This window comes from Pituophis catenifer, unplaced genomic scaffold (assembly GCF_029215685.1).
Source record: "Pituophis catenifer annectens isolate HBS135680 unplaced genomic scaffold, rPitCat1.0.hap2 SCAF_1, whole genome shotgun sequence".
Classification (NCBI taxonomy): domain Eukaryota; kingdom Metazoa; phylum Chordata; class Lepidosauria; order Squamata; family Colubridae; genus Pituophis; species Pituophis catenifer.
In genome coordinates this window covers 31,053,511-31,178,345 of record NW_027256881.1, presented here as the reverse complement: position 1 = coordinate 31,178,345, position 124,835 = coordinate 31,053,511, and the positions used below count along the sequence as shown (strand labels likewise).

Genomic DNA, 124,835 nt, shown 5'->3' with positions numbered 1-124,835 from the left:
ATCATTACTGAGAACATCTAACATCCTATTTTATTTTCCAAAATGAAGAAAACTTTTGTTATAAATTATATTCAATTCAGAAGACATTAAATTTCCAGAAACCTACATTCTCAGCCAGCTTATTAGGAACTTTAAGCCTCTATTACATTGCATTATATTAATTATATTAATAACAATATAATTGTTACACATATTGGAAAATTGGATGGCCCTCGAATCACTTAATATAGTTATCCCACCCGAGGAAATATTTACATATTTATATGTGCAAAGTAAGCCTGGGTACCCATTTGCAAGGTAAGGCAAAAGCTGCTGGGCATACACATTAATTCTGTGGACAAACCTTTTCCAGGTTTAGGGCATAAACATGTCCTCTTATACATGGCCACAACTGTCTTTACTGAAAAGATGGCCAACATCCAGATTCCATTACTTTTCTGCTTAACTTGCTTCCAAGTATAAATTATATACATGATAATACAATAATGCCATGTTTTAAAAAAGAAAAGACAGCTGGGTACCCACCATTATAGCCCGCAAGTAATGTCCTCAAAATGCGGTTCCAATGGTTTTCCAAAAGCTAAGTGCTAGCCCTCCATCAAAAAAATAATGCTTGTGGATGGTGCAGAGCATTTTCCCTATGCAATAAAATGAGACTTACTGTAGAGATTTGTTCAGAAGGTTGAATGATTCCACACAGGGTACAGCTGTTTGTTTTACTGCATGATGCACTATATACACATTGAACTACTGAATGGAGAACATATTGCTGGCATTTAAGATATTATTATAGACACAGTGGTGTAATTATATGAGTGGAAGAGCCAAAAGAAGGGGGAACAGGAGGAGGTATTGCAATAACTACTTTCCAATATTCTGAATTAGAGATGTGTGAATACCAAAAGCCTTATTTGCAGCAGACATTCAGAAGTAGTGAAATTCCAGGGTAGGGTGTTCTTCATTCTCTAGATGTTAGCTTTTGTAGTCAAGAGGGGGGGGAAATTACAGGATAAAGATAAAACAACATGATAAACTTGAGGTATTGCTTAGACAACAAATGTCTCACATATAAAGGGGCATTTGAGCATTTACAGAATTCACAACCTGAAGCTCCCTGAAATTGGAGAGACTTTTAGAGTTAAGGATCTGGGTAAAACCAATCTACTTACTGCTTTCTCTTCCTTTGCATTCTTTATCCTCCACCCCAAATGAAAGGGCATTTTCTACAACTGGACAATCAAAGCTGACACAAAGATCTTGCACTGATTGCTCCTTGATGGCAAGGAGGGTCCTTTCTAGCTGAGAAACATGGGGTTTGCAGTCCTCTTCAAGGAACATGAAATGAGTCATCTCATTACCAGCCCTCCTTTCTTCTTCAGATGGCCTGGAATTAGATGGCACCACATTATTTGATTTTGGAAAAGCCATTACCATGTGGCTACTCCAGAAAACCTTAGAAATAAATTTCTTCATAAATGACTTCTCCACTGATGGATTTCTGTATGTTTCTGCTACTTGAGTGCTGCAATTATGGCTATTTCTGATGTGTTGACTAATTTTTAATCTCCTTATTGACATATGTAAGTGATTCAGAATCACCTGCTGGAGTGACATATGAATTCTAAACAAACAACAAACATTTCCAGGAGGGAAAAGAGCACAGACCAAATATTCTTTGTAGGGTTTGCATGAGGTGATGGTGATATTTGAAGTGCCCACTTTGCTGCTTTAATGTGATTTTAACTGATTGCTTTTTATGATATTTATGATATAGTTTTTCGTGAGCTGCCCAGAGTCTGTGGAATTGGGATATAAATGTTGAATAAAAGAAACAGTATTGTTTCTAAGAAAGAGAATACTTTTTCTGAATTATTTTCAATATGGATAACAGCAATAGCAGACTTATATATCACTTCATAGTGCTTTACATCACTCTCTGGGTTTCAGCATATTTTCCCCAACAATCTGGGCCCTCATTTTGCCAACCTCAGAAGAATGGAAGGCTGAGACAACCTTGAGCCGGTCAGGATTGAACTCCTGGCAATGGGCAGATTTAAGCCTGCAATACTGCATTCTAACCAATGTGCCACCATGGAGGATTACACATTTTTAAAACTTAATAAGGCCTTTTTTAAACAATGCCTTTGAATAAGAACTGTATTTTTCAGAATACAGTGAGCCAAATTAAAACTTTTTTTAAAAAAAGTGAGACTCTTCTCTCCCTCTGCTTTCTTCCTTCTATGAAAGAGGCTCAACTACATAGAAGACGTCTATTCCCTGTTACCCCTCTGGGTTCCTCAGTGTGAAGGCTTTATGGCTTAAGAAAAGATGAGGATGGAACATGTGAAATGGAGAGAGGGAAGCAGCCAAGGTGATGGTTATTGTTAACTGCTATAGAGATTGGGGAATATCCACTAGTTCTAGAGCGATTCTAACATAACAGGAGTGTTTACCTTTTCCAGCCCTTCTCCTTCAGAGAAGTAGTCCACTTTTAAGTAAGACATTTTACAGAAAGGATGCCTATTGTTGAGAAGCACCTCAGGTCTGTGTTCTCCAAAATAGATGAGGCTAGGACAAAAGCTAAATTGATGACTTACTTAATAACATATTAAATAAACTTACTGTGATTATTCCCCACATATTTAAGAATTTCCTTTTCTGTCACATTAAAACTAAAAGTTGGTTTGGAATGATTCTGAAATTTGGACCTCAGACTTGGGGAGAGACACACACTGTTTAGAGCAGTGGTGAAATCCAAATTTTTTTACTATTGGTTCTGTGGGTGTGGCTTGGTGGGCATGGTGTGGCTTGGTGGGCATGGCTTGGTGGAGGTGGTAGGGGAAGGATACTGCAAAATCCCCATTCCTTCCCCACTCCTGGGAGAAGGATATTGCAAAATCTCCATTCCCACCCCACTCTGGGGCCATCCAGAGGTGGTATTTGACAGTTCTCTGAACTACTCAAAATTTCCGCTACCGGTTCTCTGAACTGTTCAAAATTTCTGCTACCGGTTCTCCAGAACCTGTCAGAACCTGCTGGATTTCACCCCTGGTTTAAAGCCTTCCCTTCCATTAGCAGGAATAATATGTTAGAGTTAAAATCCCAATTTTCTATGACATTTTGAGTGATATTGGAAACACTGAGAAACCTGAGCTTTATATGAGCCTGATATGAACTGACTCGACTTCACTTTTTGGACTAACATGGAGATCAGTAGTGGGTTTCAATTTAGTTTGCTACCAGTTCGCTTGTGCACGTGTGTGCGCTTGCACACGTGACGCTTCTGCGCATGCGCAGAAGCATCCGGGTGGGTGGATGGGCGGAGCCTCCTGCCACTGCCGCTACCGGTTCACCCGATCCAGGGCAAACCGGTAGCAACCCACCACTGGTGCAGAGGACTAGGAAAGCTGTTTCTTTTCATAAGTACCAAATATTCTGACACAGTTCATGGCTCCAAATATTTATATATTTTTTTAACAAATGCAACGTTTGAGAAAAATGTTTAGAAATACATATTTTGAGAAGAAAAAATCTTCATGCTTACTATAAAAATATTGAAATATATATCTGTAATTGACATTTTCATAGTTTTTCTTTTTTAAAAAAAAATACTAGAGTACTATTTTAGGCACCTGTCTTCCTAGTTGAGATCTGCTTAATGTGGCATGATCAAAAGAGCAACCTTTGATGATTGCAACAGTTCGGTTTATTCCTATGCAATGCACTTCTTTCAGAAATGGTGCGATATGGCAATGACTAGGTCACTTCATTCTACATTAATATTCCACGTTGAGTTTGCATGCAGGCCTAGGATTGTAATTTCAAATACAAGAGAGAATCAGGAGGCAAATCACTCTCTGGACTATGTAGAACTCCTTAAATATGGTTCCTTTGAGCCTCCACATTTTTAACGACTTGGTATGTATTTTTAAATATCTGTCTGAAGAGGAATTCTATTAATTGGATTTAATTTAGCCACATGTAAATTACAATGAAATGAAATCAAATTTTGCTTTGGTCCTGGCATAGGCAGCTACTGGTAGTATTTAGAACGGAGCCCCTTTTACACCAATTATGATCAACCCACTCAGGGGAGTCACTGCCAGTTAAAGGAGAACCTTGAGCTAACTGGATCAAATCGTCTGATCTGGAATATAAGACAGTTACCTGTTTTCTTCCTAAATAGGAAAGTAGATATACTTTTTCTGAAATGCTACAATGTTATGTACACATTATTTAGAAACACAAAAGGCATGGCTAAACATTTTCACAATTATCTTTTGGGTTATCTACATATTTATTCATAGTTAATTGATCAACCAAGGGACGCAGTGGCTCAGTGGCTAAGACGCTGAGCTTATCGATCAAAAGGTCGACAGTTCAGCAGTCCCTAGTGCCACATAACAAGGTGAGCTCCTGTTACTTGTCCCAGCTTCTGCCAACCTAGCAGTTCGAAATCTCGTAAAAAATGCAAGTAAAAAAATAGGGACCACCTTTGGTGGGAAGGTAACAGCGTTCCGTGCACCTTTGGTGTTTAGTCATGCTGGCCACATGATCACGGAGACGTCTTCAGACAGCACTGGTTCTTCGGCTTTGAAACGGAGATGAGCACTGAGCCCTAGAGTCGGGAATGACTAGCACATATGTGCGAGGGGAACCTTTACCTTTTTAATTGATCAGCCAGCTAAGATTTTTTGAAAGAATCCATTGATCAAATCCTTTCTAGTCTCAATCCCTTTCTTCTGTTTTACATAAACAATCAGAGTCACACACAATTGTGTTTAGAATTCTGAATGCATAACACATCAGAGAATCTAAACGATTGTCCATTTGGGATAGGGAAAAGAATGGCGCAAGAAGGAAAAAGAAACTCTTTATAAGATATAACATCGGCAAATTACTCCAGTGTGCCATCCATATTTAGTACACATTCTCCAAGACATAGTACATTAACTGACTCATTAGCTATTTCCAACCATATGGACTTCAGTTTAGATGGGTCACTTTCATAATATTCTGAGGTGAAGGTCCTTAATTATTGTAATTGCACAATCTCAATCATGAGGCCAGACATGTGAAATTGTGCCAGAGCTTTTCAAATGGGTGTCAGTGCATCCCAGACATTGACAGAAAAGCAGGGCATACTCCTTGGACATTAAAGCCCCCTTGGTACTAGAGGAGTAATTACCTGAAAAGTTTTAGAGAACTTGGTGGAAGCAAGTAAAAAAACACACCAATCAATGAAACCAAACTGCCAACCAACCAGCATCGTATATGGACAAGGGGGGAAAAAAATCTCTTGTGATTGCCATTTTGAAGGAAAGCACTCCATGCTTCCCTTGTTGCATTGCTGATGTTCTTTGTGCCAGGCAGTGATGTCCCTTGGTGTAATTTTAGCAATGGTATTTTAAGCGCTCTGGGGCTAAAGGGAAAAAGGATGAATAGAGAAAGTGCTGAAATGTCAGTGTTAAATACCACAAGGGTGTCACGCTAGGCAACAGTGTGAGAAGTTACACGTCGCTTGCAACTGCTGTTCCAAGTGTAGGTGTGAAACGGTAAGGTTTCAAGATAATTGCACCATTCGTTGTTATCCACAGTTCCAGTCTGAAGTGAGTAGCTAAAAAGCAAAACAATATATATATATATATATATATATATATATATATATATATATATATGTAATGAAAAATATGAAATGAGAAAGAACTTAGCTTCAATATACTATGTTTTTAATACTGAATAATAAAACGTGTTAAATCAAAAGCAACATCTGTGATATTCTGTATTGCTATCACCTTTTGAAGCATTTTAAAAATAAGTTACATTCTGTCTAAACATCAGTGTTAGCCAAAGTTCATACACCTGCCAATTACAGAAACATCTGGTGAAAAGAAACCTCCCAGCAGCTGTAGTGGTCACCAATCCCTAAGGCAATTACAGGCAGCTCTACCTTGAAGCTCCCTTCTAATCTTCTCTTCAGTCTCTGCTTTAGGGAAGGACAGAGCTGCTGTTGCTTACTGACCCTCATGACAGTTCAGAGTCGACTGGAAATGAACAGAAATTTCTTTATTCCCCATAGCAAGATGATATTAGAAGGTTGCTGTGCGACCAATATGCAATGGTAGCTTTCTCTTCATGCCATATACCATTTTTCTTTCTATAGATTCTGGATTGCCTTGGGACAAAATACCCATGTATTAAGTCTCTCATGGTTTTTTATTTTGTTTAATGTTAGCCACTTTGAAAAATATCCTTTTGTAAAGATGAAATCTAAATGTACGAAGTACAACTATTTAAATAAATTTACTTCTAAACTGAGAGCATTTACCCCCAATTTGTAATCCTGAATGCTATGGAACCAACTCATCATGTTAAAAATTATATGGTTTATCATGTAAACAAAATGTGGTTTGTTAATCCAGGTATATGATGGAATGTATTGAGCAAACACAAAGAATAAATAGTTTATGGAGATTCTCAGTCATCCAGGTCATGGTTGTCTCAAAGGTGCTGTTCAAAGGGCACCTTTTGCTTCTCATCCAAGAAGAACTGAAGAAACTTCTTAGATGAGAAGCGAAATGTTTTCAAGGAAAAAAAAAAACCCAAGAAAGTCCAGTTGCCTTCTGAACAGCATCTTTGGACAAAGAATACATTATTAGCTTTTAATCCCCTTCTTTCTTCATAGATGGTGACTGGTTCAATCCTAGCCTGGCATTCTAAGCCTGCCTTTCAACCTGGCATAACTCAGCTGTGTTGGGTCTCCAATTTCAAAATTTACCTGCTGGAATTTTGGAAGTTATAGTTTACAAAATAGGCCCCCCTTTTTTTTTTTGAAAAAAAAAGAAACTTCTAGCTTTGCAGCAGTTTTTGTTTTCTGTTTTTATCTTTTTACACATATGAATGAATCCCAGGTACCTTTATAAAATAGCAGATAGGCTACTCAGAACTGATTTTGACTGTTTTTGTTCTTGAAGCTTCAGACCGCATATATAGCGGTCCTATTTCCAATTTTATCTTTACAGGAACAGCATTATGAGATACGTTGAACTAAGAGTCAGTGACTGAAGCTACCCATTCATTTCCATCATTGAGAAGAGGAACTTGGACCTCCAGCATCTTAACCATGGGCTAGAGGGAAGAAAACAGACACATTCAGAGACAACAGGGCTTTTTACCCATAGTCTATATATAACCTTGTCAACTAAAAACCCCATTATATATTATGTTGGACTTTTAAAAGAAACACAGGGGGAAAAGAAAGAAAAATATTTTAGCTTGAGTGGGTAATATCTTTTTAGAAAATCAAAATATCTGGATTTATGAAAAACACTGAGGTCTTTTTTTTTTTCTTTTTTCTCTCCTCTGCAGGGAGATAATGTAACTCAGTGTAAGCAGTTGCAGCTCTGCCATCCATTCTGTACAGCCTGTGAGATCTGCAGCTGACATTAGTGATGACCCAAAAGCCATCATACTTCATTGATGACTACGGATTGTCATAAAGGCATAAGCTGTGCTGGAGGTCAGAGCAATTCTTCAACAACAAAAAGGCTCTTTAGAGAAGTGAAAGTCTACAATACAAAAATGGCCATGCTGCATGTTGGAAACACACTGGGTACTGCGAGTAGCAAAAATAGGGATTTCCCACTTTTTCAAGTAAGTGATTGTGAAAGCGATTTTGTACAAATAAATTATAAAAATGAATTATCTCATGCATCATTTAGAAGGAATCCACTATGGCATGATGGCCTCAAGCTAAAATAGCTTTAGGATTAGACAAGTTCAAGGGAGATGAACCTAAACTATTAGATACATTGGCTGCACCGAGTTCAGAAGCTTTATACTTCTGTGTACTTGCTGTTAGGGGAAACAGGGCAGATGACATCAGACTTCCTTATGTTCTTAAAATGAGTGACACTAAGCTACAGAGTTCTATCCATGCCTGCTCCAAAGCCAACTGCATTGAATTTGGTGGATTGCAGCAATATTTTCAAGCAATCAACAAACCCCCATCTGACCATCATATTGGCTTTCACCGATTTCCTCTATTTTCCTCCAAATAACTGTATGTAATACATGGAATTAAAGTATTGAAAAGTATCATTTAGTCTCTCAAATTCAGCTCCCAATTGGTGAAAAATCCAAATGAAAGCAACCCTGGTAGTTGGTTTCCTGCTTCTGTTTGAACAAATCCAGTAAAATTCACTCTCTCTCAATAATTAGTCCCACTGTTGACTTGTTCTATTAGTTCTTACTTAATTTTTAACCTGTATCTTATTTTAACCTGTAACTGTAGTCTTAGAATAAAAGTAACAGATGCTCCTTAGTAATATTCCTCTAGGTTTTTGATTTCCCTTTTCTTGACTAAACGTATCCTCAGTTCCTTTAGTCTCTCTTTGTAGCACTTAGTTGCTACCCTCAATTGTAATTTCTTGCAACTTTTTCACATTTTACATTACTTTGAAATGCAATGCCCAGAAATGGGCACAGAACTTGAAAAGGGCATAAAAATAATGGAACTCATAGTTATACATCCCATGATACATAAATAGTACTTCCATTGATGCAGCTTGTAATAGATTCTTTTTAAAACTGTATCCAATTAGATTGACTCAAGAGAGATAGTCTTGTCTAGTGGTTAAGGCCTCAGGCTAGAAACCAAGAGACTGTGAGTTCTGGTCTTGCCATAGGCATGAATGTCAGCTGGGTGATTTCAGGCCAATCTCTCTCTCAGCCCATGAACTCAGGCTCAGGCAACAAGCTAGTTCATTAATTCCTGTTGCAACAATGGATTAACACTCACCTTGATTAAAGAGAGAGAGAGAGAGAGAGAGAGAGAGAGAGAGAGAGAGAGAGAGAGAGAGAGAGAGAGAGAGAGAGAGAGAGAGAGAGAGGCTGAATTTGCAAGAAAATACTAAGAAGAAAAAAATATTAGACTGATCAAAAATCAAGAGACACACAAAAGCACTGGTGGCTTCTTTATTTTATTTTGGAGACTTTTATTTTGTAAAAATAAACTTATAAAAGTGTTATGTGAGTGCTTTTATTGCTACCTCTATACTAGTACTATACTATAGTACTATACTATACTATGATTCTTACTCTTACAGTATACCAGTCCTCTTCAGTTACTGATATTATGACAGTGTTGATACTACTCCATACTATTAATGTTCAGTTAATATTATATATTACTCTATTGCCTATTACAATCCCCTATATACTATGCTCTATACTATTACTGGTATGCATCAACATTTATTTTTCTTAAATCTGCCTGCCTTAAGTCCCCTGTCTTTAAGATTTATTTTCTTTTTCTATTACTGACTAGTATGTAGAGCTCTTCCACCTTTTTTAACATTGTGCTTTGTCTTGCTGTGCTGCTATACTTTTCCTCTCTTTTGGACTGCCCACTCTTTTCTTTCCTTTGGCTTTTCTTTCTTTTTTGTTGGTAGCTGTGGAGCTATGAAACACGTCTCCTTCCACAGCTGTGTCAAAGTTGCAGCTTTATTAGCAACTCTGCTGTGCTGATGCTGGTAAGGCTAAAATGGGAGGGAAAGAAAGCAGTAGAAGTACCAGAAATTTAGTTAAACAGCCTGCTCTTCCACATTAAAACTGCATTTGGCTTTATTGTCAAATTTACATGCCACTCTTCAACAGCTTGTTTCACTTAAGTTTAGACAAAATAATTTCAACTTATTTCCAATGAAATATGTAATTTCCTGTTTCTTTTGCTTTACTGTGGGAAAATATACAGGATATCAATCCTACTTGGGTCAGGCTTCTACAAAGCTGTGAGGGTTATAACTCCTCTTTCTGTTCACTTCTTGAAAATTGGGCTCCAAACTGGCTTTATTCTTTTTTTAACTTGCATGGGGTGATTGTAAATGCCTGTAATGTGTAATGCATGTGTATGAGGGTAGATGGGGGTAATGTTTTTTGCTGGTACTACGCCGAAGGTCATATATAGAATCCTGAACTGGAACAGGATTCTACATCTATATGGATGTAGAAAATGGACTTTGGAAAAAAGAAAAAGTAAGTAGATCATTGCATATTTATCTTTCATAAATTGACTAAAATAGTTTCATTCAACATTTAAAAATACTTAGCAATTTACAGTATAGCCTTATGTAAACAAGATTATTTTCACTGCCAGCTTGTTCTATAGAGATTGGGCTCAGTGATGGGTTTCAATTTTTTTACTACTGTGGGTATGGCTTGGTGCGCATGGCATGGCATGGCTTGGAGGGTGTGGCTTGGTGGGCGTGGTAGGGGAAGGATACTGTAAAATCTCCATTCCCACTCCACTCCAGGGGAAGGATACTGTAAAATCTCTATTCTGTCCCCAATCCAGGGGAAGGTTACTGCAAAATCCCCATTTCCTCCCGATGAGCTGCGACTTGGGAGGCAGAGAATAGATGGGGGCGGAGCCAGTCAGAATTTTTACTACCGGTTCTCCAAACTACTCAAAATTTCCACTACCAGTTCTCCAGAACTGGTCAGAACCTGCTAAAACCCACCTCTGATTGGGCCACAACAGAGAAAGCTTGTTTTCTGGGAAGGCCCCATGACTTTATAAAGGGGTGGATTCCTGTCAATCAGACTCATTTAGGATCCTCTTTTTGCTGCCATATATAGCCTTTCTGGGTTGCAAAAGTCCAAGATGGCCTCAAAATGTCACCAAGATCACCAATGAACGGTATTTTACATCCCATGCACATAATTCTGCCTTTTTAATCCTTACAACTCTGTGATGTAGCCAGAGGGTAGCCACCTCTCTTATGCTACAAAATCTCTGTGAAGCAGGATATACACAGGCTGGTAGCAACTGATTCAATTTCACATGCTGCAGGGATTAAAAAAAACTAGAAAGAATTTATATGTAGTAATCACATATTAAAATAGTTCCATGATAGGCAAAAGGAACAGTTAAAACGTTTAAGAAGCATGAAGCTTGATTACTGCAATGCATTCTATCTGGGGCTGCTCTTGAAGACCACCTGGAAACTTCAACTGGTCCAGAATGCAGTGGAACCAGCAGTGATGAGCATACCTTGGTATACTTATGAAACACCTCTAATTTCTGACCTGGACTGTTGCCATTTTGCTCCCATGTGCTGGTTGTTACCTTTAAAGCTCTAACTGAGTAGGTCCTGGTTATCTGAGGGAACATCTGCCCCACCAATTCTATTCTTCAGGGTTGGCTTGGTCAAGTCCCGACAATTAAACAATGTCATCTATCGAGATCCTGGAAAAGTGCCTTCTCTATAGCAGTAGAGGTACTCTCTGAAGTGAAGTTTCCCTCCACCCCAGATTTAGATGGCTGCCACTGTGCTGTTGATTAGAAGAGCTGGGAAGACCTGGTTCTTCAACCTAGGCTTTTGGCCAGTGATTGTGCAGCCCCTCGACTCGATCTCCATCCCGCAATTGCCATCTTTGATTTATTAATTTGACTATAATTTGATTGTCATGAGCTGCCCAAAGTCACTGAGGCAGCATACAAGTTTAATAAATAATTATGATTTAAAGCAATACCCATCAGTTTGGTTGGCAACCCTTCTTTTCTCTCTTCTGCACATCTCAGCCCTCCTCATCTCTTTCCTTCCTTATTTGTTCCCTATGGCTATCATTAAGTGTTGTACCTTATGATTCTTGAGGAATGTGTCTTTTCTTTTATGTACACGGTTATGCACCAAGACAAATGCCTTGGGTGTCCAATCACACTTGGCCAATAAAGAATTCTATTCTATTCAATGAAAGAAGATGGGTTCTGTTCCGCTTTTTCCGATTGGCTTGGTCTTGGGTTAGAGCAGGGGTCTCCAACCTTGGTAACTTCAACTACCAGAATTCCCCAGCCAGCAAAGATGGCAAGGGAATTCTGGGAGTTGAAGTCCGCCAGGCTTAAAGTTGCCAACTTTGGAGAACCCTGGGCTAGAGGAGAAGCGCAACTAATCGCCTCGCTGACTAGCCTCTCCCCTTCACACCGCCGTTACTTTAATCCCGAACTGGTAATTTTCGGTGCCGCGTCACGTGCCTGGGAGCCGAACGGCGCTCGGCCGTAATACGCTTTCTTCTGATAGGCCGCTAGCCGCGAAGGCTTGCCTTGGGATTGCCCAGCGTCAGAGGAACTCTTGGGAGAAGAGGAAAAAAAGGGAAGGAGCGCCGAGCGCTTGCGAGAGAGGCGGGGGCGTGGCCTTACTTCTCAGGGGGGTAAGTGGAGATACGGCTCTTCCCACACAAGGGAATGGTGGATGGGGGGGGGGGGAGGCGGCGAAGGTGGTAAACGGCTGTCTTTGTGCCGTTGTGGGGCCCGGGGAGGACTCTTCCTCGCCTTAGAAGAGTTAATGTGTGGGCTGCTCTTCCTCAACTTCTCCAGTCTCCCAAGCGAAGAGCTTTCCGCGCATTCTCCTCTTGTCTTGACTTTTTGCAATTTTTTGGCGCCAGAGTAATGGTGTCAGTAAACAGCATGAGAGTCAAGGGAAAAAGGCAACTGGCCGCTGTCCTGTGGGCAGCTCCACGGTCGGCTCTGCTCCATTTGTGGCTTACGCTTAGTCATCTCCTCAATTAATTCTGTCTTGCATACTACTCGCTGTTTGCAGGCTTAATGGAAGTGAAGTGAGCCGCCCCGACTCGCTGAGAGAGAGAGTTGGGAGGCTATATAAAGTTTTTTAAATAAGTAAATGTTTTTAACGTGTCCCGTCTCCAAATAGTCCTCCGAGAAGTTATTCCAAAGTTCTTGGTGCTTTCTTCATATGTGTAGCATGGTGGGTTTCCAAATTTTTTACTATCGGTTCTGTGGGCGTGGCTTGGTGCGTGGCTTGGTGGGCGAGGCAGGGGAAGGATACTGTAAAATCTCCATTCCCACCCCACTCCAGGAGAAGGATACTGAAAAATCCCCATTTCCTCCAGATCAGCTGGGATTTGGGAGGCAGAGAATAGATGGGGGCGGGGCCAGTCAGAATTTTTACTACCGGTTCTCCGAACTACTCAAAATTTCTGCTCCAGAACTGTTCAGAACCTGATGAAACCTACCTCTGATGTGTAGGTACTATTATAGATGCTGGAAAGCTGAGGAATGAATTCTCTCTTTAAAGAAGAGAATTACTCCCTGCTGCTGGGAGTATCCTATCATAAATGTAGCCTCCACAAAGATAGGAGTTTGTTGGAGTTGATAGGATGGGCACAATGCCTCCCACCTGTTTTTTGGATGCTCTGTAGGAAAACAGGTAGTATTCCCTCATATGGAGGACAGAGTTGTAAGGAAAGCTTGACTTAATATGTTAATTCCAGGGAATCCTTCAAACTCCAAAGCACAGTTAGCATGTTTCATCCTGGGCTGTTCCTTTCTTGGTCGATGGGAATGTAGTTGAATATTGAGATATTATTGAATATTGAGAATTATATGAATACGTACAAACATTAATATATCTTTTATTTATATTTTATCTCTGGAGGCAAAGCACATTTCTTTTTAAATAAGAAAAAGTAATAAAATACAAGTAATCTATAACAATGTATTGTTTATTTTTAATTTCAAACTTATCTACAGTATAAATCATTCTTCAAGTACCCTGTGGATATAAAGTACTCACAATTCTCACTTATATAATTGCTGGTCCAGCTGGAGTCACAGTTGCCTTTAGTTTTATATGGAAGTCAGAGTTTGCAAAAAATAATAATAATAAAAAGTTAACAATTCCTGAAACAATAACCATGTTGCCTTGGGACCATAGAGGCTGGAGTTTATCATTCCTGGGAAACACTATGTTGCAGCACATACTTTTAATCAATCTTGTTCTTGCTTTTAAATATTGTCTTGCCCTGGTTTGAATGAAAGAAGAAGCACAGAATTGTTTCGCTTTCTAGAATTTGAATTTTTGAATTGCCATTACCTTTTTGTGAACTTGGTCTTATCACTTTATTTTCAATTGCTGTCACACAGACATTAAGCAAGTGAATTTTCTTTACTTATTTCTATGGCAGGAAAAATGCCTCCTCTCCACTTAAAAAAAAAAAACCCCAGATGTTATGATATAACTAATGAAAAGAGTAAAATGTTCACCTTTTTTTTCCAGGATAAGAAAAAAGATTGAAAAATTGGGTTTGGGATTTTGATACGAGTCTTGGAATCAGAACCTCCCCTATTCCTGTAGTGTGGGATTAATAAAAGTAGAAGGAAAATGTTTCTCCTCACATTTGTTAACTGATCCCTTTTCTTCTTGCATCTTAAGAAGGGAGAGAACCCAAGCATGCAAAGGTTTTAAAGATACTTTTTGCTGTGAGCTTATTTTAAGTCTTCACAATGTACTACTTTTGGCTGCCTAGTCAACATGGGTTTAGAGCACTGAAACCAACCATGCATTGTATCAAAATCACTCAAGGTTTTTATCTGAAATGCTGTAGTTACAGCTAAAGTATAAGCAAGCAGTTGTGTACATAAAGACAGCTGAAAAGTATAATAAATTGATAATACTGCTCAAAACATCACAGGCAATATTGCATGATGCTCAGTTTCAATTATCTTAAGGGGTTTTCAGACTTTGTCTCAAGAAGAAAAGACTGCCTATTATTCATGAGAAACAAAGTTAGATAAATGTATACTGAAGAGGGGGCAGATACATTCTTACCAAATGTATCTAACAAGTGAAGATCCATTCAAACATCACTGCTAGAATAAAGCCAAATGCTTGTAGTTTACAAGGGAAGAGATGTTATTTACTAAAGACATCTGGGCATATTCACTTTGAACAGCTGAAACTGACAAGGCAAATTATCACTGTTATATATTTATTATAACATTCTATCTCTTGTATTTCTCACATCTAAAGGTGATTTGTATTATGGCCAAAGCTGCCCTTTTCAATTATATTCAGCAAGGACTTCTTATATCATCAGCTGAATCACTTTAAGGTGTTACAAAGAGGTTAAGCTTGCTGATATCTGTATTATGATGGGTTTTTTTTTTTTAAATGTAAGTCTGTGGAGAAACAGCATGTGCTGCTTTTTCTAAGAATTGTCTCTGATTTCTTATGTTCAGGCATAATGCCTCCCAAAAAGGGGAAAAACAACCTCCCAGATCCTCTTCAAGAAGGAATAATATTGACAGATACCCAAAAACGGAAATGGAGGCTGGGTCCTATGATTGCTTATGGAGGTTTTGGCTTGGTCTATCTAGGTAAGACATGTAATATGAAATATTTTGTGTGGGAGACTTACTACTTGGAATCATCTCTCAAACTTAGTTCTCTCAAACTAAGAAATAGATATGTTCTATGTCCCCCCCACCTTTTTTTTTTTTGCTTCCTAGAAGTCCACTATGACATCATAGATGCTTCAGATGTGACTATTGAGGTTTATATTTTGTCTGCAAAAGAGATTTAATACGTTATAAAAAGGATCCCACTTTATAAAAGGAGGAAAACTATACTTTCCTGAATAATAATCTGAATAATAATTAGAATTTAAAGGGCCTCCTTCCAAAACCTTTGCATGTAAATCATGAAATTAGACATTTCCTCTGTTTTAAGGGTCTACTTTTGTTTGCAACCTCAAACAGCTGAAAGTTTTTTTTAAGTTACAGTACTTTATCATATCTTGATAAAGGAACTTTGAATCCTTGATTTGAATATGAAATTGAGTCATGTTGTTTTTCTGATTCAGTATCAAATTGTGCTATTTTTAAAATTGCTGTTCCAAACCAAATGTTGTAATAAATAAAAACACATAATTTCTGAATATTTCATTCTGATAAATTTTATTAATTTGTAATACAGAATGAAAATTAGTAACTAATATTTAGAATAAAAGAGAAAGAAAAGAAAGGAAAGAAAGACAACAAAGACAATGATGCAAAAATAAAATAAAAGAAAAAAATAAAGAAGTGACTTCTTACTTTCTTTTACAGCCATTATAAGTATAGATATAAAATCTCTAACTCTATGATTACAGCATTATGTACATTTTCTCAATATTATTTTTATTCTAATTTTAAAAATCATATAACATTATTTTTTCTGTTTCTTGTAAAGAGTCAGTAAGGGGTTTTCAATCATTAACTTTTAACAATGTCCTATGGCAGTGATGATGAACCTTTTTGGCACCAAGTGCCAAAAAGGGAGCTTGTGTATGTGTGCATGCTTGTCTGGGCCGCAACCTGGAAGAGGAGCTGGCCAGGGCGCATGAACGTGCCCGAAAATGAACTTCTGGTTTCCAGTGCGCACATGTGTGCTGGCCAGCTAGTTTTTCAGGCTTCTGGTGTGCATACATGGGCAACGATCAGCTGGCTGGTGTGCATGCTCACACAGGAAAACGGAACACCAGTTCTTCCAGTTTCTGGCACTGCTGAATGCAAAAAGGCCAGCTGATCTTTGCATACACATGCATGCTAGAAACCCAGAAGAGGAACGGGGTGACGCCACATGTGCTAGGCAACATGACTACGTGTGCCACTTCAGGCACGTGTACCATAAGTTCGCCATCATTGTCCTATGGTATTTCTAGTTAAAGGAGTCAATTTGACTATCTCAGCAAGTTCCAGGATATTCACTATCCATTTCTTCCATTGTGGGTAATTTTCAAACACTTCTTTATATAATTGTACTTCATAGTGCAAAAGAATTCAGTGATTGATTATTCTGTTGGTTCTACTTTGCCCCACAAACCCTGCTTGCAGAGTTGAGAGTTGTGGAGAATTGATGGGGAACATGTTCAGGATTGGTTTCAACATAGTTATTTCTCTCACTTGCACTTGGGGTAGAAACCAGGAGTATATCAGATAAGATTAAGGAACTGGCACCTTAAATGCCAGATGGATAGTTTAATAGGATTAGTACCCAGGCAGAAGCTAACAAATGTTTTACTTTCCTTGATTAAAATAATTTTACATTATATAAATATTATTGCCTTGCTTTAGTTTTGCAGGACTGAAAATTGTTAAAGTGATGTTTCCTTGGTCTCCAGCTTGAGTACTAAACAGTTTCGTGCTCATTTAGCTTCATTGCTGGTTTGAGTAGAAGTGGAAGATTAGGACAGGAGAAACATGTAAATAAGATTTCCTTGACCAGAGGACTTTCAGATTTATTTAGTTTATACAACTTGGCTTATCAGATGGGAATTCTGTAAGTTTTTCTAACACACCTGAAGGGCACCTGACTAGTGAAGGGTGATACAAAAAAATGAAGGAAAACATAGAAGTAAATCCTGTCTTCGTAGCTGTTACTTTGCAAAACTAGTAAAGAATTTTGAAAAAAAATCACCAGAATTGGTACTTTTTGATCTTGGAATGTCTACAGATTGTAGATATTGTGAAGTTAGCATATAAGTAAAACCCATAGGAAATTATTACTCTTCAAATTTTTATAACCACAGCATGCTCGCGAACAAACCTCCACTTTCTTGAGGCCATCCATATTTGCAAAATGAGTATTTGTTGCCAGAGCTCCAGCAGTGGCAATGAGATCAGCTGTGGACAAGAGTTGGGAATTCTGTTTAATTGCCAATAGGCACTGCTTTCCTCTTCCCTCTGTGTAAACTTTGCCTGCAAAACTGACTCCACAAGATGTACTGCAGGCACTTTTTCCATTATTTCAGGAGATGATTGCTACACAAATAAACTGTTGTACATGGAAATTTGTAGGTTCCAGCTGGCAAGCAAAACCAGCAAGTTACTTTGTCGGACTTCTGGGTGCCATGGTGCCAGGTTATCATTGTGTGGGGAGAAAAAAAAGCAATATTCTCCAGAAGTGTGCTCTGATGTTACTTTTGCATGTGAAACTAACAAAAGCTATGGGGAACAGCCATGGCTTAATGGCAGAACTCATGCTGTGCAGGCAGAGGATACTTTTTTTTCCCTTATCACAAAGCAAGACCACTTTCAGTAGTTAATATTTGGTTAGCTGTAAAAGATGTCTTACTCTGTATAAAATGGATGCATTGGGCATCTTTTTATTAAAGTTGTTTGCCCAAATTAAGAAAACCTTGTGTTTATACCAGTATAACCAAACCAATATTGGGTTTATTCATAAAGTAAGTACATGGATAAAATGGAAGAGAAGTGCAAACGAAAGATTAAAACATTTGATTTGAACAGCTAGAGGTTATTATTAGATGTCCTCATCATATCCTGCAAGTACACCTATTATCTTTTCCAATGAAGGTGGTCAAAATGATAGAATAACATGGTAGGGCAAAGATAGCCAATTTCTTCCCCTTTCAATTCTGTATTCTGATTTGGACTTCAACTGCTTATATTTATATATTCTTTATTCAAAGTTTAATAAATTACTTTGACCAGAACTTAAAAATCGTATGAGGTTATGTACAGGTTAGAAGAAGTTAGTGTAGAAAGACAATCGTAACTTGATTAGAATTAATAGTTGAGTTTCTAAGAGGTAAAACTGAAATGCTATCTGGAGAAGATCCACTTGGAATGAGCCTGCCATGAATCATGTCAAATGAATACTAGTGCTTCTTCATTGGACATCATTGGACATATTTTCATAAAGCATGGGACAGAAGTTAATGCAAAAGGACTAATTAGACTGGGGTGAATTTCAGTGTCCCATTGGAAGTCATCCATTTCCTATTGTAAAATAAGGAGAGGAAAATATGGATATAGCCAATATGGGGATGAGAAACTACTTACTTCTGCTCAGAAGGTTTAACATGTAGGAGTTCTGGATTCTGAATCAAGGTTCCTCAAAAAGAAAAGGTTCCTCTTTTTCCCTAGATATGTGGTGTTCAACTCCCAGAATTATCCAGCCAGCATAGTCTTGGTTGAAAGTGGTGTGAACTCCATGTATCTAATCATATCCACCTTAAGAAAAGCTGTCTTAAATCATGTACATGGGGAAGCCTGCTGTTCCAAATCTGTTCTAGTCCAGTCACTGAATAAATTGAAGTCAAACTGGTGACTTCCTGGTATACTATTTTAAATCTTGTAAAAATAAGAATAAAGTTAATGATAAAGCTTTATCACATATTATGAAGAAAACAATAAAAAATTACATTATTTCATTTATAGCCAAATTCTTGTTAAAGAAAAATGCTTTTCCAGTTTTTAATATTTATGCAGGAATATAACTACACCATATCTTCTCTTGTTGAGTTGAAATTCACTTCTAGATAAAGTGCCTCAAGTCTTCCATAACTTTCTCTGCCTTAATTTTATCTTGCAGCTTCCCCTTATCTTGATGTTCCTGTAGAAAACAATGCTGTGTATGTCATTAAAGTGGTAATTATTACAACTTTAAAAATATTGCCTTTTTATTGTTTCTAATCCAATGGAATTGCATGCTTCCTTTACATTTTTGTTTATTTGAAGTGAGTGTACTAACAGATTTTAACAGATTAACAGAGTTGGAAGGGACCTTGTAGGTCATCTAGTCCAACCCCCTGCTCAAGCAGGAGACCCTATAAGTCCAATCTTTTCTTGAAAGTCTCAAGTGATGAAGCTGCCACAACTTCCAAAGGCAAGCTGTTTCATTGGTTGATTACTTTTAGACAGAAGATTCACAGAACATCTTAGGGCAAGACAATCCTTGCTCTATCAATCACAGTCTTACGAAATGATCAAAGGAAGGAAAAAGAAAATTAGAAAAGTTAACACGAGGTATTACCCTGATTCTGGTATTCTTTCCAAACTTTACTAACAGTTGTTATAGGAGGTATCGGTATTGTGTGTTGGTGATCTTGCCTTTTGATGAATACTTTTGTGTTTCAGCTCTCCTCTTATGTTACAGCTGTCTATGTTGGATTCTCAGGCTCCAAAAACAAGAAAGACACAGTGATTCTTCCAACAATTTCTTTATTTTTCCTCACCTATAGACAGCATCTTGCCAAACTAAGGCAGGCTACTACCTACATGAACATTTACTTTGGGAACTGTTAGAAAAAGGCCGTCTTCACCATCTTTCTTTCACACAAACTATCTGAACTGAGTTGGTCTCTTATTCCTCTGGAATTCAGACCTTTCCTCCTGGGAATCCAACCTATTACATTCCATCACATGGTGTGTGGACTGGAAAGCATACAGTGACTTTGTATGCTCTGCTCTGGATCATGTGACCAGAAAAAAATAACACTTAGAATGGAGTACTCAGTAATATTCCAATCCACTTCCCAATTAGAGATGGAGATAGCTATTTATTTATTTATTTATTTATTTATTTATTTATTTATTTATTTAATAGCTATAGCCTCCAGCTTGTTGATTCCATCTTTCTTTTGCTAGCTTCTTCTACCAAATCTGGCTCTACTGTGTTCAGGTTTTTTAGTTACTGTGCAATAGATAGATGGGCAGAGTTTGAGCAACTTTACTTAGTGTCTTTTCCAAATTGGTTTGGATTGAGGAAAGAATAATGGTATATTTAATTAAAATAGTCTTTTCAAAATTACTTGGGAAGTTTACCTTAATCTTCTTAGTTCAATATTGAAATCTTTCCTATTGATTAATAAGAAGTCAAGGATACCTGATTTGCTTGTGGCTTTCTCCATGACCTGAAAGACAAAGTTATCACAACAGAAATTACAAATTTCCTAGAAGGACCATGAAGGGCAAAATCAGTCTCCCAAAAGATGTTTCAGTTATCAAAGTGTCCCATACTAGTGATTTCATTCCTTTTTGAAAATTCTGTAATGTATAGTCGGAAGGCATTATCCGCACAAAGGTTATAAAGAAAACATAGAAAATATTTTTTTATAATCCAGACAAAAGGTCTGCTTTACAAAATTCTTCCAGACTGTTTCAAGCCAAGCATAGTTAAGCAGAACTGGAGACTGGAATGCCTTGGTTGTTCTCGATTTCAAGTCAAACAAAATCTAGATGGGGTGACTAGACAAAGCTGATGTGTGGTTGTCCTTTCTCCTCATATTTAATCAAGCTCCACTTCTTAATACTTTCCCTATTTATGTGTAACACTCAATTATGTGTAACACATACTTGACATGAAACTTAGTGCTTTTTTATATATATCTGTATAGGAATATCTTGAAAATGGGCCCTTATTTTCAGAACTGAAATTCTACCAACGAGCTGCAAAACAAGAACATAGTAAGTCATGCAACAGACGTGTCCTATTTCAAGCTACTATTAATACTTTTTCAGGAATAATATCTTGGGAATAATTACTTATGAAAATTTAACTTTATTTCAGTGTTACTTTTAGCAAATGTATCTAATGTGTATATACATTTTCATAACATTGTATTCTGATATTTCCAAAAATCATAGTTATGTTTTATTTTAAAAAAGAAGCTGGACAGTTTTAAAGAACCTGCTTTCCTCTCATCTTTTCTCAGTCAAAAAGTGGATGCATCTGAAACAACTAACATTTTTAGGCGTTCCTGTTTTCTTGGGATCAGGCCAAGTCAAACATCTTGGTAAAAGGTAAGGAAGATGTTACAATACAGCAGAGCTGAACAAGAATTCTGGGGTAGGGAATTTTAATAGACCTTCCTTGAACGAAATCAGGAAGCCCTTTAGGATAATGTCAAAAAAAGATATGCTTTGCGTAACATCTTGGAGACTGCTGTCACATTAGGTGGATTAGTATCTAATCTAGTAAAACAAATCAGTTTATTTCACTCATATACATTTGCTTTTGTTGTTGACTTTTTATGTAAGGGGTAGTATGTTCTCATTGTTTTTCTTTATGGTCATACTATATTAGTTACAGATTTATGGTGATGGAAAGATTAGGAGAAGATGTTCAAACCATCTTTGAAAGACAAGAGAGAAAATTTAACAAGGAAACTGTTCTGCATATTGGGATACAGGTGGTAGGTATAAAACCTCAGAATAAACCTGGGATGGGGATCAATGGACCTTTCTAAGAACTATCTTGCATATGTATTTTTAAATGGTCTTTGTTTAATTTTGCTTGAAAGAATGACTACAAAGGAGAAGGACTTTCTCCATCCTTCTCTTCCTCTGATGTAAATATTTGAAGCTAATTAATTAAAACTTGAGCTAAAACTAAACTTGAGCTAAAACTAAAAGATTTTTTAGTCTATCATGACTTATATATATATTTTTATTATTTGAAATCTAAAAATTGGCTATTAGTCTCTACTCGCCCCTTTTAAGTAATTATTCAAAGTATACTAGTAGTATATTACCAAAATATTATATATTTATATGTTTACTTAAATCGTTTACTTTGCCTTTTCACTGGATTAAGAAATGTTTTTCCTTCAAAATATGGGTAGTCCTCAACTTAAAACAGTTCATTTAGTGATTGCTCAAAATTACAATGGCACTTATGACCGTTTTTCATATTCAAGACCATTGTGGCTTCCCCATGGTCAGTGATCAAAATTCATAAGCTTGACAATTGACTCACAGTTATAATGGTTGCAGTATCTTGGAGTCATTTGATCTCCTTTTGCAATCTTCTGACAAGCAAACTCAATTGCGAAACCAGATTCACTTAACAACTGAACTACTAGCTTAAAAACTGCAATGATTCACTTAAGATCTGTGGCAAGAGAAGTCATAAAGGGGGGCAAAATTCACTTAACAAATGATTTCGCTTAGCAACAGAAATCTTGGGCTCAGTGGTCAATTGTAAGTTGAAGACTACCTGTAATATTTCCCTTCCTGTATTTAAGAAAACTTGTTAAGTCTTTAAATAATATTGTGGGGATGATTATAATATAAATACAAATACTGGTTTCCTTTGTAATACAGTCTTTCCTTGCCCTCTAGCTAGATGCCTTGGAATATATTCATGAAAATGAATATGTGCATGGGGATATTAAAGCAGCAAATTTACTTTTGGACTACAAAAATTCACATGAGGTAAATAAATATATTGTATCCCCTATCCATACATCTTATTTTTCATTGTTAAATGTTTTTCAATTTTGCAAAAAAAAAAAAAAAATCAGGATAAATAAATAAATAAATAAATAAATAAATAAATAAATAAATAAATAAATAAGGATGGTGTAGACTTGGTTGTTGCTTAAACTGCATGCATTGTTGCTAAGGAGAAGAAAGCATGAGGGGTTTGTGTTCTTATTCAGATGAAATTCACAGTCTGATTTACGAACTTATTCTGTGTAGTTGCTCAATGAAGTGATTTGTTACCAAAATTTTACAAAACATCTGAATATTTAATGGCTTTAAGAATTAGATGCCTTATTTATATATGTGAAGGAAATTGTTCTATGTGCTCATTTTTTTTTTATATAGATGCATTGAAATCAACATGAAAAAATGCATGTAGAGCTAATTAGCATGATGAAAATGCATATTTTACCAGTTGAAAAAGTATTTCACTTCTATTTACTTCTTTCATAGTTGACAAATTGAGAGGCTGGTGCCAGTCGCCAAATCTAGTGTTAAAGGCATCCATGGTTGCAGGTACTTTGCTTGTGGCAGACTTACTGAATAAACCTGACTTGCCAAGAAAAATCACAGTGATAGGCTCAGGAAATTCCTGCCTTAAAAGAAAGTATTTTTTAATTGGAAAACCTTTAAGGTGGGAATCTATAGATTCAAAGTTCTCAAACTTCATTAATTTCTGTAGCCTCTAGTGAGCAACCGTGACTGACTTAGATTCAACCATGTTATTCCTAGTTCTGATTGCGGCATAGTCTTTAATGAGTATTTTCAAAATGATGGTCTCAACAAACTCTGTTGAACTATTGCTTTTGAGATACTGACATTGGGTTTTTTTCTATTAAGTCTTATCGGACAAGATCCATTTATACTTTTAAGTAGGAAACAACCCTGTGGGCATTAATATGCACTTTTAAATATAGAATATATAGTGACTGCTTTAATTTTGCTTTAAAATAATGCAGATTATTTTATAGAACTCTACCGAAAATAATGACAGAACAAACATAGTTAAATTGTGAAGTGTACAATAAGGCACTTAAGTATGTTTTACAATGTAAAAAATTTATACGGTACAGCTGTGAGACTTGTGTGCTGAGTAATCCCTGCAACTTCAACAGAGAATGATTTTGTCTCTGCATGGGACAGCTGGATCAGGCTCCCTGCTTACAAATGCCCCAGAAGTCAATCAGAACTCCTTGCCCCCAGGGATAAATGCTTTGGGAAGATCAAGTTTTACATCTTGTGCTGCAGTTGATTGCCGTTTTACTGCTAATAACGCTGTCATTGAGTTCTGCGGCCTAATTAAGTTGGCCTCCTAATACACTGGTGATCCAAATTTATTACTGTGCTAACAAAGCAATATATCTCATCAGGTTTATATGGCAACTCCATTGACTAAAAAAAATGGAAAGTGGAATACTTCCCATGTTTTTGTTATGTTTTTCTTCAAACTGTGTTCTACTACCCTGTGGATACTTTGCCTTTAAATATGGTGAGTAAAAACTTGAACATGGATAATTGAGGCATGTATGTGAATATTTAAAAACACATTTTTGGTTTCCCGGAGGTCATTGCAGAGCTTTTATTTAGAACGTGTTGTTTGGAATGCTGTTGTAGAAACAGGTAAGCAAAAGGGCAGGATATTTTTTAGTCTTTTGTGTATGAATATTCCCAGTACTGCATTTTCCCTCTAATGGATTTGAAGACAGTTGTTTGTATTTATAATTTAGCGCTATTAATAGTAATTTATTGCAATAATACAAAAAAAGTGGTTATAATTCTCTTACTACTTAGTGCTATGCAATAAAAACAAGCATATATTGTTTTATAATAAAGTATTTTTATCTGATAAAGTTGGTGCTTGTGAATTCTAAAGATTTAAGTTGGATTCTCTGTACATGTATAAAATTCTCACTCATGAAGTGTCTTTCCTCTTTCTTTTCTTCTATTAAGTATTCCAGAATACATAATAGAATAACAGAGTTGGAAGGGACCTTGGAGATCTTCTATTCCAACCCTTGCTCAAACAGGACATCCTATACTATTTCACACAAATGGATGTCCAATTTCTTCTTAAAAACCTACAGTGATGGAGTATCCACAACTTCTGAAGGCAAGCTGTTCCACAGATTGTCAGGAAATTTCTCCTTATTTCTAGGTTGCTTTCTCCTTGATTAGTTTCCATCCATATCTTCTTGTCTTGCCTTCAGGTGCTTTGGAGAAAAGGTTCAACCCCCGCCCCCCATCTTCTTTGTGGCAGCTTCTTAGATGTTGGAACACTGTTACCATGTCACCTCCACTCCTTTTTTCCAGAGAATATGCGGAGAGAGTTCCACTGTTTTCTTGGCTGTTAAACTCAAGCTCAATTCTTGTGCATTCCACAAAACACAGCAATGCAATATGAGAAGCTTTCCTCCCTTTTATGAAAGAAAGTATAATGCAGAGGACTACTAATGAATGAGAACGTTTTGAAAATTTCTAGCAATGTTATCCTGTACCAGAGGGAATGCCTTGCAGAGGGAAATCAGCACTGGACAAGCTATTTTCAAAGAAGCTTGTTTTTCATTGCTAATTTTCTTGTTAAGGCATTCTTAATATCTGAAGACATATCATTTGAAAGCTACTAATCCTTTCCAATTTTTGTTATTAAGCTTGAGTATTCTGTAACTGCGTTGTCACGGTGGTGTTACTTGCTTTATCGTGACATTTTCCCTTTCACTAAACTGGGCGTGGGTGTGGTCGGGCCGGAAGTTTGACAGCCCTGCTTTAGGCTTAATACACTGACTTCCTCTTCTATTCGTGGTAGATTAGATTAAATAATTACTCCCTTGTACATGAGATAATTATATGGAATCCTTTTGTTCCATGGTTTACATTGCTTGTCATTTAAATAAATTTAAATTATGGATGGAGTTTGTATGGGCTTGGATAATATATAACAAAATCCTTCTTATGTCAACATTACACGAAATTAGGCTACATCTTAAATTGATAGGCTCAGTAGTATAGTTGCTTCAGTCAATTCCACTAAGTTGTATTTTCCATCACATTGATTTGATGCATTATTGTCTAGGTTGAATACTAAGCAAAGTGAATCCACCAGAAAATGCAAGAGCAAATAGAAGCAAACAGTCAGCCTGATAAAGCATTTTGCCTTTTCTGAGAATTCCAGATGCCTCCAATCTTCAGTCTTTGTATCATAATCTCTGGCGTAATCTGAAAAGAACAATCCCATGAAATAAGAGCATTGTGCTTCTGGTGTCACATTATGCATAGAAGATGCTGCAACAAGAAATTATATTTTAAAACATGCTACTTCAGCCATCCCAAGACTGCAAAACTTGCCTGAAGCCCAGAGAGGAGCTAATCGTTTTAACGGAATTGGTTACAAGATAACTTGCTTATTTTCCTTTGGTTTAAAAAAAAAAAAGATCAGAGAAAGAGCATCAAGAGCAACATAATTAAGAGCAAGGTCATTTCTTGAGATGTTCATATTTTTTAGGACAGGAACCTACCTCCGAGGAGGAACAAAAATAGTTAAGGAGTGATATAAATAGTAGTTTCTTCAGCATAGTAGATGGTAAATTAGAACTGTTTCCTACTTTCCTCTTTCCCAACTCAGGTAGCTGTGTGTGAAAACAGTTATTTCCAAACTGTGTTGGGTATGTACAGTATAAGGATAGTCTCTCAAATTCTGCTAAATCAGGGGTGACAAACTTGTGGCCCATGGGCCAGATGCGTCACATGCTGACCCCACCCCCGCCAGTTTAGCGAAGGGGGGGAAAGTCCTGATACATCATATGACAACAACGTGATGATGTGAGTTTGACACCCATGTGCTAAATAGTTTCTCATTAAGGTGCAAAACTCATTTTAAAAGTTCTAATAATAATCGTTGAATTTTTGATAGTTAAAATATTTCCTTCATCACGTGGATTTGTAAATATATTCTTGATTGGCACCATTTTTGACCTTCATTAAGAGCCATATAATATTAAATTTATATACTGCCAGCTTCATTCTTCTACTATCCATTAATGCTTTGAAACACTTCATTGAATGAAGTACAGCAGGTTTGTCAAATTCAATTTCATTGAGGGCCGCATCAGGGTTGTGTTTGACCTCTGGGAGCTGGGGGCGTGACGGGAGGTGTGGCCAGCTCAACATCACTTGTGTCAGGGGCACCTGCGATGGCCAAGTGCTAAGGCAGTACTTCCCTCAGACCCTTCCTCACTCTCATTATAATTTTCCTTCCTTCCTTCCTTCCTTCCTTCCTTCCTTCCTTCCTTCCTTCCTTCCTTCCTTCCCTCCCTCCCTCCCTCCCTCCCTCCCTCCCTCCCTCCCTCCCATCTTCCCTTCTTTTTCTTTTTCTTTCCTCTTTCCTTTTCTGCTTTCCTGTCCCTTCTTGTATGCTCAAATGCAAAAGGGGAAACATTTCTCCTTTTGTTTTATTTTTAGTTTGTTTTGCTAGCCATCTACCAGTGAAATAAAGCTCCGCTTTCCTTGGCAGAGACAGTGTGAGCTGGTCCTTTGCTGTTTCCAGGGTGGCCCCATGGGCCAGAACTAAGCATCCCGTGGTCCGGATCCGGCCTACAGGCCTTGAGTTTGACACCCCTGAAGTACAGCAACAGTATAAAATTAGAGGGACATATGCAGCCCACAAAAGCTTTGAGTGCAATACTCAGGTTCCCAGAAGTTGCATCTAATTGTAACTTTTACTATGACAGAAATATAAAATTATCAAATACAGGAATATATTTAATAAGACATGCCTACATAGACATCATGTTCTTTTTGAGGCAAGTAGAGTTATACAGCAGCACAGAAAAACTGTAAAAATAGTAAGCAGAACAAATCAGAAGCAAGAGATAAGAAAGAAAAGAAAATCTTAAGGTTCATATTGACACCATTCAGTATATCCCTTCATACCTTGCAGCTACACATACATCAATTCATAAACACTTTTTTTTCCTTATCTCTTTCTTTGAGGATCTCAACACTATCCAACCCTGACCTTGATACTTTTCAGCATACCTTTTCATGCTTGGTAACTAACTTTGGTATTGAAATTATTATTATTATTATTATTATTATTATTATTATTATTATTACTACTACTACTACTACTACTACTACTACTACTACTACTACTACATCTACATATCTCTTAGGTGACATATTCATGCCACTATGCTTTTCTAAACATACTCAACTCTTTTGAGTGTGTCTGTACATTGTATACATCTGCTAATTGATGGGATGCAGGCAAAAGTGGACTATAGTTGTTATTGTTTTGGTGCTTTCGAGTCAGCATTGACTCCTGGACGAGTCCTGCAGTTTTCTTGGCAAGATTTCAGAAGTGGTTTGCCTTGCCTCCTTCCTAGGGCTGGCCCGAGGTCATTTAGCTGACTACAAGCCTAAGGCAGGAATAGAACTCAATTTCTTGAGTTTTAATCATATGCCTTATGCTTTATCTACTGTACCAAAGTGCTCTTAATCCTTTGGTTTGTAAGGTACTATTTAGAGATCCTTGCTTGCATAAAAGAGTATGTCCACTCTGGGCTTTGGTTGTACATGCAACAGGCAGCCCAAATTTTGCCATCACTGATCATAGTCATATGATCATAGTCATATCATTCACAAGAAATGTTGTATGCTGTGCAGCTATGACTAAGGTAATCTAATGTACTTTTTGCTTAATTTGTTATATTATCTTGTGTTAATTGAATGTGGAATGAAAGGAAATTAAACTACATTTTTATTTTGGTTCTTCATCTTTGCATTGTTATTTAAAGAATAACCTTTGAAACATCATTTATAGCTTGGCCTGATTAGAGATGCACATCTGTGATTTATAGGGGCGTAAGTGCAAGTGAAAGAAGTGATACTTTTCTGTAACATTTTTTCTTTCTGGCATTCTATTTGTATCAATACACACTTCCAAGAGCTTTATTTTTTGTTTCTTATTTTGCAGAATTAACCTGTGGAATTTACACAAAAATACTGCAGTGATCACTAATTTGGATGGTTTTAAAGGAAGATAGGATAAATTCTTGAGAACAAGTCTGTCAAGAGCTGTAATCTTAAAAAGACTAGGGCAGGTGCACCTTGTAGATTTTAAAATATACAGCTGTTGTTCTACCAAACTATTAATAGTAGCAGCAGGCTGATCATGCTAGAATTTACTAAGGAGGAAATGTTAATGTTGCCTCTGAATCAAGAATAGTATGTTTCTAAACACCAATTCGAGGAGAACAATGGTAGGAGAAAATACTTCTCCATCTTTTACCTGCAACTAGTTGCTTCTGTGAAAAACAAAATATCATTGTAAGATGGGTCTTTTCCTGGTTTGGTTGAATTATTCTTGCCCTAATTCTTACAGTAGATTGAAATAGGAACTGTAAATAGAGAGTATACTTCCTTTAAAATTTGATATTATATATGCGGAAATGGAAAGCATTCAATTGGAGAAGTAGGTGAAGAATATGCCAAAACAGAACTTTTTCTCTTTCTCTTTTTCTTGGCCATCTGTTCCTTCTTACAAAATCTTACTCTGCTCTAGAAACAAAATATTTTAAAGTAGAGGTCTTGCATTCTGTGATAATAAACTTTAAATTGTTTAAACTGTGATAATATAAGTTTAAATTGTTTTATTTTTGCAATTACATGTTGATATGTTAACACTAACATGTTTTTCTATTAAATAGAAAAAGTTAAACTAATTAAGAAAGAAAATCGTATCATAAATATATCAAGTTGATTTTTCTCGCTGAATGTAAGTGCCATAAGATAAAAATAAGATGTTAAGAGGTCAATTGATATATCTTAGGTTTCTGTCCTTGGATTAATTTTGCTTCTCCCTCCTTCTCCTCCGTTTAATTATGTCCAATAGTTGGAGGCTTACCTGGATAAATTCCTGTGGTTTTCTTGGCAAGGTTTTTCAGAAGTGGTTGCCTTCTTCCTAAGGGCTGAGAGAAAGTGACTGGCCCAAGGTCACCTAGCTGGCTTTGTGCCTAAGGCAGGACTAGAACTCACTTTGTCCTGGTTTCTAGCCTGATGCCTTAATTACCACACCAAACTGGCACTCTGTTTTATTAATCTCTGCCAAATGTAGGTATTGCAGAATTCCTCTTTCTTAGAGTGATACTGTTCACTCTAAGGAAGGATGATAAGTCTTCACTTTGGGGGATGGTATTGCCTTAGAAAAGTTCTGAAAATCAGCTGTTCAATTGTAGAGAGATGCATTCCTTTAGAATACTTTCTGGAGAGGAAATTGGTATGTTAATGCAATGGATGTTTGCGAAACTTTTACTTATTTCTTGCCTGTAACTGAACCTATTTTGAACTTGTTGCAGGGTTGATTGTTGAAAGGTGGGATCTGTATGTGTGTGTGTTTTGTGAGAAGGAAGGCTCCCATAAGCAGCATGAAGAAAGATAAAAGACATATTGCATTTTATGATGTCTGGATGCCCACCTGGAGAGAAAGGAGCCTAAGAACAAAATGTGATTTTATTCTGTATTGCTTGGAAATAAGGCAGCGCGTAGAAGGCACACAACTTAGAAGGGGAAAGTAGCTGTTAATAGCCCCCAGATGTACATATTTTATCCTGAGGTGCAATTTGGCTTAATAAAATGCAGATCTAACAGTGTCCTTAAGCCACCATTTTCTTCTGGCTTAATTAGAAAGGTTATACTTTTTCAGAGGACGAAAGCATCATTCATGTCTCTGCTCATGTCTTCCAGGTTTATCTTGCTGATTATGGACTCGCCTACAGATATTGTCCCAGTGGGAACCACAAAGAATATCAGGAAAATCCTAAAAGGGGCCATAATGGTACAATGGAATTTACCAGCATAGATGCACACAAGGGAGTAGGTTAGTGTCTTTCATCTCTTTTCCTCCACTCCCCCTTCCTCCTCCCCACTTTCAAACACTTCAGAAATTACTTTGAATTTGTGAAATGTGGGAGCAATGGTGGCTCTCAGTAAAGTTGAAGTGGCTTCTTTTTTTTTTTGCATGTGATAACTTTCTGTCCTATTAAGATGAATGTATTTATTTGTGCTATTGTGAAAGGTGAACTTTTTTTTTTTTTTTTGGCAAGCTTAGGTCCTGAGAATATTTCTGGAATCTTTCACTATGGAGTTTGTACTCGGCGGCGGAGCTATGTGCACTGCGAGACTCCCCCCTCTCGCAGGTTTGGCCCTCCACTCTATCGAGGGCCTACCTTAATGACGGGCTTTGGAACCCCGAGAGGTGGCATGGTGCGAGAAGGGGGTTGAGGGGTTTTTTAGCTAAATTTTTAACCAAAATTTTAAGGGGACCCGGGAGGAAGGGACGGGGTTGTAAAAGTGGACCCGGGGGGGGGGTTCAGATAGCAACTGAGCGGGGTGATGGGTTGATTGGCTGCAACAGAGGGGTCGTGAAAGGAAATTTAACCGGGGAGCAGGGGGACGATAGGAAGGGCTGTGTAATTGAAACAATGAGTGGGAGGGGCAGGTATGACGGGCGCAGGGGGCCATATCATGTGCTGGGGGTGCGCACACGCTGTCTACAAGTAATTACGCACCCCGGCCCCCAATGCGCGACTCGTGTCCTGGGTTGTGCAGAGTCTCAGGCCCAGGGTCCGCGGCTGATGTTGTGTAATGCCAGGTCGGTCGTTAATAAAGCCCCCCTCATTTGTGATCTTATTTTAGAGGGGGGTGCGGACCTGGCAGGTATTACGGAGACCTGGTTGGGCCAAGAGGGGGGGTCCCCCTCGTTGAAATGTGCCCACCAGGTTTCCGTGCATTTCATCAGCCAAGGGCCCAGGGGAGGGGTGGGGGAGTGGCGGTGATTATTAGGGAGAGTCTTTGTCCGAGGGAGACCACTGTTCCTCAGATAGCTGGATGTGAGTCCCTCTTTGTGAAGTGGGGCCGTGGGGTGCAGATGGGTTTGCTGACTACATACCTGGCTCCCTGCCACGTGGCAGCGACCCTGCCCGAGCTACTTGACGTCATTGCCGGGGTGGCGGTTGACACCCCCAGACTTATTGTCATGGGGGATTTCAACCTTCCGTCTGCGGGTGAGGCGTCAGAGGTGGCTCGGGAGTTCATGGCTTCCATGACGGCCATGGACCTGACCCAGTTAGTTCAAGGCCCAACTCACATAGGGGGACACACTCTGGACCTGATTTTTGTCTCTGGTCAGTGGTTGAATGATCTTGGTAGAGGGGATCTAGACATCAAACCCTTGTCATGGACAGATCATTCGCTCCTTCACTTAGACTTTCCTACCGCTTTCCCCCGCCGCAGGGAGATGGAGCCGACCAAATGGTTCCGTCCCAGGCGCCTGATGAACCCTGAAAGGTTCCTGATGGAGCTTGGGCCGTTTCCTGAGACTCTGGCACACGACTCGACTGAAGAGCTGGTGGCCGCCTGGGAGAGTGCGGCCGCCGGAGCTTTGGACCGCGTCGTGCCTTTGCGGCCTCTGACCCGATGCCGATCTCAATTGGCTCCTTGGTTCTCTGAGGAGCTGAGAGAGATGAAGCGTCGGAAAAGACGCCTAGAGAGCATTTGGAGGACTAGTCAATCCGATTCCGACCGGACACAGGTGAGGTCTTATATCAAGACCTACCTAGTGGCGATAAAAGCGGCGAAATCTAACCATTTCTCGGCTCTTATCGCATCTGCAGAGAACCGCCCAGCCGCCCTGTTTAGGGTGACCCACTCCCTTCTTCGGGGGGGAGTGCGGGAAGATCCCTTGCAAGGCCGCGCTGAGGATTTTGTGCAATTCCTGCATGATAAAGTCGCTCGGATTCGGGATGGCTTGGACTCCGATTGGATGAGTCCAGGGGAGGAGACAGGAGCAGGCCTTGAGAATATTATCTGGGAGGAGTTTGATCCTGTGGCTCCCGAGGATGTGGACAGGGTTCTGGGTAGGATTAGTGCCGCCACATGTTTATTGGACCCGTGTCCCTCCTGGTTGGTACTGGCCTCCCGGGAGGTTACACGAGGCTGGCTCCAGGGGATTATAACTGCTTCTCTGAGTGAGGGTGCCTTTCCCGCCGCCTTGAAAGAGGCGGTGGTGAGGCCCCTCCTCAAGAAGCCTTCCCTGGACCCGGCTGAATTAGCTAACTACCGTCTGGTCTCCAACCTTCGTTTTGTGACGAAGGTTGTTGAGAGAGTGGTGGCACGACAACTGCCCGGGCACCTGGATGAAGCTATCTATCTAGACCCGTGCCAGTCGGGCTTCAGGCAGGGGTACAGCACAGAAACGGCATTGGTCGCGTTGGTGGATGATCTCTGGAGGGCTCGGGACAGGGGTTGCTCCTCTGTCCTAGTCCTATTAGATCTCTCAGCGGCTTTTGATACCATCGACCATGGTATCATGCTGCGGCGGTTAAGAGGGTTAGGAATAGGGGGCACCGTTCTGCGGTGGTTCTCCTCCTTCCTCTCCGACCGCTCGCAGTTCGTGTTGGCAGGGGGGCAGAGGTCGACCTCGAGGCATCTCGCATGGGGAGTGTCACAAGGGTCGGTCCTCTCGCCCCTTCTGTTCAACATTTATGTGAAGCCACTGGGTGAGATCATCCGTGGTTTTGGGGTGAAGTGTCATCTGTACGCTGATGATACTCAGCTGTACATTTCCACCCCAGACCACCCCAACGATGCCCTTGCTGTGATGTCTCGCTGCCTGGAGGCCGTGCGGGTCTGGATGGGGAGGAACAGGCTCAGACTCAACCCGTCCAAGACCGAGTGGCTGTGGCTGCCGGCGTCCCGATATAGTCAGCAGGTGCCATCGCTGACTATTGGGGGTGAATCTTTGCCCCCCACAGAGAGGGCTCGCAACCTGGGTGTCCTCCTGGACGCACGGCTGTCTTTAGAAGAGCATATGACGGCTGTGGCCAGGGGGGCCTTTTATCAGGTTCACCTGATCCGCCAGTTGCAGCCCTTTCTGGACCGGGGCGCCTTGCGCACGGTCACTCATGCCCTTGTCACCTCCCGGCTGGACTATTGTAATGCTCTCTACACGGGGCTCCCCTTGAAGAGCACTCGGAGGCTCCAACTGGTCCAGAATGCGGCCGCGCGGGTGGTTATGGGCGCAACTCGTTGTGCCCGCGTGACACCCCTCCTGCGCGAGCTGCACTGGCTCCCAGTGGTATTCCGGGTGCGATTCAAGGTGTTGGTTACCACCTTTAAAGCGCTCCATGGCATAGGACCCGGGTACCTTCAAGACCGTCTTCTGCCACCAATAGCCTCCCACCAACCAGTCCGCTCCCACAGAGAGGGTCTCCTCAGGGTGCCATCAGCCAAGTTATGTCGGCTGGCGACACCCAGGGGGAGGGCCTTCTCTGTGGGAGCCCCAGCCCTGTGGAATGAACTGCCCCCGGAAATACGCAAGATCTCCGACCTCCGGGTGTTTCGTTGCGCATTGAAGACCCTGTTGTTCCGCCAGGCCGGGCTATCAACTTAATAATTTTAAATTGGGGTATTTTAAATTTTTGGGGTTTTAAATCGGCCAAATCTATTTAATTATTTTAATTTTTAATTATTGTTGTGTCTTGTGTTTTTAAATTGGCTGTACACCGCCCTGAGTCCTTCGGGAGAAGGGCGGTATAGAAATAAAATTATTATTATTATTATTTATTATTATTATTACTGTGTGCTTCTTAGGCCAGAAGGCAGTTCCATGCCTTCACAAAAGGGGAGCACATGACTCCAGGACATTGTAACTATCATAAATATGAACCAGTTGTCAAGTATCCATATGAAAATCACGTGACCATGGGGATGCTGCAAAGGTCATAAGCAGTGGTGGGATTCAGCCAGTTCGCACCACTTTGGGAGAAACGGTTGTTAACTTTCTGAGCAGTTTGGAAAACTGATTGTTGAAAGAAATCATTAGGGCAGAGAACCGGTTGTTAAATTACTTGAATCCCACCACTGGTCATAAGTGTGAAAGATGGTCATAAGTCACTTTTTTCAGTGGCGTTGTATCTTTGAATGATCACTAAATGAACCGTTGTAAATTGAGGATTGCTTGTAGAAGTCTGTAATATTTTTTTATTCAATATATTTGCCTCCCATTTTTTTCTCCAGAAGCTCAAGGCAGTAGAAAATACTCTCTCCAAATTTATCACATAGCTACATCCCCTAGATTAGTCTGAGAGATAGTGATTGGCTGTCAGGCATGAATAACTAGATCCACATATGTAGAGCTCAAATCAGCTACTTTATTATTCTATGCCTATTTTACAGGAATCTGCCCAAACTGGCAGTTTCTGCCCGGGAAAGCCTATCTAAGGCTCAAAGGCATTGCTCTCTTATGTTTATGTAATGAGTCCAGAATAATTCTTCCTAACTTCCTAACTCAGGTGGTTTCTCTCCCAACATTGGCCTGAAGTCTTCTGATATCTTCAACTTGGGTCTTCCCACTTCAGCAAAAGAGATTTTACACAATGTGGTGCTAATTATTGTGGCCATGTTGATTGGGGACTGTGAGACTTCTAGTCAACTACAGTTGACCCTGACATACATGAAAGCCTACATTAAGTTCATCCTTAGGCCACCTGTCTCTTCTTTTCCAAGTACTCAGTGACTAAATTCATATCTTTCTGAAATCTCTTGGTATGGTAAGTCTCACTGCCTAACTGTGAGAAGAGAGAAGAAATATGTTTCTTACATATTTAAAAATATTTTAATTAAAAATTGGAAACTGACATATTGAAAAGCAACATGCTCTCATATCATTGTTTCACCCTCAAAGGACAACTTCCTTAGAAAACCAAATGGGCTGTATAAAGATTACTAGAACATATAAATAAGGATGGCTGTATCCTACTGATTGATTGGTTATTTATTTACAGGACTTATACGCCACTTCTCTCATACAGTGACTTTAGTCAGCTTGTGACAATCCCCCAAAACATGGTTACAAACAAAAGTACTCTTTCCTGCCAGATCAAACATTCTTGCAGCTGAACCCCCATCCTATCCCAATGCTTGGGGAAAGAGCCAGCTCTTTAAAGCCCCCCCCTCCCCCCCCAAGGCTAATTAAAGGTAGGGATCCCTCTGATCTCAAGTGGGAGGCTGTTCCAATGAGCTGGGGCAGTCATGAAGAAGGCATCCCTCTGAGTTTGCATCAGATGGGAAAATTTGGGGTGGAGGACCTGGAATTGAAAATCCACCCATTTACCCTGGAAAACAAAAATACATAAGGAAGGGGTAGGAAGGAGTACTAGAGAGAAGTGGCTGATAGCATGCTGTACTTGGTCATGACAATGTCTTTTTGAACAAATAATCTCCCAGAGCCCTTTTGTGCAAGAATCCTCAATATGCTTTCAACATTTCAAAAGTATTTTATGAGATCAAAAATGTAGGGGATTCCAAGTATGGTTTGATTGATTGAATTTATTTCACTTCACATAATATGCTACATTGTTGTTCATTCAATGAACATAATGGATAGATATTATCTGTGAACCTAGTCATTGTCTCATCAGCGGTTGTGGAGGAGGACTGGTTTTCTGATATCCATACTATTTCGATTGCTCGTCAGTGGATTTGAATTCTAAGGCAACCAACAATATAATGAATTTAAAAAGTTTAAACACAGGTCAGCCTCATTTAACGATGGTAATTGCAAACAGAATTTCTGTTGTTAAGTAAAGCAATCGTAAAATGTAATATCATATGACTGTGTCATTTAGCAATGGAAGTTGCAGCATTTCCAGTTGCTGTCATTAAGTGAATCTTGGAATGTTGTTAAATGTGATATGTCACTATTTGTGACCACCTATTGGCTTCCCCACTGACTTTGCTTATAGGAAGCTGGTAAACAAGGTTGCCAATGGGGGCCAGGTGACTTTGCAATGTCATGATTATGCATTGTTCACCAAACACCCAGATTGTGACCACATGGTTGTGGGACGCTGTGACCATTTTAAGCATAGGAATAGTTGTAATTACCACTTGTTCATCATCATCTTAAGTTCAAATGGTCACTGAACAGTCAATGAATGGTCATTAAGCAAAGTCCGTATATGTGGACTAGCTGAAAATGCACAATATCACTTCTGAAATATACTGTATGTTAAAAGACCACAGCATTTACACAAACCTTCCAGAAAGTTAGAATTTAGTCATGCTTCTAGAGAAACAGATTGGAGAGGTAAGCTTTCCTAGTGGGGATTATTTGGATACTTAGAACGTTAACTGGTCTGATATAAAGCTTCTCAGTGTGTCCAGTATGCACAAACAATAAGAGAATGCATCACTTTCCCATGCTGTCTTCTCCCTGACTTAGTTTCCTACCTCCTCATAACAAACATTCAACCACAAAGGTTGCTAATCTTGCAGTCCATCATTTTGCTGTTATTAGGCTTGGTGATTGTTTCATTTACTTCTTCTCTTACGCTGAGTCTGTGGGCAAGATTGGTCTTCTTTCATATTAAACTAGTTCTATTACTCCCATTGTTCTATAAGCTATATGAAGTGTTAACTTAAAAAAAAACTTTTTTTCTGGTAGACTTTCATATATCTTACTTATTTAAACTCACTTTGATGGTATTGGAAACACATTTGCAGGTAAATTACATACATAGTCCTTTTATTGGGTATTGATTGTACTGCCTTGCATTCCAAGGCAGACTTAATTCAACAATTCCCTAATTAGTTAAAGTCATAACCTGTGTCTTGTATTCATTTACCATTAATTAAACCTCAGCTGTTTATTACACTGCAGTCCAAATTCAATAGCCAGCCCAAGAGCCATACAAAAGGAGTGGAAGGTCAATATTGAAAATATATGGTATGGCGTAGGTGTCCCTCTCCCCCCCACTCCAGCTTGCATTGCTTTCAATCAATAATGGTCAATGCAACACGACTTTCTTAGTTGCTATGTCAGCAAGACACAAAGTCAATTCTCATGTTATGCTAGTATGAAAAAATAAAAGTGATTATTGGCAAAGTTTGACTTTTGTTTGAGATTCTTGGTCTCTTTCAATTCTGCCTAGAAATACTTCCTGCTGTGCCTATATGACATTATCTGTTTCTTTCTTCATTGTCCACCTCTGTATGATTTCCTTTAACCGTCTTATGGTCCACATTCCAACTTATGACAGCGTAACTCAGTCATCTCCAAATTTATTGAACTTTTAACAACACATTTCCAGCTAGCAAGTCATGGTACAAAATGCAGAATTTCTTTCATGTCCCTCATCTTCTGCAGCTCACTGGAAGGGAGGAGGGAGGGGAGTTGTTTCTGCAAACATTTGTAGTTGTTAATAGCTCCTGAACTGTTATCTTAAACTAATACTTTCTAACGAGTTTTGCTTGGCGCAAACAACTATATATTATTGCTTTTTCTATTAAAAGGACCATTGACCATGTAATGTAGAAGGCCTTGATAATTTGCCAGCACTGTTAAGACCTGTAGTCATTTAAGGCTGGTCATTAGGAGAAATGAAATGGGACTCTTGTGCCTCCCTGATACTGAAACAATTGAACTGTTTGACCTACCAGAAGCATTTTGGACTAAAGAAGCTATAATGGCCAAGCAGTTTCTGACCCGGACAATGGGGATAAGGAGAATGAGAATCTGTTGTCTACTGATGCTGTGCTTTTTTTTTTACTGTTTGTTTTTTTAGAGCTAGGGAATCTTTATTTGCTGAAAAGCAACTTCAATATTTTATGCAGAATTATTGATTAAAAAAATGGGGATTTGTAGCCACTGATTGGGTGGCTATCCCTGTGGCACAGGGGGACTCTATTGCTTAGTTCTTGGACAAAGTTAAGCTTGGACAAAGAAGCTTGCATTATAGCTTCTAGTTCTGTGGTCTGTCATGTTATTTAATGTGTTAGTTTTGCAAAACAAATAGTACATGTATCTTCCAGGGTCTATAACTTTTGAGAGCTAAAAAATGTTTGGGCAAGTAGATTTTCATTTTGCAAAACAATAGCACTCTCAAAATATCAAATCTGGTGTGGTATTTAACATTTTGAAATTTCATGGCAGAGTATTCTGTGAGTTACTTGTTCCCAAATTTTTCTATTGAAGATGCTTTAAGTGAGAAACATTCTTTTTGTATGTGGAATTGGGTTTCTGCAGAATAAGATAGGATGCCAAAAGGGTTAAAAGGCCTTATAGAATCACAACCGGCATATTTATTTTGTTATAGTTAAGTCCCTACGGAGAAATTGTTCTATATTTTAAGGAAAAATTGAGTATGTATTCTGACAAGAGAACATTCCCACTGTAAATGGGAATGTACTTCTTTAGTGCAGAAGTCATTTTCTTTCTGTTTCTGTTGTAAGTAGTTGAAGCTATAGGGAAAGATGATGTATTTTAAACTCTGACTGCAATTTGGAGATAGTTTCTAATTTTAGCTTCTAAGAGGATAAAACATTTTTTCTCTGTGGCAGTAGATATTAATAATAAATATTGATTACTTCCAAATTTTATCTACATTTAGCATAACTGGGGGGTGGGTGGGGTGGCTTAGCAGTTAAGATGCTTAATCAGCTGGAAACCTGACAGCTCAGGTTCAAGATCTGAGCACCATGCAATGGGGTGAGCTCCCGTTCCTGCCCCAGGTCCTGCCCACCTAGCAGTTCAAAAGCATGCAAATGTGAGTAGATAAATAGGTACCACTTCAGTGGGAAGGTAACAGAGTTACATGGCCTGTGTGTGTGTGTGTGTGTGTGTGTGTGTGTGTGTGTGTGTGTGCGCGCGCGCACACACACACACTATCCACATGCCGTGAAAGCAATCCTAGACTATGAGCTTTCTTGATCAGTTAATTTAGAAACCAACTTTCTGGTTTTTCTCCTTCCACCCCATTCTTTCCTACACTGAATCAAACATACAAAGCATAGGAACTGTTGTGGCCTGTCAGCCGCTGATCCTCTGGCAGCCGAATCAGATGAGGCAGAGTGGGAGTCAGGGCCAGCATCAAGGCAATCTGAGAGCTCTGAGGGGGAAGAGGAAATGGAGCTGTCAAGAGAGAGAGAAGTGGAGCCTGGGCTGTCCATTAGTCCCCAGATGGAGAGTCAACAGCCCTCAGATCCGGAGGTGGCTGATGAGGAAGAGGAAGAACAGCTGGGCCCTGTGCCTGATGTCCAGATGCCCGGAAGGCAGAAGAGAGGAGAGCAGTGGGACTCTCTGGGCTGGTCCTCAGGACAGAAGAGCCACCGCTGCTAACTAAGCCCCATGATAAAAGGCAGGGGGCAGAGATGAATAGGTGTGGCAGACAACTATTCGTCTTCCTGTTGGTCAGCTACTGATAGTCCGAACTGAATCCTGTCTGGAACTGTATTGGAATTCTTTCTTGGAATCTACGGCCCTGAGACTCAGGCATGCCTTTGGAGCGTGCATGTGTGTGTGTCTCTGCTGCAGGAAAAAGAGCGAACCCACCTTCCAGGACTTCCGTTACAAGTGTGGTGAGAGAGAGAGAGACTCCTGGTGTGTTGGAGTCATTTCAGGGGGAAAGGGCATGAGCTTCACTTTCCACAGGCACTTAGAGACTTCCTTAGCCTGCTATGTGTGTGAGAGAGAGACTCTTTGCCAGGGTTGCTGGCACTCCTAAACAAGGGAATGTTTAGTTAAAAACAGAACTCTTATTCCTGACTCTATAATTCGAAAATCCCATGTTTCAGAAGAGGAGCCATGGCCAGTCCTATCATAGCCACAAAAAAGCAGCCACTTTGGGAGATGAATGGAGTCTCAAATGCAATCTCCTTAGTCTGCAGCAGTAACTTTCTGGAGCTATACTTCCCCAGTTCTCAGGATTCCCTGTCGGAATCTCTTTGGAGGGGTGGGAATAGCAGGAAAAAAAAGGATGTTGGAGGGAATGGCAGGTGTTGCTAGACTCTTCCTATATAGTGCAAACAGAGTACAGGCTTTTTATACAAACAACCCCCCTCCAATCACTGGTTTACCTAAGTAACAGTCCTGTATGAATAATGCTGGGCTGCATGCATTAACAGATCAGCTTATTATATGATACCCGCCTGTGTTCCTAAGATGAGAATAAAAGAAATATTTCTGTTCTGCATGCATAACTAAGGTTTGTTTGGCCTTTAAAGCAGAATTATGACTATCTTGTGATAAATACAATAAAAACAGCTGAAAACTCATAAAAATGCTGTTTAAGTAATAAACATTTAGCATTTCTTGCTCCTGTTCCTCCAGATTAAATTTCTTGTCCTTAAGACCATAGCTCTAAGCAACTATACAATTGCCTTATTTTTATCATGGAACCTGACTGCATTTTATTGAGCATTCATTTTTTGAAATGTTGCACTGTGAAAATAGTGTTGCTTTTTCCTGCTTGTTTCTTGATAATTAAAGAGAATTATACCTGTATCAAGCATGCCTCTTAAAAATTTGTTACATAGTTAGTAGTGTTAAAAAGTAATATTTGGGTCAATGCTGTGTATGGATTTTTGTAGATTTTCTACTCAGTGAGGCATGCAGTCAATACCTAATTTCTCAGGAGATATACTGCACTCAACATATCGAGCTTCTTTTAAATACTCTAGGCTCTGCGTACCAAGTGCATAAGACTGGTTTTAATTTGCCATCATTGATGGACATCAGAGGAGTATGAACTGTCTGAATTAAATTTGTTCCAGCATGTGTATATCAGGGCAGGATAGAAGGTGAGACAATTCAGGTGCCGTCTGTCCTATTCTGTTAACAAATGAATTACAGAACTGATGTTAGCAGCTTTACTCTTTCTCTAAAAGAGCTGCAAATCAACATCTCATTATGCTTTATTAATTTGGGAAAACAGCACCAAAGCAGGCTTGTTCGTAGCTTAAAATACGAGTATGGCAGTTCCATATATGGAGTTTAATATGAAATTCAGACTTGTATTCAAAACCACATTCAGTCGTGAAACAGCCAAGATGGAGATGACTTTGGTACAGTCTCATGTAGTTTGAGATAAATTTATTATGAGGATTTTTTTTCTTTGTATTATTTCTCTTATGAAAAATGTACAGCGCAGCTTACAAAATTAAGACAATAAATAAAATGCAGATTATACAAGGTTTTGGAATGCAGAACAAAAGCAAAAAGCAGATTAGAACTGGCACAGCTGTTTTTTTTTTCAAGCATATTGACTAGATTACTACATTGACTAGACTAGTAAATCAAAGTAGAAGCACACTGAATAAATATCATTGTTAAAATATTTAAATGCTGCTTTTCTGGGGCAGGGACTGAAAAGCAGTATACATAACAAACTATAAAAATAACTAATATAATGTCAAGATGACAAAAGCTACGTAAGGTATTATTAAAATCAGTATCGTAAGTAAAAAAAAATGTATGAAATTTGAAGAGAAAAAGAATCTGGATTTATCCACGCAAATTGAATTCTTACTGACTAAATCCAAGTGTTATGAAACCATTCATTAGATGGCCATAGCCAAAATTTCTGGCTCTACCTGGTTACTTTTATGTTGTATTTTGAGATTAAAAGATTAGAATTTATTTATAGAAGAAGCAGTGAAAGAAATTTGCTTAGCTAAATTAACTAACCATTGTATTTCTTGCCTAGTACTGTGTTTTCCCAAAAATAAGACCCTGTCTTATATTTTTTTGAACCCTGAAATAAGTGCTTAGCTTTATTGCCATGCACTCAAAAGCCTGATTGGGCTTATTATCAGGGGATGTCTTATTTGGGGGAAAACAGGGTAATATGGTTGGCTAGAAAATATATTTAATTTAATTTGTCTTTTTATTTATTACTAAGTTTATATCTTGCCTTTCTATTATTTTACAGCCAATGTTCCTCTATCTCAGCAATTAGTCGGTGTATTGATCAGGGAATTCTGAGATTTGAAGTACACAGATCTTAATATTGCTGTGGTTGAGAAACACTGCTTTAGGAGGCCTTGGACAATTAAAATATACTGAGAATAAAACACAATAAGGTTAATACAATGAAAAACAAAGTCAAAAGATTGGTGAAAGAGATGTATTTTAACATCTTCCTAAACGGAGAGAGAATGAAGGCCAAACAGTGAATGTAATGTGTGATTTAGTGGTCAGATGAAAAACTTCCTTTCTAAAGTACTTAATGAGGTTCTGGTAGGAGAAAGATCTTAAAGAGGTCCTCTTCTACTGATTTGAGTAACAGGGCAAGTTCATAGTAGAAAAGATGATGCCAGCACCTTAAAGTAATGGCCAGTAGTACAGATCTTCTAATACAGGCATCATGATTTCTCTTCCACCAATGTGCAGCCTGGCCTATTGCACCAGTTTGCAATTTCCCAATCTTTTTCAATGAGAGACCCACGGAAAGTACACTGAAGTACTCCAATTGTAATATAGCTTTATTGATTAGTCAATTGACCATATCAAGAATATTGAAGTAGTCAAGATTAGTTATACCCGAAGCATGACTTGTAAGACCAATTGCTTATTCTATCCGGGTTCAGAATATATATATATATATATATATATATATATATATATATATATATATATATATATATATATATATATATATATATATATATATATATATATATATATGAAGCCTTCACTTATGAGAGCAAGTGAGGCAAGAGTGAGAAAACTTTCAGAACAGCCAATCACTTGAAGTGTAACATTTGCTCTGCCATTCACCAACAGAGAAGCTGTTTTGTCCAGCCACCCTGATTTTAAAGTAAACTGAGATCCTTGACAGCAAGAGACATCCTGCATGATAAAAAAATGTTTTTAATTGAAAGTATGGGGGGACGGGCACATTTTTCTCTTGACTTAATTGCATACTGAAGCTATGATTTAACTGAATTTATGATTCTGTGAACATAATGCAGAGATAGGCAGATCGTTTAGGTGATTTTCATGGTGATGGTACAACACATTTTTGGAGAAGATATCACCAGTCTAATCACAGACTGTATTGGTATCTCCTCCAACCTGATACTCTAATGTTGTTGCAATAGAGAAACTGGCTTTGAGGGAATAGCATCTGCCCAACATTGCACTGTAAATTAGGTATGGAAGAGGGGTTTTTTGGGGGGCTTATTGTGGAGAGTTGCTGAATCTGTTACAAGGACCCAATCTTGTACATGAACAGCCTGATGAGTTTACTCTTCGTTGGAATCCCCCCTCCTTTTTTTTTTTTTTTTTTGCATCTCTGCAAGTGTGGACAGGATTTTCTAGCTGTGATATCAGAAGTTTGATGTGCTTTCAGTGCCAAGGAAATATTAAAATAAGCATGCCTTTAATGCTCTGTTTTCTTTTTGTATTAAACTTATTTGCTTAGGCTTTTGCTATAGTTTTAAGTTATTTATTTTTATGTAATTTGCTCTTTTGCTCAAATAGGCAAAATGTACTTTAAAAATAAATATAGTCTGTTTTTTTTTTTTTAAAAAAAAGATCTTTAGAGAACTGATTTCTACTGACCATAAAAATAATTCTGTCCCATTCAGAAATATATTGTAAAATATTTCATATAGAGCCCCTTGCAGATAAGGAAACTTCATACTTAATAGCAGAGACTTCTTGTATCACAGTTGTTTCTTTATCTAATTGGTCACAGACAAAACCAAGGCAGAATTATAAGAGGCAGAATTTACCCTTCCTCTTTCTTGGTCAAATTTTGATCCATGTAGAGAAATGGTTACAGACTGATGTCATCAGAAGGATTGCTGGGTATTTTAAAACTGTTGCCGAGTTCATTTTCTTCATTCCTATGCAAGGCTGCATCTCATTCCATGCCAGGATTGCACTATTTCTGAAACTGTTGCCAACAATAGCTTTAATTCCAGGAACAGGGCATGTGTTAAACTCCCAGTTCTATCCCTGGCACCTAAGTTGAAAGCAAAATGGCACTAAAAAGCACTAAACACTGGACAACCATTTGTCTGAAATGGTATAGTGATGGTATAGTAGTGAAATACTCGTGCAGGGGGTTGGATTAGGTCCCTTCCAACTATTTATGTTCTATGTTAAATTTGAAAGCAAAAGTTTTCAACTTGCTAAATTTATTGCCACTTTTTGGGATAAGGTAAAAGTGGATTGTAACATGTAGAAATTTAAAGTACATCTATACTGTTAAATGACTACCACACAACAATTTTTATTTGACTTAGAATTATTCAGGAAAACACTCTCCAAAGGAAAAGTTAAGCAGTCAAAAATAAACATTCTACACTTTTAATTTCACCTATTTTAAAAATAAATTATTTGGGAAAAACTATTGGTCTTTGGAAAATACAGTATCTATTTTTCATAGTTCCAGTTGAAAAAGCCTATTTGCCTACAGAAAGTGACCACAACCTGATTCTAAATGAAAGTTGGCTTTTTGTTAGCAAAATATAGGCTTGCAAAAGTGTTAGATTATAGAGAGGGACATTTTTCAGACATGAAATTATTAAAATTGTCATTTCGTTTATGACATCTTAAAATGATGTAGCATGTTATTTTCTCCTCTTACATACAGATTTACCTTTTCTTAAGAATAAAAATTGGGAACTCCAGTAATTCTGTTTCTGTTCCTTATCTTTGACAATAATATTTAGTATGTAGATTTTATCAGAGTTCTATTAAATATAGGAAATAGCAGCCCTTTCTCTTTTTCCTAAAGATTGAAGAATTTAGAAAACATGCTAATTTCCAAAATATTGTGACTCTATAGATTGTTGTTGTTAGTTGCGAAGCTGTGTCCAACCCATCGCGACCCCATGGACAAAGTTCCTCCAGGCCTTCCTGTCGTCTACCATCCTCCAAAGTCCATTTAAGCTCACGCCTACTGTTTCAGTGACTCCTATCCAGCCACCTCGTTCTCTATAGGTTAACATGAATATAAAATAACAAAGAAAAATGGGCTTGTACATCTAAAATTTGGAAAATAAACAATGCTTTGTTTATTTGTTAACAAATGCTTATTTGTTAAATAAGCATTGTTGCTTATTTACAGAATTGGGCAAATTGAAATTATCTAATGTTTCACTTTTGAAGCTACAGATCACTAAGTGACTGGATATTTACTATGAATTAATTATAATATGACACTTTCCTTATAGATAAGAAGTACAATTTCTATAATTGTGACAATTCTTGTATAGGAGATTAGCTATGATATCTCCATATCTGTGGTATGTTTTTTATTAACATTTTGAGAATTGTGAAGTGATTGTGTTAGGAGATAGCACTTATAAACATAGATGGGAATACAGTCATTTGTTTAATTTTTATTATTGGAATTCACCTAAAATGCTACAGTGCAATTGTATATGTGGAAGATTGACTTTGTTTATTTTAATATCACAAGCAATGCTTTTGGGTTTGGACAGAATGAAAGCTAATTTAGAATAAAAGAGACCCTCAAGACAATAAGAGAGCATTCTGGTAGATTGAAGGGACTTTCATAATCCAGTAGTTGAACAGCAGTTAATATAGACAGAACTTGTAGGAATTTATGTGCTTTCATCATAAAAATGACCTGTGCATATGTACTGGAATGGATTTAGTTCCATTAGACTAGGCTTCCATATTTTATAATCAAATATTGTGTTCCAGAGTCACCTGAGAAATTTTGGTAATGAAATACAGAACTTGTTGGGTCAGTGATGGGAACATCCTCTCTGGGACATTAGATCCCATCCTGGATCTAAATTGCCAGATTCCTAGTGCAGAACTATGAATTGGAAAAAAACAGGCTTTCCTGATACAGAGACTTCCAGATATCTTGGATTATAAATACTGTCATCTCTACCAAGCATGGATTTTTTTTATTTCTGTAGTGTTATCCTCTCCCCATTTGTTATTGCAAAGTTGAGAACATCGTTTTGAATGTATGTACAATGCATATATTCATTCAAGTATAGAATTCTGTCTTTTGTTTAGAAAAATTTAGAAAAAAAAGATTGTTACGTGTTGGTATGTGCATGTGTGTGTTGCTTCTCTTGCAATCCTAGCTCATGAGTCTAACTAATGTCTCCTGGAGTCTTACTTTATCTTTAATAAAGTGTTTAGATGCATGTTGCTAGAAAGAGCCATTGAGAAACTTACATATCTTTAAGACGGCTTGCGGTTTACACTAGCTCTGCTATTAAATTCTACCTACCATAAATGGTTTGTTTTTAATAATTTGGAAATAAAGCTAGATTTAAATTGAATGAGCACTTCAGTCAAAAAGAGCCAAGGGATTTATGTTTTCAAGCTATGCAAAAGCATTCCTGTCTCTTTGTGCAGATATTTTGCTGCTCAAGTTGTAAGCCCACTAGAGGGCACTGTTGTCATGCTGTCAGCCATCAAGCATCTCTGGTTTACTGGAGCAGGAAAGGCCATCACTGTTTAGTCTGCTCTCGAAGGGTCTCGGCATGACCAATGTGGACCCCATGGACTTCCTGGAACATGTGTTAGCAATTTAGGAGCAGACATTTATTTCTTTGTTTTACTGCCTGGCTCTTGGAAAAAAGTGTTGGTGCCGGGTTATGGGCTGTCTGGATCATGTCAGAGGCCATGGGGATCAAGTTCATGTGACAGGGCAAGCAAAGGGATGGAGGAGGTGAGGAAGCTGCCCCTCCCCAGGAGCAACAAATCGCTGCCTGTCTGTGGACTGCAGCCAAAAGACAGGCCTTGCGGAGTTCCTGGGACAGCTGAAAAAACACGGTATAATTCTGCCCGATTCCCTCTTTTGCTGAACTAGTGCATTAGTTTTCTTTCTTTCTTTCTTTTTTTTAAAGAGGTGGTGGTGGTGGTGATGATGGGGAAGCTAGCACAGTAATCATTTCTCATTCCTCCTTCAAATCCCCAATTTAGCACCATCCCGAAGAGGGGACCTTGAAACCTTGGGCTACTGTATGTTGCAGTGGATCTGTGGAAGTCTACCCTGGGAGCGGAATTTGAAGCATCCCGAGGCTGTGCAGGCTGCAAAAACAAAGTAAAAAAACTAGTGTTATTTATTTAATTATATATTCTCCTCTAACTCTGCAAAGCAGGACAGGTTGAAAGGATGGGGTATATATTGTATGTGTGCAGGGATCACACTTTGTAAAGAATTAATTCCTCGTTTCCCCGTGCCCTCCCCAAAACAAAAACCACCTTCAGCAAATCAAAGCAAACCTAAGTATAGCTGTATGAAATAAAATCCATTTTTGGATAGAAAGCATTGGCCCCTAAGTTACATTTCTGAAAGAATTACAAGAATACAGTCAACATTAATGGTGTTTATTGCTCTTATTTTAATTAATACTTGATCCCCTTTTGTAAAAATCCACTGGAAAGCAAGCTCCTTATTGCTGAGGGAGTTAAATGGCTTCCCTCTCCTCTTTTGTATTATCTGTGTTAAAGGACAGCAGCTGGCAACTTTAATGAAGATGACAGGAGAAGGTTCTGCTAAGCTGCCAGGAGGTTCACAGATGAGGCCTTTTCTTGACGAAGCACAAATTCTTTTGCAGTTGTTGCTCTACCTACAAGCGAGTGTGGGTCAGATTGTGATCAGATAACATTAATGCATTCCCAGTCACTGGAAGGGGATCCATGCAGGGTTGTGCTTGTGTTAGGCTCCAGGATTAATCCCCAACTTTTCTTAAACAATCACAGCCTAGAGAACTCTTCTGAGGAGCCTCATAAAGTAGACATTCTGATTAATTTTGCTGCAGATGTGCTATATGTATTCACCTATGCTTGGATCCCATTTGTTCTCCAAGGAATATATTCTTATGAAACTTTTGAAACTTATTTTTCAACGATAGGGGTTACATGCTGTCACAACAATATTGTGAGATGGCCAGTTCTGAGCACCCCATTGCTTAAGTCTATCCATCCTAACTTCCATCCGTTTTCCGCTACTCTGTAGTGCATATCTCTTTAATTTAAATAGATGAAACCAGTCTGTACAGGAGTGTTTCTTGACAGCCTTAGATAGCTAAGACAGCTGAACTATCTTAGTGTCTTGAATCTTAGTGTTTTGAATTTTTAAAATACAAACTAACCTCTGAAATACAATCCTGCAGCAAAGTCTCATTGAATACAATTGGACAATTATTGGTTGCAACTACAATGTTCTATTTGTTTGAGAAACTTTGTATAATTACCTTTAATTTGAATGGAACACATGTTTGTATGTGACATTGATTACTATTGGATAACAAAAAAAGGTTGTTGATAAGTTGTTGTGAGTGTTATTTTTAAGGTTTGGTACCTTGCTTTTGAATGCAATTTTATTTTCCCCATTTATTCCCTTCTTTTTAAAGGGTATTTTCAGAAAGGCCATTTGTAAGTGTGAAAATCAAAAGGAAACTGGAATTCCACCTGCTTCCTTCCCTGAAAGCATGTAATTAGCCCCAGCAAAATGGAACTTGTGTGGCAGGCTCTCTGCCCTTACTGTGGGACCTATGTAAGTGAATTATTGGGCCCCACACAGGCAGGTTCTTGGCTCATAATATACCAGCTATGCTGCAGTGGAGGGTTACAAGTGGCAAAGGCAGCAAAGTTTTAAATAGGGCAAGTCACAACAGAGGTACACAATAGGGATGGCTTGTTCTGAAGAAATCAATCTGCACATTCAGTTTGGCACTGGCTCTCTGCAGAGACAGGGAGGGAGGTTAGCCTGCAGGCTGCAGATAATACAGATTGTATCTGTAAATGTTGACTTTGTACAGTATTGTTTAATATTTCCTCCTTTAAAACTCTTGATCACTACAATTCCCCACTACCTGCCTCTTAATGCAATTCAGTATTCAGTCAATGTAATCCTTAAAAATTCTTAATTCTACACTCAACTGTTAACTCCATGAAAGGATGGTACATCTCCTTCCCAAAGTCCCTTTACATTATACGCACACATATATGCTCTTTGAGATTCTTGATATTTTACTAAAAAAATTAAACATCATTTCCAATGTTTATCTTGCTAATGTGGATTGAAGAACAAATTATAGACCCATGTTTTGAATGCCAAGATTTGGTTATTCTCAAGTTAAATACTTGGGTAGTTATGAGTTCTCCATTAATCTGATTAACTAGCACACTTGGTATGAGGCAACATTATATAAATTAACTAACCTAATGCAGAGAAAAGGTTTTGTAAATCTGTATATCTCTTTCACCCCTTTCAATTCTTATATGAAACATCTTTATTTTTATTAGAAAGGGTAAATTTTTTGTCAGATAAGATGCAGTATTAAGCCAAATGACTATATTGGGTATTTGACAAGTCAATTAATTGGATTTTGGGCAAAAGGAATGAAGAAAGCATCTGCTGGAGAATTTGTGAAGTTAAAGTTGTCTGGTGTTAAGCCAGCTTTTTGCCAAAGATGGCTTGGATTCTAGCAGGTATTAGTCTTTCTGGAATGAAAAGAATTATTAGCTTAAACAACAGGAGGACCCCAGATTTGGTACAGACAAGCTAGTCTATTTCACTTAAAGTATTAGTGCTGCAGATAGTTCTTTGTTAACAATGACAATTGGCACTGAACTGGAATTGTACTAAGTAACATAATTATATAGTGTGATGTCATGTGACCACACCATTTAGCAATAAAGTTCCAGTTGCCGTTGCTAAGCAAACACTGTGCAAGTTGTTAAGTGAGGACGTCATATACCGCTTCCTGATGGCTACCCATTGACTGTTTGTGGGAAGCTAGCAGGGAACATCGGAAATTGCCATCATGTGATTGCAGCCTATTGTGATGTTGAAATTGTGAGCCAGACACTGATCACTGTCATGTGATCACAGGGATATTGCGAGGGCCAGAACTGATGATCAATCATGAATACCGTTTGTTGAGCACTTTCACAGTTCCAAAAGTAGTGGTTAAACACCTGTACTTGGAAAGAAGCAGCTCCTCATAATTTGGCACAACATAGATCCCACAATGGGGCGTAAGCATAATGTGGTACATTGATTTTTAAAACAATTAAACAAGGACAGGCTGAATGTCTGTACAGGTAGTCCTCGACTTATGACTACAATTGAGCCCAACATTTCTGTTGCTAGGTGAGACATTGATTAAGTGAATTTTGCCCTCTTTTACAACCTTTCTTGCCACAGTTGTTAAGTGAATCACTGCAGTTGTTAAGCTAGTAACATGGTTGTTAAATGAATCTGGCTTCCCCATCATAGCATTTTGCTCCTTATATTTGCCAAAATCTCGGCATCGTATGGGTGTGTAAAAATCTTGACCTCGTATGGGTGTGTATTGTGGTGACTGGTGCAATGTCTATCCTTGTTATCTGGGATTAGTGTTCACATGTGAACGCTGATGAAATGGATTGTGGGCTTGATCCTTGCTGTCCTGGCATTTTAGGGAACCCAGCAATTAAAAGGAATGAAGTTTAATATGTTATGTGAAAATAACTGATAAATCTTTAAGTGGCCTGGTGAAGCATATTGGGTGGATGGGATAGAGAGTGCTGGATAGAAGCAAGTGGAGGCATATCTGATTCTTGGGATTCTAAGTTCTTTGCCCATGGCAGCTCTCATACTGGACACCACAATAGTGGATTCAGAGAAAAATGAGAAGTGGGTCAAGAGGAAAACTTAAGCATCCATCAACTTCTTTTTTCCCAAATACTTTTCTTGCTATTTTCCCAGGGTCTGCTGTGGTTGTCTAATCTAAAGCTGCATGAAAGCTGAAGTAAAGAAGTTGTTTTCATGGTGTATTTCCCTGTTATCCCTGGAATATGGTTATGGGCTAGAACCCAGAAGGCCCACCTTAGGCACAAAACCAGCTGAGTGACCATTAGCCAGCCTCTCTCTTTCAGCCTTAGGAAGGTGGTGATGGTAAACTTCTTTCAAAAAACCTTGCCAAAGAAAACCACAGGGACTTGTCCAAGAAGTTGCCAGGAGTCAGAACTGACTTAAAGACACCTAGATAGATAGACAGACAGACAGCAGTAAGGAAGGGAGGTTGACAAACATCAATTGCCTTGCCCCACCTAAATGGAAATGCTTTGTACTGACAAAGATATTGTTGGGATAGCTACATCAAATTGTCTGCCTCTGATTTAACCAATTGCAAATAATTATTTGAGCGCTCTTAGTATCTGTTTTCAGATCTGACAAACATTCAGCGTACATGAGCCTTTTTTAAGGGAGCAGCAGATTCTTACATTTAGAGACCTGCTTGCACATGGACTATTTTATTCTTTTGGCTAGTATGCTTTCCCCTCCCTCATACATCGCTAGGTCCATATCTAGACCAGTAGGAGGCATTTGGTTTCTTTTGCCTCTTTCTTAGTAAGTTTAGTGATATTGTGTGTGTTTTTTTAACTGTAGGACAGAACTTCCTATCAAAGCTATGCTTAATTACTGGCCAGTCTTGCTCTGAAAGAAAGCAGATGATATAGACCAGGGGTCTCCAACCTTGGCAACTTTAAGACTTGTGGACTTCAACACCCAGAATTTCTCAGCCAGCTTTGCCAAGGTTGGAGACCTCTGCTATAGACAATAGGTCTGCTGTTGAATCTTCCTCAGATTAAAGAAATGATAACTTAAAACTGCTGAATTACAAAAGTTTTCTTTTTTCATTTCCAAAGCTACCAAGAAACAAAGCTTTATGCAAGCATTTAAACTGTGAAATTGATTACTGTGAAAGATGGTGATCCGTCTCTCTTTTGCTTGATGTGCTCAAGCAGAGGCTGGGCACCCTCTGCCATGCATTCTTTCCTTTGGATTCCTGCCTTTGAGGCATAACGGAACTGACAGGGATCTAGACCAGCGATCAGTACAGTACATTCCAGTAGTAAAGGCTATAATGTGTTTATTCTGGGCTACTGAATTTGTGTATGGGAGTGTTTGTGTGTGTGTGTGTGCACTTGTTTTAGCACAGAAAGATGTGGATGCTGGGGTGGATTAAGCCTGTATAAGCAAGCAATTGACAAACATGTTGACTTCAGGCCAGCTTCTGAATAGTATGACACCTGCCAATGGTGTCAGGATAGGAGATGAAAGCCACTAGAAACTTCCTGGTGAAAAACAGTAAAATATTGGGAGCATTGAGGTCCATTTTTTGGTCTGTCTCTTTTTAAATATTTTAATTTTTCCTGTTAAAAGTAATATTTTAGAGAAGATTTGAAGGCTGCGATATGCATAAATCCCAAGGTTTTCTCAGTCCTTACCTTGTAGAAATAATTTAAAAGGTAGAAGAGGCACATTGGTTTGATTCGTAGGTAGGCATAATTTTTGCTATAGCATTCTCTGCTATTCAAAAGAATGTACAGTTTAACTTAGAAATTTATTAAGCAAGAAACTTTCTTGATTTGGTACAATTTTGGAATTACCTTATTTTGGTATTCCATACACTTACTTGAGAATAAGCCTCACTGAATAGAAATAAATAGGAATAGCAAATTTATCAAATACCACTAGTGTATAAAATCCATTTATGAGCAACAAGGAGGAATTAGGTGAACTCTTTAAAATGTGGCTATTAATCTATACTCTAATAGGAAAGAAAGCAAATTTATTCTGGGAGGAATTTCTTCTCTTACAGTTACAAAAAGTTTGGCAGGAGCTCTTGTGAATTTATTTTCTTGGCCATAATTCTGTGTAGTCTAATATCTGTCTGTAAAGAGTTAATACAGAAGAGAGGGTGATTTGCTAACTATTCTTGGTTCCCAAAGAATTTGTTAGCTTCCAAAGGGAGGATTACCATTTTGCCCCCAATCTCACAAGTGGCTTATTCTTATGGTTCTAGGCTTCTTGATGAACTGCCTGATTCAGTAACAAGGTGGGCTCCTGCAGGAGAAAACTGCGGTAAGTGTAAACACATGTGAGCATTATTATATTTCTCCCTTGAGGATGGCCACTCAAATTGCCTAGTTTATGACTCCAAATGGCCAATATTTCTATTTTAAACTTGGCTTGAAAATGCTGAAAGGTGCACCTTCACAGTGGTAGAGGAGAAAAGGATATGCTTCTGTTTCCTCCAAGCTTACAAAGCTATGGATCTGGTCAAAATCTTTTCCCCTGACTTTCCTGCTTTTGCCATCAGCATACTGCAATGCCTTGTAGAGCAGGGGTGTCAAACTCAATTTCATTGAGGGCCGCATCAGGGTTGTGTTTGACCTCTGGGACAGGGTGGTTGTGGCCAGAGTGGGTGTAGCCAGCTTGACATCACTCTGGTCAGGGGTACCTGTGGCCCAAGTGCTCTGCCAGCGAAAATGGAGCTCGGGAGGGCCAAACGTGAATCCAGCCTGCAGGCCTTGAGTTTAGCACTCCTTTTCTAGAACTACCATGAATGAAAAGAGTCTCTTATGCCTTTCATAAAAGTGAACTAGCCTTGATATTTGGTCACCTGAAGTCAAGTTGATTTAGTGTTTTTCTAAAAGAAAAGAGTGGTGTGTACTTTATAGATATGCCATAGAGATGCCTCTTTCAGTGAGAGATAAAGGAATAGATGGCTAATGTTATTTTTTTTGTAAAATACCAAAATCACACAATAGGTAGCTGATTATGGTTTTGAAAGGAACTTAGAAACAAGCGGATACTAAATATCATATTTATTCTTGTCTTGTTAAAGAACAGTGTTGCTGCTAGGTTGCTATCTTGCTTCTGTTTGTTCAATTTAACTTGCTCTATGATTCTGAGACAAAATGTTCACACAAGAAGTTAAAATGCAATAATTATATAGTATATACCAGCACACTGTTCAGTTTGGCAAAACCTAAAATATTTTGTTAAAGACATTTAAAGCTAATTTGGAAAGAATGATTCTGCAAAATGTATGTTGCTGCAAAATATATATGTTATTTAAGAGCACTTTTATATTTCCTAATGTTGCCAGCATGGAATTTGCTTTTCTTTGTAGGAGATGAAAACTGGTTCAGTATTGATACTGAGCATCCATCACAATCACAAAGCCAGTTTCCAATCACCTGCCTAAAATCCCATCAACCTGCATGTGATAATGGGTGGGGTTTTTTTGGTCCCATAAATGTATAGTGAATAGCATTTACCAAGACATGTCTACTTCCTTAAAGTTATTTGTTAGGAAAACTTTCTTTAATGCAGTTTTAAAATATTAAATAAATCACTATGAGTACATATGCTATTTTAATGCCAATTCCCCTTGCTGGAAACTCTTGAGTAATCTGTTTTAAGTGGCTTGAATTATTTGGTGTAATCAGCAAAATTAGCCACCTCTGGATTATGAACAGCAGTGGCATCAGTACTTGGTAATTCAAGTAAACAATGTCCATTGCAGTCTCCTTTAGAAGAGACTTGTTGACACTTTTAGAAGAACCAGAACCTAGTAGTATTGTTTCTATAAAAACAATTATTTTTCAGCAAGGTTTGTCCTATTGCCTTGAAAAGTTTTGCTAATGTTTCTAATAGTTCACTTGAAACAAATATTAAACTAAGCAGCCTATCACTTCTTACATTGCTCCCTAAAACCATTAACTATGGTACTTTCCCTGGATTAAAGATGAATTTTCCTCTAGTACTTTTTCTAATAGAGGTTGATTTAAGGACATGTAATACTGTTAAGAGATCAGCATTTATACATTTTGACTTGTCTGTGGCTGAATACCATCTGGTCCTGTCAACTGAATTTCAAGGAACTATTCAAGGAACTATTTATGTCACTATTTCAGAGTTTCTATGTGTATTAATTCAAATATGAATATTGTCATACATTTCCAGGATAATTCATTTAGTTTCTCTGCAGTGTCTTGATAATTTTTTCATGTCCCTGTCTCCTTTACTACCCAACCGTTTATAACTTCATTAGAAGGTATTTCTATAATTTTAATCATTAATGCTTAGTCCAAATTGGCCCACAATTATTATGTTGTTTGTTGTAACCCATATTATGTCCTTGCATGCCTTCTGAGTTTATATGCCATTCTCTTGTTTTTTTACAAAGGATTTTTTTTTTTTTACTATTAGCTTGTTTGATGCTTCACAGAAACTACTTTGGTGGTTTTTTGGGCTTGATAATATTATCTAAGTTGTGGTACACATTCTAGCAGGGTTTCCGGTTATAAGTTTGAATAACTGCAAGCATTCTGGAGAGATGGTAGCCTTTCATTTATTTTTATTTTTTTGACAAGTTTCTTACATTGGACTTCCCTATTTGACAAACCCGTTTCCATTTGATTTACTAACACCTTATGAAATAAAAGGATTAAGATGTCCTCAGGTTGATCCATTTTTGATGACTAGACAGGTTTTTTTTTTAACGATTATATTGATGTAATTTATCATTACCTTTAGGATTTTTTAAAACTTCCAATAAGACTACAATTCTCTGAGTAGTCTTCTCTCCAAGCACTAAGCAGGGCTGAGTCTAGATAACCTTTTTAACCCAGGAAGATTGGTCAGGTGCTGCCGTTGGCTGAGACCTTATTTTATCTTTTGGATCTCATTAGGCTTTATATCTCGTTCCCCTTTGTTCAATGAATAACTGTATGAAGACAATTGTTCTGGATATCCCCTTTATTAGATGTGGAATGCACATTTTGCAATTTTCTGGGAAGATTACTATTTCCACTTTACATGAAATATCTCATTTTTTAATGTAACATTCAGATAATCCTAACATTTTTGGTGGGTTGTTTGTTTGAAAAGACTTGCAATATAACCCTGAGTGGCTCACAAGAATATAATAATTTATTTATAATCCACTTTTGGAATTTGTTCTTAAGTCGGGGAAAAACACCCATCCTACAGGTGTAATAGCAGCCACATCAATTGCATTTTTGAATGTTAACACTACAAAAATGCAAGGAAGAGATCATAAGGCAAGTTATAAGAAGACAGAGATAGCATGACTTGTGCCTTGGATCAAATAGCCTCGACTGCAAATTGTGAATGTTTATTTTCTTTACACTGATGAACTTGTCTCCAATTCTTCAATATGCTTGTCTCCAATTCTTCTCAATTAGGTTAAGATACTAAGTAAAGGGTTTGCTCATATATACTCACCTTTATTTTAAAGGTATACATTTGCGTTTTCTATCCGTACCCCATCTTTTTTTCTTTTCAGATATATATTCAGATATATCCTCCTAGAATAAAATCTGAAATTCAGTATTACTAGCTCTATGCTCTGAGTTTGTACTTCATCCATATTTAAATGTTCATGTTACATGGCATGAAATAAACTGGTGTGTTTGTATTTATTAGTAGTCTTGTAAAAACATCAACTTTTTCAGCTACTCATTCCAAACTGTCAAGTAACTACATTAAGCTAATGCACCTTTAATTGGTCAATAGAATGAACCTAAGTGGGCCATGATGTAACCAGTGGTTATAGTGACATGAAAAGCAATATAAACTTTGCATTGTTTCTTTGAATTCTTTGAAGATGCCTGATAAAATATGTGTATTCTGTACAATGGAAAAATCTATAGTTGTCACCAAGGCATTTGATTAGACAATGTTGAAAGTAGAATGAGGGACTAGAGAGATACATATCTTAATCTAGTAAATACTTGTATGATTAAAATTAGATTATTTGTGTGTGTTAACTGGTCTGTTATTTTTTTTCCAGGTGAAATAGTCAGATTTTTAAAAAATGTCTCTAATTTAAGATATGATGAAAAACCTGAATATGAAATATTGAGGAAAATCCTTTTGAATGGCCTGGAACAAAAAGGAATTTGTTACAAGGAGACACTGGATTTAACCTCTGTTCAAACCTCTCTAAATGAATGCACAATTCACCACAGGAAAGTAAGTAATGAAACAATAAAGGTCAAGTCTAAATAAATAAGAGGTAATACATCTTGTAAGGATTAGTTAATTTTAAATCAAATTTAATATTTGGGGAAATTAAACTTGTGGAAGGAGTGTATGAGATGTCTTTTTCAAATTATTCCTTTTAATTGCTGAATTGAAAATGTGATAACTTTTGAGGGAAATGGAAGAAAGAAAAAATCAATAGAAGTAAGGATCAGAGATCCCTAATATGTCCTTAGCAGTTAACAGAACCCGATTCAAAAGCTACATAGGACCAAAAGGACCAGGTTTGTACATAGATTGAAGATCTCCATGAAATATCAAAATAGACTAGACTGGAGGAGGGGGAACGATTCTAGAAGGCGGCAATAACCAATTATGCTTTCGGAGGAACTGCATCAATATTTCCATGAAGCCGTTCAATACTAAGCTTGCTTTACAGGAGTTTCACTTTGGAAGAGCTTCGGATTATTGCTAGAGAGAGATTAAGATGCTGAGCATTTGTTAATCCAGACACTTGGAGTAAAAAAAGGACTCTGTGGCATCTAAGTAAACTGTAAAGTAGATTATGCTACATTTTTAAGCATTAGTTTCTGATTTAAGGTGTGGAACAAGCATTGTTCAGTGTTAAAGTGCTAAACCTTCTGAATAGATAATCTAGTACATTATTAAACTTTGACATTTTCTTGGATTGGTTCCAAAACAGAGAGTTAGTCAAGTTGGGGGATATTGTCTTCCTTGGAGCAGATATGTTTAATTTCATTTTCTTTCTGCATAATATAGTTTGTATTCTGTGGTATTTGTGAATCATCATGAATGCCAGCAACTTTCCACAGACCATATTTAAAGCAGTTACTTTTTATTGTTCCAACTATTTCATGTTCTCTATCACTAGCACCAACCTCGAGATTTTATTTTTTGGCCATATTTTCATTCTTGCCTTCCAAAAGCTCTATACTTGGATTATGATATGTGTTTCAATATAAATTAACTGTGATACCATAGTGCTCCTTATTTTTGTTATTGGAAACTTACAGTAATAGTAGTAGTAGTAACGCAGTAACAAATCTTTATTATTAATCTTGAATTAATATGATTAACAGCATTTCCCAACCCCAATTAAAAACATGAGATGGTTGTCTCTTGCCATATGGATAAGTCTGAAGTCTTTGTTGATGAGTATTCATTAAGGCAAGGTCAAGATGTCATTCAGTTTTAATATCCCTAGTGAACTTTGGACTGTCACAATAATATGTTAGTCAAAAAATGTGGGATGCAAACTAAAGTGACTGATCTGTTGTAAGATAAATGGTGATCCAAATCTTAGTGCACAGATGGTTTTGATTTGCTGAGTTTTGTAGCTGTTGCAACTGAAGACATAAAATAGCAGCCTAGTCATAAATTAGCTCTTTGGAAGCCAAACCTTGGCACCAAAGCTTTACAACCTTCAATTAGTAGCAAAAGAAGTATTTGAATGACTCTGGTATTGACATTGGTAGGTCTGCATAGTAATCATTCCTAATAGAAGAGAATCTCTGTTTGAGGGGCTTTTGCATGGCTAATTAACTACCACTGAGAATATGTAATTTTTTCATGATCTCCCGATTGTCACCTTTCTCTCATGATACAATTACATTTTATTGTAGCAAGTGCCTTTGGAAACCCAATTGTCAACACTATTTACGTTGTGCAGAAAAGCAGAACAAAAGTTCATGTTTAATAAAAAGCCACTGGATTTTGATCTTGGTAATTGCCAAGACTTTTTTTTCCAGAGTTTTATAGACTTTGGTATTTTTTTCATCACTTTTTCCACAAAGCAAAAAGCCATTTCCTTGCTGCTGTGGTTGCCATTTAATCTAAATTAATTGGAGCAGCTTCTTTTTGTATCTGTGATTGGTACAATTTTCTAAAGTTAATTGAAATATGCACATTTTTAATTAAGAAATCTTTTTGACAAAGTTTACTACTTCTTTCATCTGTAAACACAGATCTAAGTTATACTCAGTGATCCTATTAAAGCTATAGCAATATCCTTAATATTCTTAATAATTCTACTTTAAAAGCTCTTCTTAGACCATAATCCTCTGAAACAGTGTCCAAGGATTTATAGGAACTCCTCATAAAACGAAGCAGACTTCCATTCTCAGATTCAGCCTCCTGCCTCCTCATTCTTCTCCAAACTTTGGAAATCTAAAAGTTATAAAATGCCAGAAGAAAAACATCCAAAGATTCCCAAGTCTTATCAGTTTTCTCATGTCTAGGACTTGGGAGAAAATTTAGACCAATTTGCCTGCAATACTTATTTTAAATATCAGAAAATACTTTAACACCGTTAAGTGATCCTCATCACTTTACAATAGCTTCTACCAGTAAAAAGACACAGCCTGCATAAATGAAGTGTTGTGATATAGGTTGTAATTGGATATGGATATATACACACACTAAGTATAGAAAAACTATCAATTACTAAGAGTCACTTGATAGTGAAATTGGCATTATATAAACTTGATTAATGAATAATAAAATAAATAAATTAGTGGTGGATTTGGCTGGGAAGAAGGAATGGAATTCTAGCCAGAGGTTGTGGTCTGCAGACATTTTAGGCATGCCTGAGGAATTTTTTTTCTTTGAGCTGCTTGTTTGTATGTCACAATACACCTGCTTTTAAAGCAGTATTTTGTTTCAGTTTGTGCTTTTGCCATGCAAGATTGCAGTGGTGAGGGGGTTTTAGAGAAACAAACTTAACCTCATCTGTTACAATTATTTGCAACAACAATTATATTAATAAAATATTATAGTCGTGTGTGAGGAGGTGCAACATATATTCTGTGCTGGTATAAGGAAGGCAGTAAAACTAAAGGTCAGGAAGGGGGTGCAGAAAAGAACATTAACTTATCCCAGTTGTAATACCTATATGATTTCAATATAGGAATGGGTTATTATGTTTATGTTAGACAATGATTAATCTAAAAATGGAAAACTTACTTTCTGTGGGTTAGCTTAAAGCCTGCCTCAGGTTAGTGTTGACTCAGTGGCTAAGACACTGAGCTTGTCGATCAGAAAGATTGGCGGTTCGAATCACTAGTATAGGTTTCCTGTGTGAGCAGGGGATTGGGCTAGATGACCTCCAAGGTCCCTTCCAACTCTGTTACTGTTAAATCTTGATATGAAAATGGGGCATTGGGTTTGCTGTTTGCAAGTACATATAAACCTCATGACAAAAAAATGTCAATTGTCACAGCTTCTGTTACTACATGTTGCTAAAAACAAGCCTATTTTCAATAGAAAGCTTCCACTAATTCCAAATTTTATATGTGGGGGTCTATTCTTAGTCAGTTTTTACCAATGTAATTGTTTCAGATCTGTTCAAATAGAGAAAAAGAGATGTGCAATTCAGATTTGGGATTGAAGTAGGACAAATAATCTTCCATACTGAAGTATTGTAACATTGAATAATTTATATAATAACAATAATTTTGTACCAGGTGTATTTTACGTTATTTACTTGATATGTCATATATGATAGAAAATACAATATAATCCATTTTGTCCTGTCCATAACATACAAAAAAGATGGAAGATGATGCTTCATATTCCAAATATGGAGCTAGCAGAAGCAGAGATTTAATAATATTGGCAAGAGTTTATAAAAAGTAATTATTCCTTTAGTTTGTTATATGTCTGGTGTTTGTCATAATACAGTAAATCCTTGATTAAACAAATAAAGACACAGGGTTGCTTCAAAGCTGAATATTTGCTAAATGATGAATGGGATTTTTCTAGCCTAGAAACACTTATATGAAAGAAAAACATCTTTACCGATAGCAGTGAATTATTGCCTCAAGTCGTTCAATTTTGGCAAAACTCAGATTCTGGATATCTACCAGTTACATTAAAATTAGGCTTGTATTGGTGTGCTGAAAAATATGGGGATTGATACCTACTTAGATAATTTTAAAATCTCTGGCTTGGAGTATCTTTTTGTTAAAAAAGACTGGCATAAAAAAGAACACATACTCATTGCCCAATTAAAACGTTCCTTTTCCCCTGGTATTTGGAACAAAATTTTAAATCTATTTTGTAAAAATAGATTTAAAGAGATGAGAAATCTTTGCCCATTTTTGGCAAATAATTCAAAACTCTTGAGTGGAATGCTGGAATTGGAGATAAACATTTAAGTGTGTGCTTTATCCAGTGCATTTTATTTGATGGTCTTAGTGCATTGCCAATGCATCCTACTTTATAACTCTTACTCCATCTAAACATTGGTATAATTTGCTAATCTTTCCCATTCCTTTTGCTGTTACTGCTCTTTTCTAGGTTGCACAGCACAAATGCATTTTGCAGCTGTTCGGATTTCAATTCAAACAGCCTCCTGATGCATGTAAACCAACAGCTTTAATGTAATAGGAAATTTTAAAGGAAGTGGCATAAGGAAATAAAGAGATATTGCCTATCAATGTTATAGATAGATTACATTTAAAAGCTTAGAAAAATCTTTAGTATTTTCTCATTTGTGATACTGAAATTAAAATACAGTATGTTAGTTATTGACAAACTTGGTTTCACCTCTACTAAAGGTTACTAACAGTCACCTCGATTTCTCTAAAAAAAATACTGAAACAATTTTTTTTAAAGTAATGCTGCCTCAGGAAAGCAAATTGTAATAATCTTAAATAGCTGCTAATTTCATAAAATTGGTCTATTCCTTGCATGGCTGCATTAATGTTAGCAATGCTTTTTCTAGTATTGTGCATGATCTATTTCATGTTAGGACTCACTCAAGGTCTTTTAACATAAAACTAACTCAGTGGATGAAGGCTGCAGCAGTACTGTATCATTTCATGGATTGCACTCAGGATGCCTTAATTTGTACATTTAATAGGCTCATTTGCTGATGCCGACACTGAAGCAAGTTAAAGGACAAGAAAGCCAACTAGAGAACAAGGAGTTTTTTAATCTTAGAAAAGCCACTGCGCAAATGAAAAGTAGCCAAATACAAGATAAGCCAGAACTGGTTAGATTGAATAAGTTTACTCAAGCTTCAATGGTGAGTTTATTATGTTGCATTAAATTGTTTGTTAAAACCTTGTTTTTTTCATTTTACTTTTTTTCTAAAAGAACATGATGATAAATGGAAATCAAGTATGTATTTGTCTTGAAATAGATACTTTCCATGAATATGGGAATATTGCTAGAAATTACTATTAAACAAATAATATGGTTAATGCCCCAGACAGATGTTACCAGGGTTAACAAACCATTAAGAATAAATATTCTGTTCCATTATAATTAGTATGGTGTTTTCTAAATTTAAAGGCTTCCAGATTTTTACTCAAATCTTCTAAAATTTAAAAACTTCATTATATATTTATTACTCAGTGCAAGATTAAGATAACCGAGCCTGAATTCATATTGCCCATATAGTAAAGTCCCTACAATTGTAAATATTTAATATTTCAGTAGTGTGACTCATAAACTAAAACTAGTGGGTACCTAGGGTATTTAAAGGATATTTAAATACAATGGGTATTATGCCGTGCTTCAAACACTACGCATTTGGAAAATTGTAATTTTCCGTGATTATATAAACTAAAAATGTTCTGCAAGAAATAAATGGAAATGTTTGATTTGCATGTGGTTAGGAATGGGAACAGTCCTTAGACTTGTATGTTCTCCACACTTTATAAAAGTTGACATGTTAGTTTTCTAGTATATGATTATTCACAAAGTGCTTGTTTGAGACAAATTCCAATCTTGTCCAAGTGGAATAGCTATAACCCCCTAGCCACAGTTTGCAGCAAAACATTCTTAACAGAAGACTCTTCAGATACATCTTTTTGATCATTCCACTTTATTGTTTTAAAAAAAGAAAATGATGTAGTTACTATTTTTAGTTAGCTTTGGTAATATAAGGGAAGAACAAAGGGGAAAATACTTAGACAACCTCTCTAGCAACGAAGTACTGAACACTTGCTCTTAGACAAATTGCCACTAGTAATGTTTTGTCTTCTTTTTCAGGACTATGTAAAGTCATTGCCCTGGACAGATTCCTGCAGTTCTTTCCAGAATGTTGAAGAAAATTGTAGAGAAAATGGAATTACATATTCAGCAGTCCATCGACCAGAACGTGTTCAAAGTCTGACTAGCTGTTACATATGCTGTCCCTCTCAGATTGGGATGCATAGAAAACTGTTTCAGTATATTGTGGCCATTGTTGTACTTGTCGTCTTAATAATGCTGTCTCTCTATTTCCTTTGATACCTTTCCCAGTAAGTGCTCAGGAAATGCAGTTATCCATTTGTATTCAGATTTTCTTAGTAGATATTTTCAGTGTGATTTGCTGGAATAAATTTGTTTCCAAAGCAAAGTTATCTTATGTACAGATTAATATATAAATTTGCTTACAATATTTTCCAGTATGTTACAGATTTTAAACATTTGAAATATACACCATTCCAAGTTTAATGCTTTGTATACTGGGATGCACTATAAGCCTATAATGAAGTTTCCCATGAATTGCAATTGTATTATTTTCAAATTTATTTGGAAGCATTTTTATTCATCTTTGCTTACCTTACTACAATATGGGCATTCACCAAATATGACATTAAAACTCTGTCGACTTGAAGGGAGCCCACGTAACCACTGGAGAGTAAAACAAGGTGTTATTTGCTGCATTTGAAGATAGGAGATAGCTATGAAAATGTTGCAAACAGGATAAGCATCTCTCCTGTTCAAGGCTTTAAATCAAGAGTAAATTCTGATCCAACATATGTCTACGTCTGTCTGTCTGTCTGTCTGTCTGTCTGTCTGTCTGTCTGTCTGTCTCTCTCTCTCTCTCACACACACACACACACACACACACACTGTGTTATCTTTGGGAGTGAATTTGATTTGCTTAAGAAAACCAATTCTGATACTTTGGTTATATTTAGGGTTACATTTGTTTTAAAAACAATTCAAGACTCATCTAAAGGTAGAATTTGCAACAATTATTACTTAAAAGATTGAGGAATAAAATCAATAGCAAACAATGATGGATAACAGTGAGCAATAATATTCTATATCAGTATATATTGTTGTTGTAAAAATTTACTTGTTCTCTATTAAGCAATTAGATTCCCCTTAGTTTTAAAGTAGTACAGCTACTGCATGGAGTTAAATGCCTAGAACAAAAACAATATTGAATGCTTATGATAATCATACCTCATATAAACAAACTTGATGAAAAGATTGGCCACAATGAGAGTCATCACAAACCTGGTCTGGAATAGCCCCATCCAGACGATAAGCATAGCAAATACCACAATCCATAGAGAAGTCCTTAAAAATATAAAATAGAACTGTATTAGTGAGATGGCTGGGTTTAGTACGTGCACTGCACCCAAACCAAAGTTCATCCAGGATTTATGAAAAACACAAATACCAAAGGTTATACAATACACTAAAACAAACCAAATTACATGATGGCTCAACAGCATTTCTAAAATTCAGCAATTATGTCAAGTTGTAATACATGTTAATATTTTCTTTTTAAAAAATCATGTATCTTGACATTAATTTTATCATTTATATAGCACTGTACAGTATAACTTAAGAGTTTATGAGGCAAACTGGTTACTTATAATTGTGTTTTCAAGTAGCCATCTCTGAATTTATATACATGAATTATACATTTGCACGCAGCCTGTTTACATCCTCTATGGCTTATGCAATGTTTTTATAGGAGTCCTGCCCTATGCATAGCATTCATAACTAGTCATGCCTCTGCTGAATCTCTTCCTATCTAAAACTGACAGTGAAATATGAGAGGAACATCGAGATCTCAGAGTATCAAATGGGGAAGGATATCAGTTATCCCACCCACCCTGCTTTCCCTGATGCCATAACATGTTAAATGTTATGTGCACATGGTGTTTCTCCTGAGTGGGGAAAACCCTGGGAGACTCCCACCTAGCTGGGTCCATAAAAGAGGCAAACAAGCAGGAAAAAGCTTTGCAAAGCCAAAACCGGCCCACATAGGAGAAAAGAGCTTAGTAATATAGTACTAAACTATATTAGGGCTTAGTACTGCATTCTAATGCCAGAGAGGCTTCCAAACAAGCCTCCGTGCTTGGCCAGTGAAACTTGGCTGGGCCTTTGCCCCAACCAGATGGTCATCAGGAGATTGTAGACATCTTTCGAGAAGCCAGCCGCCTGCATGCAGCTTCCCCAAACCTTTCCATTACTTAATCTCCTTCCTCTGCCAGAAACCCATATTTCTTCAATAAAAAGTGGGAGGAGCAGACTTGAACTCCCCTCCCCCCAATTAGATGTTGAAATAACCACTTAATTTGCTAAATTTAGTGCTTGCCTGGAAAGAGGGTGACAAAGTCTCTTAAGTTATTTACCTTGATGATTCACTGCTAGACTGAAGAACAGAGGAAACAAAAATTTTTTCTGAAAAGTTGTTTGCCTTGAGGAGCCAAAGAAAAAGTTCAGCTCTAAAGAAAAAGCAGTTAAAGCACAAACATGCACCAAGTAAGTGGCCCCAGCAGAAGCTGAGTCACATAGGGAGCAACAAGCTTTCTAAAGTTTTCCAAGTCCTTGGTCATAACACAAGGACTAGGTACCTGTATTCATAAATTAACTGAAGAAAGGAATGCTCTTCCAATGACTACATCCCTCTGAGAACAGACAGAACAGAGCTCCAGACAATATTATTGGATAAAAGTGGAAGGCTTCTTCCAAGATAAGATAGTTCCCCTGAAAAATTCTTAAAAGGCAATTCTAATGGTCACATGTGTACTGAAGTTCCCATAATAGAGAAGACATTATTCCTTACTTAGCTTGTATCAAAAGTTTGATGATTGAAACTATTTATTTGGGAAATGCTAAGAAAAAGACCCTGAAAAGCCAAAAACAGTCACTGGATACTGTTTATTAATTCAAATCTATAGAGCTGCCCATCTATAGAGCTTTAGAGGAAAGGCTCTAAAGCTGGGAAAGATAGAACACACACACACACACACACACACACACACACACACACACACACACACACACACACACACACACACACACACGAAGTTGACCAGCAGCAAGGCAGATAGTTATAGAGGCAATGAATGCAGCACTGGATGATCTGAATAACCAGGTTGGAGACAAATTGTTATGGAGAAAATCTATGAGTTGACAAAGATTGAAGGCACATACTCAAAAAAGAAATTTCTGAAACATGGTAAGGAATTTATTCCCAAAAATGGATTATAGATGGGAGAAACTCTTGTGCCAACCCCATTTTGTGCTGTATCTTATCTGATTCCAAAAGGATGCTTCAGAATTTAGGGGTGTGAACAAAAGAGCTGCCTGCAATTTTTTAAAGCAGTTACACCTTTTCCCAGAATCAAAGGGGTGGCTGCCATAGTGACCAAACAACCCTACAAACACAGATCCTTTAAGGAAATGCAGCCTAGTATAATATTTTTTTCTACATGTACTCCACTTTTTAATCTGATCTGAACCACCACAAAGTTCATTTTGTAAATACCTGGCAATGCTTGCAAGAGTCTAGGTTGTATCCATTGGGGGAACATTTGCTATGGAATGGAACCTTCAAGGTCATATATGAATGGAGTCAATAACCTATATCCCATAATCCCTCGCACATGAAACAAAGATATATAATTGTTTTGAAATAGAACAAAGTGAAGGAAAAGGAAAATTTCTAAAAGAATCAATAATTATTTCTAAAAGTGAAGGTACTATTAATATGTTGGTGGAAAATAAAAGTAAAGGGATTAAAGGAAGCATGCCTTATTGTGCATGTCTCACATGGGACGGAACTCCTACCAGGAAATCCCATTAAGTTCTAGATTGTTCTGATCGGGCTCTTGTCTTATCCCATGTGAGATAATCACAGAGCTACAATGAAGAACTAGTCTTAAACTTAATTGGTTAAAATACACATTACTGTTTCTAATTAATTGTGTCTTTTAAAGCAAGTTTAAATGTTTTAATCAGTATTTATAAAACTGGTATATGGTAGCCACCATTTTAGATGAGACAGTGTTTTTTTTCTAAGATAATAGATATATATGCATCACCAGAGGCCATCTAGAAATAAGTATTCTTTTTTCCCATTCAGTGTTTTATTTGTATGCAAATTTAACTTTTTGTATTCTTCTTTAATTAACTAAGATCTTTCAATCAGCTTATAGCTTTACGTTTTATCACTCACAGGATGATAAAAACAATGAGACCCAAGGCAGGATACATGGACAAATATTGCCTTTATGATATTCTACTACAGATTTTCTATTAGTAGACTGAAGATAGGAAATCATAGCATATAAAGATTCAAATGGAGCTTTGATTAATCTCAAGCAATTCCTTTCTCAACTGATCTTGATGTATACCTCTTTTTATAGGAAAGGGCATTAGGTGACACGAAAGCTCTCAAATTACACTGACCTACCAATGTGTTATTGCAGAGTGTCACATATAATATGTGCAAGAGATTACAAATTCTTCATGAATAAACAACATCATAAAATGATACTGAGATATTCCAAAATTATACCTAGTCAGAGCATTTACAAACCCGACATTCTACGGGCAAGGAAGAAACCGTATCTTTCCTCATTTTTTATTATTATTATTGTCATTCACTGTGAGCAAATACAAAGAATAAATCTGAATAGGAGGCCAACTCCAATAATTAAGATGCACTTTACCCTTAGAAATTTATGGATTTTTAAAGTCCACAGGCCTTCCTGCACAGCTACCCAACATAAATAGATCATATTTTATTTAGCCTGTTCTCAGAATTTTCCAAAATAGGAAAGAATAAAATGGGCAGTAAATGGATGGAAGAATATGAACTTCTTTCTCTGAGCTTAGTGCACTTTCCCACCTGGAACAGATTTTTAAAATATTTTTGTATTAAATATATTACATTTAAAATTAATTCTGATACCAAAAACCGTATATATATATTGTTTGATATCAGAATTAATTTTAAATGTAATACATTTAATGCAAAAAATACAAAATAACCACATATACATACACAATTCCAAATCTCCTTGCAAGAATAGAGAAAATAGTCCCCATGTACAAGTTGACATATTTTTAATCATCATTTGAAAAATAATTATTTCCAAGTATGTAGTATTCAAGCATGGTGAGCATAAAAAGTATGAGATAACTTACACTTTTTTCTAGAGCTTCTCGAGATGGGAAATCAATTTCTAAAATCTCTTTAAAATTTTTTAATAAACTATTTTCCGGGTTCCTAAAAAAGGAGGAAATACTATTATAATTATGTTAATTAAATTATGAACCAAACATATTTACAAGCAGGTATACTTACCACATATGTACATTGCTATTCAGCTTGATTTTCAACGGATTTACCACTGAAAACAAATTATGCACAAGTTTACATTTTTCACAAGAAAACATTATTTTTCAGAATATCTAATTCATGAAGGAGTGGTGGTTCTATAGTTCATAGTTGGCTGCTTAATTTTGCAGATAATGGACTTATGATCAAGAATGTCTTTTTCATTCATACACAACTTTTCTCATATTGAGTCACAAAGCAGCTGACTTCATAAGACAAGTGATAAATTAAATAATTAAGATAATAATGACATTTTCAATGAAAGGAATATTCTGCATGTGTTCTCAAATTCAAACCAAAGAACTGCACCACTATGTAATTTTAATGCATGTGCATCATGTATGTAACATATCTTTAATATGCATTTTTTTCAGAATCTCTACACAATGTTGTACATGTGAATATGAGAGTTGGTTTGAATAAATTGTTTTCATTTTCAAGAGTTTGCTGCTGCTTACATTAGCTATCAGTTTTATTTCAGAATTATTTGGAGCTGAACTCATCAACATACATATAATGAAAATTTATATAAACAGATATGCACATCTGACATAGACTTAATAATGTGGCTCTAAAATTTCTCAATTTAGATATTTGACTAAAAAATAATTTGATCAAATTTCTGAAGGAATGCTTCCAACTTTATAATATCATTATGAATTTTACGTCCGTCTCAAAGAAAATTAGATAACTTCAGAACATTTCTGCATGAACTTAAGTGGCTTTTTCCAAATTAATTTGGAAACTCCCAAATTCGTACAACTTGTCCCAGAGCTTCACTCAACCAATCTGAATTGAATGGCTATTTTGCTTGAAGCCAAGTGACTTCTCCACATGAACTGGAAATTGTCACTTTTTTCAAGGGTATATTTAGAGGAATGATTTGATCAAATCATCCCACTGAAGTTTGCACAATCCCACTAAAGAAGCACTTCTGGTCTTGATAAAACATCTAGGTAATTTAGTCTTCTCAATTCTGTGCACTTATTGCTGCCTTCACACAAGACCTGAATAATCAATTTGCTTTTGATCTGTCTAATGATAAAAGACAGACAGGAAAAGACAAATATCCCTGCATTAAAACAGAGCTCAAGTCTTCTACAATGGGAACAAGGGGCAAAAAAGGAAAAATGGCCCCATTAGAATAATAAGAACTGTCCCCTGAGAAAAACAATTTTGTGGATAAAGATTGAGAGAACTGTTTTGCATAGCTTACTTTTATTCCTATACGTGTGTGTGCTTTAAAAAATTAGATTCTTGTGGTTCACTAATGTGCTAATTTACAAATCAAGAATGCATTCACAGACCTCTCAACATTTATGACATAATTAATCTGCATTAAATGATGCCAAGAATCACTTCTTGCTTAAAAATATGTTAAGTGCCTTCCTGGGTCATATAAATCATTTAATGATCTAAACAAGTAGCAGATCCTGAGTGGCCTATATTCTGCCTATTTTTGATGCAGGCCCTAGTAATATATTTAGAAGGAGGAGAAAAAAAAGTAGTTCAGAATACTTGGAAGGATTATGGGTTTGACCTAAACATATATTTTAATAAGGATTTTGAATATTATATATCATATATTCCTTACATTGTCCATAAAAAGATATAAAAGAAAAGCGAGAGCCAGATCAATGATAAAGCCCTCTGGGAAGCCTTTGAAAAAAAACGCTTTCCAACTTACAAGGTCTACTTGAAAACTTGGAAAAAAAGTTTGATAAATTAACACTTTTAATTCAACCCAATGGCACTCAGACATAAGCAAATCAGTTAAACCCGACTTACAATCAGATGGATTGGAATCTAATTTGTTGCTGGCAGATTTGAAGGGAAAGGAGCCTGGTTTGAAAATTGCAGGCTGGTTAGAGAAAGGCATGAATTCAAAAGACCTAGAGATGGCAGAATTGATGAGTGATGGATTGGACTTTCTTAAGAAGATTAATGGAGATTGGGGAATGAATTTATTATAGCCAATCAGAAAACAATTGACAAGAGATGTTGCATTTCAACTTGTAGGAAGATTCTTTGAACAACAAATGCTATGGAGTGTCTGTGGAGATTCTCAATTATCCAGGTCGTAATTGTCTCAAAGGTGCTTTTTTCTTCAAAAGGCAACTGGACTGTTTTTTCCTTGAGGAGGAAGAAGAAAATTCTCTTGGATGTGAAGCGAAATGTTTTCTTCTTCTTCTTCATGGAAAAAACAGTCCAGTTGCCTTTTGAAGAAAAAAGTACCCCAAATGTTGTGGAAATATTTAAAGCAGAGATATATGACTTTGGGGAATTAGATACAATTGTTGGGAAAGATTCCAATTAAAACTTTTACGGTAAAGTTTTATCATTTAAGAATCAATTAAGGATATTTGATGCTAGATGGATCAGAGATGATTGTAGGGTAAACAGAGATGTTGAAGTTCATAATATTCTGAGACTGCTTTGCGGGGGGGGGATATTATTATTGCTGAAATACATTTATCAGTATTCAACTGGGGGGATAATATATGTTTGTGTTTTTTATGCACATTTTTCCTTGTTTTGTATAGTTTTGCTTTGTTCTTGCATATTTTTTCCTTTTGCTTGGAGTTTGTATTTTAACTTTGTGAATAAAAATTAAAAAAATAATAATCAAGAAAAGACCTGGACATAGGAATTAAGCATAGTGGCAGGGAGCCATCCACTTCCCTCCAGTCATAATTATATTCCCAATGTTGTCCTGCAGTTCTATTATTACTGTGGCATGAGAAGTGATGTATAACACTTTATAAAACATGTTCTGCACATGACATGTCTGCTATTTTGCAGTTAAATGCATCCAAAACAGTGTAAATTGCTTTATATATTGAATGTTTAATGATTTTCTGAACAATATATAGAGAATTTTATAAAAATTATGCTGATGTTATTCTGTATTGCTTGCCTGAAACAAATATATTCAGTTTACCATACGTAGAGATTAATTTATACTAGCATAAAATATTAGACATTGTAATGTAAGCCATCCTACCATGGTCAGCTCCAAGAAAGTAACACTCAGGAAGCATGGTAGGGTGCCTGGGATCTACCTCTATATTAAGTGAAATGTTGCTTCCTGAAATAGATAGATACACATTAAAGTATATAGCTATCCAGTCTATTTATTTTTTCAAAAAGGCATTATTCTTATTTCTACAAATGTTGTGCACAGTATACCAAAACTACAAGAATTACAATTCCACATTTGAATTCAAAATACTTATCTACCACTTCTAAATCTGTATGTGACAGTGACTAGATTTTAGTAACTTAGTATGTAACAAGTCCAGATTGACTTGACCTATCTACCTACTTCCTCTTTTTTCTTTCTTAATATTGATTATTTGAAGTCATTTCTCAATTAGATCAACTAGACATATTTCAGCACATTTGAAATGCATGTATTTCTATAAAAATACAGTAATTAAATATAGTTAGTTCACATATTCACAAAAATTACATGAGGGGATATATTAGGAAACTTTTCCTTCTGTACTATATCAGCTGATCTGAAAATGTAGCAAGTATGGTATATGTATATGTCTTCCAAAATTAAAGTTTTCCTGAAAATAATAGTTGTAGCTTAGTTTCAGTGGACTAGAGGGGATAAAACTTGTCCAAGCAATACAGGAGTGGGCAGTTGTCTATAACCTTTTTTTTTTTTAAAGACACATCCCACAAAAAAAGTAGAATATAAACCAGCTGGAAGTTATGACCCAGTTTGAGAAGCTGTGTAAACAGTTGTTATTACTATTAGGATTACTAACTATACATAATACATAAAATATAATACCAGGGAGAATGAGAGGTTTCTTCCTCAGTGAAGTCATAATCTAAATTTTGACGTTATGTCTAACAGGAGAAAAAAGGTCCTTTTGTAGAAACATGACTTCTTAAAGTTTTGTTTAATCCTTAACCACTAAAGTCCCTAAGCAGTTGTCTTTTTTAATTCCTACCAATTGCAATCCTTCGCCTTGTGGAGCTCCTTGTGGGTTTCTCTGGCTCAAGGACCCAGGTCTTCTCATCAATTTCATCTAGAACATCCCAAAACTCCTTCAGTGATTCTAATGCTGCCAAGAACTGACTGTGAATGCTCAGTAAGGAACTCTAATATGGAAGGAAATATTATAAGTGGCCTTTAAGAAAGCAATACAGAAGTACAGTTTATTAACTGTTTCAACTTTTCAAAATCCAGCACACAATTATAAAACACATATATATTACAATTATACATAATGCATACATGTATAATTATATATGTATATTACAATTAATCTTTTAATCCCTTTTTAAAAACATTCACTTTTTAAACCTCTTTTAAAATATTTCTTCTTTTTTACATTTAAACTTAAAACTATTCATAGTACAATCATGTAACAAGTAGGTTCTTTTGTATTTAATGAAGAATCCCTGTGAATTAATAAGGAAGTAACTTGCAGCTTTATTTTTGCAAAGCACCTTAAAATTATTCACATGCAAAATTCCAAGTAATTTTAAATGCTAAAACAACTAAAAAATGTACTGCAAATCCAGTATGTCTCTATTTAAACATGTAACAATAATTGGAGCCTATTTTTTCTAATTTTTCCTCATGAAATCTAACACATTTCTAAATAAACAAGAGATTCTGAAATCCAGGATTAACCAGGGGAAATTGTATAGCATGCACATCTCCAAAACAGAGAACACCAAACTTTTCCCCCCAGTTACAACAGAAAGAAGCCTAGTGTTTTAGCAGTGGAATGTGTTTAATAAGCAAAGCAAAAATTATACTTTTATGAGGAATATACAAACATGGATCTTTTCATCCATTTTCTTCAAAATGTCAAAAAAAAAAAGTTGTGGATGGTATAAAAATTGCTCAGGTGAGTTTTTAGGATTTTACACACTTGAAAATATTTTTAAAAGGAAGGAGAGAGCTTGAGTAAGAACATGTTGGATTTATTCTCCCTGCTGTTATTAAATTATATTAAAGTGAGAAAGCACTTAAGCAGAAAAGTGTGAATACTGCCAATCTCAAAATGTAACGCTTATTATCTTTAAAAGCATTTTGTTACTTTTATAATACCTGAAGTGATATAATAGTGTCAGTCACTTAACCAGATCTTACAGCATAATATCTTCATCTTAAGTACTATTATTTCCAGTATTTTAATAATTTTCACACTGTCTTGGAATGTGATCTTTTGTGCTCTGATGACACTTAAATTAATAGCATAATTTTCTGGTACTTGCAACAGTTGCTTTCCATTTTGATTTTTTACATTTTCCTACCTCGTATACAGACAAATCCTTTTAATAGCCATTTTTATCTTTTTCTTTAGGGAATTCAAAGGAATTTTTAGTAAAAATAAAGAGACACCAAGGGATTAGAATTTTGAAATCCAATTAATTTTAATACTAATTGCAATTTTCCAGTGATGTTCCTTGAAAGGTAGCAAAATCTTAGAGTGATCTGCTCATCTGATCTTATTTGCATGTTTCATTGATGTTGTAGTTGCCTTTCCATATGCATAGCTGAATCTCTATGTTAAAAACATTTACACTACTTTGTCATGCAAATTATAAAGAATTTATTCCTAATTTTACACTTCAATTAGATCGTTTCTGTACATATTCCCTTTAAATAATTTACATGTGTTCCATGGCAAGAGATTCAATAATGAAATAGCCAATCTGCTGCCTCATGATTTTTAAGATAAGATTGTGTTATTTACTTAGCATATTTATAGTTACCCTGTAACTTTATCTCAAGGCAGTGAATAAACTTTGATATACATTGTCCCTCCCACTCAAACTAATATGAAAATAACTATATGCATTTCTCTAAAACAGTAGTGCTAGTGAAGCTCTATTGAACACATTGTATTTTAAAATAAGGCACAGGAAGAGGAAAATCCATAAAATTTGGAAGATAATTCTAGAAAAGGTATAGACATTTCATGAATTCTTAATTTTATTTTTATTTTTTTATTTTATTTTAAATTTCTATACCGCCCTTCTCCCTGAGGACTCAGGGCGGTGTACAGCCAAAATTAAAAAACATGCAGTACAAATATTAAAAACAATTAAAAGATATATAAATTTGGCCCAATTAAAACTCACTACCAATTAAAACATTTAAAAATTTCTTCTTAAGCCAGCCCGGCTTGCTTGAAAAAATGGGTTTTAAGGGCACGGCGGAAGGCACTGAGGTCTTGGATTCTCCTTATCTCTGGGGGCAGCTGATTCCAGAGGGTAGGTGCCCCCACAGAGAAGGCCCTCCCCCTGGGGGTCACCAGCCTGCACTGTTTGGCTGATGGCACCACGAGGAGGCCCTCTCTGTGGGAGCGCACGGGTCAATGGGAGGTCGTCGGTAGCAGCAGGCGGTCTCGAAGATAGCTAGGCCCTATGCCATGGAGCGCTTTAAAGGTGATAACCAACACCTTGAAGCACACCCGGAAGACCACCCGGAGCCAGTGCAGCTCACGCAGGAGCGGTGTTACATGGGAGCGCCATGCTGCTCCCGTCACTACCCGCGCTGCTGTGTTCTGGACCAGCTGGAGCCTCCGGGTGCTCCTCAAGGGGAGCCCCATGTAGAGAGCGTTGCAGTAGTCAAGGCGAGAGGTGACGAAGGCATGAGTGACTGTGCACAGGGAACCCCGATCAAGAAAGGGCCACAACTGGCGAATCAGGCGAACCTGACAAAAGGTCCCCCTGGTTACAGCCGTCAGATGTTCCTCCAAGGACAGCTGCATATCCAGGAGGACTCCCAGATGCGAGCCCTCTCTGTGGGGGCCAACGACTCGCCCCCAATAGTCAGTGATGGAGTCAACTGACTATATCGGGATGCCAGGAGCCACAGCCACTCAGTCTTGGAAGGGTTGAGCTTGAGCCTGTTAAGAGAAATGGAGTAGATTGCTAGAGTAGGATAAAGAACTTTTCTGTTCTTTTTCTACTTCAGGACATTCTGCTCCATTTAGTGTATCTGCATGCAGCCCAAAATTCTTTTCTCCAATAATTTCAGAGCACGCAGGATCCTATATCCACTTTTTTAAAAATTCCCCCCAAAGTTCTAAGGGCATATTGGTAAGAGGAAGAAAATGTTCACCTGTATGTTAAACTCAATGGTAAGTAAATTTGAGAAAACAGATTGGTTAAGGCATCAGACTAGAAACTGAGAAAGGTGAGCTCTAATCCTGCATTGGGCAAAAGCATACTGGGTGACCATTTATTTTTTATTTTATTTTATTTTATTGAATTTCTATACCACCCTACTCCCGAAGGACTCAGGGCGGTGCACAGCCATGAAATAAAACACATAGATATACAAAATTTAAAATCGAATAAAATGAATTAAATAAATTTGGCTGAATTAATACCCATAATTTAAAATACCCATATTTTAAAATCCATTAAAATTTAGAATTTACACTTAAAAGGGAGAAGATTTAGGCGAGGCCAGCTTGATGAAATAAAAGCGTCTTCAACTCGCGGCGGAAGGTGCGCAGATCCGGAATCCTCCGTATCTCTGGGGGGAGCTCATTCCAGATCGTCGGTGCCCCCACAGAGAAGGCTCTCCCCCTAGGGGCCGACAGCCAACATTGTTTGGCCGACGGCACCTGGAGGAGCCCCTCTCTGTGGGAGCGTACTGGTCGGTGGGAGGCTGATGATGGTAGTAGGCGGTCCCGTAAGTAACCAGGTCCCAAGCCATGGAGCGCTTTAAAGGTGGTAACCAGAACCTTGAAGCGCACCCGGAAGACCACCGGGAGCCAGTGCAGCTCGCGCAGGAGAGGTGTTACATGGGAGCTCCATGTTGCTCCCATAACCACCCGCGCGGCCGCACTCTGCGCCAGTTGGAGTCTCCGGGTGCACCTCAAGGGGAGCCCCATGTAGAGAGCATTACAATAGTCCAGACGAGAGGTGACGAGGGCATGAGTGACTGTGCGTAACGAGTCCCGATCTAGAAAGGGACGCAACTGGCGAATCAGGCGAACCTGATGAAAAATCCTCCCGGTCACGGCCGTCAAGTGCTCTTCTAAAGACAGCCGTGAGTCCAGGAGGACGCCCAAGTTACGAGCCCTTTCCGTGGGGGCCAATGATTCGCCCCCAATAGCCAGCGATGGCGCCAGCTGACTATATCGGGACGTCGGAAACCACAGCCACTCGGTCTTGGATGGGTTGAGCCTGAGCCCGTTTCTCCCCATCCAGATCCGTACGGCCTCCAGGCACTGGGACATCACTTCAAGGGCATCGTTGGGGTGGTCCGGGGTGGAGATGTACAGCTGGGTGTCATCAGCGTACAGATGGTACTTCACCCCGAAACCACGGATGATCTCGCCCAGCGGCTTTACATAAATGTTGAACAGAAGGGGCGAGAGAACCGATCCCTGCGGCACCCCACATATAAGGGGCCTCGGGGTCGATCTCTGCCCCCCTGTCAACACAGACTGCAACCGGTCAGAGAGAAAGGAGGAGAACCACCGTAAAACGGTGCCTCCCACCCCCAACCCTTCCAGCCGGTGCAGCATGATACCATGGTCGATGGTATCAAAAGCCGCTGAGAGGTCTAACAGGACCAGGACAGAGGAACAACCCCTGTCCCGAGCCCTCCAGAGATCATCAACCAACGCGACCAATGCCGTTTCCGTGCTGTACCCAGGCCTGAAGCCCGACTGGAACGGATCTAGATACGACGCTTCATCCAGGTACTGGGGTAGCTGTCGCGCAACCACACTCTCAACAACCTTCGCAACGAAGCAAAGGTTGGAGACTGGACGATAATTAGCCAATACTGCCGGGTCCAGGGAAGGCTTCTTGAGGAGAGGCCTTACCACCGCCTCTTTCAAGGCGGCGGGAAAGACACCCTCACCCAACGAAGCATTTATAATCCCCTGGAGCCAGCCTCGCGTCACCTCCCGGGAAGCCAGCACTAACCAGGAGGGACACGGGTCCAACAAACATGTGGTCGCGTTCAATCTACCCAGAATCCTGTCCACGTCATCTGGGGTCACAGGATCAAACTCATCCCAGATAACAGTCTCAAGACCTGTCTCCGTCACCCTCGCTGGATCTATCCCGTCAGAGTCCAGACCTGCCCGAATCTGAGTGATTTTGTCATACAGATACTGAACAAAATCCTCGGCTCTTCCCTCCAAGGGGTCCTCCCGCGCTTCCTGGCGAAGCAGGGAGCGGGTCACCCTAAACAGGGTGGCCGGGCGATTATCTGATGACGCAATAAGAGCAGTAAAATGAGTACATTTTGCTGCTTTTATCGCCACTAGGTAACTCCTAATATGAGATCTTACCAGTGTTCGGTCAGATTCAGAAAGACTAGCCCTCCAACAGCTCTCTAGGCGTCTTTTCTGGCGCTTCATCTCCCTCAGCTCCTCGGTGAACCAAGGAGCCAGGCGAGATCGGCGCCGGGTCAGAGGCCGCAAAGGCACGACTCGATCCAGGGCTCCAGCCGCCGCCCTATCCCAGGCGGCCACTAGGTCCCCAGATGAGGCGTGAGCCAGAACCTCCGGGATTGGCCCAAGCTCCATCTGGAACCATCTTGGACCAGTGACTCTCTTAGCCCTAGGAAGAAAGCAAACCACTTCTGAAAAACTTTGCAAAGAAAACTTGTGGGGGCTTGTCCAGGCAGTCTTTGAGAATCAGACATGAATGAATAGAATGAGAGAGAAAAAACCAAAAAGTAATCCAAAGGCAGAAATCTGAAGCAACCCTAACTCTTTTCTTAACAACCAATTCTTATTTTATGGAACACGAGACCTGGGAATCTTTAAAGAATGCTGCAAAAAACAATTGGGTTACAAGTGGAACATTACAAGAATGGAAGGGGGAAATTTGGCAGGAAGATTTTTTTTTTCTCCTATAAATGCAAAGATGATTAGAATAAGAGCAAGAGCTTCTGGAAGACAAACTATATTTAAATCTTAAAAAATAGTCTGAAGTTGCCATTTTTGAAACTGATTTTCAAAAATTTAGTTTTTATGAATGGTGATGGGACTTTGTTTCCTAAAAAAAATATGAAAAGCTGAAATAGATGCCCTACTGGTCCCTTAAAAAACAACAACATTCATTTCTTCTTCTCCCTCATCATTATCTCTCGAGAGAAATAACTGACATTAAACTATAACTAGTATTAAACAAAGCTGTAGCAGCCACCACAGGATAGGAGTTGTTGCCTCATAAGGATCCCACACTAACATTAGTATCCTCTATTTTGGGGGTTGGGGAGGAAACACACAGGTGAAAGTTTGGTTATTTTGCCATCGAAGTTCAATACTGGTATTATTCCAGTATGAGATCAAAACATCAAACCTGTCACTAGAAGGCAAAATCATGAAATTGCATCTTACTTATAGTAGCCCTGTCATGCAGGGGATTCAGTGTAGAAAGCAATTATATTTGGAAGAGTTAGCAGTAAAAGGAAACCAGGCCACCAAAAATACGATGGCTGGAACACCATCAAAGCTGACACCATCCAGAACATAGAGCTGTGATGGCGAACCTATGTCATTGTGGGCACGTTTGCATTGCCCTAGCTCAGCTACAGCGCGCATGTGCATGCACATGCCAGCCATCTGATTTTCGGGCCTTCCACGCCCACTGGAAGTTGGGAAATGGGCCGTTTCCGGCCTCCAGAGGGCCTCCGGGGGGTGGGGAACACCATTTTCACCCTCCCCAGGCTCCAAGAAAGCCTCTGGAGCCTGGGGAGGGCAAAAAATGGACCCACGGTGCCCACCGTGCCAAAAGCGGGGGGGAGTGCAGGGGGGTCGCAGGCGCATGAGGGGGTCGAGGTGCATTGAATTATGGGTGTGGGCACTTGCGACCTTCCTGTGCTCCCCCCGCTTTTGGCACGTGACGGCAAAAAGGTTAGCCATCACTGACATAGAGAAACTCAAAGAAGTTGTACAAGATCAGAAGATGTGGAGAGACCTGGCCCATAGAATTGCCAAGAATCGGGCAAGATTGAATGAATAACATCATTATCACTTCAATATGCTGAGGATCACATATGTGGCTCAGGGGACATGTTGCACATCACTGATTTATCTTATTGCAGGTTTAATAAATCGATATTGCTTACTCTTTCTTTATATTAAAAAACTAGAAAATCATGTCATAAAATTTTAGCACTTTGAATCTGGAAAAAATTCACATATAATTGGCCAACATGGATGTATGAATAGATGAAGTTTTAACATCATGTATATCTCTGCTTACTTGAACCACTATCATGTTGGGCACACACTTAGGGCCCCAGGCTTGACCATGGAGTCAAGTGTTTAAGGCCTTCTGGAAACCAAACATCACCAATCTAATCCCCAAAAGAATGATACAGCGCAGATACCCCTGCTGAAAAGAGTGTGGACATTGTCAGCTGACACCCCTTAGCAGATGGGAGCTGGACCATGCCCCTCCTGCCAGACTGGATGGGGTGGGTACAAAAAACAGGCAGGAGATGGTCTGTCAATTTACTTGGATTTTTAAAATTTCTTTAACGTATGCTCACATTTCAAAAGTTATAATGGAGCTGTATTTATTTTATTTATTTATTTATTTATTTTAAATTTATATACCGCCCTTCTCCCTGAGGAGAAATGCACTCAAAAGGATCATCAAAATAATTAGGATTTATAGCAATTCCTGTCTGAGACAAGACAAGACTGGTTTGAACTAACAAATTCACACTCCTGCATGTTTTCTATTTGTTCAGCTCTTGTCCACCACCACCATCTTTTCAATTTGGTGCCCTTCAGAGATGCTGCAATTGCAGTTCCCAGCATGGTCAAAGGTTTATTGGCTCAGTTTCCATCAGCATTTTATAAGCGAACAATTACCTTGTATGATAATTTTGTGGGATTTAAAAAAAACTCTTTTATTTAAAATTTATACTAGGAAAGTCTCCAACTATGTAGAGGCCACTCTACCATATCTTGCTTCCAAACTGATTGGCATATTACTAGATGAATGACTAATTTAAAAAAGTATAATATTGAAAAGTCTGCCTTTAAAAAACAACAGCTTTTCCATCTAAGCTTACATCAAAAATCAATGCTAGGAGATATACCTGCTATTACCAACGTATTCATTATTCATATTCATAATAACATCTTAAACAGCATTTGTGCTTCACAATCCATTAATCTGTAAATGCTTTCATGTTTTGCAATAATTCTTTTGGATACCAAGCCACATAACTTAAGGTAAAAGACCACTGACAGAAGCTTATATGAAAATATTCTTTTAAACTAAATAATGGTGCAAAAGACTTACTAGATAGGAATTATCCATTACATTGGTTGGAACACTAAATAAAAAAACAAAAGAAAACATACTATACTAAACAGGTCCAGAAGAATCCAGCAAGAATATGGATTAGATAACCCTCAAGATTGCTATTAATTTATTCTTTTTTCACATTTGCTTGGAAAATTATTTCTTTTTGTCATTTACTTGAACTGGAACCCTTTCTCCAGTATTTCTCCTGATTCACACGTTGACCAAAAAAATTAGTACCAGATTTCAATTAAACATCTCCGGCTGTCAAACATGTTGTATATATTATTGATTTAATATTCAATAATTTCACTGAAGACTTAGTCATCAAAGGTAGAAATCCTCCATGCTTCTTTAAAAAATACAGTATTATCTATTTTAGTAGAACTAATCTGACTAAAAATTCAAAGGAAAAAGCAGTGCCTTAACCCATGAATAAATACCTGCAGTAATTGGACATGTTAAAAAATGAAATAGACAGCAAATGAATTTTGCTAATTAGACAAAAGAAAGTCTGTAACTGAAGTAAGTAGTTGTACTGGGACTTGTCACTGGAAAGCTCTGTATATATGGCAACTGGAACAATGGCAGCAGCCTTGCCCTTGGTACCGATTTCTGACTATTTTAAAATGTCTCCTCTGCACCAGAATCCACTGGCTGCTGCTGATCCTGCTGTGAGACACCTGCACTGGCTACTAGGCTTGTCATGATGCACAAAACCCTACCATCTTCAGCTTGACATTGTGCACGTTATAATTATTCATCCAAATGAATATGTCAGAGCAGCAGCAGCAGACCTCTCATCAGAGCACAAGAAAAATACATCAAAACATTATCAACCCAGCAGGAAGACAGGGACCATAAGGAAAATTACCCATTTTTAATACAGACGCCATAAAGCCATGTCTATTATTATATAAAAAGCAAGAGGGGGGAGAACCACCATCAAGCTTTGAGTCCAAAAGTACTGGTAGAACACAAAATGAGAAACAGATGTTAGGGGGAAATCAATTATTATATCTGAAATCTATTTAGATTCTCTTAAAATAAGTTCTGTGCTAGTATTCAAATTTTGACATTTGTCCTCTTTGAGTTAAGGATCCTGTCAACATTTTCATTAAGATGACCTACAATTGTTAGAATTAAATACCCATCAAATGTTAGAATATATATGCTGAATATACATAATACTAAGAAAAAATGAGAATCTGCCAACGAATAGCTCACTGAACATATACAAATCTTTTAATTTTGGGAAAAAAGTTAACCTGTGTATCAGTTAATACATACATCCCTTTGGGCATAAGCAATGCTGCGCAAAGTGCAAAAAAGAAGTAAGAAATAACAAAACAAAAATAAACACAACTCATTACACTCACTTGTTTTCACTTATTTGATACTTATTCATTCCTTGCAACAGACCACACTTTATCTATTATCTTTTTACTAGCATTTGTCTAACTTAAAAGTCTCGATTTTCCCATCTTTTGCCAATTTCTACTAAGATAGACAAATCTATCTACTTGCTGTGTTTTTTGCTGTTTACATATAACTTGCAATTGTTCAGTCACTTTTCTTTGTCAAATATGACTACCTTGGTATTTGATATATTAGTTTTCAGATTCCTTCTCACTGTGTCCTACAATCTATCTAATATTCACTGACAATCATTCCAGTTCTTTAACCAACAATGTGGAATCGTTTATATATGAATGGAAGTTTCCCTTACTGTGAAATACTAATCTCATCTACAAAATTTAAGTGAAACGACTACTGCAAATGATCTGGACAACATGCTCTTGATAATACACCCGGCCCTTTGGATAAACTGAGACAACTGTTTTCCAAACACATTCTTCCCAGTTCTTCTGAGGTGTAGTCCATTCCCTGCCAAAGCCCTTCCTGTAGGTAATCTAAACCATGGTCTAGGAACCCAAAGTTCTCTGTACGGCACCATTTCTTGGGCCAGCAGTTTACTTCTAGAATCCTCTGCTCCCCCATTGGATGATGACCTTCCATAGGAAGTACAGATGAGAACTTAGTATGTCCTTTTTGTCTTTCATGCTTAGCTGTTCGTAAGTCCTTGATATTGTTTTCAGGCTCTTTGTTGTGTCATTTTTCCCAACATGAAAGAGTAGAAAGGCATAATTGGTGAGCTTCATTATTTTGGTAAGCCTCTCTGCTACATCTTTGTACCTGGGAGACAACATACCTCCCTTGATAGATTGGTCTGGTCTACAAATTGCTGATTTTGTTTCTTTAAAAAGTAAGTCACTTATCACCAACACATGCCATTTTTTCTTTGGGAAAATCTTGGCTACTTTCCTTCTTGCTACTGGAATACTTGATAAAGTCCCTTCTTTATATGCCTGCATGTTTTCTTCCAGGGAGAGGATGTGAAATTTATTACTCAACTCCAGTAGGGCTGAATTGGATTGGACTAGACAAGAGTTTTCTCAATTTTTTTGACATCTGAGTGACATGCTGCCTTCTATCTCCCGACTTTCTTTTTCTGGGTAGGTTTTATTGGCAGAGAATCAAATTAGCTACTGTACATACCTCTCAATCACAGTTTGGCATAAGATTGAACCAGCATCAGTCACTCTAGCAGATGACTTCTGTTGGGAGTTGGAATGTAGGAATCTTGTCTCCTCCTAGTACTGTTAAAATTCACCATCGTTTCTAATATTACTAATCATGCTATTTTGCTAGATTATCTATATGTAATATAGGATCTGAAAGGACTATTACTGTATGACTCAACTTGTACCTCAGTTAACAGTAGTGAGAGAACAATATGGATGCCACAGAGTTTGGCTCTCTTCCTACTACTATTTAAGAGCTAGTAAGAGAAGATCATGTATTGTTATACAATCAGTATCATTAATATGGTAAGGTTACCCAGTTATATTTCACCAACCAGATGAAGCTGGAAATGTTTTAAGTATATATCTGCTTTTTGGAGATTATAAATCTGGACAGGCAAACACAAGCTTAGCTAAATACCAGTAAGACAATCTACAGTTTTGTCCAAATGAACATCTTGGTTCAGAATGGCCCTAATGATAGCTCTAGGTAGGGATGCCATACTAATAAAGCTTCATGTCTTTGACTTTGGGGTAATTCATAACTCATGGATCCTATTGGAACAGCAGGGGAAAGCTATAGCTGGGGTGGAATATCTTACCTACATCAGTATTTGATAGAAAATGCATAACCAGGATGTTAAAAAGTTGAGACTTTAGTGTAAAGTAACACCAACACTCTGTCACTATTCTGGTTAACAAGTCTAATTAAGGTTTTGAGCTACATGATGTTATATAGGTTGGCTCAGAACACTGTAGGAACCATCTTCTCAGGATGAAATGTATCAGGCTGATTTGACTATGAAACGAGGAAGCACACAGGGTCTTGTAGCATTTCCCAAGAAATCATGCATATTCATACTATTTTTGGCAGGCTAGGATCTCCACAGACTACCTTGCAAGTCAATATATTGTTGCCAACATCCTACCAGTTAGGAAGTACATGCAGTACATCAATACACACCAACTTCTTATTTGTTGAACATGGTAACGAACTATATACATAATGAATACTTTTACACAGAATTAGGACATAGTTCTTATTTTTACCAATTACAAGTCAAAATTAAACAGCTTGCTTTTTTATTAGAGTGTATTTGTTCAGCTTATAAAATTAATAAGAAAACTTTAATGAAGATGTTGAGGCTTTTAAAAAAATGAATGAGATTATCAGAGGTTTTAATAGATCCTGACATAAATATTCACAAAATTTACCTGTGTAAAGAATTTTTTTCAAATTTACATTAATATAGTAAGGTAAAGGTAAAGGTAAATGTTCCCTTCGCACATATGTGCTAGTCGTTCCTGACTCTAGGGGGCGGTGCTCATCTCCTTTTCAAAGCCAGAGCCAGAGCCAGCGCTGTCTGAAGACGTCTCCATTGTCATGTGGCCAGCATGACTAAATGCCAAAGGCATACGGAACGCTGTTACCTTCCCAACAAAGGTGGCCCTTATTTTTCTACTTGCATTTTTTATGTGCTTTCAAACTGCTAGGTTGGCAGAAGCTGGGACAAGTAACAGGAGCTTACCCCGTTACATGGCACTAGGGATTCGAACCGCTGGACTGCCGACTTTTCAATCGACAAGCTCAGCATCTTAGCCATTGAGTCACCGCGTCCCTGTATTAATATAGTAGACAGTCTTAAAGCTTAATGTACTATATTTTGCTTAGAAAACAGATGCTACTGAATTAGAAGGCTGGTTACATCAGGAAAAAGAAAGAAAGATTATCCAGCTTTGAAGCTACAACCAGGTTAGAAATTTAAGGCTCTGTTGGCCAGTGGCATAGGCTTGATACCATAAGTGATTGTGAACTAGAAAGCAAATAAGGTGAGTAAATTATAATTGGCTTTTTCAAGAAAAAGGGAACTACACTGCCAATTGTCCATTGATTAGAAATAAAACCCAACACATGGTTTTGGAAATTTGGGTGAGACAGTGAGCATGAATTATTGTGTAATTTTAACATTCAGTATCTTGAAATTTCATATAGCACACAGCCACGTGTTTCAGCCTTTATTTAAAAAGTATGTGTGCATCAGGGCTGAAGACAGATGAGCTTTTCTGTTCTTGTGCTGCTCTCTTTATACCGATGGCGTAAGAACAATACCAAAAATGTTCATTATACAGTATATGAAAAGGATGGAAAAATTAAGCATTTTGCATTCTTGCCAGAGGGGGGCATCCCATCAGCAGCAGATTTTTAATTGTGTGAAAATAAAGTATGGTTTGCAAGAATCTATCTTTAGCAACATTTTCTACCAGGATAAGATATAGTATTCACTATGTCATAAGTAATTTCTGATTAGCTGTATCTTGTAACTATTTCTGCCTGTCTCAGGTGTATCTTATTAAAGGTTCCAAGTCATCTTTATATATTCACAGAATATTTCTAAAGCCACCGCAATGCTTGCTGAGGATTTAGAAACTGTGATATGCTTGCATTCAAGTCATCAGACCTATTAAGAAACAATGAGAATTTCCAGTAAACTGCAATTAACTTGAACAAGAAACTGCAGAATCTGAATTACCATAGCCTTAGAAGCAGAAATTATATATTGCTAAAGTGCTTTCTGAACGTTGAACATCTAACTGGTAGGTTGTCAATAGCCCACATACACTTTAATCTGTTTTGCCCCAGAAGTACATCTTGTACTATCAGTTTTTATTACAGCTTTCAGATTCTATGTACATCCTCCTTTATTTTTGTACAATTCAAAGCAGCATATCTTCTGCAACCCCCCACCCCTCCCGCACACACACAATGAGTAGCCCAAAGTCACCCAGCTGGTTTGCATGCCTATTAGAGGGCCAGAAATTATATCTTCTGGGTTTCTGGTCTAGCACTTTGGCCACTACACCAAACTAGCTCTGTGTCTCAGATTATACCCGTTTATTTTTAGTAATATTAATATGAGATTGGAGATAATTTTGTCACCACAGAATAGGATTTAGAAGTAATGTTACACTAATGAAACAAAAGTTCAGTAATCATTTGGCTTGTGAATAATTCCTATTGAACACTGTTGGATATACATCCATAAGATTCACTGGAAGAAAAATTATTTCTTTCTTTCAATTTTATTTTATTCAAAATGGTGAATAATTGACATACAAACATACTCTTAAACCAGGAACTCATTTTATGGTTCACTGGGTACTATACCATTTATATTACATTCAAGATTAATTTAATTGAATTATTAATTCATAAAGTAGAAATTGTTTAAACTGTATATTAGATATGAGCCTAACATCTTCTAAAATACATACATACTTCACAAGGGAACAAATGGATGCTTGCTTACCTGTGGAGTCCAGGAAAAAGAAAACTGAACTGGTAAGTCAATAAGACAGTCTGGTTGCTCTCTGGGATACTGACACAGAAAAAAAAAGAACATCCACAATGTTTATTCCTTATGAGAATTTTTTGCAGAAAAGCAAACAATAGATTGAAATAAACACATTACCTCTTTTTCATAAACAAAAAAGAAAAGCCATTCTAATAATAATTAATTAAATTTATATGCCACCTGATTCCCAGCAACTTCTAAAATACTGTATAAAGAACAAAAGGATTTTTCCAAATATTTTCCTAAATGTAGGAACATATTATTTAAAACTATTTTGTTGTCAGGAAACTGTTGGTCATTCAAATTTTAGATTCATCTGTAAAGAATTTCCTTATAGTTGGATTTCTATAGCAGTATTCAGAATTCATCCAATTCTAATAAAAAACACATTTTACATGGTATTTTAAAGTTGCTATTTACCAATTAGAATGAAAAATGTTTCCAATGTAAATAAAAAAAAACTGAGTTGTCTAGCTTCACAGAAGCTATCATTCACACCCTACTACTGATTTCATTATGTGCATGTCTGTGTATATGTACATATGTGTGCATACATGTGTGTATTCACACAAACACACACATAGGCACACACACACACATTTTCTCTCTCAAAAATTCTGTTCCAACTGATATGAGCTCTATACATTGAAATGAGCACAACAGCAGCAATAAAACAAATATGGCCAATACTAAAATAGATGCATTGATTAAAATATCGATACTTTACTAATTTACCTTAATAAAACTCATTATTAAAACTCAGAACATCTCATATGTTTAGAGAAACCAAAGTTAAATATAAACACAATTTAAATCTTCCGAAATAAATATACCCAAATCTTGGATACTTGCCACCTACTACTTTGAATAATGTACTATTCTACTTTGTTTTTAGTCTCCCTAAATTAATTCAGTAGTAGACCACATCCAATTGACTTTTATGGTAATGAACCTGTTTCTCTGGAACTTTATATCTGCCTCTGGTAATCTCCCACTGATTCTTCACACCTGCTCCTCATCTAGGTTACACTCAAATTTATTTTCATTTCTCTGGCTACTTGGTATTCAAATTTGCACTTATATTTTATTATGTATACTATGTTTTATGTTCCCTGCTGTACTTTCCATTTTAAAAACAAAAGTTTTATGGCTTGCAAAAGCTCTTATGCTTTGTTGTTATGATATTTTCAGTCAGTTACATTAATAACTTTTGAACAAGCAACAAAATAGAAAATGAGTGATTAAGGGAATTCATCTGAATCACAGATGAGAAGCCATATACCATTTTTTTCCTCTGCAAACTACTTTTTGGATTTGGAAAAATAAATTAAGTTACTTTAAATATCTAAATCTTGTGGAAAACAATACTATATTTAAATAAGGAATCTGAATTTTCAGCCTTTCATATATTAAAAAAAAATCTTGACTAAAAAAAGTATGGCAATAAATTGTGTGAAAACCTGTAGAAAATATAAATTTGGTAGTAGATAATTCAGCAATATAAAGGATTTGTTCAATTGGAAGAATAACAGGAACATTCAATGGAATTTACTGTTTATTAAAAGTCCAATAATTATAGTTCGAAACTACAGATCTTGTTATTGGTTACTAAATAATACAAGAAACTACAGATCTTGTTATTGGTTACTAAATAATACAAATATCTTACATTTCTTCTGTATATATTATTAATTTATTTATCCAATATAATTACATGCACGCACACAGACACAGAATACATATGGCTCGTGTGTATACCTATATATTTTTACAATTTACTTACATTTCTTATTGTACTTGCAAAATTTTCCATAAAAATAACTCTTGATGATAAAAATGTTGTAAGAAAATTAGTAGTTCCATATGTCTTTGTAAGTTCTACTTTTAATTTAAGAATTACAATATTAACTACCATTATCAAATATGAATCCAAATATGTAACCAACATGTATATCATTCAGACATTCCAAAGATTAAAAAGTAATCATTTCAGTTAGTATCATTTCATTCTAATGTAGAATTCTATAGTATCTATTTCTTTAAAGGAAATAAAACATACAATATTTTTAATAATCCATCCACAATATTTCAAAAATATCATTTAAAGTACTGCTTCATTAATCAAATGTTATTTTGTCTCATTTTACTAGTATCATGCATATCTGAAAATGTTTTATTCTAAATATTTTTATATTTAGTTTCCCAATCTGCAAAATATGAAAGCTTCCTTTTGAACACAAAATATTTCTTTATGCATATTAAAATTGCATTGGCTATAAATGCTGCTAAAGTAATTTTTGCTTTCTTCTGAAACAGTGTACTCCATAGGCAAGGTTAGCTTCTCAGTGAAATCTGCAGTAAATAATACTAGAAAGAAAAACAAGTGGTAAATGTTAAAAACTTAAATGAGGTTTTAGTATTAAATAAAAGGGCTTCAAATATAGTGCCCCAATTCTAATCAGTGAATTCCTACTTCTGAGAAGTATGGCATGAACACAACTCCCTCATCTGCCCTTAGAGCAGCATAATGTAAACTATTTGTTACATTAAAAAATAGTTTCTTTCATTTTTCTTCCCATACAGACAATCAATGCCATAATTGTATTTATCAAATCATCACTATGGAAAGAGGGAAATAAAATTCTATGTACTCTCTTCACATTGTGCATGATTTCATAAATCTCTACTAGGTTTGTGCCTGTAAACTGTGTGTGGAAGGTTGGGGAAATCAGCATAAGTTAATAGAGGAGGAAGAAGCAAACGGCAGAATTGTATCAATTTCCTTTCTAAATCCACATAAAGTTATTTGTTCCATTGAAGAAACATAAAATAAATAAGAGATTCCCTGAATTGACATTTTATAATTTTAGAATACTTTAAGACAAGAGGGTATTTTAACTTTATTGATTTCAGTGAGAATTCAGTTTAACATATGCTTAAATTTCTTTTTTGAAATCAATAGCCCTTGAATGTATTTTACTTTGGCAGAATTGTCCACAAAAAAAAAATATTGCTTTTGTTTCTTTAAATAAATGTAACATATGAATGAACTGCTCAGAACATTTATTACATAAATTACTACAAATCAAATTCCCATGTCATCAAGCACACGTTTCATATATTAATTTTCTCCAGTGGCAAGTTTAAATGCCAGACACATTTTTAAAAAGGACAAACACAATTGATCCTTTCATCACTATAATCTTGTGAAACAGAGTTGATTGATGATCATGAGTTTCAACTAGATACTTGCATAATCTGTTCTTTGCAAGCTGCAACTAAAACAACTTTCCAGCCAATATTTTCATCTTGGATAACATAAAACAGAGTATAAAAAGAAACTGAATTTGAATGTTCTTGGTTTAAGTACTGTTTTGTAAGTACTGCCTCAAAAGGCATAGACAGCATTTTAAACTTTATTCCATAATATTTAATTAAATGTACATAAACACATCGAATTAACTTAAAAGATTTCATTAAAGATTTCATTCAAGTGTTTGCTCTTCATATTACTGATTAGAAAAAAAATTATATGACAAATTAAGATAACTATTTCATCTGAAAAGCACTATAAAGTGCTTTCTGCAGCTGATCTAGACTATAATCCTACCCACAGTTTTGCATTTATGAAGTTATCTAAAACCAAGCCTCTGCTTTGTGAGCATGTTTAGTTAATAAGGCTATCATAAGGCTATCTATTTATTTTAAAGTATTTGTAGACCACCTCTACTCAGATTCTGGGCAGTGGGGAAAAAAAGGCTTAGCCTAACTAATGCCCCATCTCACCCCAAATTAACATCAAAGCCACAAAGCTACCTAGCTAGCCGTGATAGCGAACCTTTTCGGCACCAAGTGCCCAAAATGGAATGCACGCATGTGCCGGAGCACCGGAAACCCAAAGACCAGCTGGACGATGTGCATGTGCGCCGGCCAGCTGGTCTTCGCGTGCTCCGGAGCATGCGCACATCGGCCAGCTGAACTTTGGGTTATTGGCACTCTGGTGTGCACGAAGACCAACTGTCCAGTACGCATGTGAACGCTGGAAGCCCAAAGAGCGGCTGGTAACAGGATGTGTGCCCACAGAGAGGGCTCTGTGTGCCACCTCTGGCACATGTGCCATAGGTTCACCATCACAGAACTATAGTAACAGAAGTAGTCATGGTTGTGGTTAGAATATCTAAGTAGAGGCTGTAAAAAAGGTTCAATGGGACCTTTGTAAAAGGTGTAAAAATCTAATGGTAGATTTGGAGCTGGGAATGCTTCTGGCAACAGTTTCCAAATATAGTTCTTTGGTGACTCGAAGATGTAGAGGAAAATTTGGAACAAACAGCTAAAAAATCCATGCAGAAGGATAGATTGTGAATAATCAGTTGAAAGGTAGCAAGCTGCAAAGCGGTCACTACCTGGGGAATTCATCATTTACTTATTGGAATAGTGAGCTTCTCTGACAGGTTTTAATGGGTTGTTACAGATAGTAAAATGTGGAAGGCAAGAGTAAGTGTGATTGATAGTGAATGATGGGAAATTGAATATTGTCATGATGATTGTGATTTTATTTTATGGTCCCACCAGTTCTTGCTTGTAGGCAAATGGTATCTCTTGCAGATCTTCTAATGCACCATAGTTGCTACTTTGTCATGTCTTTGTTTGTAGTCAGTCTATAATCTTTTTGCAGCAGTTAACCAGGTGGTCCACTGTTTCTTTAGTTTCCTTGCAGAAACTACAATATTGCGGTCTAATATTGTTATTAAATTTATTTACTGCTCATCTCGCAATCTATGGCTGTGTGATCAACAATGGCAATCACTACATTGTTTTCTCATTGTTTTCCCCGAGTTACCTTTGTTGCTTCTGAAGAACAGCCAAGAACTGGCTGTCACCTCCATCATTATCCAACGATGTCTTGGCTGGAAATCATTTCCTGAGGTGTCCAGCGGCCCTTTTCAATCTCTTTTCCATAATTTCTTTTTCCAACATCCATCTCCCCATTTGTCACATCCTAACAACTTTCCCTGCAATACATCCTCTGATGTCCCATACCTTTTCAACTCTTACTAAAATTCAATCTATTTTGTAACTTGCTAAGTAAAATTATTTATTTATTTATTTATTTTTTATTTTTATTTTTATTTTTTTTTAATTTGATTTATATGCCGCCCTTCTCCGAAGACTCAGGGCGGCTTACAATGTGCTCACATTTGTTTGTTTGTTTGTTTGTTTGTTTGTTCAACTTGTATGCCGCCTTTCTCCAAAGACTCAAGGCGGCTTACAATGCATTTAAAAACCATATATAAAAACATTAAAAATTAAAACATTAAAAACAATTAAAACCCATTCACACCATTCATGGTCGGATCTCGCCAGATCACAAGAGTGAGATCAACGGCCCCAGGCCTACCAGAAAAGCCAGGTCCTTCACCGCTTTTCAGAAGGCCAATAGGGTGGGGATGGTCCGGATCTCAGGAGGTTCCAGAGAGCTGGGGCAGCCACAGAGAAGGCCCTCCCCTGCGGGCCTGCCAGCCAGCATTGTTTAGCTGACGGGATCCGGAGGAGACCAACTCTGTGGGATCTTACCGGTCGCTGGGAGCTATGTGGTAGAAGGCGGTCTCGAAGATAACCTGGCCCTGAGCCATGTAGGGCTTTAAAGGTAATAACCAACACCTAGAATTGTGACCGGAGACCAATAGGGAGCCAGTGCAGCTCGCGGAGAATTGGTGTAACGTGGGTGTACCTAGGTGCACTCACGACAGCTCGCGCGGCTGCGTTCTGGTCCAACTGTAGTCTCCGAACACTTTTCATGTACAGCGTGTTGCAATAATCTAACCGTGAGGTGACAAGGGCATGAGTGACTGTGAGGAGAGCCTCCTGATCCAAGTAGAGTCGCAGTTGGTGCACCAGGCGAACCTGTGCAAAGGTCCCCCTAGCCACAGCTGACAGATGTTGCTCTAATCTTAGCTGTGAGTCTAGGAGGACACCCAAATTGCGAGCCCATTCTGAGGGGGATAATTTCTCCCCCCCCCCAAACCAAGGATGGACAATCAACATAGTCTTTAGGAGGCAATACCCACAGCCACTCGGTCTTGTCTGGGTTAAGTATGAGTCTGTTGACTCCCATCCAGACCCTCACGGCCTCCAGGCACCAGCACATCACATCCACCGCCTCACTGAATTGACGCGGGGTAGAGATATACAGCTGGGTATCATCAACATATTGCTGACACCTCACCCCTCATATCGTCGGATGATCTCACCCAGCAGCTTCATATAGATGTTAAATAGGAGGAGAGAGAGGACCGAACCCTGAGGCATCCCGCAAACGAGGGGCCTAGGGGTCGACCTTTGTCCTCCTACCAACACCGACTGTGACCGACCAGAGAGATACTCCACTCCCTTAGTCGTCCCAGAAGTATACCATGGTCAATGGTATTGAAAGCCGCTGAGAGGTCAAGTAGCACCAAGATGGAGAAATGACCCCCATCTTGGGCTCGCCAAAGATCATCCATCAGTGTGACCAAGGCAGTTTCCGTGCTGTAGCCAGGCCTGAAGCCAGACTGAAAAGGGTCTAGATAATCCGTTTCCTCCAATGACCGCAGGAGCTGAAGTGCCACCACTTTCTCTACAACCTTTCCCACAAAGGGTAGGTTGGAGACTGGGCGAAAGTTCTTTAATTCTGCTGGGTCCAGGGAAGGCTTCTTGAGGAGGGGCTTTACAACTGCTTCCTTTAATGGTTGGGGGAAGGCCCCTTCCCTCAAGGACGTGTTAACTAAAGCCTGGAGCCAGCCTCGTGTCACCTCCCTGCTGACCAAAACCAGCCAGGAGGGGCACGGGTCCAACAAACAAGTGGAGGAACTCAATTGAGCCTCTGATAAATATTTGAAATCCAACAATAGAAATAGAGAAACCTAATTCTCATATCAATCTAGAACACTGCCTAGATGAGATCATTAATTCCTCAAGCTAAATCCAGAATTGACCCTTGGTACCATTAGCTCCTTTCTATTAGAAACCTCTATGTTTCAATTTTGCTGAATAATTTAAATTGAAAACAAAAGCAATTCTTAAGATACAAATGATTACATATGATTATTCAATAGGCATAAAATCTTGTGTGTGGCAGTTTCATCAAGTTATGATTTCCCCCCAACATTTTAAAAACTCTTACTTTTGAATTGAATTTCAAAGTGATTTGATGATCCCGACCAGAAGAGTCTTCAGCTTTTAACCTGATAGTACTAAAAGCAGGATCAATAAACAGAACCCTACAAGAAAGAAAACAAATTCTGAAGTAACTTAGTAATCAATTTGTATTAATTTTTCTAAATATATTAATTGGAAATCATCTATATGAGTCCTTTTTGCTTTCATAAATTTACTGCTGTTAATATGTAAGTAAACTTTGATTCAGTCATATACTTTTTGAGTTATTTATACGATGTGTCAGAACGCATGCTGTGGAAATGAACACCATATCACAGTTTTCTATCACTGGAACCTTTGGCATATAAAGTATGATTCTGTCAGCCTTTATTTCTACATATTACACTTCCTGGCAACATTTTCATCTTTTTTTACAGTTACTTTTTATATACTGATCCAGGACCCGCACTTGCAGGAAAATACTACGAAGTGGATATAGGTATATAAACACACACATACACATACTACTGGTTTATACTCTTAAGCATATTTCTCACAACACTGTTTTGCCTGGAGCTATAAAACTAGCTTTAACATAAAACATTCTTTCAAACAAGTGAAATAGTCCAGAGACAGAATTATTTTTTAAAATTCATTCTAGAGGTAGATATTCAAAATGGTAATAGCTAAAATTAGGAGAGAAAATGGTGGATAAAAGTTTTAATTGTAACCCATCAGGGTTATTTCTCTCACCTGCTTGTCCACATAATAATATTTCTTTTTCCTTGTTCATTTTGGCCTGCACTAATCACATTAGTCCAGGCAGTTGCTACTGAAAGTTATTAAGGTGAGATAGGTAGAAATATAAAGGCTGATTGATCATATCATGGCATATTGTACCTGCTTTTCCAAAACAGAATGATTGCTGGTAGCAATATACTGTACACTATCTTTGTATTTACCCTATCAGGTAGGGTATCAGAATATAAATGAAGTGACCCTCTAACAATATTCTTCCTTAAAAAACATTCTGACTTTCTGACAGAAATCAGGCTGAATTAGAAAGGAGTCAGACTCAGTTCTTATAAGCCAAAAGTTAAGCTAGATACCAGTTCCCCTAAGGACAGAGCAAGAAGTCCAAAATACTAATATCCTAAAGTAAAGTGGGAGTTTTGCTCTAAGTAATCAAAGAAGAGCTATTATAAGTATAAATGACATTAGCTTTTATATAGTATTAAGATTTTAAACTTTATTAAATATTGATTAACTATAACTATTTAAAAAGCAAAAATGTAAGTACTGAAATAATTAGAGCAAAATCCAATATACTGTATATAAATATTTTAAAAGCTGGCAGGTAAACTTTTTGGTATTTGCAAAAGATAATAAACATGAATACTTATTCCATCCCAAATTTTCTATATCTCCGATGAGGCCAGAATAATATTGTGGAGGTGGTTGAGCACACAATTCTTCTGTGTTTTTCAAAGCAAGTTCCTGTTTTTATTTTTTTAAAAAAAGTTTATTTAGTTCATTTTTTGTGACTTGGTGTCTGTCTGTCTGTCTGTCTGTCTGTCTGTCTGTCTATCTATCTAATCATCTACCAAATCTATCTATGAATCTTAAAATTAAAACCAGAAATATTTCTCCTTATATTCCTGTTCAGTATGACATACACTAAAACTATTCACATTACTCAGAAATAAACTTGAAAATAATCAAAGTGATTAGGTGCAAGTAATTGTTCAAAAGTTCATAAATATACAACTACCTGAAAGTAAACCCAACTCAGTTGGGCTCATTTCTCATAGATATCAACTGGCTGCAATTCTAGTCATGACAATTTTAGACGGATAGCAGGAAAGTCTCTTGGCTAAAACAGAAAATCCTTAATCCATTAAACTGCTTTTAAACACTTGGCTAGCAACCCCTTCACATTTTAAACAGGTATTATTCCATGCATATATGCATATATATGAAGTATGTATCAGATTTTAAAAAATGGTAATAGTCAAACACTCTGGCTAAAAGCACACTTTAAAAAGAAAGGGATCCATTAAATGAATGGCTGTCTTAATGGGAAGATACATATAGAAAATTCTCAACATCAGCACAATCCCTCTAGGAATATAGTGCAGCTTTTTAATTGTACTTAGTTAAAAAAAATGAAGCTGAGAAGGAATTTTTGGTGACCATATTTGAGAATAAAAAATAACCTAAATAACCTAAATAAATTAAAAGTAATCTGATAACAATCTCATAAATGTATTATTATGATGTTATCATAACATTGGATTCTTTTCCTCTTATTATTCTTTTCCTCTATCACCACCCATGTGCTCAAGATGACTAAACACAGAGAAGACTACAAAATCCAATTTCAATTCAGTTTCTAAAAGTTCAATTTTTAAAGGATTATCTGCGATAAATACAGTATTTTCTCTAGATAATGTACTCATGCAAACCACAAACTATGCAGCATTGCAATGCTGAATTTACACTTATTTTTTTACATTCAATAGCCTTGTGCGAGACAAAACTGGCTTTTTTGCTTTAATCTTTTTTATAAAATCAAGGTATAAAGATGTGGATTTCATAGCACAGGGAGGGAAGGGCATATCCTTAGAAAACAATTAACATACAAAATAATAATTAAAAGATAGGCTTTTTCATGGGAGTTAAGGGACTAGTTAACATGAGCCTTACTTGTGCTCTTTATAGTCTTCTTTTAAGGGCTATATGAGTGCTACAATAAGGGAGCAATAAATCTTTAAAAGAATTAATAATTTTGAAAAGTCATAAAATAATGGAAGGTACGGAAAAGTCTATGATAAAAATGTCAAAAGAACTATCTAAAAGGTACACTTATACCACATTATATGCTGTATTTGCTACAAAGGATATTTTCTTGAATGGCATTCTCTGAGCAGCAAAATATTGTTATGCTTTAAAGAGAAAAGTCAAATCCTCTGTAGTAATAATTGCACTCTAAACATTTTAAGCAAAGTACTATTTACAGACTCAGAAAAGGGAATTAAAAGGGGAAAGCACACTGAAGCAGTGAAGTTTGCTACAAATGAAATATTCATATTTTATTTATGACATGAATGAAAATAGTTCTTGTGGAACCTGTCACCAGACTTAATTTTACTAAAGTTATTATTTCTACTTACCACTATAAAATCGGAATTTGTTATTATTATTTATTTATTAAACTTATAGGTCACCTATCTTACCTCAAGATAACAACGAAAGATATACCCCTATATCAGAATCATGCACTGTACATGGTAGTGCTCAAGAATGTACTGTAAATATATACATAAGCTATTAAATGTACTATAAATGTATGCATAAGCTACTAGATTCATAAAGCTAATTCTTAATAAGCACACGAGGAAGAAAAATGGACATTAAATACAGGTACTCCTTGTTCTGTCTTATCAATATTGATCCTACCCATGAAAAACTGAAGACTATTTATTATTAACAACAAAATAACTATCTAGTTTGCATATTGACTATTTATCATCACAAAAATGATTTTATAACAGCTAGTTTTTCAGGAGTAGATTTATAACTATTGACTTGAAAAGTGAAATTTACAAGCAATAGCATTATCCTGTACAGATAACTATTTCTTACAAGGATTTTACTTTAAAACGTAGGTATTAAAATTATTAATGAAATGGATACCTTGTTCATTATAGCATTAATGATAATCAACAAATTGGTATCAGTAGTCCTCTGCAAAATTGTAACTCACCAAAATAGTCTTCAACTCTACCATGAAACTGACTAGATCTGATGAATGTTCCAATCTCTGAAAAACAATTTTTTGTTAATGACTTCATCAATTTCTTTTTATATTATGCTAGATATGGACTATTTTTTTCAACATTTAGCTGGCAAGTGAGGTTGAAGACTCAAATGAAATTAGCACTGGTGTATAGTTCAGAAGGCAGATAGTTAAAGTGTCTACCTCTTTCTGGACATTGCCAGTTAAATAGATTTCCACCATTACCCCAAAAATCCCACTATGTTGTTATACACTCCCGATTAGGAAAAGTGGAGGTTGAAAGCATTCATGAAAAAAAAAAAAACCTGACAGGGAACTAAGAGATTAAATGCACATCAAAGTAATTCACTAGAACAGGGGTCTCCAAAACCCAGTCTGTGGAGCAATACCAGTCCACGGCCAGTTCGGAACCAGGCCACAGAGCTGGAGGTGAGCTGAAGGCATGTCCTCCACCTCCAGATATGCGGTGAGTCTGCAGGGATTGGGGCTGGGTCAGGACAACAGCAGGGCAGAAGCTGTCTTGCCCAGTGCAAAGGTTTCCTGCCAGCTGCACTTGTAAATGGCTTGCCAGTCCTGGGCTCCATGTCCTTCTTCCTCCTGCTTTTGTTACCTCTTCCTCCTCCTCCTCCTGTTCCTCTTCCTCCTCCTTCCTCTTCCTCCTTCTCTTCTTCCTCACTTTCCTCCTCTCCCCCTCCCGGCATCCCAACCAGGCTCACGCTCCCTTCATGCAACTCTCCAGATTTGCAAGCCAAATGTGTGTCACCCAGCTTGCAACCAAGGGCTTCCCCAAAGCCTCATTGGTGACCCCCAAGGTGTGTGTAGGGGAGTGTTTTTTCCTCAGGGTGCAAATAGGAGCGGGGAGAAGCTACTTCTCCCCTTAAGTGCTGCATCTCCAAGGGAATCACTCTCTAGTTTGAACCTTTTCTAAGGCCACTGAGCTCCGTTATGCTTCAACTCGCGTTTCTCGCTTTTGTTTTGATACTCAAGGATGCCTCATGTTTTGACCACAGCTTGCCTGCTTCTCGCAGTCTGGTTTGGTGTATGTGCTTGTCTCTGTATTGTGTGTGTGTATGTGTTTAAAAGGCTTTCACTGCTTGGAAACCAAGTCTTTGCAAGCTGAGACGGCTGTGCGTTTCAGGTTTCTTTGCAAAGCGGCACTGCTCTGCAGAGTTGGTTCTCATTCTCTCTCTCTCTGTCCCTCCCCCCTCCCCCACTCTTTTCTCAGCACTTCCTTAACATGCTGGGTCTTTGGTTTTTCTGGAAGGCTGAGTTAGGATTCTTTCTTTTCCCCCAATTCCTTCCCACTTTCTTAGAAACAGAAAGTCACTGGTGTAATCTGGAAAGGAAACACTATGCTGAGCCATTGCAAAGTGCAAGCAGTGGTCATTCACACTTCTTTCTGCTTCCCTGGGTCTTTGATTGAGAGTTTCCTCTGGAGTAGAAGCAGAAACCCTTTTCCCATTAAAGCTTTCCCATGTTTTTATTCTGATTTCCCCCAAAGCAAAAGAAAGCCTTTTCTAGTGAAGGCTTCCCTGTGTTTTTATTCTGATTTTCCTCTGGAACAAAATCATCTGGTGGCAGGCCTTAAGTCAGAATCCCATACTTATTTTAGTCTGTGCATGGCCCATTTATTATTTTATTTACCACTTCTGTCCATGCCTCTTTCCCGCACTACACACTTGTCTCAGTCAGAGTTTTGGTAATTGCAACATCCTATCTTTCTGAAGCAGCATTTTCTGCAGTGACCGCAACTAAAACAAGATTACAGAATAGACTGAACATAAGCAACACACTATCTCCCATCACTCCCAGGTGACAGTTTAGGTCCCATCTCAGGGCTTCCCACTGATTCTGCATTATGGTGACCTGTATAATTATTTCATTATATATCACAATGTAATAATAATATAAAGTGCACTGTTTATTTATTTATATAATTTACAATAAATGTAATGCACTTGAATCATCCTAATACCATCCCCCTCCCCCCGGGTCCATGGAAAACCTGTCTCCCATGAAACTGGTCTCTGATGCCAAAAAGGGTGGGGACCACTGCACTAGAGTACAAAGCTATTTCCTGACAATAATTTTCTTAATATAGACAATGAAGGCTACACAGGTAGATCTAGAGATACAACAGTCAATTACCGAATGTACAAAGTTATGACAGACATCCCAAAAGCACATACGATCCTGTTTCAAAGTTACAATGTTTGCAGGGCCTGTGATCATTTGCCCTTATGATTGACTACAGGAATGCTGCATTGCCCCCACCTTCTGCCCTGATATGACCCCTGTAGTACCTGGGCCTGTTCCCCATGTCTCCTGGAAGCAATCGTCATTTTCAGTGTTCTGACAATTCCTTGCAGAAAATGGCAGTGGCTTTCTGCCCTGATCAGCTGCCCATTAGGAGATTGAAAACCTCTTCCTAGGTTTTCTTGCTAGGCTTTGGAAAACCAGATCCTACATGCTGAGGCAGCAGCTTCAGGATGAGCTTCCCAAAACCCTATCCTTGCTTTAAACTCTTCTTTCAAGCATTTTTGACGTTTTTTTTTCTTATTCGATAGATCTTATTGCTCATTGTATTTCCTATACATTCTTCTTTGCCTTAACAGTTATAGACATATGACTCCAGAACTGACCTTCCTGCTTCAGAGAAGTATTCACTGTTGGGTTCTCTTTGTCCCTTAGAATTAAGGTAATAATTTGTTGTGATTTTGATAAAACCCATAATCCATGTACTATGAAACATGTCAATAAAAATCAATATAGCAGTCATGATTTTCAAATAAATGTAGATTCTATCATTTTTTTTAAAAAAAAGTTTGAACAGATACCTGCTTTAAAATCAGATGATATCCATGAAGCAACTTTTTCAGATGCCAGCTACATTGAATCCTATAGAAATAAAATGTTTTCATGTTCAATTCAACCTAACATCAACCAAACATTCAAATTTATATATATATTCTGAAATATCAATGAACAAATGGTGATAACAATGTCAGAATTTAGAAGACATTCTACCTTTGAAACATCTTCAGACATTTCTTCATGTCCTATTTTCCCCAATTGCTCCCATTTCCTTTCCTTAAATAAGGATGCTGAGTTTTGTTATATCTTAATCAAATTGTGCATATTTATAAAACTTTAAATTTAAAAAGCCCTAGAAAGCCAAACTTGGGCTGATCCTTAAACTTCTTGCACACAGTGTAAAGTATGACTCAACTTTGAGAACTGAGACATACAAGTTATCTTATGAGTCAATCTGGCAAGAGTAATGATGCAGTAACGTGGGGCTTGACTTGATAGGAATATCCATACATTAATGCAGAATTTACCAAGCTAGATCTGAGAGAGATTATCTGAAAAATGAGTGCATCTTGATGTAATAGATACATCATACAAATAGCATGTGCTATGAAACAGAACACTGTAGTGTATATCTTACTGTCAAGTTGGGAAAGGAAGATGTTGCTTTCTTGGGAGCAATGAAAATATTTTAGTTTTCTAACAGTCAGTCATTACCTGAATATAACTTCAATTTGATTGATTCTAAGACCAAATACATCTTTCTAGTTATATTTCTGTAGTTCTAGCCCCCAGAATTAGAAAATATTTCCTCATTTCCATAAATTGCATTAAGTGTTCTCAAATGATGACTTGACTAATTAACTAGTATCAAGATCAACTAATAACAATTCAGTCACTAAAATTGCTGACATATTGAAAATATCTTCAAGTCAAATTAATGATCATTCCTTTTCTTGTAGGAAAATGAAATGATTTTGAAATGAAAACAGTATGTAAAGCAATTATGCTCCTTACCTAGCATTTTTCAACTGACCATCCATTGGTAACAATATCCTTATGTGAAAGTCTCTCCCCTGAAAATACAAAACCACATTAGGCATAATATTTTCAGATATATGTATTTAGCAAAACCTACATGTTTGAGCATATCAGGGATTTTAAAAGATATGTTCTAATATTAATTTTTTACACTTTTTAATTTAATTTGCATTTAAATTCATATATTTAAAACCTACACAGTATATACAATAATAAAACTAACACTGTGACACTAAATTGTCAATATAAAACAATAAAGATTATTTACTCAATAACAAGAGACAAGTATAGCAATAAATGGACCAATAATCAGACTTTGTATAGGTTTTCTACTTACGATTTGATAAAGGAAAGACATGAGAGAAGAAAAAAGAAACTAGGAGCAAAACCAAGATTTTTAAAATAGTCAATACTCGTGAATATAACCCAGGGGTGAAATGCTACCAGTTCGGGCAAACCAGTAGCGGAGATTGGGGCTGGTTCACCGAACCAATAGCAACTGCTGGCTGGCCACGCCCCTGAACCAGTCAGCGGCCCAGAGCCCTGCCATGCTTGCCTACCTTCCACGCTGCCTTCCAGCTTGCGAAGGCAGGCAAGCAGAAGGCCATGTGGAAAGCAGGCAAGCATTCACGGCGGAGAAGGAAGAAAGCGAATGGCGGCAGCGCAGCACATGCACATGTGCATGTGCAGCAGCCCTGGAATGTCCGCAGCTAGCCTGCCCTCCCGGAGCACCGCCGTGGCACCGCCGTTTGCTTTCATCAGCCGCAGCAGGCAACTGTGTGCGGGCCATGGCGCTACCATTCGCTTTCTTCTTTCTCCTGCCATGAAATGAAAGTGAACGGTGGTGGGGTTGCTTCGGGAGGGTTAGGGAGGGCAGGCAGATGTGTGCACACTGTGCAGCCAGGCGGGGAGGGAGAGCAGCGGCAGAGGCGGCCCCTTCGAAGCACAGCGCACGGAGGTGAAGGTGGGGAAAGCGGCAGCGGTGTGCCTGTTGCTGCGGAGACACTGTGATTGCTCAGCTAGGGCAATCTCAGTGGGGGCTGCATTGGCCTCTCCGCCCGCACCATGTCCCATGCCACTATAAGTGCGGCGAACTGGTCTTTGACAAGATGAAAGGCTACCCGCACTGGCCTGGCAAGCACCACCAAACAGGCTGAAGGGAAAGCGCTGCAATCTCTGCGGTGGTGTGGCCGGGCCTCTCCCTCTCCCCACGTGTTTATGAAGGGGAGCGTGGGTCTGGTAAGTTTCGCTACAAGAAGCCTGCAGCTGCTGCATCTTTCAGCACAAGAAGCATCTCCAGGCGCACCAAAAAAAAAAAAAAAGAGACTACGGCTGCAGGCATCTTGTGACAGGGTAAAATAGGGTTTTAGAATAGAAAATAGAAATTAAAATTTTTTTCCTACCGGGTTCTGTTGGCGTGGCTTGGTGGGGGTATCATGTGACCGAGTGGGCATGGCTGTGAATGATGTTAAGTTGTCACACCCACTCAGTCACAGGAATCCCCCACCAAGCCACACCCACAGAACTGCTAGAGAAATTTTTTTTAGATTTCAGCACTGATATAACCCACACAAAGAAAAGCTCTTTTGGGAATCTTCCATAATTTTTAATAGTGGGAATGGGATCCTGAGAGAGAATAAGAAACAGTGATCTATTCCAGACCTGGGCAATTTACAGCCCATGGGCTACATCCAGGCCTTTGACTGTCCTTGTCTGGCCCACAGTGGCAGTGGGGGAGGCAAGGGGCAGCGGCAGGACAGTGGCCGTCCATGATCACAGCTTCTCATTAAAACTACAGGTAGTCTTCGACTTACAACCATTCTTTTAGTGATCATTTGAAGTTAGGACCCTGAAAAAAGTGACTTATAATCAGCTTTCACACTTACAACTGTTGCAGCATTCTATAGTCACATGATCAAAATTTGGGTGCTTGGCAACTAGCATGTATTTATGACAGTTGCACTTTTCCAGGGTCATGTGATTTGTACCTTTCCAGCTGGCTTCTGGCAAGCAGAGTCAATGGAAAAAAGCCAGATTTGCTTTATAGCTGCATGATTCACTTAACAACTGTGATGATTTGCTTAACATTTCCATTGCACAGCAAGGCACAACTTATTTAACAATTGCCTTGCTTTGCAATGGAAATTTTGGGATCAGTTGTGCTCATAAGTCAAGGACTACCTGTAATCATCTCATTTAAGAATATATCTTTTTAATTCCAGTGGTCTATTTGTTTATCATAAATAGGTTTCAGATTCTGAAGAAAAGGCACAAAATGCTTAAATGTGATTAGTTGGAGATTAAACTTTATTCTATTCCTTCTCATTTTCCTATAAGTTTGTTTCATATGGCTAATACCGTGTTTTCCCGAAAATAAGACCTCCCTGGATAATAAGCCCAATTGGGCTTTTGAGCACATGGGCTTAAAATAACCTCCCCAAAAATAAGACTTATTTTATTTTATTTTATTTTAATTTAATTTAATTTATTATTTTATTTTATTATTTTATTTATTTTATTTTATTTTATTTTTTTATTTTATTTCATTATTATATTATATTATATTATTATATTTTTTTTATTATATTATATTATATTATATTAATTATATTATATTATATTATATTATTATATTATATTATATTATTTATTTATTTATTTATTTATTTATTTATTTGATTTGTATACCGCCCTACTCCCGAAGGACTCAGGGCGGTGAACAGCCAAGCAATAAGATACATAAATACAAAAATTTAAAAAACCAGTTAAAATCGAATTAAATCATTTTTTGGCCCAGACAAATTAAAACACCCCAATAATTTAAGAACAGATTTAAAATTTATATATTAAAAGAGGGAGGAGATTAGGCCAAGCCTGCTTGATGGAATAAAAGAGTCTTCACAGCGCGGCGGAAGGTGCGCAGATCCGGGATCCTCCGTATCTCTGGGGGGAGCTCATTCCAGACGGTAGGTGCCCCCACAGAGAAGGCTCTCCCCCTAGGGGTCGCCAGCCGACATTGTTTGGCTGACGGCACCCGGAGGAGTCCCTCTCTATGAGAGCGTACTGGCCGGTGGGAGGCTATTGGTGGTAGTAGGCGGTCCCGTAAATAACCAGGTCCTAAGCCATGGAGCGCTTTAAAGGTGGTAACCAAAACCTTGAAGCGCACCCGGAAGACCACCGGGAGCCAGTGCAGCTCGCGCAGGAGAGGTGTCACATGGGAGCGCCATGACGCTCCCATTACCACCCGCGCGGCCGCACTCTGCGCCAGTTGGAGCCTCCGGGTGCTCCTCAAGGGGAGCCCCATGTAGAGAGCATTACAATAGTCCAGGCGGGAGGTGACGAGGGCATGAGTGACTGTGCGTAACGAGTCCCGATCCAGAAAGGGACGCAACTGGCGAATCAGGCGAACCTGATAGAAAATCCTCCCGGTCACGGCCGTCAAGTGCTCTTCTAAAGACAGCCGTGAATCCAGGAGGACGCCCAAGTTGCGAGCCCTCTCCGTGGGGGCCAGTGATTCGCCCCCAATAGTCAGAGATGGCGTCAACTGACTATATCGGGACGTCGGAAACCACAGCCACTCGGTCTTGGATGGGTTGAGCCTGAGCCTGTTCCTCCCCATCCAGATCCGTACGGCCTCCAGGCACCGGGACATCACTTCAAGGGCATCGTTGGGGTGATCCGGGGTGGAGATGTACAGCTGGGTATCGTCAGCGTACTGATGGTATTCCACCCCGAAACCACGGATGATCTCGCCCAGCGGCTTCACATAAATGTTGAACAGGAGAGGCGAGAGGACCGACCCTTGCGGCACCCCACATATGAGGGGCCTCGGGGTCGACCTCTGTCCCCCTGTCAACACAGACTGCAACCGGTCAGAGAGAAAGGAGGAGAACCACCGCAACACATTATATAATTATATTATATTATATTATATTATATTATATTATATTATATTATATTATATTATATTATATTATATTATAATATTATATTATAATATTATATTATATTATATTATATTATATTATATTATATTATATTATATTATATTATATTATATTATATTATATTATATTATATTATATTATATTATATTATATTATTTATTTATTTTATTTTATTTTATTTTATTTTACTTTATTTTATTTTTATACCGCCCTTCTCCAACAGGACTCAGGGCAGTGAACAGCCAAGATAAAAACATAGCATACAAAATTTAAAACAATTTAAAAAGATATTAAATAGTTTCGGCCCACAATATAAAAATGCCCCAATAAAATCAATTTACAAATTAAAACCAAAAGATGGGATCAAACCAGCCCGGCTAGATGAAATAAGTGAGTTTTAAGGGCCCAACGAAAAGTACGGAGATCTGGGATCGTTCGTATCTCTGGGGATAGGTCGTTCCAAAGGGCGGGTGCCGCCACAGAGAAGGCTCTCCCCCTGGGGGTCACCAGCTGACATTGTCTGGCCGACGGCACCCTGAGGAGGCCTTCTCTGTGCGAGCGTACTGGCCGGTGGGAGGCTATTGGCGGCAGAAGGTGGTCTCGTAGATACTCAGGCCCTAAGCCATGGAGCACTTTAAAGGTAGTCACCAACACCTTGAAGCGGACCCGGAAGACCACCGGGAGCCAGTGCAGCTTGCGCAGGAGGGGTGTCACATGGGAGCACCCCGTCGCTCCCATAATCCCCCGCACAGCCGCATTCTGGACCAGTTGGAGCCTCCGGGTGCACCCCAAGGGAGCCCCATGTAGAGAGCATTGCAGTAGTCCAGGCGGGAAGTGACGAGTGCTTGAGTGACATGCATAAGGAATCCTGATCCAGAAAGGGAGGCAACTGGCGTATCAGGCGAACCTGATAAAAAGCCCCCCTGGCCATGGCCGTCATATGCTCTCCTAAAGACAGCCGTGAGTCCAGGAGGACGCCCAAGTTGCGCGCCCTCTCCATGGGGGCCAATGACTCGCCCCCAATAACCAGCGATGGCACCAGCTGGCTATATCGGGACACCGGAAGCCACAACCACTCGGTCTTGGAAGGGTTGAGTCGGAGCCTGTTTCTCCCCATCCAGGCCCACACAGCCTCCAGGCACCGGGACATCACTTCAAGGGCATCATTGGGGTGGCCTGGGGTGGAGATGTACAGCGTACTGATGGAACTCCACCCCGAAGCCACGGATGATCTCACCCAACGGCTTCACATAAATGTTGAACAGGAGGGGCAAGAGGACCGACCCCTGCAGCACCCCACAAACAAGGCGCCTCGGGGTCAACTGCTGCCCCCCTGCCAACACAGATTGCGACCGGTCAGAGAGATAGGAAGAGAACCACCGCAAAACGGTGCCCCCCACCCCCAACCCCTCTAACTGGCGCAACATGATACCATGGTCGATGGTATCAAAAGCCGCTGAGAGATCTAACAGGACGAGGATAGAGGAGCAACCCCTATCCCGAGCCCTCCAGAGATCATCCACCAACGCGACCAATGCCGTTTCCGTGCTATGCCCAGGCCTGAAGCAGGACTGGAGCAGATCTAGATAGACAGCTGCATCCAGGTACTGCGGAAGCTGCCGTGCCACCACACTCTCAACAATCTTCGCAACAAAACGAAGGTTGGAGACTGGACGATAGTTAGCCAAAACAGCCGGATCCAGAGAGGGCTTCTTGAGGAGGGGCCTCACCACCACTTCAAGGCGGCCGACTTAGTGAAGGGGTGGGCGTAGCCAGCACAGGAAGCAGCCCTTCCCTTCCCCAGTCAGCTAATGGCAGCTGGGCCCCTTAATCATGACCTGCGGATCACTGGGCTGATCGGGAGCTGCCTCTGGTTCTATCTCTCTGGGCCCCTGGAGGTGTTTCTTGCATACTCTTGCCAGCCCTAGCCCTGCCGCAGCACCAGGCAACCTCGCAGCTGAGGGCCCTTTGTTGAGTCCTGATCCAGGGCTCACCATATCTGGGGGTGGGGGGGCATGGAGCTCCAACCATCGAAGCTGTCGAGTCCAACAACATGTGAGGCGGTGGCAGCAGGACACATCAGGAGAGCACCAGCCAGCTGCTCATCAGCAGGCCGCTCTCCTGGCCATGAGTGGCACCAGCATGCAATGAGGTGTGCGGCCGGCACAAAGAACAGGGAGGCTACGGCGGCAACGGGACTTCCAGCGGCAGCTCAACACAGCAGCAACCATGAGGTGACCACGCTCACCGCCTCCTGCACCTCCAAAATAATAAGACACCCCCTCCAAAAAAATAAGGCCAAGCTCTTATTTCGGGGGTTCAAAAAATATAAGACAGGGTCTTATTTTTGGAGAAACATGGTATATAATTATTATAATTTTGTCTTGTTTTCCTAGTTATGTTATACATTTGTAAAGCTAGTAATTCCCACAAACATCCAGATGCCTCTTGTATATGGCTAGCCGAATTTTCACTGTATCATTTATATAGAGATTGAATATGAAAGAAAAGACTAGTTCATATCTCAGAAAATATTGTCGACAAATTAGAATGACATTATGTGTTCAATAACACTTGAATCTACTATTTAAAATGTCATGTGCTAATATTACAGGTTATGGAATTTGAAAACAAATACAGAAAATGTATAAAATCCGGCTATTTCAATTTTGTGTACTCTCATAAAATCACTAAAACTAAAATGTTAGTTTCCCAGTATAGTTCATAAAGCTCTAATTTGAAAAACTATTAATGCCAAGGTTGGTGATTAAACATTAATTTTTTTCAACATTTCTACAAAACACTAGAATTTCAAAGAACTTGTCATAATGTAATCGGAAGTACAGAGAAGCATAATTAATGTATCCTATTGCCTTTAGTTTCATAGTATATTGTAACTCTCACTTCTATTATATTTAAATAGCCTTTTTTTTAAATAAAAAGCAGATGTAATTGTCAATTGCAAAGGTCAAATAACTATAATTTGGCATATCATTACTTTTTAAAAAACCTACAAGCCCTCCCCCCTTTACTGGAAAAAATAAATGTATTGTAGACATAAATTATAAATGGGCAGTAACTTTAAAAATATTAAATGAGGAGGGGAGAATATTTCTTTCCTTTTCCCCAATTGTTTTTTTGCAAACAAGGGTATTTTTCCAAGTGTACTTTATTTTGTAAGCTAGAAATAGATGGGTAGTTTAGAAAATAAGTGATGCAAACTCTTGAAAAGTAGAAAGAAAATACAATAAAAGTAATGTATGCTTAAATAATACTCTTTTCTCCTATGATAGGACATTCTCCCAATGATAGGAAGTTATTTTTTCCTTGATACTATTGCTCCCAGCAGTTGTTTCCCTAGGGCTTGTGTTTCTCAACCTCAACCACTTTAACTTCAACTCGCAGAACACTGCTGTAGAATACAAATAGTCCTCGACTTACACGTTTTAGTGATTGTTCGAAATTGTAACAACACTGAAAAGTGATTTATGACCATTTTTCACAATTACAACCATTGCCGCATCCCCATAGTCAGTGATCAAAATTCAGATGCTTGGCAACTGACTCATATTTATGACAGCTGCAATGTCCTGGGGAGTCATGTGATCACCTTTGTGACCTTCTGACAAGGAGAATCAATGGGGAAGCCACATTCATTTAACAATCATGTTACTAAGTTAACAGCTGTAGTGGTTCACTTAACAACTGTGGCAAGCAAAATCGTAAAATGGGGCAAAACTCCCTTAACAAATGTCTCATTTAGCAATAGAAATTTTGGGTTCAATTTTGGTCGGAAGTTGAGAACTACCTGTATATCCCACGATTCTAAACAAATAGGCCTTCTTATCCTGGCAGAAAACAGAGATTGCAGTGTACCTAATGTGGAGGACAGAACTGGAAGTCTAACAACTTAAGGCTGGGAATCCTACTGTAAATGGGTTTTCCAGCACTTCAAAAAGCCCAACACTTTCAGGTTGCTTACTATACAATGTCCTAAAAATGCTTTTTCAGGAGGCAACTGTTTTTTGTTTGAAAACATTTTGCTTCTCATCCAAAAAGCTTCTTCAGCTCTGACAGGATAGTGGGGAATGGAAGGATTTATATCCTTGCAGACAGCTGGTCATTTGCATCTTTTTAGAGCAGGGGTGTCAAACTCATGGTGTCACGTGATGTATCGAGACTTTTTCCCCTTCGCTAAACCGGGTCTGGGCGTGGCCAGTGCGTAACGCATCCGGCCCACAGGCCATAAGTTTGACAGCCCTGTTTTAGAGGGTCTTTGAAGCACTTGGAGTTTATCTGTGTCCTCGGGTGTCCTGAGTAGTGCTCCCAATTCCTGTAGTCTGCAGTTTTTCCCTCTGGAAATACATTCCTACTCCCACCATTCAAAGGGTGTTCATCCCAAATTATATAGCTAAAAGTCTGTAGAGAGTCTCAGTCATCCAAATCATGGTTGTCCCAAAGATGTTTTTTCAGGAGGCAACTGGACTTCCTTGTTTTTTCTTTGAAGACGTTTCACTTCTCATCCAAGAAGCTTCTTCAGCTCCAACAGGATAGTGGGGAATGAAAAGATTTATACTATCCTGTCGGAGCTAAAGAAGCTTCTTGGATGAGAAGTGAAAGGTCTTTGAAGAAAAAACAAGGAAGTCCAGTTGCCTCCTGAAAAAGCACCTTTGGGACAACCATAACCTGGATGACCGAGATTCTCTACAGACTTTTTACTATATTATGTCTTAGAATAAAATTGGTAAGCCGTAAAGCAGTTACTCTCCTCTTCTCTGATACCAGAGGTTTATAGGACTGTCCTTCTACAACAGTGTTTCTCAACCTTGGAAGCTTGAAGATGGGTGGACTTCAACTCCCAGAATCCCCCAGCCAGCACCGCTGGCTGGGGGATTCTGGAAGTTGAAGTCCACCCATCTTCAAGCTACCAAGGTTGAGAAACACTGTTCTACAATATCTCATTTTGTGTGTATGCCATTTGAGATGCTAGAGAGAGCAAAACAGGACATTTATGAGGTATCTCTTCCATAGGAGGAAGGGCACTTTCTGCAGCCGGAAAGAGCCAATGCAAGACTTCCGAAAAACCATAGGATCACAATTCTTAACGAACACAGAAATCATTATCAGAGTGGTTTTCGGGGACCATCCTATACCTTACCCGCTACGCCACATTCTTGGAAAACAAACAGAAAAAAAACACGGATGAACCGGAACTGAGATATTCCAACTGCTACCACCGCCACCACCCATCCTCGCCCGCCCTGAGTGTTTCGGTACCTGGGCGGTGACGAAGCCCTCATAGACACTCTTTTCCCGGTTCTGGGGCAAGAGGAGCGGGCACTCGCGCAGCAATGACCCGAATCCAGCAGCCATTTCTCAGCTGTTCCTTTTCCCTTCGCCTCTCGAATGGCACACCCTGGCCCGCCAAAACAAGCGCATGCGCTTTTTTATCCGCTAGGAAAACACACTATTTTTATCGGGCGAAAATACTGTGTTTTCTGGTTAATCTCGGTTTAGCCAGGGAGAAAACCTTGGAGAAGAACCAGGCAAAAAAGCACGAAAAGTAGAGTAACCGACAGGAGGAAAGCAACCCTGCCCTATGTTTCGAAGCGGCAAGTTGCTGCTTACTCCTGATTGGCTACAGGACGGCCACAGCGCCGCGCGGGAAATAACGGCCGCACCTCCGCGCGAGGGGCGGGGCTTCGTGAGAAGTAAGAAGGCTCGCCAGCGTCTCGCTTTTGGGCGCCTAGTTTATCTTTCGTTCCGCGGGGGTTGTCTCTTTCTGTGGCGGGTTGTCTTCCGACGAAAGTGGATTGCGTTGAAATCAAAATTTGACTTCCGTCCAATAAAACTTTTTTCCTCTGCCATTGGGTGTGTCTCGTCTTCATGAAATACATTTCTTATGAAGGGGCCAGACTGTTGTTATTTATTAGCTCTTTTAAAGACGCCGACAGACTGCCTTTCTGGCAGTGAGAAAATTGCCTCGCTCTTTTCAGACTATAGCACTAATCTTTTAAGTTATTTAAAGCACCTTACATAGAACTGCCTCACGAGAGAAGTTCGAAGGTTACACAACTAGCCCAAAATGTGGGCATCTTTTAAATTTGTGATGACTATATTAATAATTTATAGTACTTGCAACCAAAATATATTACTCATTTCAGTTGTTAAGGTCATCCATGTCATAAGACTTAACTGGGCAGTTAACCCAACCTAAAATACTAGGTATAAGTAGTATGTAACAGAAAATAGGTAATAAACGGCATAAAAATAGTGATCAAGAATAAATATAGAATTAGCAGATCAGGTAGAAGAATGGTCATACATTCTTCATATGCTGAATATATTATATGGCGATTATTAAGATATGCGAACATTCTAGGATTCACCATGTGCGGTTATTTAACAGAATAACAGTCAGGAAAAAAACAATAGAGTTGGAAAGGACCTTGAAGGTCTTCTAGTCTAACCCTGTGCTCAAGCAGGAGACCCTGTACCATTTTGGACAAATGGCTATGCAGTCTCTTCTTAAAAGCCTCCAGTGATGAAGTATCCACAACTTAACACAAACCGTTCCACTACTTAATTGTTCTCAATGTTGGGAAATTTCTTAGTTCTAAGTTGGTTTTTTTCATTGATTAATTTCCATCCATTCTTTCTTCTCTTGCCTCCTGGTGTTTTGGAAAATATGTTGACCCCTTCTTTGGGGCAGCCCTGCAAATATTGTAACACTGCTATCATATCATCTCTAGTCCTTCTTTTCACTAGACTAGATATACCCAATTCCTGCAATCATTCTTCATATGTTTTAGCTTCCAGGCACCTTTGTTGCTCTTCGCACTCTTTCCAGATTCTCAGCATCTTTTTTTTAATGTGACCAAAACTGGATGCAGTATTCCAAGTGTTGTTTTGCCAAGGTATTATAAAGTGGTACTAATACATCCTGTGATCTTCATTGTATCCCTCTGTTATTGCAGCCTAGGATTGCATTGGCTTTTTTGGCTGCTGCCAAATGCTGCTTGCTTATATTTAAAGGTTGTCTATTAGAACTCCAAGATCCCTCTCACAATTACTGCTTATTGAGCCAAGTTTCACCTAATCTGTACCTGTAGATTTGGTTTTTCTTTCTGGTCTGAGAGGGATCTCTCCAATACTGTAACTATAGGGATTTCATTAATAAATTTTTGTTTGTTATTGGTGTTTTCTCCCATGTACACTCTCTTTGGTATCGGTCCTGAAATTTTTAAAGCCAGCAACAATCAATGTTATAAAATACCACATTCTTTTGGTCTTCTAGTCATTTTAACAACACAGTAACAAAGTGTTACTGTGTTGTTTGGTTTGGTTTGATTTATTTATTAGCTAATTGCTATTCAAAGATCACAGTTTCACAAAAATAAAAAATATAAAATTATAAAACCAAACTCAGCCACTCACAACTACAATAACACTGACAGCAATATCCAAATTAGAATATGCAATGATATAAGTCAGTCTTGCTTTCAACTACATCACAGCTTAAGAACAATATAAACTGCATCCCATCCAGCAGAGAATAACAAAGATGATGAAGAGGGTTTCATGCTGAACATTAAGAACCAGTTCCAATTTCCATATCAGCATAAAAAGATGGACTGAACAGCAGCTTGCTCTCTACTACAAATGTTGGTACCTGTTTCTCTAAAATGTACAGCCTTGAAATTTATCTATCTACATATACAAAGCTTGATCTTGGCTTCCCAGAATTATTTCTTCCTGGCAAAAGTCCAATAACAACCATATAAATCAGCTGCCTTCCACACATAAAGTACATAGGTTCTCTAATGACTCATTTATATCTCCTTGAATTATATTAAAAAAATCCCTTACAGACATAGCCAACAATGTAAGACCAGACCAATCCATATGCTGCACTGATTTTGAAAACCCAAAAGGATGCTCTTAATCCCTTCCAAACCTTGAAAATACTTGGAGCTTTTTCAGACTGTCCAATGAAGGCTTTTTCTTCAGAAACAGCAGGTAGAAATCCTGAAACTATCAAATAAGATCTTTATGAAGTTTTGCATTAACATTCTTTTTAAAAAACTGTGAATCCTTTTCCAAAACCTAGTTTTAGCATAATCTTTTTTAACCATCAAAGCTACAGTTTCTATAGCTTTTCCTACCTATAACATTTTCTCATCAAAGTACAAATAGATAGTACTAGTAAATTTACATGTAAACATGACTAAAGATAAACGATATTGAGAAATCCATCACTGGGAATCAAATTTTAGAGAAAAATAAGCCACAAATTGAAATAATATATGATATAATGTAAGTGAGGGAAGAAAGGAAAGCAGGTTAGAAAACAATTGAGAAAATCCAAATTCATATTTAGGAAGAAACATTTTAAGAAATGAAATAAAACAATTTTGAATTGTAAGGCTCTAATGAACAAACTAACATCTTTGAATACTAAGATGATTAAAAAGACAGTAACAGTAGGAGAAAGATACAAGTTTAGTCTCATTTTGACTATAATTTTAATTAGTTAGGCACAGGCAGGGGGAAAATATAAAAACATGTCTTTCCTTTTTAAATTGCATTTTGCCTTAATTTTATCCTTTCCAGTTAGTTTTTTTTTTCCTCTTTCTCACTTTGTTTTTTGTTCTGTGTAATCAGTTGATCAGAGTAAAGTGATTTTCTTTCAACCAAGTTTAAAATTCAGCATTCTGGCAATTTTCTCTTTTTTTATTCTCTGATTCAGTCTATAGATAACTTTTCAAAACTTTTGTCTATATATGGTACTTTCAGTGTTTTCTGGATAATCAATATAGTTTATATGTCTGCTTCCAAATCCTGATCAACAAAGTTACATTCCAGGACCTAAGCAAATAAAGTGTAGTAGATATTTATTTATTTTTCTTATTTATTTACTTATTTAGAAAGTGTTTGGCCTGTTTTTCTTTATTAGAAATATTTCCAAAGCAATTGTACAAAATAAAGACCAATGCAATTGTATTAATCCCACATGAATTACAGTAATGTACTGTAATGTTCTTTCATCTCCCATCAGAGTCAATTTGTTCTCTGTGTATTCTGTCTGGTAATGTTCATGCCTATAGGCTTCATTTTAGTTAAGGAATGTGTTAGCAATGAAAGAATCACTGGACTGGCAGAAAGTGATGAGTCATTATCCTGCTTCATTTCTGTTTTCTAGGCTACACAGTCAACTATATTTTCCTCCTTACTGTTTCCGGTGTTGGCATTCCAGTCTCCAACTACAAGCAGCACATCTTGTTTGAATGGTATGTTGAACTTGATCATAAAGCACACCATCTCTTCACCATTGTTAATGTTGAAGTATAAACTTGGATAACTCTCATATTAATGGGTTGTCAATGAAGTGATATTATTTGGTTATTAAATGCATTGTATCTAAATACTGCCCTTGCTATATCTTTCTTCACTATGAAAGCAGCACAATTGCTTTGTTATTGTTGTTGTTTGCATCCTAAGTAGCCAGCAGCATAATCTCCTGACTGACAGTGTCCAATTTTAGGCCATTTCAATTTGCTAATGCCTGTGATGTCAATAGGTAATAGATTCATTTCATCTTTCACTATGTTGAGCTTTCACAGGTTCATGCTTTGTATGTTCTATGTTCCAATTGTAATTCTGATCTTGCATCTTTGGTTGTTCTGTTTTTGTATGGCAACATTGGCAAATAGATGTCTGAAAGTTTTCATTCTAGCTGTGTTATAAACCCATTAGTAGTCCAAAAGATCCTCAGCAGGATATTAACTGCCATCTAACTATAGAAACCCATTATATCATCAGTCACTTTATCTTATCTGTTCATGTGGTTTTCTTCATAGAGTTCAAGAGTAGTTTATCATTGCCTTCTCTCACACAATATGAAGTGATGTCTTTGGCAGGGGTGAAATGCTCCCGGTTCGGACCGGCTCGGGCGAGTAGTTAGCGATGGAGGCGGGCAGTTCGGAGAACTGGTAGCAAAAATCCCTGCCCCCACCCCGCATGCCCAGCTGAGCCCTGCGATCATCAGAGCCTTTTTTTCCTTTTAAATGACTGACCAGCCAAGCTCTGACGATCCCAGCTGAGTTGCCTGCTAATCAGGCAACTCAACTTGGATCTCCAGAGCCATGTAAAAGAAAAAAAGTTTCTTTTTTTCTCCCCCCCCCTCTCCCAGCCTCCAGCTTGCTTACCTTAGCTGCTGATCGAATGACGATCGCAATCCATGCATCAGCAAGCAACTGAATCTCCCTGCCTGCAATCAAGCTCATTGGTGAGCAGCTCTTTCTGCCTGCCTGCCTAGATTTGTAGACTTCAATTCCCAGCAAAGCTGGCTGAGGAATTCTGGGAGTTGAAGTCCACAAGTCTTAAAGTTGCCAAGGTTGGAGACCCCTGTCCTATTGGGTAAGTTTTTTTCCCCTTTGGGAGCTTTAAAAAAATAGTTAAATTTTTTTAAATTTTTTTTAAAATTTGATTTATATGCCACTCTTCTCCGAAGACTCAGGATGGTTTACAATGCGTTAAGCAATAGGCTTCATACTTTTGTATATTTTATACAAAGTCAGCTTATTGTCCTCACAATCTGGCTCCTCATAATTGGGTTTTTTTAGTTGTTCTTTTTTTAGACCTAGCCATTTAAAGTTTAGGAAGTTTTAAATTTAGCTGCTTTTATATAAAAATTAAATTAAAATAAAATAAAATAATATTTGTGCAGCTTTCTAAGATTTAGTGTGTTTCTGTAGTGTTTCACTCTAACTACAACTGTGAAAGTTGGTTTTTTGGGCTTTTTGTGGCTGTGTGAGGTTCCTGCTTGTTGCAGGGGCCATTTTGGGTCTAGCACAGTTGCTTTTACATTGTGGGTGAGCCAGTTGTGTTGTGTTGTGTTGTGTTGTGTGTGTGTGTGTGTGTGTGTGTGTGTGTGTGTGTGTAAAGTGTGAAAGTTGTTTTTTTGGGCTTTTTGTGGCTGTGTGAGGTTCCTGCTTGTTGCGGCGCCATTTTGAGTCTAGCACAGCTGCTTTTACATTGTGGATGAGCCAGTTGTGTTGTGTTCTGTTTTGTAGGTTAAAAAAGGGCAAAGAAGTGACATTGACTTGGCCACGCCCATGCAGTCACCTTACCACCAGCCACACCCACTAATTAAGCCACGCCCACAGGACCGGTAGCAAAAAAATTTAGTTTTCACCCCTGGTCTTTGCTATTGTCATTAAACTGATCATTTGCCTCCAGCACATTGCTATGTCTTTGCTGCCCCATATGTGTCTTTTTGCTTTAGCTTGGCAGCTGGGATGACCTTCATGGTTTAGTGACCCTGCTGGAAATACACACTTTTGGCATATACATCCAATGCCTTTTGCTCCTTCCTCCCAGGATTGCACATGCACAGTCATCATGGTGAGATAGTATAACAGGACTTGGGAACCTATTCTCAATTCTCAATACGGTATTGAGTACTGTACACAATACATTTCTACTAAATCTGGGTTTAACTTATTTGTTGGACATCATCTAGCTATTAAACATCTCCAAATAGAATATTTGGGCAATATTTGTCCTTTATATTTCATCCCCCCTCCCCCCCTCCACATATACACTTTTCTTTTGACTAACTGGCATTCTTGACATTTTTCTCAGAGCTAGGAGCTAACTAAGAATACTCAGCAGTGTCTTCCTGATATGGTAGCACAAACCTTCAAAGATAGTCTGTCATCAGTGAAGGTTTTCTTTTTCCAATCCAAAAAGGGAAGTTCCTGTATATTTTAAATTTTGATTTAGAATTGTGATGAAAGATCCTGATATGCAGTACTCAAAGGCCTTTTCCTTAATGAGCAGATCAAGAAAAAAAATAAAATAAATCTACATTAAATGGTGATATTCACTCAAGTTTGCACTGAGGAATGTTTTTACTTACAAAACTGAATTGAAAACACTACATACATAACTAAACATCTAATTCCACACAACTGCCTAATCACTATCTCTTCTCTACAGTGATTATGATTAGTCTTATGATCCTTTCTCCCACTGGAAACTGTTAGTAAAAAAACAAAACAAAAATGAAATAGAACTTGCTGAAAACCAAGCCTGATTACACTTCTATTTATTCTTGTTCTATCAACCATAAAAGGATGCAACTCCCAATTGTCTGAGCAGCCTTTTCCACTGATTTTTCCCCAATGAATTACTATAGTAGCACTATAGTAGCACTATAGTGGTTCCCTGTGAACAATATAGTAGCACTAAGCAGATCATAAATTAGATGATAGATAGATAGATAGATAGATAGATAGATAGATAGATAGATACATACATACATAGATGAGATACTGTGTACTAAGAGCCAGAAAATGGAAATTTGTGGAACATCACACAATATATGCTAAACATTCTTGGCAGTGGTCTTAAAGGCTCAGCTAGAACTCTGTAATACAATGTTTCATTTTCCATCCAGAGAGATATAATGAACAATGATGTTGAATGTCATTGAGGCATCTCTGAGGAACTGAGCTGAAGCTCATGAAAGTTTATGCCTTTTTATAAGAAATATTATCAGGAAAGGTGCATCAAGTCTTGTGCTGGTTCACGTCCTTCCTCTGGGACTGTTCTTAATCAGTGTTGCTAGTGAGAGACTCAGCTACTTTGTTGGGTGCCACTGGGCTCTCTCTCTCTCTAACATCTGCATGGAAGCACTGGGTTAGATCATGCATCACTACGGAATAAAGTATCAGTATATAGATGATACCCAGGTGTACATCTCCATCCTAGGCAAAGTTAGTGAAGTTCCAGATCTTGCAGTGTTTGAAGGCTGTGGAGGCCTGGGTGGGGAACAACAGGCTTCAACTAAACCTTGGTAAGTGCAGTGGCTGTGGGTAGGAGACTCCTCTGTATCTGGGGGTTTACTGTCTTTGGTCTTGGTCTTGCACTGCCCTAGATAGATTCAGTGTGTAATCTGGAGGTTCTCCTGGATTCATGACTCCTACTGAAGGAATAGGTGGAAGTTGTGGCTAAGAGGGCCTTTGCTCAACTTTGGGTTATGCACCAGTTACAATTCTTCCTGGATCAAGAAGCTCTCTTTTCACTCACTCATGTCTTGGTCATCTCACAGATGGATTACTGCAATGCATTGTACATGAGGTTACCCTTGAAGAGTATCCAGAAGCTGGTGCAAAATACAGCAGTGCAAATAGTTCTGGGCATGCTAGGGTTATGCATGTAATATCTCTGCTATTTGAGCTGCACTGGGTGCCAATTCTGAATCCTATTCTAGGTGTTGGTTATCACCATTTTGTCTCAATTATAGCAACCCTTCCCATCTGGTCAGACAGGGAAGCCATAATGTGAATCTCATTGGTTAAAGAAATTTGACTGGCAGGATCTAGGAAGAAGTTCTTTGCCACTGTTGTACCTGCCTTTTGGCACACCTTATCCCCATAGGAGAGTGGAGCTTCTGGTTTTGCAGAAAAGTGTTAAGATCTGGCTTTGCCAGTTAGCATGAGGGTTGAGGAGTGCTTTGCAATCCTGGGAATGGCTGGTGGCTTGAGGGTGCACACTGCAGCTCGTTAACCTTTTAGCCTTGTTAACTTTATAACTTTGATTCTTTTTAATTTTTAACTTTGTTTTTTATTTTTGTTTTTAAATGTATTGTTTGCAATACAAAAAATTGCCGAGTCACTTAGGTGAGATGGGTGGTATGGAAATCTAATAAATAAATGAATAATGGAAACTAAAATAACAAAAAGAAAAAAATATGTGCAGAAAAGAAAAAACAAACAGTAAAAATAGAAAAGAAAAATAATACAGTAAAAAAAAAAGAAATAAATAGAATTATTCAGCCTTTATCACAACAGATATAAACAATTTTAGTTACATTTTCATCTTGAACAAATAAATCTACTTTAGTCCTTTCAAATAATGTTCTAAAACTTGATTTATTTTCATTTGTTCTTTGTAAAAATCTGCAAAGCTTTAACAAGCCTCTTTTGTAAAACCAATATAGAAAAATTATTCACATTATCCAAATTATCCTGTTGTTTATATAATCCCTTTCAATTATCAAGACATCCATTTCTTTTTTATGTTCACCGTTTTTATGTTCATCATCTTTTTCCATATTCTTTTAGCTTGTTATTTTTAAATCCACTTTAAATCCAATTCTAAATCCAGATCAGTCCTGGTCTTGCCTAATAAAACCTGTTCCTCTTCCATAGCATCTTTTAGACCCAGCCCATCAATCAAGACCAACATTCTTAAAATTAAGTTCTGGGTCCATTGTACAAAAATATCCTTCAATATTTCAAATGTTAAAATATTTTATTCCATTCAGTTTTAGTAAGTTTGTAATTTTATAAAATCAAAATTTTAATCAACATTGTTGTTAGTTTAATGAAAAGAAGGACTAGGGGCAACATGACAGCAGTGTTCTATATCTAAGGGGCTGTGACAAAGAAGCGGGTCAACCTATTCTCCAAAGCACCTAAAGGCAGAACAAGAAGTAATGGATGGAAAGTAATCAATGAGAGAACCAACCTAGGAATAAGGAAAAATTTTCTGACAGGTTTTTAAGAAGAATTTGGACAACCATCTGTCTGAAATGGTGTGTGGTCTCCTGCTTGAGCAGGGGATTGGACTAGAAGACCTCCAATATACATTCCAACTCTGTTTTCTGTTAATTCTAGAAAAAAATAATTTCTTACACTTGTAATTAAAACTTCATCAGTAAGGGTTGAGGGAAAGTCACGCAGTTCTCTAAAACATCAATCCAAAGGTTGCTAATGGCTGAAAAGCAATCAGCGGTTCCAAATATGATTACAAAAGGAAGTATGCAAACCCAGGGTCCTTAAGGGTGTTGACTGTGGGTTGAACAAGATAGCTATTTTCTCATCTCCCAGGGTTCTAAACCTGCTGGAGACCACTGTCTTGCAGTTTCCTCATGAGGGACAACAGTATGGAGTACTTGTGAATGAGTGCAATCCTCTCCTTGTCCAGAGACAAATTACAAAGAGCCAGTCTATCACTGATTCTTCATGTGACAATCTTCAGTTTGCCATTTCCTCCCCAGAAGTCCCCTATTTTGACATATGGGGTGGGACTATAACTCCCAGAAATCATAGTCAGCATGGATAAAGGACAGATGGACTGGGAATTCTGAATGTGCTAGTCCCACCACATCTGGAAAGCACCAGGTTGTGAAAAGATGGCTTAGCATATGCCTAGTATACAACACTCAAGTTGGATCTCCTATGGTATCAAGATTCATTTTGCATTTTGGCACATATCATTGTGGAAATCTGAGCCAGCTGCATTGTACTGGGTTTGACTACACTGAATTCTCAGTAGTATTACTAAACAAGACAGAAAAAGTCTCAAAGTCTTGCTGTAATCCTTCAGTTTGCTTTGTTATCCTTGGATTTAAATACTGGCTGTTAGGTTCAGCTTGCAGCGTACTCCTAACTTGTTGGTCAGGCAATATCTGTTTCTTTAAGAAACAACTGAGCCACGTAATCAGGGTTTGCTGAACCCTGTAATTAGGCTACAGTGCATAAATAAGCAGCACAGAGAAGCGTTCCTGGTTCTTCCTGCTTCTTCCGGATTGATACCTGATTGTATCCTGTTGCTTACTGCGTATGGTACTGTATACCAAGAGTTACTAAAGTCTGTTTGCTTTGGTAAGGGAAGATACTTACTGGACTGATATTACTGTTTATGACCTTGGACTGTTTTACTTACACCGAGACTGTTATCTATAAAGTATTATTCTCACACGAGCTGGACGTTTATCTCCTTCCCTGTGTGTTTCTGCTCTGCTCGTTGCACAAGCAACAAATACTTTTTACACACACCCTAACATTGGTTATGGGCCCAGAACGTTCCAGGGCTCTTTAATTTGTTTTTGTGGAAGTGAGAAGTGCAGGCAGTGGGTGTAGTAGTCAAGATGATGGCTTTTGAGCAAGGTACAAGTTATTCTACTATAACCCAGTTGGATGGAACAAACTATGTTACCTGGTCCACAAAATGCTGTCTACTTTTGCGAAAAGAAGGACTGTGGGACATGGTTAATAATCCACCGGACATAACTGCATTGAATGCTGATGACGAAGAAGATGCCAAAAAGATAGCGAAGTTTCACAGGGACAACGAGCGTGCTTTATGCATCATTGGCCTGACACTGGGAGACCAGCAACTTGCCCATTTCCGGGGCGAAGAGTCTGCTGCGAGGTGTTGGTCAAAGCTAAAGAAGCTCTACGTTCGTGACTCTGTGGGTGTCCATATCTACCTGACACGGAAATTATTTCGCTTACATCTTCAGAAAGGAGGAGACATGATGGCTCACCTGGACTCCATGACAGGGCTTTTCCAGGAGCTACATGAGAAAGACCTTGTGTTTACTGAACTGCAGCAAGTTTATATTATTCTTTCATCGTTGGATGACAGTTATGACTCTTTTGTTTCATCATTAGAAGTATTGTCTAGAGATGAACTAACATTGGCCAGTATAACTGGTAGGTTACTGGATGAGGCCAAACGTAGGCAAGAACAAGACCAGTTAAGGATGCAACAGCAACCAAAAGTGGAAGCTGTATATGAGAATGTCAATATTGTTAAACGCTGTTATGCTTGTGGGGCTAAGGGGCACATTGCAAAATAGTGTAACAATAAGAAAGAGTCTGCTAGAAACTCTGCTAAACCCAGGAAAGGGTGTAATTTAGCAACCAGTTCATCTAATAATATAAAAGATGATTGGTGGGTGATTGATAGCGGTGCCTCTCAATCAATAACAAAAAACAGAAAACTGTTTCTAAATATGAAGAAAAGTACTAAAAAGGTCAAATTAGCTAATGGCTGGAATGTGACTGTAGCTGGGGAGGGACTTGTTCAATGTTCTATCAGTAAGCACCCTTTACCCATGCTTTATATCCCTAGTTTGAAATATAACCTTTTATCTGTAAAGTCATTACTACATTCTGGGTTTACAGTAACTTTTAAAAACAACAAATGTTTGCTGGAATGTGAAGGCACTGTAGTTACTGCAGAATTAGAAGACGACTTATTTGTTATTAGGGATACGTCATTACTGTTAGTTCAGTCAAAAGCTAAATTTGGAAATGTAAAGCCTCATGATGAATGCGAACATTTACTACATAGAAGGCTTGGTCATCTGAATTTCAGGTTGTTGAATTTGACTGTTAAGCAGTCTAAAGGCATTGAGTTAAGGGCTTGCAGCAAATACCTGAATTGTAATACTTGTAACCAGCATAAAAGTAAAGTTACACCTGCAAACCGCTGCAATGGGTTTAAAACAACTAAACCTTTGGAGGTAGTCTTTTTAGACTTAATAGGGCCAAAGAAACCCAGTTTAGGGGGAGCATGCTATATTTTGAGTATAGTTGATCACTTTACCAGATATGGTTTTTGTTACCTTATGAAGTCCAAAAAGTGATACGTTTCAATGTATCACAAATTGGCTTCGTTTTGTAGAAAGGAAGCAGAGGTTTAAGGTGAAATGCATTGTTACTGACAATGGAACTGAGTTTACTAACCATCAGTTGGCTAAGTTTTTGAAGGATGCTGGGATACAGCATAAACGTTCTGCCCCTTTTCGGCCGGAACATAATGCATATATTGAACGAAGAGGCCAGACCCTACAAGCTATGACTAGGACTATGCTGGCTGATGCTTGTTTACCTGATAAATTGTGGGGAGAAGCAATATTATGTGCCAATCATATTTTAAATAATGTGGTGCACTCCTCTACAGGAAAAATACCTTTTACTTTATGGCACGGGAGGAAGCCGGATTTAAGTTATATACATACTTTTGGTGCACCAGCCTGGGTGCATATACCGGTTAGTCAGAGAAGGAAGGACCAACAGAGAGCAAAGAAAATGATTTTTGTTGGCTATGAAGCTAACCATAGGTCCTATAGGTTCTGGGAAAAAGGAACAACAAAGGTTTTGTGTAGCACTAGTGCTAAATTCCTAGAACATGAAGGCTGGGACAGGTTAGAAAAAGCAGACTATGGTTTTACAGATATTGATGTTAAGGTAGACCATATTCCTGATGATAGTTCATCTGAGATGGATGATAAACCATCTATTAAGGTGGAAGAACAGGAACAGGAATTAGGGTTAGGGGAGGATGAACCCAATATACCTGATGTTAGTCCTGTTATGCCTAGACGATCTTCCAGGGACCGGCATCCACCAGATCGCTATAAAGCTACAGTGGTTTGCCAAGTAGATATCGAACCATCCAGTTATCATGATATAAAATTATATCCAGAAAAGGAGCAAAAAGCCTGGCAAGAGGCAATGGATAGAGAAATTGATTCTTTGAAGAGGCTTGGTGTCTATGAAGTTGTAAGAATACCACCAAATGAGAAACTTATAGGCTGTAGGTGGGTCTATAAGGTAAAGAAAAGTGTAGATGGGGTAGTAACCCATAAAGCTCGGCTTGTTGCACAAGGGTTCTCACAGATAGATAGAGACTATGATGAAGTTTTTGCTCCAAGTCTACGAGCGAGCACTTTGAGAACGATGCTAGTTTGGGCAGCTAGAAATAAATGCTCTATTACTCATTTAGATGTCGAAACAGCTTACTTGAACGCTCCGTTAAGGCATACAATATATATGAAGAAACCTCCTGGTTATGATACACAGGATAGAACTGAGTGTTGGAGGCTACAAAAAAGCCTATATGGTTTAAGGCAATCAGGTTACGAGTGGAACCAATGTATAGTGCAGGAATTACATAACATTGGGTTCTATGAGGGCGTAGCAGATAAATGTCTGTTTAAAAAAGAACAGGATGGATGTGTTTCATTCTTGTTACTCTTTACAGACGACATTGCCATAATTACCAGAACTGACGCTGAGGCCAGAGAGATTATCGGTCAGTTGCAAACAAAATTTAAACTTAGAAATCTAGGACATATACGGCATTATCTAGGGCTGGATATCCTGAAAACATCTAGAGGATTTAAAATATCACAATCTAATAAGATCT

The 124,835-nt window shown here is 38.0% G+C and overlaps 2 protein-coding genes across 2 annotated transcripts; one reads left to right on the top strand and one right to left on the bottom strand.

Moving 5' to 3' along the window:
* The first annotated feature begins 15,042 nt into the window (after nt 1-15,042).
* VRK2 (VRK serine/threonine kinase 2) lies at nt 15,043-63,741 on the top strand. The gene is made up of 12 exons (XM_070947494.1): nt 15,043-15,175; nt 19,176-19,231; nt 20,980-21,049; nt 21,298-21,385; nt 21,669-21,777; nt 22,706-22,798; nt 30,590-30,722; nt 47,610-47,730; nt 53,492-53,550; nt 57,293-57,474; nt 62,366-62,530; nt 63,502-63,741. The coding sequence occupies exons 1-12, from the start codon at nt 15,043-15,045 to the stop codon at nt 63,739-63,741; spliced, it is 1,449 nt and encodes a 482-aa protein (XP_070803595.1).
* Nucleotides 63,318-111,339, bottom strand: FANCL (FA complementation group L). Its single transcript, XM_070947506.1, has 14 exons — nt 111,099-111,339; nt 101,851-101,909; nt 100,860-100,920; nt 97,990-98,046; nt 95,623-95,720; nt 94,249-94,345; nt 87,042-87,110; nt 72,838-72,988; nt 71,874-71,957; nt 68,837-68,882; nt 68,677-68,758; nt 64,690-64,806; nt 64,057-64,128; nt 63,318-63,823 (listed from the first exon to the last, which is right to left on the bottom strand). The coding sequence occupies exons 1-14, from the start codon at nt 111,192-111,194 to the stop codon at nt 63,788-63,790; spliced, it is 1,125 nt and encodes a 374-aa protein (XP_070803607.1). The 5' UTR covers nt 111,195-111,339; the 3' UTR covers nt 63,318-63,787.
* Between the last annotated feature and the right edge of the window lie 13,496 nt (nt 111,340-124,835).

What these genes read in the sequence shown, in the direction of transcription:
- VRK2 (XM_070947494.1), top strand. Translation starts at nt 15,043, where the DNA reads ATGCCTCCCAAAAAGGGGAAAAACAACCTCCCAGATCCTCTTCAAGAA. An exon ending in GTGCAGGCTGCAAAAACAAA is followed by an intron (nt 47,731 to 53,491) that starts GTAAAAAAACTA and finishes TTATGGTTCTAG; the next exon opens with GCTTCTTGATGAACTGCCTG. An exon ending in AGTTTACTCAAGCTTCAATG is followed by an intron (nt 62,531 to 63,501) that starts GTGAGTTTATTA and finishes CTTCTTTTTCAG; the next exon opens with GACTATGTAAAGTCATTGCC.
- FANCL (XM_070947506.1), bottom strand. Translation starts at nt 111,194, where the DNA reads ATGGCTGCTGGATTCGGGTCATTGCTGCGCGAGTGCCCGCTCCTCTTG. An exon ending in ATCATCTGATTTTAAAGCAG is followed by an intron (nt 98,047 to 100,859) that starts GTATCTGTTCAA and finishes ATTGTTTTTCAG; the next exon opens with AGATTGGAACATTCATCAGA. An exon ending in AAGGCGAAGGATTGCAATTG is followed by an intron (nt 71,958 to 72,837) that starts GTAGGAATTAAA and finishes TATCTATTTCAG; the next exon opens with GAAGCAACATTTCACTTAAT.